Source organism: Tursiops truncatus, chromosome 6, assembly GCF_011762595.2.
Source record: "Tursiops truncatus isolate mTurTru1 chromosome 6, mTurTru1.mat.Y, whole genome shotgun sequence".
Lineage (NCBI taxonomy): Eukaryota > Metazoa > Chordata > Mammalia > Artiodactyla > Delphinidae > Tursiops > Tursiops truncatus.
The window spans coordinates 28,132,217-28,249,526 of record NC_047039.1 but is presented as its reverse complement, the minus strand read 5'-3'; the positions used below and the strand labels follow the sequence as shown (position 1 = coordinate 28,249,526).

Below are 117,310 nucleotides of genomic sequence, written 5' to 3'. Positions count from 1 at the left end.
CCCAGATTTGACTAGTGGGTGGCTCTTCGTACTAGCTTCTGTGTCTTTTTGACATGTCCTCATCAATTTTTTAGTGCTTTCTTATGTTCTGGCACAAGAACATGTGTAAGTTGTCCTTTCTGAGCCCTGGTCCTAGAATCATCCATTCTTTCAGGAAGGCCCAGTTCCCTTCATTGGGTAATGATATTTAGAAAGTATATGAGACCTCTGTGATCTGGCTTTGGTCTCATCTGAAAATCCCCTCCTGTGACTCTGTCACTGCCTCCTGTGCTCAGCCACATAGAGTCCCCAAAGTGCCGTGCTCCTCCATATACTTGCTCTTCCTGGATGCCCTTTCCACTACTTTTCTGTATGGCCAATTCTTACTCCTTTTCACAACTATTCAAGTATTAACTGATGTATGGTCTTCTCTGACCACCACAGAATCCTACCCTGAGCTACGCTCCTTGCAGCACTTCCTCCAGAACTCCTCTCACATGGTAGAAAAATGGCATCTCATTGTTTTAATTTACATTTGCCTGATTACCAGTGTAACTGAGAATATTTGCTTTGTGTGTGGGAAATAGAAAATAATACGGTTCAAGATAACAGGAGAACTGGGATTATAAAGCAATGAGGTTGCTATTCTTTGTGGTACCGCAGTTGAAACTTCTATAACCAATTAGTATCAAATAATGTAGAGAAGGTTATAGTGCAGTGACAATTTGGATGATTATTATTTATAAAAATAACTGTTTAATTATTAAATAGATAATACACCCACATGGCTCAAAATTAAGAAAGTGCAAAGCAATAGACAGTAAAGCGTCTCCATCCCTCTGGCATTTGCAAATCACCTGGCTGCCTTCCTATAGGTAAACAATGTTTTCAATTTTTTTATGTATCCATATATAGTCTATGTAAATGCAAGCATATATTGGTTATTATATACCCTATATGTGGTTTACTTTTATATCTTAAAACAAAATGACCTAAAAAAACTTACAAGCAGAATGACTTCTATAATTTTTAACAAAGATATGTAAGATTACACTGCAGTCCATAGATTCTAAGTCAATATTAGAATAATATCTCAACATTAAGATTTAGCTACATTTTTTCCCTAAAAAAGTGGGAGAAAGATGCTTAAAATGTTTGTGGTCACAGGTCTCTCTACCAGAATGTCTCTGGTACTATATTTTATTTTCTTCATTACAAAACATAGATGGATCATTGTTTCCAATACATTTTTGAGATATAATGGACATGACATATTAATTTCAAGTATAAAACATAATGATTTGATATCTGTGTGTATATATATATATATATATATTTTTTTTTTTTTTTTTTCTGGTACGCGGACCTCTCACTGCTGTGGCCTCTCCCGTTGTGCACAGGCTCCGGACGTGCAGGCTCAGCGGCCATGGCTCACGGGCCTCCATGTGGGATCTTCTCGGACCGGGGCACGAACCCGTGTCCCCTGCATCGGCAGGCAGAATCTCAACCACTGCGCCACCAGGGAAGCCCATCTGTATATATTTTTAAATGATCACAATAAGTCTAGTTGACGTTCATTACGGTACATAGTTACAATTTTTTTTTCTTGTGATGAGAACTTTCAAGATCCATATTTGAAAAACTCTATTCAGATACGCAATACAGTTATTATTAACTATAACCACCATACTGCACGTTATATCCCGATGACTTATTTATTTATAAATGGGAATTTGTACCATTTGAATTCCTTCATTCATTTTGCCCACCCCCTTAGCCCCATCTCAGGCAACCAACAATCTGTGCTCTTTATCGGTGAGTTTTTTTGTTTGTTTGTTTTGTTTTGTTTTTAGATTCCACATATTAGTGAGATCATATGGTATTTATCTTTTCTGTCTGACATTTCACTTAGCATAATGTCTTCAAGTTCCATCCATATTGTCGCGTGTCAAGAGTTCATTCTCTTTAATGGCTAAGTAATATTCCATTGTGTGTGTGTGTGTATATATATATATATATCACATCTTCATTATCCATTCAGCCATTGACAGACACTTAGGTTGTTTCCATGTCTTGGCTACTGTAAATAATGCTGCAATGAATATGGCAGTGCAGATATCTTTTCAAGTCAATGTTTCTATTTCCTTCTGATAAATACCCAGAAGTTGAATTGTTGGATCTTATGGTAATTCTGTTTTTAATTATTTGAGGAACCTCCATAGTGTTTTCCATAGCAGCTGCACCAATGTATCATCCCTCCACCAGTGCACAAGGGTTCTCTTTTCTCCACATCCTCACTAACATTTATTATTTCTTGTCTTTTTGCTCCTAGCCATGCTAACAGGTGTGAGGTGATATTTCATTGTAGTTTTGATTTGCATTTCCCTGATGATTAGTGATGTTGACCGTCTTTCCATGTACCTGTCTGTATGTCTTCCTGGAAAAATGTCTCCAGTATAGTTTTGTTTTGTTTTTTTTTTTTCTTGTTTTGGGTTTTTGTTTGTTTGTTTGGGGGGTTTTTTGGTTTTGTTTTTTGTTTGGGTTTTTTGGCCACTGCACACAGCTTACAGCTTAGTTCCCCGAACAGGGATTGAACCCACACCCTCAGCAGTGAAAGCATGGAGTCTTAACCACAGGGCCACCGGGTAAGCCCATCCAATACTTTTTTTTTTTTTGGCTGCGTTGGTTCTTTGTTGCTGTGTGCGGGCTTTCTCTAGTTGCGGTGAGCAGGGGCTGCTCTTCGTTGTAGCGTGAAGGCTTCTCATTGTAGTGGCTTCTCTTGTTGCAGAGCACAGGCTCTGGGCGTGTGGATATCAGTAGTTGCAGTGCAAGGGCTTCAGTAGTTGTGGCATGCGGGCTCAGTAGTTGTGGCGTACGGAGTTAGTTGCTCCTCAGTATGTGGGATCTTCCCAGACCAGGGATCGAACCTGTGTTCCCTGCATTGGCAGGCAGATTCTTAACCACTACGCCACCAGGGAAGACCCTCCAATACATTTTTTAAAAACATTTTCTTTTGCTTCATTTTCCTCTTGTGTGGCAAACAGAATTAATTGACAGGAGGCCCTCATACTTGCCAATATAGACACAAGCAACAAAACATCAAAAGCTGAGCTTTCCGGCTTCCCCGGTGGCGCAGTGGTTGAGAGTCCACCTGTCGATGCAGGGGACACGGGTTCATGCCCCTGTCCGGGAGCATCCCACATGCCGCGGAGCGGTTGGGCCCGTGAGCCATGGCCGCTGAGCCTGCGCATCCGGAGCCTGTGCTCCGCAATGGGAGAGGCCACAACAGTGAGAGGCCCACGAACCGCAAACAAAAAAAAAAGCTGAGCTTTCAGTTTTAAAAAATGGAGAGGAAAGTGCGCTGGTTTAGGCAGAAAGAAAGATGAATGTTGTGTTTATAAGAGATGTAGGCATGTTGCTTGGAAATATGAAGCTATTTTTTATTTACATCAAATCAGTAAATACATTCACATATGGCATTTTAAGTCCTTAGGAGTCAACGTCTGGAAATGTCAGTAATTATAGGCTGCTCTCAGAGTAAAGTTAACAGAGCTGGAATTATTTCTAAAGAAACCTTTAAAATATTCTGAGTGCTACCTATTTTTAAATATGGCACTGTAAGAAGATTGGTATAATATTTAAAATAATTTTCTAGAAACAAGCTTTACTTCCAAAAGAGCTTTGATCAAATACTTCATCATGATGAATAAGGCCAATTACACTTGGGGTCCTTGTGAGCTGCTTTTAGAAATTCACGTGCAAACCTTCTTCAAGCACTTCAGTCTCCTGCATTTCCCTGCAGGACCTTCTTCAAACCACTGTGAGGTTTACTGCCCCTCCAGTGGGCTATTTATTTTACTACTCTATTTTGTTGGTTACCTTGATATTCCTCCTGCCCTCCCGAAATATATTCTGAATGATTAAAGGCAGAAATTCTGCTTTATGTATCCCTTAAGTCTCCCACAGTACCTAACACATAATAGGAACTCCAAAACATCTTTTCCTTGATTATCAGTCTACATCACCTGTAAGGCAGAACTGCAGCACAGATCCCAAGCAAGAAATACACCTCTGTGTTATCATTTTAGGTGGGAACTGAAAGGAGAGCTACATGTTCTAAAGGTGTACAAATTATTTTTCCACTTCCCATGTATAAATGTAAAATTGATGACTGCCCTCTCTTTCAATGCATAAGCTGTAAAGGCAATTATTGGATAATAATGTAAGGCACAAAGCAATTAATACATCTACATAACAGGCTATGGTATATATATATTTTTTGAATATATTATATATATTTATGTGTGTATGTATATATACACCTATACATTTAATTTTCAAAAGTACTATACACCATTTAAGAATACAAAAGGTATAAAGAATGACATTACAGATACCCATGTACCCACTATGCCACTTAAGAATGAAATGTTGCCAACTCAGCCATAGCCCACCATAACCACTCTAATTATCTCAACTTTCATCCCCTAAAATATTTTCATTATCCTTAATTTGCTATTTATCATTCCCTTGCATTTCTTTAAAACTGTAATACATATGTAGGTATCCTTAGCAATACATACTATTTGAAACCTAATACAACAATTAATTCATCCACTTTCCTGGTGATGAACATTAGGATGTCTCCAGTTGATAGCCATGAACAAACAATGCTGCTGTAGACATTCTTGTGCATTTTTCTGATTTATATAAGACTGACTCTAGAGCTATACATGTTTTTTATTTTACTAGGTATTGCCAAATTGTTCTGTAAATTGTTTCTTCAATTTATGCTCTCACTGTCAGTGTATGAAAGTACCCATGACTCTGTATTCCCAACACCTGTATTGTCATACTTTTTATTTTTTACCAAATTCCTGAGTATAAAATAGTATCTCATTGTAGTTTTAATTTGCAAGTTCTTAATTACTAGTGAGGTTCGACATACTTTTGTATGTTTATTAGCCTTTTACGAGGTTTTTTCCCCTATAAATTTGTGGTTGTATAGTAAAGAACATGGTCGTTCCCCAAAAGAGGTCTAGCCTTTGGTCTCGGCTGCTTAGAGATAATCTCTAAGTCCTTGTAATGCCTGATAGGAGTGTTTTTGTTTGCCTGAGGGCCTTGGGTCATACCAGATAGACTAATGATAGGATTAACAATATACTGGGTTGGCCAGAAGGTTAGTTCAGGTTTTTCCGTATCACCTTATGGAAAAACCCGAACACCAATAATTTATGGTCCAACCACTACGGAAAACAAAAAGTTAAAAATAGATCTACCATGCAATCCAGCAATTCCACTTCTGGGTATATACCCAAAGGAAATGAAAACAGGATTTTGAAGAGATATATGCAGCATTATTCACAATAATCAAGATAGGAAAACAATCTTAAATGCCCAACAAGAGATGAATGGATAAAGAAGATGTGAGATACACACACACACACACACACACACACACACACACACACACACACGCATGCGCACACACACACACACACACACACACTGGAATATTATTCAGCTGTGAGAAAGGAGGTTATCCTGCCATCTGTGACAACATTAATGGACCTCGAGTCCATTAATGGACTTAGTACAATTATACTAAGTCAGACAGAGAAAGACAAGTACTGTATGATGTCACTTATATGTGGAATCTAAAATAGTCAAGCCCATTAAGAAACAGAGTAAAATGGTGGTTACCAGGGCATGAGAGGTGAGGGGATAAGATTGATGTTGTTTAGGGTGCGAACTTGCCACAAGTAGTAAATAAACCATAGAGATCTAATACACAGTATAATGAATATAAACAACAGTATTGTACTATAAAAATATAACGTGAAAAATTTTGTTACAACTGCAATCATATTATAATATATATCAAAGTAACACATTGTACACCTTAAATTGACACAGTGTTAAATGTCAAATTTGTTCAATTAAAAAAATGCAATTGGGACTTGCCTGGTGGCGCAGTGGTTAAGAATCTGCTTGCCAATGCAGGGGACACGGGTTCGAGCCCTGGTCCTGGAAGATCCTGCATGCCGCGGAGCAACAAAGCCCATGTGCCACAACTACTGAGCCTGCGCTCTAAAGCCTGTGAGCCATAACTACTGAGCCCGTGTGTCACAACTACTGAAGCCCACGTGCCTAGAGCCCGTGCTCCACAACAAAGAGAAGCCACCACAATGAGGAGCCCACGCACCGCAATGAAGAGTAGCTCCCGCACGCCAGCAAAGAAGAAAGCCTGCACACAGCAAAGAAGACCCAATGCAGCCAAAAAAATAAAAATTAAATTAAAAAAACAAACAAAAAAAATTAAGCTATTAAAAAATGCAATTTATGGTAGAAGTTTTGAGTCATGTGGTATCAGCTTAACCTCTGGAGGGGCTGGAGATTGAGGTCAGCCACTTGGGGAGTTAACCATGGATCCCCAGTAGAGACTCTGGATACTGGCTTGGATGAGCTTCCCTGGTTGGCAGTACTCCATGCCTATCGTCACTCATCAGTGCCAGGAAAGAAACAGTGTCCAGAGTCCAAGGGCAGAGGGCAACTGGAAGCTCTGCATGTGGTGCTTTCCTGGACTTGGCCCTATGTGCTTTTTCCCTTGGCTCATTTTAATCTTTTAAAGATTTTTAAGACCTATTGATTTTAATCCTTTCCCTGTGATAAATTGTAATTGTGAGTATAACAGCTTTCAGTGAATTCTGAGTCCTTTTAACAAATTATCCAACCTGAGTATGGTTTTGGGACCCCCTTGAAATGGCAGTGGGTGTCAGAAGGGAGGGTGATCTTGTGTACTGTACCCTCTAATTTTACAGTGATTGATCTCTTTTGCCTATTTGCCCTATTATGTTGTTTATCTTGTTTAAAAACTGATTTGTAGAAGTTCTGAATATTCTTGATATTAATCATTTTTTTGTTGTTATAGGCATTGTGTATATCTTTTCCCAATTTATTTTCTTCTTTTTTGCAACCCATTGAACCGAAGATTTTGATCTGATGGAGTGTCTCAGTCTTTCCCTTATGATTTTTGCTTTCTTTAAAATCTTATTTAAGGATTTCTTTCCTACCCTGATTTCAAAAAGACATTCTCCTACAGGAAATAAAAGTAGAAACGTTTCGGTTTTCACATTTAGGTCTTTAATTCTTGTGGAGTTTGTGTGTTTGGTGTGAGTTAGGAATCTATTAAAGAGGATTAGATTTAGCTGAAAATAATAGTGATTTGAAAAACAGTGGCTTACAAATATTGCACTAGTGTATTTACCTTATCCTATGGTAATCAAATATCCCAGTACCATTTATTTATTAATTCTCTATCCTTTATGCAACATAGACTTGGTCATATATCAAGTGTCCATGTATGTGTATGGACTCTCTATTCTATTCCATATGTGTGTGTGTGTGTGTGTGTGTGTATATATATATATATATATATTTTTTTTTTTTTTTTTTCCTCGGTACGCAGGCCTCTCACTGTTGTGGCCTCTCCCATTCCGGACGCGCAGGCTCAGCGACCATGGCTCACGGGCCTAGCCGCTCCGCGGCATGTGGGATCTTCCCGGACCGGGGCACGAACCCGTGTCGCCTGCATCGGCAGGCGGACTTTCAACCACTGCACCACCAGGGAAGCCCTGTGTATACATATGTTGCCAATTCCACACCATCTTAATTGTTATGGCTGTATTCTGCATTTTGATATCTTATAGAACAAGACACTTCTTGCTTGTTGTTCTTCAGGAATATCTTAGCTTTTCTTGACTTTTTGCTCTTCTACATAAATTTTGGAACCAGCATTTCAAGTTCCATGAAAAGAATCTGTAGATCAATTTGGGAATAACTAACATTTTTAGGATAATGAGAATTCTTCTTTATGAATATGTTATACCTCTACATTTATCAGCTCCTTTAAATATTTCTTAATAAAGTTATATAATTTTCTCAGGCTTAACACATTAGATTTATTCCTGGGTCCCTTATAAGTTTTATTGCTCTTATAAATTATTTTATTTTATTTTATTTTTGGCTGCACTGCGCGGCTTGCGGGATCTTAGTTCCCTGACCTGGCATTGAACCCAGGCCATCGTCAGTGAAACCACAGAGTTCTAACCACTGGACCGTCAGGGAATTCCCATAAATGATTTTAAAATTAGGTTTTCTATTTATTAAGGGTATGTAGAAATGCAGCTGAATTTTGAATATTGATGTCATATTCAGCAACGTACCTTACTAATTCTCAGTATTTTCTTTTTGGTTTTTTATGTTGACCATTATGGCATATGTGATCAATGAGAGTTTTAGTTCTTTTCTAATTCTTATACTTTTTGTTAGTTTTTTTGTGGTTTTGAACTGGCTAGAAATTTGGTATAATGTCAAATGTTAGCAGTAAAAATGAGCAGTCTTATCATAGTCCTTTGTTTAAAAGGAATAGTGGGACTTCCCTGGTGGTGCACTGGTTAGACTCCGCACTCCCAATGCCTGGGGTTCGATCCCTGGTCAGGGAACTAGATCACACATGTATGCTGCAACTAAGAGTTTGCATGCCACAACTAAGAGTTTGCATTCCACAACTAAGGAGCCCACCTGCTGCAACTAAGACCTGGTGCAACCAAATAAATAAATAAATATTAAAAATAGAATAGTTATGGCATTTTCTCATTAAATATGATATCTGTTGTAGGTTTTTGGCAGATAGATTTTATCAAATTGAGGAAATGCCCTTTTATTCCTAGATTTCTTAAGGTTTTCTTTTCTAATGTGAACGGAGGCTAAATTTTATCATGTGCTTTTTCTGCTTCTTTGAAATAACTATATACATTTTTTCTTCTTTAAATGTGATAATGTGGTGAATTGTATTAATTTTTATCTGTAAAACCAAATTTGCATACCTGGAATAAACTCTATTGTGGTAAATTAAATGTTTTATATATTGTTTGATTCTGCTTGCCAATATTCATTTTAGGAATTTTGCATTTGTTCATGGGAGAGTCAAAATTATGATTTTCCTTTCTTTTATTGTCCTAGTCCAATTGAAGTAGCAAGGTAAAATTAGTCTCATTTTTCTATTCTCAGAAAGTTTGTATAAGATTGGAAATACCTATAACTGAGTCTCTTTGTTGTACAAAAGTAATTAATACAACATCAAAACACTGCAATTCAACTATACTTCAATTAAAAAAAAAACATTGGAAGTATCTTTTCCTTGAAAATTTGGTAGAATTCACTTGTAAAAATTTGGTAGAATTTACCTCTTGATCTGTTGTTTTCTTTGTAAGAAGAAACTGCTGGTTCAATTCTTAAATGGTTATAAGGCTACATAGTATTCTATTATATATTTTTTAAGACTTGAAAAGTTACTATTTTTTTAGATAAAATATAGTCATTTTCTCTAAATTTTCAAATTTATTGGCATAAAGTTATTCAGAGTTTTTTTATATTTTAATCTCTACTATGCATGTAGTTATGTCACTTTTTTACTACTAATATTTGTACTTACTCTCTTTTTTTCCTTCATCAGTTTTGCCAGAGATTTGTCTACTTAATACCAGATTTGGGCCTGTTGTATCTCTCTATTATTTCTTTTTTTTAAAAAATAATTAATTTATTAATTAATCTGGCTGTATCAGGTCTTAGTTGAAGCACGCGGGATCTTTCATTGTGGTGTGCGGGCTTCTCTAGTTGTGGCGCACAGGCTCTAGAGCTCTCGGGCTCAGTAGTTGTGGCGTGCGGGCTTAATTGCCCCACGACATGTGGGATCTTAGTTCCCCGACCAGGGATCAAACCCGTGTCCCCTGCATTGGAAGGCTGATTCTTAACCACTGGATGACCAGGGAAGTCCCTCCCTATTATTTCTTTGTGTCTTTAATCAATGGCCAATCTAATTTTTATCTCCTTTCTTTTTTTTTTTTTTATACAGGTTTAGTTTGCTTCTTTTTTTTTTGTTTGTGTTGTGTTGTTTTGTTTTTGGCCTCGCCACGTGGCTTGTGGGGTCTTAGTTCCCCAACCAGGGATGGAACCCACGCTCTTAGCAGTGAAAGCCCAGAGTCCTAACCACTGAACCCCCAGGGAATTCCCTAGTTTGCTGCTTTTTTAACTTCTTAAAGTTGAACACTTAGTACATTAATTTTCAGCCTTTTTTTTCTTTCCTAATATGAGTGTTTAAGGATATAAATTTACATTAAAATACTATTTCTGAAGAATTCCATGAATATTGTCATTATTCAGTTCTAATTCTTAACATCCATCACAATTTCTATTTTGTCCCATGACTTTCAGTGTTTTTTAAATTTAAAAATGTCTATAGAGGTTTTTTGTTGTTGTTATTGATTTCTAATTTCGTTGTAGTGTGATAACAGAACATGGTCTGTATGAAATTGAGTCTTTGAAATTTATCGAGATTTACTTTAAGGGATAATATATGGTTAATGTTTTATGTTCTTGAGAATGATAGGTGTTTTTAATTATTGTTTTAATTTGCTAATTAAATCAAGCTTATTATTTCTATTGTTCAACTGTTCTTTATCCTTAATTTTTAAAATTTATTTTATTTGCTTCATCCATCAATGAAGGTGACCATATAACCTATAGTCCAAACCAGAACATATGAGAGTGAAAAAAGCCACAAAATAATTAAGATTATATAATTTCTTGAAATATTGATTGACAATTGTTTCAATGTGAAGGGACCTATAATAATCTACTCAAAAACTATTAAAAATTTTTTCTATACATTTTAAAACTTTTTATATTGATTATCTGAACTTTAAAAAGGGAATTCCCTGGCAGTCCAGTGGTTAGGACTCTGTGCTTTTGCTGCCGAGGGCCCGGGTTCAATCCTGGTTGGGGAACTAAGATCCCACAAGCCATGTGGCAAAAAGTAATAATAATAATAAAAATAACAATAATGCAAGCAGAATAATTATGCTTAGTCCATGTTTATATACTTTAGTCCATTTGTAAGTTGAATCTGTCTCTAATACTACGTCATTGGTATATTTCTGAAAACTGTATTTTTCAATATGGTTTTATTATTTTTAACTTTTATATAAAATTCCTTGCAACCTTCTCTAACGTTGCATTTTATGGTTAAATGAATTAGAATTGTAGACCTCTTCATCTGAGTTTTCTCTGTAGTCCACATTTCAAGTTGAGAATATTCAGTCTCTACAGATACTGAGGTACCTGGTAAGCTCAGGACAAATTTTGCAAAATGAAGGATATTTTCAGGTCAATATTTTCATGTTAAAAACAAATACTTGTGGGGGAGGGATAAATTGGGAGACTGACATATACACACTACTGTATGTAAAATAGATAACTAATAAGGACCTACTGTATAGTACAAGGAACTCTACTCAATACTCTGTAATGACTTATATGGGAAAAAAATCTAAAAAAGAGTGGATATATGTATATGTATAACTGATTCACTTCACATCTGAAACTAACACAACATTGTAAATCAACTATAATCCAATAAAAAATTAAAAGAAAATAATTCAGCCCTAACATTTTCAGATACTGATTTTTTGCTTCCACTCACAGTGCCTTTCTTTCTTTCTTTTTTTTTTTTTTTTTGGTACGCACCACCAGGGAAGTCCAGAGTGCCTTTCTTTAACACATAATTTTTACAAGATGAAACTCATAAAATAAATTCTCCACTTAAAATTCTTTTGAATGTTTCACATTTTGACGCTATAAAATCATAGGGCATTTTTTTCCTTTTTAAAAAAAATTTCATTCCTTTCTGATGCAGAATTCACTTTTACCCAATTAAAAATAGGAGCTCTATCATAAGTTCAGAAACTATAAAACAAAGTTATAGGGCTTCCCTGGCGGCGCAGTAGTTGAGAGTCCGCCTGCAGATGCAGGGGATACGGGTTCGTGCCCCGGTCCGGGAAGATCCCACATGCCGCGGAGTGGCTGGGCCCATGAGCCTGCGCGTCTGGAGCCTGTTTTCTGCAACGGGAGAGGCCACAACAGTGAGAGGCCCGCGTACCGCAAAAAAAAAAAAAAAAAAAGTTATAGAATTTAACAATTATATCTTTTATCTTATTTGAGCTTTCAATTATTTATTTTGTTTAGTTTTCTTCTTAAGGGGCAATTTCAATGTCTTCTTATTTGTAAGGTTAGTTTTCAATCACAGTTTTGCTAAAAGCTTCAAAAGTGATAGTTTTTTGGCACACCATTCATTGAGTAAATTCATTAAATATTTCCAACTTACTACACAGAAGAAATCAAAACATACAGGATCCATTAAAAAAACAAGTTCACTATCAGTGAGGACAGCACAGGTTGACTTACCAGAGCAGTTGTTCAACACTTCAAACATTTCTAATGTCTGCTTAATGGTGGGCAACAACAATAAAGTGCCCAGTGTCATGCTCGCTTTTTAAAAAATTGCTATTCACCATCAGCTTCTCTCACACATTGTGTTGCCTTATCACTCTGTATATACATTTTTTAAAACTGGCACATTTTGTCAAAACTACAGTGAGATATCACTTCATACCCATTAGAATGGCTATTTTTTTTTAAAAGCAAAACAGAAAAATGTATGTAGAGTAATTGGAACTCTTGTGCATTGCTGGTGGGAATGTAAAATGATACAGCTGATATGGAAAACAGGGCAGCAGTTCTTCAAAACAAACAGAATGCCCACTTGTGGGTATTCCGCTGTGGGAATATACACAAAAGAATTGAAAGCATGGACTCAAACAGTTATTTGTACACCAATGTTGATAGCAACATTATTCACAATAGCCAAAATGTAGAAATAACCCAACTATCCAGATGAATGGATAAGCAAAATGTGATACACACACTCACACACCCCCAAGAACACCCAGCCTTAAAAAGTAATAAAATTCTGATACATGCTATAACATGGATGAACCTTGAGGATATTATGCTTAGTGAAATAAGCCGGACATAAAAGGGTATATATTGTATGATCCACTTACATGAGGTACCTAGAACAGTCAAATTTATAGAGACAGAAATTAGAACAGTGGTTACCAGGGGCTGGGGGATGGGCAAATGGGGAGTTATTGTTTAATGGGTACAGAGTTTCAGTATTAGATAACAAAATTCTAGAGATGGATAGGAGTGACGCTTGCATAACAATATGAATATGCCTAATGCCACTGAACTGTACACTTAAAAATGTTAAACTTTATGTTATGTATACTTTACAATAAATAATGCTTATGATGGTAAATTTTATGTCATATATATCTTACCACAATAAAAAATTTTTAATTGGTAAATTTTAACAACTATAATCTCTGTTTTGATTGACAGCTTGTTTGGACCTAATTATGAATTATGCGTGCACCACAGCACATTCCAAAACACATCTGCCCCACAGGTTTCTTAATATAGTATGAACATTACTTTTATCAAAATATATATTCATCCAAATCTATGCTCATATTGTCACCACAAAAACAAATCAGTTTTTCTTCAGCGTTGAATTTTTAAACTGAATTTAGAGTAGCACACACCATACTGTCAGATATTTCATCTTCTGAAAGTTTTGCCTTGATTTTGGAAACTGGATTTAAAAAAAAAAAAGAATCTTTTTTTTAAGTTCCTTTTTAAGGACTGATTTTCTACTTGAAGCATCTGATAATACTGATTTAAAACTGGCATCCTGAAACTGTTTTCGGAGTTTTCTGCTAACAGAGCCAGTACATGAAGAGCTACCACTTCACTTTTTAAATGTGCACAAGAAAACTTGGAATTGAACATAAGTGAAATTAATTTAAAAGAACTCTGATCTAAATGAAAAATCGTTCTTCACAGAATGATGTGTAAGTGTACCTTCTGCAACTGCATGTCTTAAATCATCTTCTGGAACACTCTTCTTAAAATAACTCTTAACCTTGAAGTAGATGTTGTTGCTTCTTTAGAAAGTTTGTCTTCCAGTTTTCATGTGGTCAGTGTTATCACTTTGCACCCCACCCCCATGGTAGATGGCAACACGAACAAACATTTTATGCAGGCTATTAGTTATCAATCTCCTTGAGAAACAAAAATAAATGAATTTTTTTAAAATTTTTAAATTAAACATGAACTTTCATTTTACTGAAATTCTTTTTGCCACAAAGGTTCATTGTAGAAACTTTACAACATATTTCCTCACAGGGCTCCTTGGCCTATAGATGGATGTGACTGCAGCCCATTCTTACACTGTCATAGCCCTCAGAAGTTCCAGGTCTCAGGTAGTGCTTTAGTGGTCTTACTTTTAACTCTACAGTGTAAGGCCTTTGAGTTGGCCAAGGAACAGCCTTCTCTAACTCCTGGGAGGGGGACAGCCCTCAGGGCAGCCCATGGCTTCAACACATAGTCAACAGCCTGGTTTCTGCTTCTGTTCGGCCCTTGTGGAGTTTCCTCACTTTCTTGTAAATTCAACTTAAAAAAAAGAGGTTGTTTGTGTTCTGTAGAATGGAGTTGACAATGATAATGATGATAGTAATATCAATTCCACAGAGCTAATATATGTAAAGCACTTGGAATAGTACCTGGCAAATAATTAGCACCACAGAACTGTTAGATGTTATTATTTTTTTATCCGGCACTTCTACATATTTATCACCAAAAGGTTTTTCAAAATTTTGCGTCCAGTACATTATTGGATATGGAGTACGTTTATATGTTTCACAGCACCTATTATAAGTAATTTTTATATTAAATGTTTGTTCGGGTAGGCAATTTACTACTGCACTGTATTTATGTAACTGTTCCTCCATGAAACTACATAAAGAACATTTATGTATCTTAAAAAATGTGGTGTACGTTTTTATAATGTATATTATAAATGGAAATATATAAATTTTGTGTAAGCTATGATTCAGCAGTTTTAAGTCTAAAATCAGTAGAAGGATCTGGGCCACCAGTCTCCTTACTATAAAAAATAGCACAAAATACCTTAATTTTAACTTTTATAAGATAACTCATTTTTATTGATTAAAAACATGATTTTCCATTTATATACACATGAAAATAGATTCAAATTTTTGGACACTTTAAATTTATATTTTGTGTATGACTCCATATGCTTGTATAAGTTCAAAGCAGTATTATACTTGCTAATAATTACAAATACTTTAATTTTGCTGTACTTTTTTTTTTTTTGCGGTACGCGGGCCTCTCACTGCTGTGGCCTCTCCCGTTGCGGAGCACAGGCTCCGGACGTGCAGGCTCAGAGGCCATGGCTCATGGGCCCAGCCGCTCTGCGGCATGTGGGATCCTCCCGGACCGGGGCACGAACCTGTGTCCCCTGCATCGGCAGGCGGACCCTCAACCACTGCGCCACCAGGGAAGCCCTTGCTGTACTTTTCACCAGAATTCCTGGGACACTTCCAACAAAACATATTATGATTCCAGAAAAATAAAAGATGACAATAGTCTACTAAATAAAAGAAACTTGGAGGTGAGAAATAGAAACTGTCCAGGAATATACAACCAAACCACAGTGTACATTTAAATTACAGTTTTTTTGGTTTTTAGTTTAAACAATTCTTAAAATTTCCTTTCAGAAAGCATACTGATTATACGTATCTTAAATATCTAAAAGATATTTTTCTCCTTTTACCAGCAACCCCCGCCCCTGTTGCCCCAAACAAAATCCTAGTGAAATGGACGGTGGGTGTGTGGTCAAGATGCTGTGAACACAGGCTCTATGAAGGTTCGATCTGCTGTATTTCCTCTGAGTAAAGCAATCAGGATAGAAACTTGTGGACTGCAGCCTATATAATTGTACCTTTGTGGAACTTGCTACGTAGGGATATATTCTTCGTATAATTTTAAAGACCTTTTCCTTGCCAAAAAAATGAATCATGTTCATTATAGAATAGTTGGGAAATATAAAAATGTATGGAAAAGAAAATAAAAACACTTGTAATCCTACCACCTAGAGATACTTAACTGGTGATACTCTGGTGTGTTTACTTCCTGTCTTTCTTTCTAAGCATACAAAAATATAAACATATACATACAAAAATGTGATTATACTGTTTACAGAATTTGAGATCCTGCTTTCCTCAATGGATAAAATGGTCTTGGGTTGCTTCCCTTTCTCCTTATATGTTCTTTATAAGAATTTATGATTTTAGGGCTTCCCTGGTGGCGCAGTGGTTGAGAGTCCGCCTGCCGGTGCAGGGGACACGGGTTCATGCCCCTGTCCGGGAAGATCCCACATGCCGTGGAGCGGCTGGGCCCATGAGCCATGGCCGCTGAGCCTGCGCATCCGGGACCTGTGCTCCGCAACAGGAGAGGCCATGACAGTGAGAGGCCCGCGTACCGCAAAAAAAAAAAAAAAAAAAAAGAATTTATGATTTTAATGGCCAAAAAAACCTTCATTGAATGGATATATCATAATGTAAAATAAAGAATGGTATTTATAATTTTATAGCTTTTAAAGTTTTATTTTACAAAAATAAAATAATTTTTTTACAAAAATTTTTATAGAAAATAAAACTTTAAAAGCTATAAAATTATAAATATAGATCACATTTTTGACAACTAATGCCTCTCAGCATGCTATTCAACTGGTGGTACATGGTCTCTTTATGGTTTCATAACTCCTCAAAGGCTGGGAAGAGCCAACAAGTTAGGCACTGCACAAGTATACTACATTCCCACAATTCAGGTCATATCCCAAGGTCCATTTGAAAGCGACATAGTCTGTAATGTCACACATGGATAACTGAAGGTCTGCTTGTAAAGTCCACGTGCTGAACTCCTACAAGCTGTAAAACAGAGTTGATGGGCTTGTGATCCAACCTATTCCTATCACAGTGTATAAAATGGATGTTGTTACCTAGAAGAGAATAAGAATAAAAGGTAAAGGTTGACATGCAGTGCTATTCATTAGATTTATTGCTTACTAGAATCAAGGAAGCATTTTAACTTTAAATTAGTCCAAAAGAAAACATTATTTACCTAGAGTACATAATATTCTCTATATAATGACATAATAATTTTTAATTAAGGTAATAAAGCATGACAAAAATTATCGTTAAATAAGGCTAATACGTAATGTTTTATGAGATCCAAGGGGAAAGATTCTTAAATTATAACCGTCTGTTAGGTTTTATTAAATGTAATTAAATAAAATATCCTGTCAAACAGGCAGAATATGGAATTAGCATAAATATCAAGCTGGAAAATCATCTGTTTCTTAAATGTAATAATAGAATAAATCACTTCCTTAAAAAATTCACTCCCAAATACTGGTTTAATAGGCTATCTACATTATAACCATAGACCAAAAGAGGCTGAAAAAAATAAGGGCATTAAGACAATCAGTTACAATACACTTTGATGTTCACAATTCTTTTATCTGCTCAAATAAAATTGTTGTAATTTTTTTTTTTTTTTGCGGTACGCGGGCCTCCCACTGCTGTGGCCTCTCCCGTTGCGGAGCACAGGCTCCGGACGCGCAGGCCCAGCGGCCATGGCCTACGGGCCCAGTCGCTCTGCGGCATGTGGGATCCTCCCGGACCGGGGCACGAACCCGCGTCCCCTGCATCGGCAGGCGGACTCTCAACCACTGTGCCACCAGGGAAGCCCAAATAGTCGTAATTTATAGTCTGTGTTCTGTTTACTTTGATTTTTTTTTTTTTTTTTGGCTAGTCTAACTAGTGTAAATTCATGAGAGAGACAGAAAGGGAGATTAAATAAAAAGAAAGATTTTAGCTAGCTATAGTGTTCCAGCTGTAAAAAAACAAAAAAGTTATGATAGTTGGTCAAAATCCTCCTTCTAAAGACTTCCTTATAGACATCTGGAATTTATTAAAGTAAATGTTAATTTTATAACCTGTAGAAGCTACACTCACTAATATGAACAGTTTTAAACATGAAGAAGAACCAAGAAAAATCAGTTTACAGCACAGTGATCTAGGCTTTTTGGGTGTTTGTTCCTGACTGCAATACTTGAACATGGTAGGGATCCAATGCCCAACCATTTTGTAGAGGGAAGCCAAAGGAATTTCAGGTGGTACAAATTGATCAATAAAACTATTTATAGATCAATGGAACAGGGTAGACAGCCCAGAAATAAACCCATGCACCTATGGTCAATTAATCTACCACAAAGTAGGCAAGAATATACAATGGAGAAAAGGCAGTTTCTTCAATAGGGGTGCTGGGAAAAATGGACAGCCACATATAAAAGAATGAAATTAAAACATTTTCTAACACCATATACAAAAGTAAACTCAAAATGGATTAAAGACCTAAATGTAAGACTGGATACTATAAAACTCCTAGAGGAAAACACAGGCAGAACATTCTTTGACATAAATCACAGCAATATCTTTTGAATCCACCTCCTGGAGTAATGAAAATAAAAATAAACTAATGGGACCTAATTAAACTTAAAAGATTTTGCACAGCAAAGGAAACCATAAACAAAATGAAAAGACAACCCACAGAAAGGGAGAAAATATGTCCAAACAAAGCAACCCACAAGGGATTAATCTCCAAAATATACAAACAGCTCATGCAGCTCGATATCAAAAAAAAACCCAATAAAAAAATGGGCAGAAGATCTAAATAGACATTTCTCCAAAGAAGACATACAGATGGCCAAAAAGCACACAAAAAGATGCTCAACATTGCTAATTATTAGAGAAATGCAAATCAAAACTACAGTGAAGTTATCATCTCACACCAGTCAGAATGGCCATCATCAAAAAGTCTACAAACAATAAATGCTGGAGAGGGTGTGGAGAAAAGGGAACCCTCCTACACTGTTGGTGGGAATGTAAATTGGTACAACCACTATGGAGAACAGTATGGAGGTTCCTTAAAAAACTAAATACAGAACCACCTTATGATCCAGCAATCCCACCGCTGTTCATATATCCAGAGAAATCCATAATTCAAAAAGATACATGCACCCCAATGTTCATTACAGAACTATTTACAATAGCCAGGACATGGAAGCAACCTAAATGTCCATGGACAGATGAATGGATAAAGAAGATGTGGTACATTTATACAATGGGATATTACTCAGCCACAAAAATGAATGAAATAATGCCATTTGCAGCTACATGGATGGACCTAGGAATTATCATACTAAATGAAGTAAGTCAGACAAAGAAAGACAAATATCATATGATATTACTTATATGTGGAATCTAAAAAATATATAAATGAACTTATTTACAAAACAGACTCACAGACTTCAAAAACAAACTTACCAAAGGGGAAAGGTGGGGGGGAGGGATAAATTAGGAGTTTGGGATTAACATATACACACTACTATATATAAAATAGATAATCAACAAGGACCTACTGTATAGCACAGAGAACTCTACTCAATATTCTGTAATAACCTATATGGGAAAAGAATCTGAAAAAGAATGGATATACGTATAAGTATAATTGAATCACTTTGCTGTACACCTGAAACTAACACAACATTGTAAATCAACTATACTCCAATATAGAATAAAAATTAAATTAAATAAAAAAAGAAAGCTATTTAAAGGATGTAGCTTAGAGTAACTGTTACTGAATAAGCTGCCCCTGGGATTGACTTGCTTCCTTTTTTTTTGACCATGCTGCTCAGCATGCAGGATCTTAATTCCTTGACCACGATCAAACCCATGCCCCCTGCAGTGGAAGCACTGAGTCCGAACCACTGGACTGCCAGGGAATTCCCCTTGACTTGCTTTCTGACATAGGGCAAGTCTGCTAGTTTTGTTAGATATAAATAACTAGATTTGATTCTTCTATTGATAAAAAAAAGTTCTTGATGGTTTTCTCCCATTTGAAAATGTTCACCTCCACTGAAATTTTTAAAGAGTGTTATAGCCACATACAAGTCACCAAACCACTGCTGATTTCTTCTATCCCAAATACCTGGAATCACTCAGGTACAGAATCATGGCCACATTACATCCAGTAAACAAACATCAAAAATACACAGGAGCATTTGAAAACAAACGATGACCCCTATGAAAGCACAGCACCCTGACTGTTAGCATGTCCAGTTGCCCGTCTTTACATGGTGGCTATTTTATGAAGAAAGTGGATGGCCTTTGGACTTCTAAAAAGCACGAAACGTGTACTGCCGAAACTGGGCTTTGATGCTTACCTGGACCTAAAATGAGTGTTCCACCTTGCTGAGCTGGATCTCCTTGAAAATCAAAAAGAGGGCCAGTCACTGCCCGCCACAGGCTCCGAATGCTTCCTGTGAGTATATTCGATTTTATATGGGGGCTCTGTCCTGAAATATTAGGAATTGTCTTTAGAAGTTGTCATTTTATATTTGATTAGATATTAAGATAATGTTAGTATTTCTAGAAAACAGTCTTTCTCATGTGTCATCTTACTTTTAACTTGTCTTTTATTCTTCCTTCAAAGAACAGTTCTCAGTCTTTCACTACTGATGTTTTAGACCAGATAATTCTTTGTCCTGTGCAGTGTGGGGTGATTACCAACATCCTTGCTCTCTGTACCTACTAGATGCCATAGCAGCCGCCATTCGCCAAGCTGTGACAACTGAAAATGTCTCCAGACAATGCCAAATGTCCCCTGGGGGGAGGAGTCAAAATTGTTCCCAGTTGAGAACTACTGCTTTAAAGGAAGAACTGATGACAGACCCAGATCATTTTCTCCCACAGAAAAATGTCAGCTACAGACTTGTCAAACTGGTAGTGCTTTCCTTTTTAATTCCCCATTTGTGTTTTGTTTAGTCTCTTACCAACTAATAGATAACTACATTCCTCTTCGGGAGACATTGTGGCACAGACTGTTATACGCTTGTCAAAACCCGTTTCCTCTTTCTGGGACCACAGCTAAACATTTCCTGGAGTTTGGTACGGCTATGTGACTACACTCTAACCAAGTAAAATGATGTGTGCCACTTCCAGGGCACCTCTTAAAAACCTCTGAGGGAGTGATTCTCCGTGTTTCTTCTACATCCTTCGAAGTCTGGATTGACAATGGCAGAGCCACAAGATAGAAAGGGCCTGAGTCTTTCCCACTGTGTCCCCGAATTGCTGCTTGGACAAGCACGCAATAGATATACCCTTCTTGAAATGTGAAAGAAAAAGAACCTTCTCCCACGTTATGCTACTGAGACTTTGGGGTTTAGCTGTAACAATAGCAACTATAGCTACCACTCCATCTTTGCTTGGCTGTCAGTTTTTCTATTTCCTTTCTCACAGTAACTGATACTTCACTTCCACTCCCCCACCCCCTTTTTTTTTAAAGTAATTTAATATTTTATTTATTTATTTATTTTTGGCTGGGTTGGGTCTTTGTTGCTGCGCGCAGGCTTTCTCTAGTTGCTGCTAGTGGGGGCTACTCTTTGTTGTGGTGCGCGGGCTTCTCATTGCAGTGGCTTCTCTTGCTGCTTCAGTAGTTGCAGCACATGGTTTCAGAAGTTGTGGCTCATGGGCTCTAGAGCGCAGGCTCAGTATTTGTGGCGCATGGGCTTAGTTGCTCCGTGGCATGTGGGATCTTCCCAGACAAGGGCTCGAACCCGCGTCCCCTGCATTGGCAGGCGGATTCTTAACTACCGCGCGACCGGGGAAGTCCTCCACTCCCTTTGAGTAAAGAAGCTCAGTCTCTACCTTTCTTGTAACTTATCTTTTTCCTATCCCTGCCTTTTATGTCTTTTTAGTTTTTTTAAATTTTGGACTCCACCAGTTCTGAGGCCAGAGAATGACTGGTTGAGCAGCAAGACACCATGGCCCAGGTCCTCTTGCCCACCGTCTGCCCCTCCGGGTGCATGTCCACCAGTGTATAGCAGTTACCAGTCCCCTTCATCTTCTCCTGCCGGGTCGCAGCACAGAGCTCAACCCTCAGCCCTGCAGTCGGTTCCTACTAGTGCTTTTTGCTTTTTATTTTGATGATTATGCTGCCTTTGACCTGTCCGATTTCTTAATATTTCCAGATACCTATTATTTCCTCATCTCTCCAACTTTTCTATTTCTTTCATGTTTATATTAGGATGGACATTCATCTCACCAAGAAACAAATACAGGCTCATTAGCTTAGAGACATGGGTAAAGGACTAAGGTTTACTGTTTTTTAGGATTTTACACTTAAAATAGATGTTCCTAAATCCAAACTATCTCCTCATGTCTGAAGAAGGGTCATTTAACTTCTGAAATTTTAGAAATTCAATTGAAGAAGATTTCACAACCTAGAATTTCACAATCTTTGCTGTAAAGCACAATCTAATTTTGCTAGTACGAATTTAGTTATGTGTAAAACTCTTGTTTTTCATTTTTTTCACTTAGTTTGATTCTTGGACTCAAGACCAGAATTTTAACTTGAAACATTAGATTAAGTAAGTATTATAAGAGGCATGCTTTCTGCATTGTGCTTATGTGCTGTCTACAGTAATCATTGTAGATTTAACACCGTAAATTGGCTTATGGTAAGGCAAATGAAACACTGGGTAAACCCATTACTCCCTTGAATTTAGTGGCTTTATTTTCTTACACTTTGTCTTTATAAACTGTCCCATTAACTTTAAATTATTATATTTTATTTTCAGTGTCATAATTTTCAAGTAGGATTATTCTGAAACTGATTCTGAGATCTGTGCTTTTTCAGGCAGGGACTTTAAAAAATCATTTTGTGAGAACCTAATGTTTTCTGTTTGGAAATACAGTACTTTAACACAGATCGAAGGAGTTTAAATGATTTAAATATACTCTCTCTTATAATCACAAGCAACTGTTTTCTTTGCAATTCCACATCTTTATTGAGGCAATGAATGGTGAGGTGTTACTAAAGTGAAACCCACAGTTTATATCTAAGGTGGCTAAATGACAAACAGACCTTACACATGCTGAGACTCTGCTATAGCACAGGAAAACAGTCTACCAAAGACAAAGGTTCACAATCTGTACTGTTGCAATTTCCTATACTAAAAAGAGAGGGGAAAAAAAGAGCAAATTCTGTATTTATGCTACCTCATCATTGGTTTTAATAAAGTTTAGGTTGCTTTCTTTAAAAACTTCAGTAAAGGGATCCTGTCAACTCTACCTCATAAGTAGCTCTGTGATCTGTCCCTCTGCATCCCTACTTCAGGCCGTGTCATTTCTTTCTAGACTATTACTACAAACTTGTCAAGAATATCAACGACTCCCGTTTGGAACATTCCAATTGCTCCTCCACCTGGCAACAAGACTGTATCACTTCTCCACTCAAATATAATTCTTTTATGACTCCCCCACTGCCTCCAGAACAAATCCAAACTCCTTGGCATGTTCCCAGACTCAGTCCCCTGGCTCACACAATCCCTCAACTGGCTCCTAGACTCTGGCCAGACACAGGGAACTGCACTTCTCCAACAGTCACATTTTTTCATACCTGTGTGCTTTTGTGCGTGCTACCTTCTGTCAGCTGCACCATTCCCAGCCTCACTTCACCCAGCTAACTCCTTAAAGAATGAGCTTAGACAACACCGCCTCTAAGAAGCCTTTCCAGATTCTTCTCTCCCTGTGCATTTCTGGTGTTATAGGCATTTCTGCATTATAGGTATTGCCAGTACATGCTCTCCTCTTTTATGAGCCCTAACCTGTAATATAGTTGACTGTTTGCTTCTGTCTCCCAGAGTAGATTATGAGCATTGGGTTGGCAGGGGCTGTGTCTTTTATCACAGTCCTCCCAGGAACATCCAACACAGTGGGTGCCATGGGTGTCATTCTCAGCATTTGTTGAGAATAAGTGATTTGAGTTCAAGTTGAGTTCTCTTATTTGGTGTTTCAGAAGCCAAGGTCTTTCTACCTAATATATACATAAATAGTTCACCTAAAGCTTATTATACACTTAATTGTAAAGAATTGTGTAAGGGCAGGGAATATGGACCATATAAAGATGAATAAAACATCAAACTTTTCAACTAACTATACTACCCACCACCTTAAGTGCAATTACAGAGTATATAATCGAGTACAAGGTGCTATTAAAATACAATGAAGGAAGCAATTGCTTCTGCTTGAAGAGCTATTAAGAGCCCCTTTGAGCTGGGCTTTAAATGAAAACTAAGATTTCATCTATTAAAGAACATAGAGCATTCAAAGCCATGGTGTCGAGGTATGAAAATATATTAAGCAATATTATTTTTCTTGTAATTACAAAAGTAAAATGTACTTATTGTAAAAAATTCAAAAGCCATTTTTCTCATTCCCATGCCTTGGGGTAATCATTGCAATATCTTTTAAAACCTTTTTCATTTCACACATATATAGTATAGATCTTTATGAAAATGGTTTTTATTTTTACAAAAATGGAATCATACTAAAAACACTGCCCTGCAACTTGCATTTTTCATTCATTTAGTACTTCGCCAACAGCCTTCCATGTCATTACATATAGCAAGTGAATCTTTTAGAGTCTCATGAATCTGGATCACTTACTAGAATCATAAAAAGCAGGCTGATTTATGAATTTACCATTTGTTCCCCTATGCATATATATGCATATGTGAAATGTGAAATACACCATTAGTGTTTTCTACTTGAGACATATCATGTCTTACCTGAGGAGGCAATTTCTTCACCTCTTTTCATTCCCAATCTTTTATAAATTTCTCTCTCAGGATCAACATAGATTTCATGAGAATACCCAGTCAGTTTACAGAAAGGCTGAAAAAAGAATATAGTTGGAATTTTAATAAAAAGAAATGGGAGAAAAATAGTGATAATCTGACTTAATTTTAGCAAATTTAGCCTACATTTCGTGATTCAAATAATATAATTTTTACGTCTGAAAGAGATTTAACCTGTTAGAGTCTCAATTTGCTATATATTTACCTCAATATGATGGTAGGATGACTGTCCAATCACTATAAGAGTGACATTTGCTTCCTTTAGGAGAGAAAAAAGACATGTACATATTATTGGAAATCACATGTTTCATACAACTTCCCCTAATCCAACTCTTTTGTTCCATTCTAATGCCACCTATAGGCTTCTAGAAGAATGGTATAAAGAGCAAAATTGTGTGAGTCAAAGCAAAGAGATGTATGCTAAAATGTTCAATTAATTCAGATAATTCTTTTGCTAAGTAAGAATTTCAAAACAATATAGTCAGTAGTTCTCTACACTTCCCCCAAAGGCATACATTAAACAAGAATAAAAACTATTAAAGTAGGGTTATTTAATCAGACAATTTTATTCTTTCACATCTCAATTGATAAGGTCTGCTGAAAATAGATCTTAGTTTTACAAAATCTACCCAATGCGTTCACTCAAAAGCTCAGCTGGGGACAAACCTCTATATGCCTGAAGAAACACACCTGTATGTGGTTGTCAGACCAATGTGGAACATGCATTCCATTAACAATACAAATTTTCACCTTTAAGATATATTAGTATTTTCCTATAACGAACAACTATTTGGAGTATCTTTATTACAAAAATAAAGGGAAGGAAATATTTTTAGCATTTCTGTTTTTGGTCATTATCAATCAACATTTGAGAACAGGCAGGTTATTAGGTAACATCAAAATTATTATTATGGTTAGTATGTTTATAACCAGGCAATAATGAACAGGCCAGAAATAGACTGCTAACGCGTGCCTCCCCTTTTTGGAGGTGTTGGAGAGATGTGTGGGATGGTGAGAATCTGGGTTTGTGAGTGTCTGCGCTGGAGAGGTGGTGCACTCCGCACCTCATTCCGTTGCACTCCTTATAAATGGCAGGTGATTTTCACCAGGTCGCCCTGAAGCGGGGCTCGCTGCTGCTCACTCTCAGGAAACTTACTTGTAAGAAACTCTTGGGGATTTTGGCCAGATCTTCTACATATTCCTTGCAGATGTAACACAGGAAATGCTGAAATCCCAATACGGGCAAAAAGGACAAGTTAGCAACTAACACCCCCGGGGTCAGAAAGGGCCAAGTACTTCATTATGCGTGATGCTAATTAACACAACACCCAAGACGGGTAGAAAGAGGTGTCGGGGCGCCCAAATATGCATTGAAATTAGGCCGCACCCAGTCTGTGCTAGGCCTCTTCGCTCGTTGAGAAAATGGCCTTCGCTTGGCGGGCTGCTTTTCCATTCCCGTTCAAGGAAGCGAGAGGAGCAGTTCGCATTCCGGAAGCTTCTAGTGGATGAACACGGGAAGGGCCAGGCCCGGCGGGCTCCGCTCTCGGGCCCTGGACCCGTCCAGGGGCCCGATGTAACCACCCTTCAGCGTAGGCCGTGGAAGCAACCTCCGTCCCAGCCTGCGGGTGAGGTACCTGCTCCGGATCGTCCCGCACCCCGCGCTCACCCGCACGAAGACCACTACAGCCCGGCGCTCCCGGAACAGCGCGCCGAACAGCACCCGCCTCCCGGAGGCGTCCAGCACCGGCAGGTCGGCCACGGCGGCGGCCAGGGACTGCCCGCTCTCGGGGCCGCTCGGGTCTGGGACTGCGGCTGGGGCGGCGCGGCCGCTGATCTGCCGCGTGACCGGGACCACGGATGGGGCGGCCATCGCGCCCTGCATCCGCGGGCCCTTGGTTCGCGAGGGTGGGGGTCAGAATCTTTGGTGGGCCGGGTCGCTACCCAAGCTGGGCGTAAGGAGCGGGCCGTACTGGCGGGGCGGGGCGCACGGTGGGGCGGGGCGCACGGCGGGGCGGGGCGCACGGCGCGGAGTTGCTTGAGGTGCACACCCGCTGTGGCTCCCGGCGAGAGTGAGGCGCGCGGGGTCGATCCGGGGCGCACATGTTGTCTTCCAGGTTAGGATTCGCCAAGTCTTTGCATCTCCGGTGGTTCCGAAGCTCCGGAAAGGTACGGAACCGCTGTCGCGTTTTCTGACTCAGCCATTCATGGTAGGGAGGTAGAGAGAGAGACAGAGAGATCCAAGCCGAGAAAGGAGTTAATTAGGAAGAAAGCAACCCCTGCTCCCCGTAGCCGCCTGGGTCAAAGTTAGTTCTTATCTGTTCAAGAGAACCCGTTACCAAGCACATCCATATTTATGATCCGATAGATTTGTTTTACCTTCTAGTCTGTTTTTAACCCACTCCCTCCTCAGTTCTCGTGCTTTTTTTGTTTTTTTGCAGGTATCATTAACATACAGTGTAATGTACAAATCTTAAGTGGAGTTAAATTTTATTTTTTAATTAAATTTTTAAATTTAAAAATTTGCCAAAATTTTATCATGGAAATTTTAAAACATGCCCAAAAAGTTGAAAGAATTTTACAGGGAACACTCCTATATCCACCACCTAGATTCTATTTTACTCTGTCAGAATCTGTGCATCTGTCCACAGTTAGGTGAGTTTTGCCTGATTATCCACCCGTTATCCACAATCCTATAAAAATATGGACCATCGCTATCACTTGAGAAAATTCCCTCAGTTATATTTTTTAAGAGCAGGTATAATAAATCTATTTATAAATGTGCTAGGGTGTTTCAGGAGTTCATGTCCTTTCTTCAGACTTTTCTTGCTAAAGCTGTTTACCAGGCCCCTCAAGTGATATAACTCTGTGTGTGTGTGTGTGTGTGTGTGTGTGTGTGTAAATGATGGATTGAGAGGGATGAGGAAGATGGAGTTAAATGGCTCTGTTCTACCTTAATTTCTCCTGGGGCAGGCTGCAGGCAAGCAGGCATAGAGGAATTTAGGAATTTCTGCAGGCTCTGTGAGAGTCAGCTGGTCCTGGACTTGGAGGTTGGTCTTGCACTGGGGTTTCTCATAGATGGTGACCATATGTCCAAGTCTTCCAGGGCAGAACCAGACAACATTCAGGTTCTTTGTCTTTATAAGTTCACCCACCCTTGTTTCTGGATTTGTGGTTCAGAAAATACGATCCTCTATTTATGGTATTTGTCCAGTGGAACCCCTTCAGGATCACACTTATCAAGGGCAGAGTGCTAGTGAGGTAAAAGTGACCAATTTCACTCTGCCACAAAGTGCAGGAGAGACTGATCCTGAATCCTCTGGCTTTCAGTTGTGTGAAGACATACATTATTGAACACACATTTAAGTGCTCCCAGTTTGAGAAACTCTGCTGTGGGTTTGGACATTTCTAATCATAGACCTGTTTCTAAGTCATGTTCCACCAGTGCTGGGGTGCCACAGATGCACTCTCAGGGGCACAGCAGGATATTTTAAATACTTGAGGGAAGCAGAGGTTATCCTCCTGACACCCAGCTTGTGAGTGGAGATAGTTCACGATTTCACATTAGACTACATTTCTTTTCCACTATATTTCTTTGAATAATGTCATATCTTTGCCAAGTTGGGTTTCTAACAGTTGTGATAAAAAGCTGGAACTGCACAGGCTTCCCTGGTGGTGCAGTGAATAAGAATCTGCCTGCCAGTGCAGGGGACACAGGTTCGATCCCTGGTCTGGGAAGATCCCACATGCCGCGGAGCAACTAAGCCCGTGCGCCACAACTACTGAGCCTGCGCTCCAGAGCCCGTGAGCCACAATTCCTGAAGCCCACGTGCCACAACTACTGAAGTCCTTGTGCCTAGAGCCCGTGCTCTGCAACAAGAGGAGCCACCGCAGTGAGAAGCCCAAGCACCACAACGAAGAGTAGCCCCCGCTCACCACAACTAGAGAAAGCCCACGCTCAGCCACGAAGACCCAATGCAACCAAAAATAAATTAAAAAATTTAAAAATTATAAAAAAACCTAAAACCGCACAAAAATCACTGTGTTTAGGGAATGAGGTTGGGGATGTCCAGTCTGATTCCAAGATTGGAGAAGTTGTGCAGTGTCCAACAGGCAGGCACACTCTGGGATGAAATAAAAATATTACTTTTTCTTTTAATTTATAGTTGTATCTTCAAATAGCTACTAAGTTGTTCAGACATAAATACTTATTAAGTTGTTTGGATCTAACTTCCAAATAAAAGAAATTGATAGGAATTTCTTTTGGCCTAAGGGTGCTGTGAATAAACTGCTGACCCCAAGAAATAAACTACTGTGGACCAAGAAAGTTTGGAAAGCTTTGAATCAGGCAGTAAGCTCCTTGCCTTCTGCAGCACTGTAATATCTTCGCAGACTGGCGCAAGGCCTGACACATTGTAGGCCTCCATGAATATTGTCTGATTGGTGAATGCATGGAATGTGCAAGATAGGGTGGCGCTAAGAGACCTTTCACCATCTGGCGTGGATCGAGTATGAATGGGAGCAAGGTAGTCATAGTGCCTTACAGAAATGGTGTTCCCCACTGTCTGAAACAAGCAGGGCAGAGCTCAGAGGATATATGCAGCTGCAGGCTTGCCAGTCCACAGAAACCCATCAACCTAACACCCAGCCAGCTCTATTTCATTCACATTATTCCAGAGGTGAGCCTCACCTGACAGTAGATGCCCAAGTTTCCTTGGTTTAGATGCTAACCACTGACTCTAACCACACTGTCTTCACACTGTGACCAATAACTGGTCAAAGCTCCCCCAAACTTCCTGGTTGAACTTGGGAATATGTTACTTGGTACATCATATATTCCAGACCATCAAATATTCCAACTTACCAAATTTTCCTGACCTCCTAACTTCTGGTTATTTGGTACACTGCACACTTTTTTTAAAAAAGCATTTGTTACAGTTATGGTTAAATAATTATTTGGTTTTTGTCCATTTCTTTTTTTATTGAAGTATAGTTGATTTACAATGTTGTGTTAGTTTCTAGTATACAGCAAAGTGATTCAGTTATACAGTTATACATATATATATACATATGTATATATATTTTTTCATATTCTTTTCCATTATGGTTTATTACAGGATATTGAATATAGTTTCCTGTGGTATACAGTAGGACCTTGTTGTTTATTTATTTTATATATAGTAATTTGTATCTGCTAATCCCAAACTCCTAATTTATCCCTCCCTTGCCCTTCTTGTCCATTTCTTGAGTATAAACTCCCCGAAAACAAGTCCATGTCCATTTTGTTCTGCATATCTCCAGCATCTATCACAGAGCTTGGAACATAGAGAGTACCCAATAAATACTCATAAATGGATAAACTTCTTTTTGCTTGTCCTTATCCTCTTGTACTTCTACCTCTACCTTCCTCCCCACTCCTGAGCCTTTCATTTTTCATTTTGTTCTCCTCCACTATGTTTCTGGTATGCCATTATCACCCACACACCTGGCTGAGTTCTGCAGCTGTACTTCAGTCTGAAAATAGTACATTCCTGGTGAATTCATGTCCGCTACTGTCACTAATGAACCTTGGTTTTCTGAAACAAGGCATGTGTCTCCCAAGAGGTTAATTCATTGAGAAGTAACTTAGGCTAAAGGGATAAGTTGTTGCCAATATACCCTATCAGCCTTTTGAAGAGAGCCTTGCCCAGAGAGCAAGGTTTCACTTTGCTCCCTTTGTCTAAGAAAGAAGAAAGTACAGTAGAATGCTATCTCTGAAAGGCAACTTTTGGGTTTTATTATTAGCTGTTAAGGATTAGTGTCAATAGAGTGCAATATTAGCAGGAGAAATGAAATACACAGATAATAGAGGATTTTAGTACTGGAAGACATTTTATAAACCACTTACGCCCATGGAGGTAAGGAATCTGACCCTGTTAGGGTAACTCACAAGTTCAATCCCAGCTCCCTTCAGGCCTGGTCCAGTTCACTGACCTCATGTCCAGGTGTTACCGATCTGGGTTCTTGGACTCTTTAATCAATAGAAATTGATAAGAAGCCAGACAAGAAATTCAGACAAGGCTTTATTGGGACTGGTGCTGCAGCACGAGGGAGTGAAAACAAGTAATAGGCTCCCTGAGCTGGGGCAAAATGATCCCTTAAATGGGGTGAGGGTAGGGGCGGACCCGTGTGTCAGGTGGAAGGGGTGGTGTGGGTGGCCTGCCACCCCCTTGGTGGTGCTGTGTGCAGGGGTCATGCACAGCACCCTGCTTTTGCTCCTGACACCTCAGAAGTGGCAGCTGGGTTTTTGGTTTTTTTTGCATCTTGTTGTTCATACTTTGCCCCAACTGCGCATACACAGTTATTTTTAGTCCCTTATAGTTTCTTTGTATTCTGTTGCTGGGACTAGACTAGATGTTTGTCCAGGTGTAAGTGAGGCAGGAGATAGATGGGCCCCAGGCTGAGCAGCTGGAGTTTGTCCTCTGTGGACAGATACTCCAAGTTGAGGAGCTAGAGAAGAGCTGAGCCCTGCCCAGATAAGAGATAAAAGACCACATATTCCTCATTCTCGAAGTCAAGGAGACCTCCCTGACTACACATGCGTAGAGAGGCTCCTCGGAGGTCAAAAGGGAGGGGGCACCACCCCACAGCAAGTGATGCCAACCTACCCATAGGCCTCTTCGCTAGAATCCATCATGGCTATGAGATGTGCGCATGGGAGGACCCTGAGATATACCATATACGGACTCAGAACCAGGCAAAGCAAGATGATTGGCCAAAGGAAACCTGGAAGAAATGCCCCATAAAGGTGATTCAAACTACCAGGAGGACGTGACTCTCTCTCTCTGAGCCCGCCCGTGTGTCTATCCACACATATGTGCTGTTTTTCTTCCTCATAACACTTGTTTCACTATTTTCTGACTCTATGTGGAAATTCATTTCTACACAGCTGACAGGCCAGGGCCTTGTCACTGGCCACTCTTCCCTGGTGGTCTAGTGGCTAGGATTCAGCGCTCTCACTGCTGCGACCTGACTTCAATCTGTGGCTGGGAACTGAAATCCTGTTCCAAGCCGCTGCAGGCTGAGGCCACCCGAGATCATAAGCACTGCAGCAAAGGGTCCCAGGTCCCAAGTCCCAGCCTGTCTCACAGGCTTCATTCCTACAGGTGCTTTGGTGCTTTCAGCCTCCTCCTTACAGCATCTTTCCATGAGTGCTTTCCCATATATGGGGAGAAATGTTCTTTCTGAGTCACTTCTCCAGGTGGAGATGAGAATCACCAAAGGAATGTAGTGACGTTGGTCTGCAAAGCATAAAATATCCTAAAATAAGGCATTATTATTACTACAAAAGAATTTTTAGAAAGCTTCAGACATCAGAAAAGAAGAAAAAAAATGAAAAAAGCTCTAGATAAAAAAAATTTGAGGGACATTTTACAAAATACCTGACCAATACTCTTCAAAAGTGTTAAATGTCATAAAAGACCAAGGAACCATCACGGATGGGAGATAAGGAGTCATGATAACTAAATGCAGTGTGGTATTCTGAATTGGATCCTGAAACAGCAAGAGGACATTAGTGGAAAAACTGGGGAACTCTGGATAAAGTCTGAACTTTAGTGAGTTGTGTTGTACCAGTGTTAACTTTTTGGTTTTAACAAATGTATTATAGCTATATAAGATGTTAATATTAGAGGAAAGTGAGTAAAGGGTAAATAGGAGCTCTGTACTATTTTGCGATTCATCTGTATTTCTAAAATTAGTTCCAAAAGTAAAGTTTAAAAAAATGTTCTAGAGTCCAAGTGACAGGAAGAAAGCATGAGTAAAGCCACAAATGATCACCACAGAATTCGGCTTATTCTGGTATAGATGTTTCATTTGGTTACTCTCAAATGTGTTTGTTTTTTGGAGTATTAATTGCAATGTATTGTAGTTTCCTTTACACTTTAAGCTTACGAATACAAACTATGTTTCATATAAACGCCCCAAATCCTTGAAATCAGGATGCAACAGGCAGAACCAGTCATAGAGTCAAGAAATATTTACTTAGTAACTTCCCTGTGTCAGGCATTGTTAGAAACTAGAAAGATTAAGATAATGAAGCCAAGCTCAAGGGAAGGAGACAGTAGTCTAGTTGGGAAAATAAACTCAGAATAAATAGTTGTGATGAAGGGCAATAAGTAATAGAGCAGAAGTATGAATAAAGTATAATGAGAACTTGTATCAGTTACGATATTTTTCTTTTCAAGTGACAGAAAACCTTGGCTCAAACTGTTTTGCATCATAAGGCTATTTATTATCTACCATAACAGGAAATTCAAGGACAAGTCAGTTTCTAGGTGTGGTAAACCTAGGGCTTCCTTCCTAGCTGTTCTCTTGGTTCAATCCTCCTTTGTATCGGCATTGCCCTTAGGCTGGTCACAAGATGCATCCCAGTTGCAACAGAGCTGCATTTTCTAGTTCAGGTGCGTTGAAGAGACATAGAACATGTTCATCCCCAGAAGCCCTAGCAACCTTCTCCTTTTGGTTTAGCTTACCTAAATTTGCTATAAAAAATGATTAAACAGCAACCTGAGTTAAATAGAGTTGGGAAAACAGGAGGGGGCGCTCTCATGCTCTGCAGCGATAGCCAAGCCCTGCATTTGTAAGAAAGACTCCTTTCCTGGCAAGGACTCAGCCAATGAAAAGCCATGGACTCTTTGCTTCTTATAGCCCTCCCAACTTCCTTTTCCCTCTATAGAAGTATTCTTCTTCCCTTGCGGTGGGTGAACTTGCATGTAGCTCACTATGGTTGCAGACCCAGAATTGCAATTCCCTACTGATTTGGAATAAACCCATCTTTTCTGGAGAAAAATCTGGAAGTCTATTTGTTTCAGGTCAACAGAGCTTAGACGTGCCCTTCCCTAGACCAGTCTCTGGCAAAAGACTTAAATATCCATGATTAGTTTAAATTGATTATTTGAATAAAAGAGACAGTGGGGAAAAAGCCAAAATGACCATTACAGGGTACAAAGCAAGGAGAGATCCATTTTCCAAAGATGATATTATCACTGACAAAAATAAATGAAATAAAAAATAAATAAACAATCAGAGCTGAACTCAACTGGTTGAAAATCTTCAAACAGGATGATCAATCTCTGTATAGTTGTGCTGGTTAGTAATGAATGCATCTCAGCTGCAAATCCACCCTTCATTACTTACTCTATGGTAGTAAGCATTTCTCCTTTGCAGTAAACACATTTTGTCAGTAGGGGGCTCTATTAACCATGTATTTCTGATGGTTTGACATTTGGGGGCTTGCTGACCCTGGAGGGACTGCCTAGAAGCCAGTTCCTAGAGACAGCAAAGGCTTGCCTGCAAGCACAGCTTTCAGATGCACACTAAACAATCCAGAGCCCATACCCCTCCACCACTCTTTAATTGGGCTCTCACACGATGGGCCACTCTTCCCTTGCACTAGTTATAACGGGGCCAGTTATCAGACAGCTAGGAGCAGGCCCTACACCCTGGAGCTCACTAAAATTACTCAATCCTAAGCCTGTTTACCTTACCTCTCCCATTCCTTCCCATGAAAACCACAATAAAGGCTGTTGCCCATGTTTTCCCCTCACTCCCTCTGCCTCCTGACTGACTCTGATGCTTCCGTGTGGCCCTACGTGGCATGGCCTGCTCTCTCCTCTTGGGAACTGTAACAAACTATCTTTTCAATGGCAGCTGTCTCCTGACTTGGCCTTACCATACCTGAATAATAATAAGACCTACGTTTTAAAACAGGGGTGCTGGAGGGACATTGCAGGAGAAAGGGCTTCTCTTCTTGTTTTGATGTGCTTCTGTTTGCCACACTTTGCTCCAAATTCACAATTACCAGGGGTGCACATGTGGGGACTTCAGTGATGCTCTGTCTCACTGGGTATCCAGGAGCGGGTAATCCCTTGGTGAGCCTGCAGTCCCAGCCCAGGCCCAGTGACCACCTTGTTGCAGCCCACACAGTGTGAACACTGTGCACCCCAGGCCTCACACTGCACTGCCCATAGATGGGCTCCTGATGCCCTGACTCCCTCTGCTCACCCAACTGCCAGCCTCAGTCCACTTGCACCCTGGAGGGTTGGTTCCTATTGTTCTCCCAATGTGGACACCACACATGCCAGGCTTAATACCACTCAGTGGGCTCCTGATGCCCAGCTCCTTTTGCATGCCTATCTGGTAGTCTCTGCCCACCTGCAGCCTGAAGGAGTATTTGCCGCTTGCCTGGACTATGGACCAGCTTTGGCTTAGGAAACCCAGCAAGTTTCTCCATCATCCAATGGGCTAAATCCACATCTCAGAAGAAACTGAATTCTAGCCATGCGGAGGGAGCCCCTGACAAGTTTGTTCCTTCCTTGAGCACTCTTCCTCAGCCCTAGGATATTCTTTAGAGTTATCTTTTCACCATTAGTTACTGCCTATATATAGTTAATAGTTTGTTATATTATTTTTTTCCATTTAAGTAATTTGTTATTGCTCTTCATTGGGCTCTTCATTCAGTAGGTTTGTATTTAAGATGAAAGATCTCAAGATATGTAACTTATCTTAATGATTAATATCTTTGCTGAATTGTAGCAAAAGGCTGTGCAAACGGAATGCCTCTTTGAGTTTTTAGTAACTAAGAGCAAGCATCCCTTGATGAATGGAACAAGTTTGCTCTACTTGCAAAGTGGTTTCATAAAGTACATTTGTGGTATCTACTGTTGTTTAGTAACATGCAGATAAAATTCTTGTTGATTTGCAGTGGGTAGATTTTAAATGTTCTATAGCCACACAAGAACACCAATCAGAGAATATTTTCCCTCTTTCTTTAAAATTTACCAGTCCAGGACATTGAGTCTTTCTTTACGAATTTAGTAAACAGATTATGAAACGATGTTTTATCAGTTGTGTGAGAACCAATTTGAAATTCAGGGACTCTTGGATTTAGGAAACATATTCTAATTTCGGATTGAATTATAATCTACTTGTTTAGATTGTTGAGAAAATAATCACTGAAAAGAAATAATGATGCATCTATTGTTTACTCATTCATCTGTTCAAACAGCTCTCATCTATTGAGCACCAACTGTGTCCCAGGTGCAGTGAACTCTTCTGTCTGAAAAACTAGATGAACTGAGAGAAAACAATAGAGTTAAGAATCAAAGTAGGTTCTGACTCTAGTATGAGCTTTTTTGTTGGCTAATTCTATTTTTCATGTAATGCCTTAATTCACTGCCTAATTCCCTTTTTATTTTTTAGAATAAAAGAGAAATTTATTGTTGCATGTAACAAAATAGCAGGAAAGGCATAGATATGGCTTGTCTCAGAAGAAAACACCACCAGGAACTTCTTCCTTCTTCTCTAGTTTTGCATCTCTTTATGGGTGGGTTTCCTTTTCTCAACTTGTCCCCTTATACAATGCCTGAGAACATGGCTACTCCCAGAATCATGTCGCACACACTCCACTGGGGATGAATTGAGCTTCCCCCTTGTGAGGTAATGGAAAGTATATACTGGTTCTGCCCCCAGTTCCTGGCACAGAGCTCCTGAAATGCTTGTAATTTCCTAAGTGATAAGAGCTCTTGAGGCATTTTTGTTCTAATATTTGGTCTTTGACCCTGGTTCCTGACAGTGCTCCTAAAACCTTTGTTATTTCCTGGGTGATAGGAGCATCTTTTATTCTAATGAGGCAGCTCTGGATAGCTCCTGGATAGGGGCTGGTCACAGGAAAGACCAAACCATGATTAGAAGCTTGGAATTTTCAGCCCCACTTCCCATGCTCTTAAGGAGTGAGAAGGCCTAAAAATAGAGTTAATGATTGATTATGCCTTCATGATGAAGCCTCCATAAAAACCCCAATAATAGGAGGCTCTGAGAGCTTCCAGGCTTGTGAACATGCAGAGGTTTGGGGCGGGTGCTATGCTCAGAGAGAGAGCATAGTAGGTCCATGTCCTTTCCCCACACGTTGCCCTGTCATCCTTCTGGCTGCTCCTAAGTTATATTGTTTTCATGATAAAACTGTGATCTAGTAGGTAAAATGTTTCTCTGAGTTCTGTGAGCTGCTCTAGCAAGTTAATAAAACCTGAGGGCCCTCATGGGAACCTTTGACTTTTAACTAAACTGGACAGAAGTTGTGGGTAACTTGGGGACCTACTACTTGTGATTGACATCTGAAGTAAGGGGGGCCATTCTTGTGGAACTGAACCCATGACCTGTGGAATCTGATACTCTCTCCCAGTAGATAATGTCAAAATGGACTTGAATTGTTAGGATACCCAGCTAATGTCTGGAGCATTGTTTGGAGGAGTGGAGAAGAACCCTCACCCCCCTCCACCGCAGCACACACACTGGAATTGGTGATCAGAATAAAACACCCTTCCTAGGTCTCACGTTTAGAAGCCAGAGAAGAGCCCTGAATGGCACAGTTTGAGTCAGATTACTAAACCCAGACCATTCAATCGAGGTTCTTTGATGGACCCAATTTGGATTAGGTACCTAAGCATAGACCTATCATTGTGGCAAGGAATGTGGAGTTTATAAGAGGATTGCAACTCCATAGTAAACACTTGAGTAGACAGTGTGTATCTGAGTGATGGTGGGAGGTTCACATCTGGGCAAATAAAACAATATTCAATAAGAAGACAATGTGGAGGTAGGTTATTACTAATTATTATCAATGAATGATTACTACAGTGCTGGAACACTCCTATAAGCTTATTATTGCATTTACTACAACTAACTTTGATTTTTTAAAATTGGCACACATTTCAAAGTTATTCATTGCAGCATTGTTTTTTTTTTTAATTAATTAATTATTTATTTATTTAGGCTGCACTGGGTCTTAGTTGCGGCATGGGAACTCTTAGTTGTGGCATGCATGCGGGAATTGAACCTGGGCCCCCTGCATTGGGAGCGTGTAGTTTTACTCACTGGACCATCAGGGTAGTCCCTGCAGCACTGTTTTTAATAACAAAAAGATTATGACAACCCAAAACTCTATCATAGGAAACAAACAAAAAAAAACCTGTTGCATTAATTCAGTGGAGTACTATGCAGCTGTAAAAATGAGCAGGAAGAGCTCTATATGCCAATATGGAGTGATCTCCAAGATATATTATTGAGCAAAAAAAAAAAAAGAGCAAGATGCAAAATACTTTTATAGTTTGCAAATTTTGTGTAAGAAAGGGAAGGGAGTGTGACTATATTTAAATGCATTTGCTTGTATTTTCAAAAAGAAACAATGAAAGGATAAACCAAAACTAAGAAAACTAATGGTCTAAAGAGAGAGGAAAAGAATTGCAGAGATGAGGATGGAAGCAAAATTTCTATGAATGTTCCTTTTTTTAATAATTTTGACTTGTAACCATGCAAATATTTACATAATTAAAAAAGCAAAATGAAAAAATTTCTAAAAATTGAAAAAAAAAAAACTACTTTTTTTATAGTGAACATAGCTGTATGTCAAGCTGATGGCATAACCACATACTGAAGAACTACTTCAAATGACTCTAAAACAGAGCATTTTTGACTGTACATCCCTAGGAGGATATATTCCAAGATTAAAAAAAGAATACTAAGAAATTTTAAATTCTATTCAGTAGCCAATATTAGCATTTTTTAAAATTAATTTTTATTGGAGTATGTTTGCTTTACAGTGTTGTGTTAGCCTCCCCTGCACAACAAAAGGAATCAGCCATACACATACAGATATCCCCTCCCTTTTGGACTTCCCTTCCATTTAGATTACCATAGTGCATTAGGTAAAGTACCCTGTGTTATACAATGTGTTCCTATCAGTTGCCTATTTCATACATAGTATCAATACAATATTGGCATTGTTATTTCAAGACTTTTATATGTATTCTGCAGGATAAAGCAAAGAAGTAATCAACAACAAGGTCCTACTGTATAGCACAGGGAACTATAGTCAATATCCTGTGATAAACCATACTGGAAAAGAATACATATAAACATATATATATATATATATATATATATATATATATATATATATATATATACAGCAGAAATTAACACAACATTGTAAATCAACTATACTTCAATTTAAAAAATTTTTCAGCATACATGAAAGGGATATAATTAGACAGTCAAATAAGTTCAACAAAAACCCTATTATCTTTTCTGTGAGTGGGAAATAAATACCAACTTAAAAAAATTGGCTTTTTTGAAGAGTAGTTTTAGGTTCATAGCAAAATTGAGCAGAAGGTATGATGAGTTCCCATATACCCCCTGCCCACACATGCACAGCCTTCCCCACTATCGACATCCTGCACCAGAGTGTATATTTGTTAAAATGATGAACCTACATGAACACATCGCTATCACCCAAAGTCCATAATTTACATTACCATTCACTCTTGGCATTGTACATTCTATGGGTTTTCACAAATGTATAATGACATGTGTCTTCTATTATAGTATCATACAGAATTACTTCGCTGCCCTAAAATTCTGTGTGCTCCTCCTATATTCCTCCCTCCTGCTTCTCTAACCTTTGGCAATCACTGACATTTTTACTGATCTCATTAGGTTAAAGAGTGCTCTAATGAAGACTTCATTTTTTTCATCTTCCCTATTTCCTTCCATCTTCAAAGATACAAGGGTGGGAGCTTACTACCAGGTATGCACTGCTCAGCTCACCATCTTCAGGGGAACTGTCCAAATTGCTTGACGAAGCAGTTTTGTTGACTTGTTTCTTCATAGGTCTTGTCTTCTTTCTGGCTTTTCCATTCTTCTTTTTAAATCTCTTAAACATCCACTACAAGAGGAAAACTTAGGCAGAAATAGGGACTTCATTGGATAAAGGTAGCAAGTGGGGTATCAGATGACCATCAAAATAGCTATAGGAGCCACTACTGCTTTGAACCAAACACAAAGAAACTTATACGTTAAATGACAGGGATTTTTCAGTCTGTGATTGAAAAGCTACAGCTTCTGGTTTCTTATCCTGGAATTGCTCAGAGATGGTAGATAAGTTTCTTAATTTATATGACATTAATGCAGTTATTGCAAAATCAAATCAACTAAGTTAAGTTAATTAAGACTTTAAAGAAAACTTTTTCAAATTTTCTCTATGGCAAGCAGAGATCAATTTGGATTGCAGTACAACAGAAGACAGTTTGTTTCTTGTGTAAGCAGGTCTTGAGGGGATAAAAATGCAGAAAACAAAAAGAGAAGGTTATGAGAGTCACTCTTTGTTTGGCATAGGTGATGACATTGCTATAATTCCCAAGTAGTTAAAAAATAAAGTTAAATAGGCATTAATATGTATTTTTAAATATGCATATATTATAATCTGTTTAAATCCATATCAGAAACAGTGGCTCCCATTTGTTTAAACATTGGAACCTGGTATTTATATTTTCAAAGTAATGGAGGAATTGGGAAAATACAGTTACCTTCCTTAAGGGCTAAAATTCACCTTTGTGAAGCATCATAATTTATACAGCTGAAAGATCATAAAATTCCTTTTAAAATTTCAAAAATAAATGTGGTTATGTTAAACCATAGCTTCTTTGATATTTTATTAACTTACTGATTTGGGAAAATAATTTAGGAGAAAAATTTGTTTCTTTGGAACATTTTTTCCATGAATTTTACAGAACAATCTTCATTGTGCCAGTATTACAGAATGAATTATAAATCTGGGACTTTCTATAAAGTTTCTAAATCTAGTATTTAATGGAAAATCTTTGCCGTTTCTGTAGTGGTAAGATAAATTAAACCTGTACCTCATAACTGATGAGCTCACAATTAAATTTATTTTGGTGGAGCCTGAGGAGAATGTCTGTGTTTGTGTTTTTGGGGGTTGAGGAGGGTGGCGGAGAGTGTAGTTATGAGGAGGAAGTTCCCATCTGAGCTATTCTTAAAGAACCACAGTCTACAACTTTGTCTAGATAGAATATTGTGAAAGGGCATGATTTTATTCTGATTTTACATTTCAATGTTGTTACTTTAACTGTCACTTTATTTTTGTCCTCAAGTGATAAGGTACAAATGTAAATTAAAACAGTCACATGTTCTGGAAATATTAACTGAACAAACAGTGGTTTCTCTTTGTAAGTGAATTTAACTGTACAAATAGCAATATTTCAACTTGATCGTGCTCTAGATAGAAATCATTGAATACTTCTTTTCTAAAACCACCTGATACTTTAATAAATAAAGATTCTTTCAGGCCAATTTAACAGGAATCCAGCAAAATAACACAGAGCATTCAATTACTTAATTAGAATATATGTTAAATATTCCAGACTAATAGTGTAGTTATAGTAGGTATCAATCATGTATAAAAATATTTGTTAGCTCTACCTTTAAGAAATAGCACAGGAACACAAATCATGATAGATATTTTATATTAATTAATCAGTCATGAGTGTGGGCATGACTCACTTTCTTGGCCCTTCTCACTTATACTTGATGGGGATGTGAAGATGTTGAGGGCATAAACAACTCCCCATTTCTCCTCCCCCACCTCTGGCAACCACCATTCTACTTTTTAGTTTCTATGAATTTGACTACTTTACATATCTCATACCCAGTGTCCAGCAGAGTACCATGCACTGGTTACCAACACCAGGGGAAGGACTGTAAACACTTCTGCACATTGCATCTTGGTATTGGACTTGCCAAGGAAAACAACACAGTTAATTAGGCACTGGATGGAACAAGGCTTTACTTACATAGAGAAGAGACAGAAAAAGATCAGCCTCAGTAGTATGTGTCAGTCCTCCATGGCCAGGGAGTTTCTCCTGGTGGCTGACTCAGGCCAATTTGCCTATGTGCATCCCTCTCATGTTGCAGTGGAAGGAACCTTGTCCCCTCCCTGTGAGGAGGGATATGACGGTGGGGGTGGCCAGGTGCCATATGACACACACATTTAAAGCAGAGATGAGAGTACTAACTGTGGCTGTAACAAGGAGAATATTCCCATGGCATGAGAAGCTCACACAAGCTATGTGGGCTCTTTATCTCTTGGTATGGAAGTGTTCCAGACCCAAGGCCCATTCTTATGTGACCAAGTGGGAGTCAAAATACTGCGTACGTGAGACTGCTTTTACCAACGTACAGTATTTGTCCTTCTGTGACTGGCTTATTTCCCTTAGCATAATGTCCTCAAGTTTCACCCATGTAGCATGTGATAGACTTCCTTCCTTCTTTTTAAAGCTGGAGAATATTCCACTGTATGTATATGCTATCTTTTGTTTATCCACTCATCCATCAATGGACGTTTGGCTTGCTTTCCACCTCCTGACTACTGTGAATAGTGCTGTTATCAACATGGGTGTGCAAATATCTCTTCAAAACCCTGCTTTAAATGCTCTTGGATATATACCCAGAAGTGGCATTGCTGGATCCTGTGGTAGTTCTATTTTTAATTTTTTGAAGAATCTGTATACTGTTTTCTACAGTGGTTAGACCAACTTACAATCCCATAAACAGTGCACAAGGGTTCCAATTTCTCCACATCTCTGCTAACACTTGTTCTATGAACTGAATTTTGTTCCCTCCCAAATTACTACATTGTAGCCCTAACCCCCAATATGATAGTATTTGGGAAATGTGACCTCTGAAGATAATCAGGTTTATATGAGGTCATAAATGTGGGGACTTCATGATGGGTTTAGTGCCCTTTTAAGAGATGCCAGAGAGCTTGCTCTTTTCCTCACCCTATATGCACATGCATCAAGGAAAGTCCATGTGAGCACAGGGAGATGCAGCTGCCTACAAGCCAAGAGGAGAAGTCTCAGAATGAAACCTGCTTTGTGGGGACCTTGATCTTAGACTTTCTAGCCTTTAGACCATGAGACTGGCTGACACAAGCCGCCCAGTCTATGGTATACTGTTATGAGGGCCCAAGCTAAGACTCATGTTATTTTCAGTTTTATTGACACTAGACATCCTAATGGGTGTAAGGTGATATCTCACTGTGATTTGGATTTTCATTTTCATGACTAGTGATGTTGAGCCTTTTTTCATATGCTTGTTGGTCATTTGTACATCATTTCACCTGTTGACTGTGTCCTTTGATGCACAAAAGCTTTTAAACTTGATTTGTCCATTTGTCTATTTTTTTTGCTTTTGTTGCCCTGCTTTTGGTGTCATATCTAAGAGATCATTGCCAAGTACACTGTCATGAAACATCCACCTTCTGTCCACAAATATTGGTGCTCTTGGTTATCAGGCCTTCAGACTCAGAATGGGACTTAGACCATGGTTCTCAAGCCTCTGGACTAGGGCTGGGACTTAACACCATCAACTCAACTGGTTTTCAGGCCTTTGAATTTAGACTGAATTACACCACTGGTTTACTGGTTCTCCAGCCTCTGGACTAGGGCTGGGACTTAACACCATCAACTCAACTGGTTTTCAGGCCTTTGAATTTAGACTGAATTACACCACTGGCTTTACTGGTTCTCCAACTTATAGATGATGGATTGTGGGACTTCTTGAACTCCGTAATCATGTGAACTATTCCTATAGTACACTATTTACATATAGCTATATATATTCTGTTTCTCTGGAGAACCCTGACTAGTAAAGATTTGGGTATGGGGAGCAGTACTAGAAGAACAAAATGTTAAGGATGAGTTTTCTGAATTGGTTCTGGGGTTTCTGGAATTGGCTCTCTAGTCTGATTAGATTTAGAGATGCTAATGACTCCATTTCGTAGTAGAGAGCCCTGATAGTCCATGGTGTGAAAAGTATATAGAGATATGCAAAACATCTGTATATTGAATATCCTCATCAACCACTTAAAAGAAGAAAGGAACTAAGTGACTCTGTGTTTGGCATTTTTGAACATTTTTGGAAAACCAAGGAATATAATGTGTTGGTTGCTTCTAATGTTGTTGGACAAAGTGGTGAAAGAAAAGGATGAGCTCTGGGATTCAAATTCTCAGCTCAGGTGCAGCATAAAGTGACCTAAGAGCTTCTACAAATGCCCTGAGGGACAGCCATATCTCCTGTAGCCACACGGCTGATATTTCTGAGAATCAAAAATTGATTCCTTGCCTAGCAATTGGCTGAATTATAATGCAAGATGACCTCCCAGCCTCACAGCAGGTCTTCTGTTAAAGTGAATGCATTGCTTGGGAAAGAATGGGATTCTGTAATTTGGGGTGGGGCCATGTGGAAGACCCTGATGAAACTGGGGACACAGAGCACCTAAATTCTGATGAGTCTTCTTTTCTTGTGGGATTGGCCTCACTGGCTCCATCTCCAGCAAAAGTGGCCTCCTCAATCCCTATCAGAAAATGTATCTCCACCCCCAGTGATAGGCGGCCTCTCCGCCAACAGTGGTGGCCAAGAAGAGTGGCTTCACAAAGTGAATCAGCTATATGTATACATATATCCCCATACCCCCTCCCTTTTGCGTCTCCCTCCCACCCTCCCTATCCCACCCCTCTAAGTGGTCACAAAGCACAGAGCTGATCTCCCTGTGTGATGCAGCTGCTTCCCACTAGCTATCTACTTTACATTTTGTAGTGTATATATGTCAATGCTACTCTCTCACTTCGTCCCAGCTTACCCTTCCCCCTCCTAGTGTCCTCAAGTCCATTTTCTATGTCTACCTCTTTATTCCTGCCTTGCAGCTAGGTTCATCAGTACCTTTTTATTTTTAGATTCCATATATATGAGTTAACATACAGTATTTGTTTTTCTCTTTCTGACTTACTTCACTCTGTAGGACAGAATCTAGGTCCATCCACCTCAGTATGAATAACTCAATTTCATTTCCTTTTATGGCTGAGTAATATGTCATTGTATTTATGTGCCACATCTTCTTTATCCATTCATCTGTCAATGGACACTTAGGTTGCTTCCATGTCCTGGCTGTTGTAAATACTGCTGCAATGAACATTGTGGTACATGAGTCTTTTTGAATTATGGTTTTCTCAGGGTATATGCCCATAGTGGGATTGCTGGGTCATATGGCAGTTCTATTTTTAGTTTTTTAAGGAACCTCCATATTGTTCTCCATAGTGGCTGTATCAATTTACATTCCCACAACAGTGCAGGAGGGTTCCCTTTTCTCCACACCCTCTCCAGCATTTATTGTTTGTAGATTTTTTGATGATGGCCATTCTGACCAGTGTGAGGTGATAGGTATCAATCAACTACATACAATGAGGTCATTGTAGTTTTGATTTGCATTTCTCTAATAATTAGTGATGTTGAGTATCCTTTCATGTGTTTGTTGTCAATCTGTATATCTGTTTTGGAGAAATGTCCATTTAGGTCTTCTGCCCATTTTTGGATTGGGTTGCTTGTTTATTTGATATTGAGCTGCATGAGCTGCTTGTATATTTTGGAGATTAATCCTTTGTCAGTTGCTTCGTTTGCAAAGAATTAATTACAAGTAACTGAATAATTTCATGTTAATCAAAAGTAACTGCTGGGGGAAACAGAAACCTGAGCTGGGCATTTGTATTTGAGATAGTGCTTTCAGAGTGAATTGATATGAACTACTTCTCCTCTACCTGGCTTTGGAGCTAATCCACAATGTAATCATATTTATTTACATTGCAAACCTGAGTATGGAAGAATAAAACTGAGGCCACACTTTTTAGTGAATTTCAAGGAAAGAAAAAGTGTTCTTTCAATGACTGTATGTTATCGAGCACTGAGTGTCTGAAAAGTCTCATTTTCTTGTGAAATAGCCATGAAATGAGTTGGGAGATTACAAAAAAGGAGAAATTAAAATAGCCTAATATATTCCATGATTATTTTATAGAAGTAGGAATCTTAGCCAAAAATTAATATTGCAAAAATAACAAAAAATAACGAGACACTCCCTTGTGCCAGGCATGCTAAGCAATTTAATGAATGTATAAAATTTAAGTAGCTGTATAGGGAAAGCATACAATGATGAAAACTGTGATGTAAGGAAGAATGGCACATGAATGGGTGACACTTACAAGGAGACTGGATCATATAAGCTCTGGCATCAGGGTAGGCAACAGAAAGAAATACATCTGATAATGTAAGAGGGGTTCATAATTTATTTGATGGTCACTAAATTTCATGTATTAAGTTATATGTAAAACCCAGTTTATAAGCCATAAGTTATTTTGTCAGCCCAGAGAAAAATGAATTTAATACATTATGTAAAAATTAAATCCAATTAGGAATAAGAAAAATTGAGGCATTAAAGAGCAGGGCTCTAAGTTTTGGGTGATGTCATTAGGCCGTGAGAACATGAAAATACTGAGTACAAAGGAAAACTAAAATGTCAGGAAGTATTGAAAGATTGGTATGAGGATAACAGAGATGATTCAGAACTTTAAAGTGATTTCTTGGTTGTCTGTTATGAGGATAGGCTACCAGGACAAAATAATTATGGAAGGGGAAAAAGAAGGATATTTGAGTTGTGAGAAAAAAAATTTAGTTTTTTTCAACCATTTTGAGAATAAAGAGACCATAACACTGAAATACAGCTGCCCTGAAGGGGCACAAGTCATTAGAATAAAGTAAAAAGGCTTAAACTGCAGGTATGGATGAGGCCTGGAAAGAGTTATTGTATAAGAAGAAAAAGAGCAGAACTTGAGGATAGAGTGCTCAAAGATAGACAAATTAGGAGGAGAAAAAGACTGGGAATCAAAATTCTTTCACTCTCAGATATCCATTGTATGCCTATTCTGTGCCTTATTATGTTTGAGGCAGGAGAGATACAACTTTAAACCAGGTCAACTAATGTGAATAAGCACTTAGGGGAGCACAGACAAAAGTATGATAAAATCAAAGTTTGGGCTGATTTCAGGAATCATGATTAGTAAGTATCATCAAAGGAAGCAGAAAGAGTGTGGGAAAGAGATGTAGTGCCCCCCAATTTTTCAAATAGGACAGATAAGTGGAAATTTTGAAATACAATTTCAGAAGTTAGAAGAGCTAGTAAGTGCTTAGGAGAAAAAACAAGGGAATAAACGGACTGCTTGAAATGAAGAGTGCCATTATAAATAGGGAGGTTGTGGAAGGCCATACTGAGGTGATGTAACAAGACCTGAATCCTCTTATAGAAACAAACACATTTGTGAGGAATACATGTAACGAGTACCTACCTCTCACTACTTTGTCCGTTTCTAGCTTTTTAAACATGGAAACTAAAACAAATACACATAAGAGATTGGATCAAGATGGCGGAGGAATAGGACATGGACCTCACCTTCTCCCACAAATACATCAAAAATATATCTACATGTGGAACAATTCTCACAGAACATCTACTGAATATGGGCAGAAGACCTCAGACTTCCAGAAAGGAAGAAAATCTCCACATAAGTGGGTAGGGCAAAAGAAAAAAGAAAAAAAAGAGACAGGAATTGGGACAGGACCTGTGCCCCTTGGATGGAGCTGTGAAAGAATAAAGGTTTCTGCACACTGGGAAGTGCCCTCAATGGTGGGGAGATTAGCTGGGACAGAGGGGGTGGGTCGGGCCTGGGTGCTGAGGCCCAGGCTTCAGAGACCAGACCCAGGGGAGAAGACTGGCATTGGCTGCATGGAGACATCCTGAGGGGGCAAGGGTGTGGTACGCCACAACCAAGGGAGTATGGGGGGAGGCCTGGGCCCACCAGAAAGGCAGGGCACCACCATTGGGTGGTGTGAAAGGAGAGGGGTGGGCCTGCCATAGGAACTTCTTTTTTCACATGCTCTCTCAAGTGGCAGGGCACTGCCTACATGAGCTCAGGGGACGGGCACAAGCCACAGCTGCCATCTCGGACTCCAGAGGTGGGCCCAGATCACCTTGGCTGCTACTGCCAAGGGTCCTGAGACCCAACGCCAACTGCTGCCCCCACCTCCTGAGGAGTGCACTCAACCCGCCGCCACTACTGAGGGACCTGCAACTGGGAGCCAACCACTACCCCCTCCTTCCTGGGAGCATTCACGGGCAGCATAACTGCACACCCCCTATCAAGGGGATAATGGCCAGCACACATGGAGGAAAGAGATAGCAAGCATCCAAACCAAAAATAACCTTCACACCAAAAAATATTAAGCCCACACAAGCTCCGAAGGGATGCTCCCATATATAAATAGCCCTCCAAGACAACGGTAGATAATTGTTTCTCCTAAACTCACAGACTAAGAGAAATATAAGCAAAATGAAGAAGCAGAGGAACCACTCCCAGTTAAAAGACCAAGAGAGGACTTCCCTGGTGGCACAGTGGATAAGAATCCACCTGCCAATGCAGGGGGCACGGGTTCAAGCCCTGGTCCAGGAAGATCCCACATGCCACAAAGCAACTAGGCCCATGCGCCACAACTACTGAGCCCACGTGCCACAACTACTGAAGCCCGTGCACCTACAGCCTGTACTCCGCAACAAGAGAAGCCACCGCAATGAGAAGTCCATGCACCGCAATGAAGAATAACCCCTGTTCGCCACAACTAGAGAAAGCCCACACAGCAACAAAGACCCAACACAGCCAAAAATAAATTTAAAAAATTAAAAATTAAAAAAAAAAAAGACCAAGAGAACTCCCCTGAAGGAACAATGAAACAAACCTCTTCAGTCTAATAGACACGAAGTTCAAAAAGGAGGTAATAAAAATACTGAAGGAATTTAGAAAGGCTACTGACAGAAATGCATATTACTGTAAAAAGAAACTAGAAACTATAAGGAGGAGCCAAAATTAGAAAATTTATTTGCTGAGATGAACCTGAACTAAAGGCAATGAATAGCAGAATGAATAATGCAGAAGAAAGAATAAGTGATCTGGAAGATAGAAAAATGGAAATTACCCAATCAAAACAGCAGACAGAAAGCCAATTTAAAAAAAAGAAAGCAATATAAGAGACCTATGAGATGGTATAAAATGTCCCAATCTATGCATAATAGGGATTCCAGAAGGAGAAGAAAGAGAAAAGGGGATTGAAAATGTATTTGAAGAAATTATGGCTGGAAACTTCCCAAACCTAAAGAAGGAAACAGATATCCACATATAGGAAGCATACAGCATCCCCAAAAATATGAATCCAAACAGATCTACACCAAGACATATTATAATAAAAATGGCAAAAGTTAAAGAGAGGATTCTAAAGGCAGCAAGAGAAAAACAAAGAGTTAATTACAAAGGTACCTCTATAAAGTTATCAGCTGATTTCTCTACAGAAACACTGCAGGCTGGAGGGAGTGGCAACATATATTGTCTTGAAAGGGAAAGATCTGCAACCCAGAATACTCTAGCCAGCAAGATTATCATTTAGAAAAGGAAAAATAATAATTTCTCTGACAAGCAAAAACTAAAAGAATACAGCAATAGTAAACCTATCCTAAAAGAAATATTGAAAGATATCCTCTAAATAGAAAAGAACCAAGAAGATATATGAAGGAGGAAATAATAATTGGAAATTAAATCACTTAAATTAGCCAGTATACAGATCAAAATGAGAAAAAAGAAAAAAAAACCTATATGTGAAAGCAATTATAAATAAAAGGAATAGCAAAAGGATAAACATGAAGATGTAAAAAAGGACATCAAAATCATAAAATGTGGGAAAAGAGAGTAAGAAAATGCAGATTCTTTCTTCTTTTTTTTTTTAGAATGTGTTTGAGCCTATATGACTATAAGTCAAGCAGATATAGGAAGGGGTTAACATACTTGAAAAACAGGGCAACCACAGATCAAAAACATACAATAGATTCAAAAAAACCAAAAAGAAGAGAACACAAGCATAAAAGGAAATCATCAAAGCAGAAAAAGAGCAAAGAAGAAACAAAGAATCAACTGGAAAACAAGGTTTAACATGGCAATAAATACATATGTATCAATAATTACCTTAAATGTCAATGGACTGAATGCTCCAATCAAAAGACAAAGAGTGGCAGAGTGAATAAAAAAAACAAGAGCCTACAATATGCTGCCTATAAGAGACCCACCTTAGGGCAAAGGACACATATATATTGAAAGTGAGGGGATGGAAAAAGATGTTTCATGCAAATGGAAATGAAAGAAAGCAGGAGTTGCAATACTTATATCAGACAAAATAAACTTTAAAGCAAAGGCTATAAAGAAAAAGAAGGACACTACATAATGATAAAAGGATCAATACAAGAAGAGGATTTTTACACTCATCAACTCACATCAATGGACAGATCTTCCAGACAGAAAACCAATAAGGCAACAGAGATCATAAATGATACAATAGAACAGTTAGACTTCGTTGATATTTTCAGGACATTACATCCAAAAAAATGAGAATACACATTCATTTTAAGTGCACATGGAACATTCTCTAGGATTGACCACATACTAGGGCATAAAACTAACCTCAACAAGTTTCAGAATATAGAAATTCTTTCAAACATCTTCTCTGACCACAACGGCATGAAACTAGAAATCAACCACAGGAAAAGAAATGAGAAAAGAATGATTACATGAAGACTAAACAACATGCTACTAAAAACCCAAAGGGTCAACAAGGAAATCGAAAAAGAAATTTAAAAATACCTTGAGACAAATACCAATGAAAACACAACCATACAAAATCTATGGAATGCAGCAAAAGCAGTTCTTAAAGGGAAGTTCATAGTGATACAGGCCTTCCTCAAAAAACAAGAAAAATCTCAAACAACCTAACGTACCAACTAAAAGAATTAGAAAAAGGAAAACAAAATAAACTTGGAGTCAGCAGAAGGAAGGAAATAATAAAGATCAGGGAGGAAATAAATAAAATAGAGGTAAAAAAAACAACAGAAAAAAAATCAATAAAACCAAGAGATGGTTCTTTGAAAGGGTAAACAAAATTGACAAACCTCTGGCCAGACTCATCTATAAGAAAAGAGAGAGAACCCAAATACACAAAATAAGAAATGAAAAAGGAGAAATCTCAATTAATACCTCAGAAATAAAAAAAAAAAACATAAGAGAATACTATAAACAACTGTATGCCAACAAATTTGACAACCTAGAAGAAATGGACAACTTTCTAAAAACATAGAGCCCACCAAAACTGAATCAAGAAGAAATAGATAGAGGGGGGGACCTTGAAGATGGCGGAAGAGTAAGACACGGAGATCACCTTCCTCCCCACAGATACACCAGAAATACATCTACACGTGGAACAACTCCTACAGAACACCTACTGAAGGCTGGCAGAAGACCTCAGACCTCCCAAAAGGCAAGAAACTCCCCATGTACCTGGGTAGGGCAAAAGAAAAAAAAAAGAAAAAACAGAGACAAAAGAATAGGGACGGCACCTGCACCAGTGGGAGGGAGCTGTGAAGGAAGAAAAGTTTCCACACACTAGGAAGCCCCTTCACGGGCGGAGACTGCGGGAGGCGGAGGGGGGAGCTTCGAAGCCGCAGAGGAGTGCACAGCAACGGGTGCGGAGGGCAAAGCGGGGAGATTCCCGCACAGAGGATCGGTGCCGACTGGCACTCACCAGCCCGAGAGGCTTGTCTGCTCACCCGCCGGGGCGGGCGGGGCTGAGAGCTGAGGCTCTGAGGCTCGGGTTTCGGTTTTGGACGGAGCGCAGGGAGAGGACTGGGGTTGGTGGCTTGAACATAGCCTGAAGGGGTTGGTGCACCACGGCTAGCCAGGAGGGAGTCCGGGGAAAAGTCTGCACCTGCCGAAGAGGCAAGAGACTTTTTCTTCCCTCTTTGTTTCCTGGTGCGTGAGGAGAGGGGTTTAAGAACGCTGCTTAAAGGAACTCCAGAGATGGGCGCAAGCCGCGGCTAAAAGCATGAACCCCAGAGACGGGCGCGAGCCGCAGCTAAAAGCGCGGACCTCAGAGACAGGCGCGAGCCGTGGTTAAAAGTGCGGACCCCAGAGACGGGCGCAAGCTGCGGCTAAAAGCGCGGACCCCAGAGACGGGCGGGAGACGCTAAGGCTGCTGCTGCTGCCACCAAGGGGCCTGTGTGCGAGCACAGGTCACTCTCCACACCCTTCTTCCGCGGAGCCTGTGCAGCCCGCCACTGCCAGGTTCCCGGGATCCAGGGACAACTTTCCCGGGAGAACGCATGGCGGGCCTCAGGCTGGTGCAAAGTCACGCCGGACTTTGCCGCCGCAGGCCCACCCCGCACTCCGTGCCCCTCCCTCCCCACCGGCCTGAGTGCGCCAGAGCCCCCGAATCAGTGACTCTTTTAACCCCATCCTGTCTGAGCAAAAAACAGACGCCCTCCAGCGACCTACACGCAGAGGCAGGGCCCAATCCAAAGCTGAGCCCCTGTGAACTGTGAGAACAAAGAAGAGAAAGGGAAATCTCTCCCAGCAGCCTCAGAAGCAGCAGATTAAAGCTCCACAATCAACTTGATATATCCTGCATCTGTGGAATACCTGAATAGACAACCAATCATCCCAAATTAAGGAAGTGGACTTTAGGAGCAAGATCTATGCTTTTTTTCCCTATTCCTCTTTCTGTGAATGTATATGTGTATGCTTCTGTGTGAGATCTTGTCTGTATAGTCTTGCTTCCACCATTTGTCCTAGGGTTCTATCCGTCCATGATTTTTTTAAAAAATTTTTTTCTTAATAATCAATTTTAATAACGTTATTATACTTTACCTTCGTTCTTTCTTTCTTTCTTTCTTTCCTTCCTTCCTTCCCTCCTTTAGACAACGAGTCATCCCAAATTGAGGAGGTGGTCTCTGACAGCAAGATTTATGATTTTTCCCCCTTTACCTCTTTTAGTGAGGGTGTATGTGTATGCTTCTGTGTAAGATTTTGGCTGTATAGCTTTGCTTCCAACATTTGTCCTAAGGTTCTATCCGTCCCTTATTTTTTTTCTAAATAAGAATTTTTTAATTCAATAACTTTATTATACTTTATTTTATTTTTACTGTATCTTCTTTCTTTCTTTTTTCCTTCTTTCCCTCCTTCCTTCCTCCCTCCCTCCCTCCCTCCTTTCTTTCCTTCTGTGCTTCTTTCTTTCTTTCTTCCTTCCTTCCTTTGTTCCCTCCTTTCCTTCTTTCTTTCCTCATACTTCTACTAATTCCCTCTAGTTTTTCTCCCTTTTATCCTGAGCCGTGTGGATGAAAGGCTCTTGGTGCTCCAGCCAGGAGTCAGGGCTCTGCCTCTGAGGTAGGAGAGCCAACTACAGGACACTGGTCAACAAGAGACCTCCCAGCTCCACATAATATCAAACGGCGAAAATCTCCCAGAGACCTCCATCTTAACGCCAGCACCCAGCTTCACTCAACGACCAGCAAGCCACAGTGCTGGATAACCTATGCCAAACAACTAGCAAAACAGGAACACAACCCCACCCATTAGCAAAGAGGCTGCCTAAAATCATAATAAGGCCACAGACACCCCAAAACACACCACCAGACGTGAACCTGCCCACTAGAGAGACAAGATCCAGTCCCATCCACCGGAACACAGGCACTAGTCCCCTCCACCAGGAAGCCTACACAAGCCACTGAACCAACCTTAGCCACTGGAGACAGACAGCAAAAACAGTGGGAACTACGAACCTGCAGTCTGCAAAAAGGAGACCCCAAACACAGTAAGATAAGCAAAATGAGAAGACAGAAAAACACACAGCAAATAAAGGAGCAAGATAAAAATGCACCAGACCTAACAAATGAAGAGGAAATAGCCAGTCTACCTGAAAAAGAATTCAGAATAAGGATAGTAAGGATGATCCGAAATCTTGGAAATAGAATGGACAAAATGCAAGAAACAGTTAACAAGGACCTAGAAGAAATAAAGATGAAACAAGCAACAATGAACAACACAATAAATGAAATTAAAAGTACTCTAGGTGGGATCAATAGCAGAATAACTGAGGCAGAAGAACGGATAAGTGACCTGGAAGATAAAAGAGTGGAAATAACTGCTGCAGAGCAGAATAAAGAAAAAAGAATGAAAAGAACTGAGGACAGTCTCAGAGACCTCTGGGACAACATTAAACGCACCAACATTCAAATTATAGGGGTTCCAGAAGAAGAAGAGAAAAAGAAAGGGACTGAGAAAATATTTGAAGAGATTATAGTTGAAAACTTCCCTAATATGGGAAAGGAAATAATTAATCAAGTCCAGGAAGCACAGAGAGTCCCATACAAGATAAATACAAGGAGAAATACGCCAAGACACATATTAATCAAACTGTCAAAAATTAAATACAAAGAAAGCATATTAAAAGCAGCAAGGGAAAAACAACAAATAACACATAAGGGAATCCCCATAAGGTTAACAGCTGATCTCTCAGCAGAAACCCTACAAGCCAGAAGGGAGTGGCAGGACATACTGAAAGTGATGAAGGAGAAAAACCTGGAGCCAAGACTACTCTACCCAGCAAGGATCTCATTCAGATTTGATGGAGAAATTAAAACCTGTGCAGACAAGCAAAAGCTGAAAGAGTTCAGCACCACCAAACCAGCCTTACAACAAATGCTAAAGGATTTTCTCTAGGCAAGAAATGCAAGAGAAGGAAAAGACCTATAATAACAAACCCAAAACAATTTAGAAAATGGGAATAGGAACATACATATCGATAATTACCTTAAATGTAAATGGACTAAATGCTCCCACCAAAAGACACAGATTAGCTGAATGGATTATATATGCTTATATATGCTTATAGACCCTTATATATGCTGTCTACAAGAGACCCACTCCAGACCTAGAGACACATACAGACTGAAAGTAAGGGGATGGAAAAAGATATTCCATGCAAATGGAAACCAAAAGAAAGCTGGAGTAGCAATTCTCATATCAGACAAAATAGACTTTAAAATAAGGACTATTAAAAGAGACAAAGAATGACACTACATAATGATCAAAGGATCAATCCAAGAAGAACATATAACAATTGTAAATATTTACGCACCCAACATAGGAGCACCTCAATACATAAGGCAAATACTAACAGCCATAAAAGGGGAAATCAACAGTAACACATTCATAGTAGGGGACTTAAACACCCCACTTTCACCCATGGACAGATCATCCAAAATGAAAATAAATAAGGAAACACAAGCTTTAACTGATACATTAAACAAGATGGACTTAATTGATATTTATAGGACACTCCATCCAAAAACAACAGAATACACATTTTTCTCAAGTGCTCATGGAACATTCTCCAGGATAGATCATATCTTGGGTCACAAATCAAGCCTTGGTAAATTTAAGAAAATTGAAATTGTATCAAGTATCTTTTCTGACCACAACACCATGAGACTAGACATCAATTACAGGGAAAGATCTGTAAAAAATACAAACACTTGGAGGCTAAACAATACACTACTTAATAATGAAATGATCACTGAAGAAATCAAAGAGGAAATCAAAAAATACCTAGAAACAAATGACAATGGAGACACAACAACCCAAAACCTATGGGATGCAGCAAAAGCAGTTCTAAGGGGGAAGTTTATAGCAATACAAGCCCACCCTAAGAAGCAGGAAACATCTCGAATAAACAACCTAACCTTGCACCTAAAGCCATTAGAGAAAGAACAAAAAAACCCCAAAGCTAGCAGAAGGAAAGAAATCATAAAAATCAGATCAGAAATAAATGAAAAAGAAATGAAGGAAACAATAGCAAAGATCAATAAAACTAAAAGCTGGTTCTTTGAGAAGATAAACAAAATAGATAAACCACTAGCCAGACTCATCAAGAAAAAAAGGGAGAAGACTCAAATCAATAGAATTAGAAATGAAAAAGGAGAGGTAACAACTGACACTGCAGAAATAAAAAAGATCATGAGAGATTACTACAAGCAACTCTATGCCAATAAAGTGGACAATCTGGAAGAAATGGACAAATTCTTAGAAATGCACAACCTGCCAAGACTGAATCAGGAAGAAATAGAAAATACAAACAGACCAATCACAAGCACTGAAATTGAAACTGTGATTAAAAATCTTCCAACAAACAAAAGCCCAGGACCAGATGGCTTCACAGGCGATTTTATCAAACATTTAGAGAAGAGCTAACACCTATCCTTCTCAAACTCTTCCAAAATATAGCAGAGGGAGGAACACTCCCAAACTCCTTCTACGAGGCCACCATCACCTTCATACCAAAACCAGACAAGGATGTCACAAAGAAAGAAAAGTACAGGCCAATATCACTGATGAACATAGATGCAAAAATCCTCAACAAAATACTAGGAAACAGAATCCAACAGCACATTAAAAGGATCACACACCATGATCAAGTGGGGTTTATTCCAGGAATGCAAGGATTCTTCAATATACGCAAATCTATCAATGTGATAAACCATATTAACAAATTGAAGGAGAAAAACCATATGATCATCTCAACAGATGCAGAGAAAGCTTTTGACAAAATTCAACACCCATTAATGATAAAAACCCTGCAGAAAGTAGGCATAGAGGGAACTTTCCTCAACATAATAAAGGCCATATATGACAAGCCCACAGCAAACATCATCCTCAATGGTGAGAAACTGAAAGCATTTCCACTAAGATCAGGAACAAGACAAGGTTGCCCACTCTCACCACTCTTATTCAACATAGTTTTGGAAGTTTTAGCCACAGCAATCAGAGAAGAAAAGGAAATAAAAGGAATCCAAATCGGAAAAGAAGAAGTAAAGCTGTCACTGTTTGCAGATAACATGATCCTATACATAGAGAATCCTAAAGATGCTACCAGAAAACTACTAGAGCTAATCAATGAATTTGGTAAAGTAGCAGGATACAAAATTAATGCACAGAAATCTCTGGCATTCCTATATACTAATGATGAAAAATCTGAAAGTGAAATCAAGAAAACACTCCCATTTACCATTGCAACAAAAAGAATAAAATATCTAGGAATAAACCTACCTAAGGAGACAAAAGACCTATATGCAGAAAATTATAAGACACTGATGAAAGAAATTAAAGATGATACAAATAGATGGAGAGATATACCATGTTCTTGGATTGGAAGAATCAACATTGTGAAAATAACTCTACTACCCAAAGCAATCTATAGATTCAATGCAATCCCTATCAAACTACCACTGGCATTTTTCATAGAACTAGAACAAAAAATGTTGCAATTTGTATGGAAACACAAAAGACCCCGAATAGCCAAAGCAATCTTGAGAACGAAAAAAGGAACTGGAGGAATCAGGCTCCCTGACTTCAGACTATACTACAAAGCTACAGTTATCAAGACGGTATGGTACTGGCACAAAAACAGATAGATCAATGGAACAGGATAGAAAGCCGAGAGATAAACCCACGCACATATGGACACCTTATCTTTGATAAAGGTGGCAGGAATGTACAGTGGAGAAAGGACAACCTCTTCAATAAGTGGTGCTGGGAAAACTGGACAGGTACTTTTAAAAGTATGAGATTAGATCACTCCCTAACACCATACACAAAAATAAGCTCAAAATGGATTAAAGACCTAAATGTAAGGGCAGAAACTATCAAACTCTTAGAGGAAAACATAGGCAGAACACTCTATGACATAAATCACAGCAAGATCCTTTCTGACCCACCTCCTAGAGTAATGGAAATAAAAACAAAAATAAACAAATGGGACCTAATGAAACTTCAAAGCTTTTGCACAGCAAAGGAAACCATAAACAAGACCAAAAGACAACCCTCAGAATGGGAGAAAATATTTGCAAATGAAGCAACCGACAAAGGATTCATCTCCAAAATTTACAAGCAGCTCATGCAGCTCAATAACAAAAAAACAAACAACCCAATCCCAAAATGGGCAGAAGACCTAAATAGACATTTCTCCAAAGAAGATATACAGACTGCCAACAAACACATGAAAGAATGCTCAACATTATTAATCATTAGAGAAATGCAAATCAAAACTACAATGAGATATCATCTCACACCAGTCAGAATGGCCATCATCAAAAAATGTAGAAACAATAAATGCTGGAGAGGGTGTGGAGAAAAGGGAACACTCTTGCACTGTTGGTGGGAATGGGAATTGGTGCAGCCACTATGGAGAACAGTATGGAGGTTCCTTAAAAAACTACAAATAGAACTACCGTATGACCCAGCAATCCCACTACTGGGCATATACCCCGAGAAAACCAAAATTCAAAGAGTCATGTACCAAAATATTCATTGCAGCTCTATTTACAATAGCCCGGAGATGGAAACAACCTGAGTGCCCATCATCGGATGAATGGATGAAGAAGATGTGGCACATATATACAATGGAATATTACTCAGCCATAAAAAGAAACGAAATTGAGCTATTTGTAATGAGGTGGGTAGACCTAGAGTCTGTCATACAGAGTGAAGTAAGTCAGAAAGAAAAAGACAAATACCGTATGCTAACACATATATATGGAATTTAAGAAAAAAAAATGTCATGAAGAACCTAGTGGTAAGGCAGGAATAAAGACGCAGACCTCCTAGAGAACGTACTTGAGGTTAATGGGAGGAGGAAGGGTGAGCTGTGACAGGGCGAGAGAGAGTCATGGACATATACACACTAACTAATGTAGTGAGGTAGATAGCTAGTGGGAAGCAGCCACATGGCACAGGGATATTGGCTCGGTGCTTTGTGACAGCCTGGAGGGGTGGGATTGGGAGGGTGGGAGGGAGGGAGACACAAGAGGGAAGACATATGGGAACATATGTTTATGTATGACTGATTCACTTTGTTATAAAGCAGAAACTAACACACCATTGTAAAGCAATTATACCCCAATAAAGATGTTAAAAAAAAGAATATTTTCCCTTTTTCTTCTAAAATTTTATAGTTTTACATTTTATATTGAAATCTCTGATCCATTTTGAATTATATTTTGAATAGGGTTTTAGGTTTAGATACGTGTGTGTGTGTGTGTGTGTAGCAGATAGATATATAATTTATTTTTTATATTGATCTTATAACCTGCAAACTTGAATTAATTTATTAATTCTAGGAAGTTTTTTTTTTCTGGATTTTTTGGGATTTTTGTACATACATAGACAATTATGTCATATGTAAATAGGTATATATTTATGTTTTTCTTTTATGATCTATATGCCTTTTTTTTTTTTTTTGCCTTATTGTGCTGGGTAGACTTCCAGTACTATGTTGAATAACAGTGATGAAGGTGGGCATCTTTGCCTTAGTCCTAATTTTGAGGAAGATATTCAGTCTTCCATTATTAAGTACAATGTTAGCTGTGTTTTCAATTAATTATCAAGTTGGTGACATTCTCTATTCCTAATTTGCTGACTTTAAAGAAAAAACCATAAAATGGAATTGATTTTGTCAAATGCTCTTCTGCATTAATATGTCATTTTTCTTCTTAGTTTAATATGTTGGATTACATTAATTTATTTTCAAATGTTGAATGAGCCTGGCATTCCTGGAATAAATTCCACTTTGTTGTGATGTTAGTTTTTATATATTGCTGGATTTGATTTGCTAATAGGCTTTTGAGGATTTTTTAATGGAAATTCATGAGAGATATAAATATTTAGTTTTCTTTTTGTCTTTGTCATGTTTTTGTGTACAGGCCTCATAAAATGAGTTGTAAAGTATTCCCTCCTTTTCTGGAGGAAGTTGGGTACAACTGGTGTTAATTCTTTAAATGTAGAAGAATTCTTCATTGCAATCAACTGAGCCTGAACATTTCTTTTCGGGAATGCTTTTTGCTATGAATTCTATGTATTTAATAGTTATAGAAAAATTTAGATTTTCTGTTTTATCTTGAGTTTTCATAATTTGTGGCTTTGTGATATTGACGTCCATATTGGTTGGTTTCACATAAAGTGTCAAAGTGACACACACAGAGTTTCTGTAGTGTTCCTTGATTATCCTTTCAGTATTTGTGTAGTGATATCATATTTTTCATTCCTGAATTAATTTGTATCATTTTTTTTCAGTCATAGTAGAGTTTTATCAGTTTTATTTCTATCTTCAAAGGATTAAGTTCAGGTTTCTTAGATTTTCTCTTCTCAACATGATTGAATCTCGCTCTTACATTATTTCTTTGCTTCTGCTTGCTTTGGGTTTTTTTACTCTGTTCTTTTTGTTTCTTGAGATGAGAGATGAGACTATTGATTTGAGACCTTTCTTTTTTTCTAATGTAAGTTTTTGGTGGTATGAATTTCTTGCTCAGCACTGCTTTAGCTCCAGTGCACCAATTTTTTTTTTTTTTTTTTTTTTTGCGGTACACAGGCCTCTCACTGTTGTGGCCTCTCCCGCTGTGGAGCACAGGCTCCAGACGCACAGGCTCAGTGGCCATGGTTCACGGGCCCAGCCGCTCTGCAGCATGTGGGGTCTTCCAGACCAGGGCACGAACCCGTGTCCCCTGCATCAGCAGGCGTACTCTCAACCTCTGCCAGTGCACCAATTTTGACAAGATTTTTCCTTTTTGTTCACTTCAAATTATTTTCTCATTCCCTTTGTAACTTCCTCTGTGCCATGAAACATTTAAAAGTGTGTTAATTTGCAAGTGTTTGAAGATTTTCTTTTATTTTGTAAAATTTTTATTGGAGTAGAGTTGATTTACAATGTCATGTTATTTTCTGGTGTACAGCAGTGAATCAGTTATATATATACATATAAGCACTCTTTTTTAGATTCTTTTTCCATATAGTTCATTAGAGTAGAGTTCTGTGTGCTATACACTAGGTCCTTATTAGTTATCTATTTTACATATAGTAGTGCATGTATGTCAATCCCAATCTTCCAATTGGTCCCTCCCCCACTGTTTCCCCACTGGTAACCATAAGTTTGTTTTCTACATCTGTGACTCTGTTTTGTAAATATGTTCATTTCCATTGTTTTAGATTCCACATATAAGCAATATCATATATTTGTCTTTCTCTTACTTCACTCAGTATGACAATCTCTAGGTCCATCCACGTTGCTGCAAATGGCATTATTTTGTTCTTTTTTATGGCTGAGTAATATTCCAAGTAGTTTCTCAGTTTATTAATTGTGTATCAAGCTAGTTAGCTGATAATTAAGCTAATTATGCTTTTCTCAGTTGGCAGTCAGTTCCTTAGAAAACTGGAAGATCACTAAAATAGCCAGTTGGTCAGGCAGGTTAATGGTACTTGGAGACTGCAGTCTCCACAAAACAAATTTGTTTCTCCCCCATTATAGTGTGAAGCTGCCCTGGTAGAAGGACAGAATATACGATTTCTGCTAGGCTTCTAGAGAGACCTTTAATGTGACAGAAGAGGTAGTATATACCTGGCAAGGAAAAACAAAACATGGAGGTAGGTCAGAGCAGATGTTATACCTGTTCTTTTGGGGTCAGACATGTCTCCTAGGAGATAGATTCTTGGACCTGAGAAAATAAAAAACTTTTCCTTGTAACTGTCAGGAAGTTGATTGGGAAGTAAAAATGAGAATTAATGATATGATGAATTAAATACATGACCCCAAGAACTAATTATTTTGCCCTCCCATTTGGTTGATCCTAAAAATCTAATTTATCATTGTTATTGTTATGCACAATTTTTTTGATTGGTACTTAGCTATAGCTATGTACCCATACATAGCTATGCAGACATAATTTTGAACTGGGAATACTAGTTTATTGAAAATAAATTTTGTTTTGGCTGAAAGAGATCTGAAGAACACTTCTGAATATTGAGTTTTCTCTTAGCAATTTTAGAAAATATCCGAAAGACGAGTCTGAGTGGGAGCTTAGAGCAATAATTTCCTTAACTATTTATAATAATAATGAATAATCTCAAAATATAATTTGAAGAATCAAAAGGAAAAATTTTCAGATATCACTTTTATAATTCTATGTTCAACACGTATTTTTCAGTGCCCAATATGTAGAGAGACTCTTCATAATTTTTTAATGCCCAATACATAGAGGGACATGTTATGAACAAAACAGAAAAAATTTCCTGCCTTCATGGAGGCTTCTTTTATTAGCTCGAAGACCCTTAGTAGGCAGGCAGACAGAAAATTGACTCTGCCAGTGTCTCTAGATAAGGAACCCATCTGTTGGAATAAAAGTTAATACTTGGAAAGGAGATGAACCAGGCAGGGAGAATGGAGCATTCATGACTACAGCATAGACCATGGTCTCCAGTTGATAATGTATTATCTGGAGAGGCTTCCCCACCAAGGAGACAGCAGATACAGCATGAGTGCCATCAGGGGACTTTGTCACCTGGCCTCCCATTCAGGCCACTTGGGTGAACTGGTTCCATCTTGGAGGGTAGATGGTCCTGAACTTAATAGCAAATCCAATCATAATCCTAAAAGATGATATATGAAAGGGGGTGTAAAGGAGATGATTCTATATATCTTAAGAAAACAGAGAAATTTTATGAAAGAATGACTTTATATTACCAACAATTATAAAGATGGAGTAAACAGTAATCTCTTGATTTTCAGGGAATATAGTACTAACTGGACATTATTTTCTCTTATCGCAGTTGAATCTTCTTCACAATGCTGCTGGCAGCTCTGGAGTAACAATGTAACTGGTCTGTGATGTTTCATTTCCAAAGTCCTAGGAGGTATTCTCCTTTTCTAAACTTGATTCAAATACCCTTCAGTGAAACATTATCAGGCCAGAAAGACAGGGTATTTTGGCTCATATGAGGTATGTGCCATCCCTGTTCATAAAAGGAGAATTTGTTACTAATATGGTCATTAGTCAGTTATATGCAATATGTTTACAAATGACAAGTTAGTATATGAAGATATTTAAAATCAGTAGGAAAGGGATGAATTAATCAAATGGCATATGGAGCACTGGCTACTAATCCAGAAGAAAATAACTACATTCTTGTATCAAATGACATCAAAGGAAACACTGGATATATACACACACCTTTACTGTCTATCCGGTAAGATGGTAAATGTTTTGCCATCAGTATGATATGGATTCAGGTAGCAATCCTGAATCAGGGTAGTGGGGGCTTGATCAGCAACTTGATTCCAGTTAGTCTTATCAGAGAATAGTCTCTTACCATGTGAATCTAGTTGAACAACCCAGACGTTGTGCTCAGCAGCTGTGATTTTCCCCCCACAGTTCACAGTGCCAAACAGGGGTCCTTTTATAAGCCTATAGTTTTACAACAGGCATGTCAGATAGCTAGGTACAGTAAGAACCCAAGAGTCAATGAAAACGCACCAAGTTTCATCAGAGGGAATACTGGCTAGAGTTGAGAACATCTTTGTGTTCTGCCCAGTGACAGGAGCAGCCACATTAGTTTTGTGGTCTGCATAATGGCACTGAGGTTGAACATTCAGTGTCCAAGTGGTTTCAACTAGCAAAACCATCAGTGAAACAGGCCCAATTAGAGTACTTATGAGTTGAGGGTCAAACTGAGCCAGCAGCTTTGCTTAAGGCAGCAAAGTGGGGGATACATTTCCTCTCTAAGGGATAGTTGCTACTATTCCATGTATGACTGAGATACTGCTGGGACCAAGGAAGTCAGAACTAGGTGTGGCATACAACATGAGCATTCTCAGTCTACTAGACAGTCACAAAGCCCCAGTTAGATGAAAGGGAGATAGGGAAATTTAGTTTAGCTATGAAATTCTTACTAATGAGATTACCAGCGCATGTAATATGAGTTATCTAACAAGGCATGACTCCATCCAACAGGGTTTCCAGAGAACCTTGAAAGAAATCCTGTGTGAATTCTCTGATACACTCTCAGAGTTGCCTTTTGGGCAAACTTCTTCCTATATTCAGACTTATATGGTTTTTCTCCTTTGTGAATTTTCTGATGTCAAATAGGTTGGTCTCTTAGTCAGAAGAATTTTCCACAGTTATTATATCAATTTGGTTTTCCCCCTCCCTGAATTCTCTGGTATACACTTAGGGTTGACTTCTTAGGCAATATTCCATATTCATTACATTCATAAGATTTCTCCCCACTGTGAGCTCTCTGATGTATTCTAAGGTTTGATTTCTGACCAAAAGTTTTCCCACATTTATTACACTGAAAGGGTTTCTCCCCTGTATGAATTCTCTGATGATCACTAAGGATTGCCTTCCGGACAAATTTTTTCCCACATTCATTACATTTAAATGGTTTCTCCCCAGTGTGAATTCTCTGATGAACTCTGAGGGTTGATGTCCGGGCAAAAGTTTTCCCACACTCATTACATTTAAATGGTTTCTCTCCTGTGTGTGTTTTCTGATGCTGAATGAGATGGTCTTTTCGCCAGAAGGATTTTTCACATTCTTTACAGTGATAAGTTTTCTCACCACTGTGAATTCTCTGATGTATTCTGAGGTTTGACTTCTGGCCAAAAGTTTTCCCACATTCGTTACATTGAAAGGATTTCTCCCCCGTGTGAATTCTGTGATGATCTTTGAGGGTTGACTTTTGAACAAAAGTTTTCCCACAATCACAACATTCATAGGGTTTCTCTCCTGTGTGAATTCTCTGATGTCCCCTGAGGGTTGACTTCTGGACAAATGTTTTCCCACAGTCATTACATTTATAGGGTTTCTCTGCTGTGTGAATTCTCTGATGTGTACTGAGGTGTGATTTTTGGGAGAAAGTTTTTCCACATTCATTACATTCAAATGGTTTCTCTCCTGTGTGAGTTCTCTGATGTTGAATGAGGTGTCCTTTTTGACAGAAGGATTTCCCACATTCATTACATTTATAGGGTTTTACTTCATAGTGAGTTCTCTGGCATACTTTGTGGGCTTTCTGGTAAAACTTCCTATTTTCATGACATTCAAAGTGTTTATCTCCAGTTTGTGTTCTGTCATTACATACCAATGGATTCTCTTCTGTGAGAGTTCTCTGAGGTTGAGTAAGGTATGACTTCCTGCTGAAATTATTCCCACTTGTAATACATTCACAATGTTTCACAGTCATGTTAAATTTATTGTATTCCTTGATAGCTGACTTCTCACAGAAGGATTTCCCACACTGGTTAAGATGAGAGTGTTTCTCTCCTGTCCCAGTTCTTTCGTGGTCAAAGAGAGTTGTCTTGTCATAGTTTTTCCTAAACTCTTCATCTTTACAGGATTGTTGTCCTGTATGAGTACTCTTATGTTTAACACAGGCAGCCTCAACATAGAAGGCTTTTCCAATCCCATTAAATTCAAAAGCTTGCTTTAATGTTTGACACTTCTGATGTTCAGGAAGATTTTCCTTATAACTGAGGGCTTCCTGATTTTTATTATATTCATAAAATTTCTCTCCAGTATGAGTTCTTTCAAGTTTAATTTTGAAAGGCAAATTTTCACATACATTATAACAATCTGTATCTTTTGTTGAGTAGGTTCTACTATTAATGATAAATTGAGAAATACTTTGTGAATTCACTCCACATGAGTCACATTTACAGGACATTTTTGATGAAGAAACACGAACTATGTGCAGATTAAATGGTTTTCTCAAAACTTCTTCTTCCTCTCTAGGCAACTGTTTATTATTTATAAATGTTACTTGCTGCAGGTGTTTGTCTTTGATTTTTTTGTTCCTCTTGATTAGATTTTCATCTCTGTAGTCTTCTAAAACAGAAAAATTGAAAACACTTTGAATCTTACTATTCTTATGGATGAGGCTTATAAACATATAGCCTTTGTTGCATTTCATTTTTTGGTTTCTCAAGATTAATTTGTGGTTTTGTGTGTATGAGAGAGAGACACCCTCCTTTAAAAAATAATATTGACACAGTGAAAATTAGAGAGGAAACTGGTTATAAATACATTATCTGTAGTTGGATTGTGATAAATTGGATTTTCCTACCTGGGTGGAGAAGGGAGAGAAATTAGACTTTTATGGGAATGATTTTAGGGAGCAGGAAAACCAGATAATTAATACAACATGGGGGGTTATAAACTTAAGTAGAATAACAAGAAAATTAGGAGATAATAAGCATTGATAGGCTAGGCCCAACAGGAGAATGGTTTGGTTTGAGGAAGTAAATTACAGTAGAGGTCCAACATTATCTAGGCTCTACTGGTAGAATCCTCAAGAGTCTTCATACTTCAATTTGATATCATTCCTTATTTCCATTCAGTCTTTCAAAATCAAATTAAATTGATAGCACCAACCTCCTCATGATTAAATGAAGAGGTTTATAGCTCAGGATAAAACCCATCTTGCAGCTGTGAGTCATAGAAATACAAACAAGTATGACACTGATAAAAGGAAAATCAATTCTTGTAATTAAATTAGATTCACTGCTCAATTCTGGCTGTGATACCTTTGACTTATATCATCTAACAAAAGTGCAGATAAGTGAACCTGATCACTTCATTCTAAATTTCCACATTTCAGTTTGATATGAGGGGCGCAATTTTAAATGAGGTATCATGGAAGACCTTACTGCAAAGATCCAAATTCCTTATGCATTCTAGATGCCCATCCTTTCTGGCTTATATGAACTGTGAATACTATTTTACTTTTGGTTCATCTTGTAACTTTCTGTTAAGCATGAAACATAATTTATATTTGCATAAAACTTATATGTGCAATTTAACAGTATAGAGTGAACACTCATCGAATTAGAAACCATGTCAAGAAACAGAACATAAATGGCTCTGCAAAAATCCCTGCCTGGTAACAACTTCCTCATGCTTAAGAGTTCATCACTCTCCTGATATTTACCTCCTTGATTTTCTTTGTAGTTTTACCACCTATATATTAATTCCTAAAAATGTAATTGAGTTTTGCTTGTTTCTGACATTTACATAAATGTAACCATACATGCATATTTATATTTTTTGTTTAATATTATGTTTGCAATCATTGTATAAGATTTCATATAGCTGTATAATTCTCCCTTAAGAAATACTATTCTTTTATTCTATTGCTGATGAGCCCAATTTTGGCAAAAATAACCAATATTGCCGTAAATATTGTTTTATTCATTCTAGAGAATACAATCATGCCTTTTTATAGGGTATACAGTTGGGAAAATGATTACTTGGTTACAGGTGTGTAAAACTTTAACTATTTGATAACATCTTCCTGATTTCATAGTGGTTTTATCAGTTTACATTTTCAGTCAATAAATAAGAGTCTTTAATATTTTACATCTTCCCCATGACTTGCCATTGCCAGATTTGTTAATCTCATTTCATGCTATACATATTACTCACCTCACCTTATACTCTACTTTGCATTCTGTGAAAAGTAATGAGATTGAACACATTTTCAAAGATTTAACAGCTGTTTGAAAGCTCCTATATATAAAGTCTTTCACCTAAACTGAGTTGCTATGCTTTCCTATTTAGACTTGCAGAAGTTTTTACATTTTCAGGATGCTTATCCTTTCTAGGTTACTTGTATTGTATATCTATTCTGCTACTCTGTGGCCTGTCTCTTCATCCTTTTAATGGTATCATTTATGAACAAAATTCTCAATTTTAATGTAGTCAAGTTTATTAATCATTCTCTTTTGACTGGTGTTTTTTGTGCCTTTGGGACTTATAAGAAAAGTCTTGAAATATGAAGGTGTTCACTGCAAAACTGACCTTCTGGAGTCTAACTACCCCACAGAATTCTATTAGTGCTCAGTAACTCACCTTTATGGCTCTGGTTTGAGAATTCTTCCTCTAAGAACCAAGGCTCTTCTCCTTGCTCCAATTTGAAGATCACCTCTGGTTTGAAAATGCAGTTCCCTGTAAACAGGCAACAACTGAGTACTTAGGCCAGATGACGAGCTTTTTAGTCTCCAAAAGTGGAAAAAGCTTCAGGAACAGCATCCTGAAGGCCCTCAGCTGAATTTATCATTGGCAGTTGGTAACGGCAGTCAAACACTTTCTATCCCTCAGTAGGGCTTGGTTATATTATATTCCTTAATAAAAAGCCTAAATGACATTAAAATCTAAAGTATTCATGTGTACTGATGCATAAAAAGGAAATGCCTTCTGTATGGAGTTATGAGGGTAAGTTATGCTTATATGCTCACCCACTGAGACTAGGTTGTTGTAGTTCTCTAGCATCACATCTCTGTAGAGGGTTTTCTGAATAGGACCCATTTGCTGCCACTCCTCCTGGGTGAGTTCAACAGTTATGTCCTTGAATGACACTGATGCCTGCAAGAGTACATTTCTGTTTAATCTGGGTTTAGAATTAGATGACATAGGAAATACGCATGAAAACAGTTCTTATGTTTACTGTAAAGAGCTGAAACAAATATAAAGGATGCCTATTTTGGATCTAATTTTAGCTTATACTTTGGAGGTGCTCAATTAGTAAAAATATTAATAACTTAATTTGTATGTACTTATGAGTTATATACTTGTACTCTCAATAAGTATATTAGTAAAACTTCTGTCTTTTTAATTTATTTTTTAGCAGAAAAATATAAATACACTTCCTACAATCTTCATCCCACTCTACTACCCTGGGCATGCTCCAGTGAAGCGGTCAGCTATGACCTGTGGCCAAATCCAGCTTGCCACTTTTTAAAATAAAAGTTTTATTGGGACACAGCAACCACCCTACCCCCAATAATTTTGTATTGTCTATGGTTGCTTTTATGCAAAAACAAGCAGAGCCTAGCAGTTTTATCAGAGACTTTATGACTACCAAAACTGAAAATATTTACTACCTGACACATTACAGAAAAAATTTGCCAACCTCTGGACTAACAAATACAATTAAAGGGAAGACTGACAGCATAAAAATAACAAAGAAAACACAATTTATAGAGGCAGATGTATGAAGATTGAAAGGAAAAGGATGCAAAAAGATATATACATAATCACTAACCAAAAGAAAATTGATGTGGTTATATTAACATGAAAAGCAGTAGACCTGAATGTAAGAAAGTATGAAATATATATATATATATATATATATACACATACACATATATATAAATGATAAAATGATTCTTTTAACAGAAGGTATAACATAAATTGATATGCTTCCAAATACAGCATATCAACACAGCTTCCAAATACAGTCAATTCTCATTATTCAGATTCTGTATTTGCAAATTCACCTACTCACTAAAATTTACTTTTAACTTCCAAATTAGTACTTGTGATTTTGCATTCATTTGCAGACATTCACAGAATGATAAAAAATTTGCCCAATACACGTTTTCCCAGCTGAATCTGAACAAGATAATGCCTTGCCTTCTTGTTTCAGCTGTTGTACAGTAATCATATCCTTTTTGTAGTCTATTTAGCACTTTTTTTCATTTTTGTGCTATTTCTTGGTGGTTTCACATTTTAGAATGGCCCCATTGTGTATTACAGAAGTGCTATCTAGGGACTTCCCTGGTGGCACAGTGGTTAAGAATCTGCCTGCCAATGCAGGGGACACAGGTTCAAGCCCTGGTCCGGGAAGATCCCACATGCCATGGAGCAACTAAGCCCATGCGCCACAACTACTGAGCCTGCGCTCTAGAGCCCATGAGCCACAACTACTAAGCCCGCGTGCTGCAACTAATGAAGCCCACGTGCCTAGCGCTCATCCTCCGCACAAGAGAAGCCACCCCAATGAGAAGCCTGTGCACTGCAATGAAGAGCAGCCCCTGCTTGCTGCAACTAGAGAAAGCCCGCTCACAGCAACAAAGACCCAGTGCAGCCAAAAATAAATAAAAATAAATTTATAAAATTCCATATTTAAAAAAAAAAGAAAAAGAAGTGCTATCTAGTGTCCCTAAGTGCAAAAAAGTTGTGATATGCCTTATGCAGAAAACAAGCATGTCTAATAGGCTGTGTTCAAGCATTAATTACGGTGCTGTTGGCTGTTACTTCATGTTCATGAATCAACAATATTACTAAATAAGATGTTCTTAAACAGAAACACACATAACCAGGTTACATATTGATTGGCTAACCAAAACGTTGTGACCAGGAGCTTGCAGGAACCTAATCCTGTATTTCCCCTGGGAGCAATGATTCAGTATTTGCTAATTCAGTGTTCATGGCCACTTTACAGAACATAACTACAGAGAACAATGAGTATTACTGTATATTGTATATATATAAACAATAGTTGAGAGAAATTAGATATACAGACACACAATTTTAATTAGTGTTTTTAATACAACTCTCTCAGTAACTCACATGACAAGCAGACTGAAAAACCAATAGCGATTTAGAACAGGGGTCAGAAAATTATGGGCCAAAGACCAAATCTGGCACACTACCTGTTTTTTTGAAAATAAAATTTTATTAGAACACAGCTCATGTTCATTTGTTTATGTATTATCTATGGCTGCTATAAGACTAAAACTGTAGAGTTTAGTAGTTCAAAGAGAGACCATATCTCCCACAAAGCCTACTATCTGACATTTACCAAAAAAGTTTGCTGACCACTGATACAGAAGACTGAAATGACGTAATTACCCAACTTGACTGACTGAAATATAAAGGATAATCTGATCATAACATAAATTATTTTCTGCTACACTTTGCATATGATAAAACAAAAACAGTAAGTCTCGCCAAATTAGAAAAAATTACAATCATACAGTGTGGCTTTAGATTTTAGCTCAAAGATGTAGAAAGCTGAAAAGAGCAATACTAACATCTTACAAGAACAAAGCTTGGTGAACTGAAAATTAATGTATTTTTGAACTCATTAGAGAAATGAAATTGCATGGCAAACAATCTGAAATCAGGAGAGAGATAGGTACCTATAGGGAGAATCAGGACCCATTCATTTGCTTACTGAACCATATGCTAAACTCCATATAAGAAGATAGGAAGCTTAAGCTATAAAAACCACATGTATGCAAATGTGAAGAGTGTGAAGTCCCTAGGGAGATGGTATGTATCACAGACACAGGGTGATTTCTACCTTCTTTGTGAGATTTTCTCAAGGAAGCCAATCTGTCATAGAGAGGATTGGGGGAGAATTCAGAAGAAGCCCCTTTCTGTCCCATGTGGTGATAGCTAGTGTAGAGGAAGAACAGTCAGTGCTTAAATCCACTCAGACTCATGCATATCTCCACTAAAGAATACTTAATCTGTAAGGGGAAAGTCATCAGAACACATAATGTGATTGGTGGGATCTCACTGCAGTAGGAAGAGAGCAGTAGCAGACACTACCAAAAATGCTGCCTAGACCTATCTGTTCTATCTCTTCTAAGTAATAAAATGCTGAGACCCAAGTCCTCAGTACCTAAGACAGGTTCAATTAGAAGATAAACCCCATTCCCAGAGAACTGGCATTATTTGGCCTGTCCGGTGGTTTCCTAGACCACCCCTCTTCATTTGACATGACTCAAAGCTGTAAATAACATTTTCCCTGGGGACAAGACATTACTTTTTTAAAAAAATCATGGGATATTGTTTACCATCATGGCTACTTGACTACTACAGACAGTTTTTAACAGCTAAGGGAAACAACAGTATTACTAAAATGCTTAAAGGGAAAAGCTGGAGAATGAGATATCCAGAAGGGGCTTTGAAAAGCTCAGGTATATTCCTGATGATCTAAAAGGTGACACACAATCCCTGGGCTGTGTTCACATTCAGGAAAGACCCGAGAAGGTACTAAACCCTTGCCTCTCACTAACCTTGAGGCTCTATGAAAAAAAAGTGAAGGCTAATGTGGAGTAATAAAATGCTGGGCTAATTGCTGAAGGCATGCCCCAACATACACACAGAGTAACTTAGCAAATATTGGGAACCTTATTGGTTACAAGTCTTTAAGGAAATCATTGTCCAATTACTAGCTGGCTATTTAATTAATGGAGCAGTGACTTCAGTTGGCTACACATGACAAAGAATACAGATTCTACAGAATTAGTTCAAAAGAGTCACTAGACAAATACATAACAACAGCTGCAGTTGTTGAGATTCTGATTACACATTACACATATTTTAAATGTCCAGTTTTCAACAAAAATTTGAGACGTAAACAGATGAGAAACTATTACTCATATATAGGAAAACAGACTATGTATGAAACAGTGTAAAATCTGTCTCTGAGTAAGTTCAGACATTGGACTTACTAGACCAAGACTTTTCATCAGCTGTTTTAAATATGTACCAAGTACTAAAGGAAACCACATCAAAAGAACAAAAGAAAAGTATGGAAACAATGTCTCATCAAATAAAGAATATCAATAAAGAGACAGAAAGTATACATATATTGAAAAAGCAAACTCAAATTCTGGAGTAGAAAGTACAATAATTGAAGTGAATAATTAGCCCTAGAGGGCTCAAGAGCTGAAGAGGCAGAAAAATCAGCCAATCTGAATATAAATCTATTGAGATGACCCAACCTGAGAGTATACAGTAAAAATAATGAAGGAAAATGAACAAAAAGTCTCATTGATTTGTGGGTCACAATCAAACATAGCAACATTCACATACCAGAAGTAGAGAAGAGAGGAAAAAGGGCCTAAAGACAAAGAATAAAACTTGAAAGCAGCAACAGAGAGGTGACTCATTGCCTCCAAAGGGTCTCAAATAAGATTAATAGCTGATTTCTCATTAGAAACCAGGGAAACCATTAGGCAGTTGTATGACATATTTAAAGTACCAAAGGGAAAGACTGTCAACCAAGACTTGAATATTCGGCAAAACCATCCTTCAAAAATGAAGAAGAAATTATGACACTCCTAGGTAAATAAGGATTGGGAAAATGTCATTAGTATACCTGCTGTATAAGAAATATTAATAAGGGAGTCATTCAGGCTATAATGAGAGTACACTGGAAAATAACTCAAAAATCCATATGAAGAAATAAGGAAAACTATGTAGGTAAAAGTAACTACAAAGGTAAAAATATAAAAGACACTATAAATGTATTTTTTTGTATTTATTTTTCTCCCGTATGATTTCAAGACCACTACATGAGGCAGTAATTAGAAATTGCTACTAGTATACACACATGTATAAAGTTGTTAATTTAGATGACAATAACAGCATAAAGGAGTGAGGAGGGTGTGAAGCTATAGAAGAGCAAAGTTTTAGTATACTATTGAAATTAAGTTTGTATTCATCTGAACAATACTGTTATAGTTGTTAATTGTAATCAACAAGGTAACCACTAATAACTGGGAAAAAATGTAGTAAAGGCACAACAAGGTAACTGAAATGGTATACTAGGAAATATTGACTTAACACAAAAGAAGGCAAAAATTGTGAAGTAGAAAAACAAAATGGACATATCACATACTCAGAGCAAATGTCTAAATAGAAGACAAATGCTTCTTACATTAAATGTTAATGGTTAAATATTTGAATTAAAAGGCAGAGACTTGCAGAATGGATTGAAAAAATATGATCCAATTATATTCTGTCTACAAGTAACACTTCACATTCAAAGACACAACAGTTTGAAAGTAAAAGACTAACACAAGATATATCATGTAAACAGTAACCAAAATAGACCTGGCTTGCCTATACTAGGATTAGACAAAACAGACTTTAACTCATTATTGACTGGGAGATTTCTGCAAAAACTAATGCCTGTGGCCAGCGATTTTTATTTCGCCTGGCCAAAAATTAATTCTGTTATTTCACTGACACTTTGCAGGTTATTACATTTAATAGTTACACCTGACACACCTGTAAAGTCTTCTAATTTTTGTGAAATGTTGTCTTCAGTCCACTCTTCTGTAGAAGCAAAGGAGCAAGTTCCAGCACCTTGAGTTTCATTTTCACTTTCCATATCAGAATCAATGATTCTGTTGGTCCAATATTCAAATCATCTGAATCAGAACTATATTCTGAAGAACTATCATCTTCTGAGAGACTAGTATATATGTCACTTGGACAATCAGAGAAAGTTATCTGCATAAAATTCACCAAAAAATTCTTCTTCACTCAAAATTTCATGATGTGTCATTTTTGAAAATTTTACGTTTATAATATACACAAGGTTGGAACAGAAAAGCTAACGGAGCAAAATGTGAATGACAATGACAATCATAAGTTGTATACTGAACCCTTGATCAATTTTAAGGTCTAACAACTTCACACAGTGATGTTAATTTTATCACTCTCTACAAACATATTGATACATCTCCGGTCAATAACGTTCGGGTAACAAAAGACTAAGTATTAATATATCTCTGGTCAATAATGTGTTAAGACAAAAAAAGAGAGAGAGAGAGAGAGAGAGAGAGAGAGAGAGAGAGAAAGGACATTTTACAATGGTAAAAGGGTCAATAAATCAAGAAAACAAAAGTTATAAACATACACGTACCTAACAACAGAACTTCTGTTGGCAAAAACTGACAGAACTGACAAGATAAACTATTCAACAATAATAGTTGGAGATTTTATTGCCCCACTTTCATAATGGATTGAACTACTAGACAAAAGATCAATATTGGAAGAACACACTTGAACAAAGCTGTGAACTGTAGATCACAGATATCTACAGAAACACTCAGGCCAACACCAGAAGCATACATGTTCTTCAGTAAACATGGAACATTCTCTGGTATAGACCATATGTTAGGCATGAAACAAGTCTCAATATATCTTAAAGGTTAAAATCATACGAAGTACCTTCTATGACCAAAATATAATGAAACCAGAAATCAGTAAGAAAAGGAAAACTGGAAAATTCAAAAATATGTGGAAATAAAACTACACATTCTTAAAAAATCCAAAAGATCAAAGAATAAATCAAAGGGAATCGAAGGGAAGTTAGAAAATATTTTGAGATAACAAAAGAAAAACACAACATACCAAAACTTATGAGATGCAACTAAAACAGTGCTTAGAGGGACATTTACAGCTATAACACCTACATTAAAAAAAGATCTCAAATCAATGACCTAACTGTATATCCTAAGGAACTAGAAAAATAAATGTGAACTAAACCCAAAACTAGCAGAAGGATGGAAATAATGAAGATTAAAGCAGAGAAAAACCAAATAAAGAATAAAAAATATAATCAACTGAATGTTGGTTCATTGAAAAGATCAACAGAATTGATGAACGTTTAGGCAGACTAACTAAGAAAAAAGAAGACTCTAATTTACTAAAATTGGTAATGAAAATGGGGCCATTATTACCGACTTTACAGAAATAAAAATGACTATAAGAGAGCACTATAAACAACTGTACACCAACAAACTAGATAACCTAGATGAAAAGGACAAATTCTTAGAAACATACAAACTATGAAAACTGAGTCAAACAGAAATAGAAAATCTGAAGAGTTCCATGTAAGGAGACTGAATTAGTAGTTAAAAACCTCCCAACAAACAAAAGCTTAGGACCAGTTGGATTCACTGGTGAATTTTACCAAACATTTAAGAAGAATGATCACAAACCCTTCTCTAACTCACTCCAAAATAGAAGAGGGAACACTTCCTAACTCATTCTATGAGTTACTTTTAACCGAAGTCAGACAAAGAAATCACAAGACTAAAGATCAATATTCCTTAGAAATATAGATGCAAATCTCCTCAGCAAAATACAAGCAAACCAAACCTAGCAGTATATTAAAATGATTATACACCATGACCAAGTAGGATTTATCCCAGGAATGTAAGAGTGGCTCACCAAAGGAAAATCAATCAATGTAACAGCACAGTAATAGAATGAAGGAAATAAACCACATGATCATCTCAATTGATGCAGAGAAAGCATTTGACAAAATCCAACACGAATGATAAAAACACTCAATAAACTAGGAATAAAAGAGAACTTCCTCAACACAATAAAAAGCACTTTTGACAAATCCCAGCTAACGTCATACACAATGCTAAAATAAATGACAGGAAGTTTTCCTCCAAGGTTCAGGAATAAGACAAGGATGTCCACTGTAACCAATTCTATCATTGTACTGGAAGTTCTAGCCAGAGCAAATGAGCAAGAAAAAGAAAAAAAGATAAAAGTGGAAAGGAGAAAAGTAAAATCACCTCTAGTCAGACTACATAATCTAATATATAAATATATATAACACATAAACACTAAATCTACAAAAAGTTATTGCTAATAAACTCAGCAAATTTTCAGGATTCAAGATCAACACACAAACATTTGTACTTCTAAACACTAGCAATGAACAATAAAAAAATTAAGAAAACAATTCCATTTAGAATAGAATAAAAAGTAAATACTAAGCATAAATTTAACCAAGAAGGTGCATGATATATGAAAGGGATAGTACTTCAGACCCAGGTGTGAGACATCCCAGGAATGCAAGATTGGTTAAACACTGATAATTCAATCAGTATAATCCACCCCTTTAACAGAATAAAGAAATAAAATTATACTGTTATCTCACCAGATGCACAAAAAGCATTTGACCGAATTTAATACCTCTGTGTAATAAAAATTCTCAGCAAACTAAAAACAGAGAGAGCTTCCTCATTCTAATGAAGGGCATGTACAAAAACTCTAAAGTTAAAACCACACTCAGTGGTGAAATATTATTTTCCCCCTCATGTGAGGTAGAAGAAAAAGATTTCTATTATCATTTGTATTCAACATGGTACTAGAAGAATAAAAAGAAATTAAAGACATAAAGATTGAAAAGGAACAAGTAAAATTTTATTTATTTGCAAAAGACATGATGTGCATTTAAAATCCAAAAGAATCTATCAAAATAAGCTATTAGAATAAGCGAATTTAACAAAATAGCTAGATATAAGATCAATATCTAAAAATCCATTGTATTTTGATAAACCAACAACTAAAAATGAAATTTAAAAATATTTACAGGGCTTCCCTGGTGGCACAGTGGTTGAGAGTCCGCCTGCCAATGCAGGGGACACGGATTTGTGCCCTGGTTCGAGAAGATCCCACATGCTGTGGAGCGGCTGGGCCCGTGAACCATGGCCGCTGAGCCTGCTCGTACCGAGCCTGTGCTCCACAACAGGAGAGGCCACAACAGTGAGAGGCCCGTGTACCGCGAAAAAAAAAAAAAAAAATTTACAATATCAAAATAGATTAAATACATAGGAGTAAATCTAATGAAATGTCAGACTTCACCTCTACTCTTAAAAAACCCCAGCAGGGGCTTCCCTAGTGGTGCAGTGGTTGAGAGTCCGCCTGCCGATGCAGGGGACACGGGTTCGTGCCCCGGTCCAGGAAGATCCCATGTGCCGCAGAGTGGCTGGGCCCATGAGCCATGGCCGCTAAGCCTGTGCGTCCGGAGCCTGTGCTCTGCAACGGGAGAGGCCACAGCAGTGAGAGGCCCGCGTACCGCAAAACAAAACAAAAAAACAGCAGGATTTTCGGTGGAAACGAAATTTCTATCAAAACGCATAGGATCAAAATTAGCCAATAAGTTTTTTAAGAAGTAAAACTTTAATGCCTACCTGATTTCATGACTTACTGAAATACAACAGTAATTATGACAGTGAAGTACTAGTAAAAAGAGAAATAACTGGATCAAAGGAAGAGAATACAGTCTAGATATAGACCACTTGACTGGTTCACTTGATTGAACAACAGAGGCCCTGCTGCAATTCAGTTGACAGAGGATGGTCTTTTCAACAAATGGTGCTAGGGCAACTGGATATCCATATGGAAAAATGAACCTTGACACTTACCTTGTGCCATACACAAAAGTAATTCCAGGTGAATCAAGCTCAAATAATCAAGCATCCACTAACAACACAGGAGAATATCTTCATGATCTCAGAGTAGGGAAAGATTTTTCAAACATGACACACAAAGAACTACCATTAAAGAAACACTGATACTGAGCTTTATTAAATTTCATAACTTAGTTCATCAAAAGACACTAGAAATAGTCAAGTCACAGAATGCAAAAACATTAGCAATACGTACATCTGGCAAATGACCTGTATTGATAATATAGATGTAGCTCCTACTAATCAATAAAAGCAAATAATTCAATTAAAATAGAGAACTGAACAGTTACTTTACATAAAAGATATCTACATGGCCAAAACACAAATAATGGTGCTCAATGCTAGTATTTATCACAGAAAGCAAATTATAAATTTCAATGAGAGACCACTACACATGGCTAAAGTCAAAAAGGCTAACAATAGTGAGAATTTGGTACAGATAGAAGTATAAATTGGTTCAGCCACTTTAGAAAGCTACTTGTATAACCAAGAGAAATGACGATATGCCAAGAGACACAAAGGAATGTTCACAGCAGCTTTATTCATAATAGTCCCAAACTGGAAAAAACACAAATGAAAAACCAACAAGAGAATGAGCATACCATCATACATTCATATAATGGAATGCTGCAGCAATAAAAAGTATTAAAATACACAGCAACATTGATGATCTAAAAATATGTACAGAGAAAAAGGCCAGACCACCCCCTCCCCTGAAAAAGTGCATGCATTGGTATGGTTCCATTTATATGGTGTTGAAAATGAATTTATACTTTTTTTCCTGATAAGTGAGGTTAGATTACTGGTTACCTCTGCAGAAGGGGGCAGTTATTATTAACTGAAAATTGGAAGGAAGGAAAGAAGCTTCAGGGATGATGGAAATGTTTTCTCTCTTAATCTGGGTGGTAAATTATATGTATATACATATGTAAAAATCCACTCAGTTCACAATTAGAGTGTACTTTACTAGTATTAAAACTGTACCTCAGTTAACTAAGTAAAAAATTTTATAGTTGATAATTAGGGAAGGTTTATTACATTATCCCTTTGTATCTTTCTATATTTTAACAATTTCTCAAAATGCCACTAGTAAAAATGAAAGAACTTGGTCAACTCTGGACAAAAAGTGTCCAAAGACAAATAGTGAAATAGGGAAAAATATCTGTCACATATGTCAGAATAAAAAGATAAATCTTTAATAATTAAAAAATTATTTAATAATTAAGAAGCCTTTAAAATTAGCAAAAAAGAAGACTGATTCACAAAAAAGAAATATAAATGACTTTAAAAATATATGAAATTATGCAAAATCTCAGCTCTCATACACTTCTACAACAGGGATCACCATTCTGCCCTCCTATCAGAAAAACTCTGGAGTCACCTGGACTCTTACTTTACCCCTTTCATGTCTTTCCCATTCTGCTAGTACTTCCACATTAAAAACAAAATTGCTTTTATTACATGAATTTCTTCATATCATATCATATGCTAGAACTCATGACAACATCAAACCCTTAAGGATGGCATCGAAGGACTTCTAGTGTTAGGGGCTTTAGTCCAACTCAAAATTCATACATTGAAGTCCTAACCCCCAGCACCTCACAATGTAACTGTATTTGGAGATAGGCTTTTATTTTATATATAATGAGGTCATTAGGGTAGGTCCTAATCCAATTCGATTAGTGTCCTTATAAGAGGAGGAAATTTGGACACAGATATGTACAGAGGGAAGATTATGTGAAGACAGCTATCTATAAGCCAAGGAAAGAGGCCTGGAACTGATTCTTCCCTCACAGCTCTCAGAAGGAACCAAGCCTGTCTTTACCCTGATCTCAGACTTTCAGCCTCGAGACCGTGAGAAAATAAATTTCTGTTGTTTAAACCATCCAGTCTGTGGTACTTTATCATGGCAGCCATAACAAACTAATACACCTAGTCTGGTCCCAAGATTTCTCCATCTCTCTTAGTGTTCCCTGAGAGGAAGTCCAAAGTGTAATAGGCAAAGATTCTTACTGGACCTTGTATCCCTTGTTTAGTCCACTTGATGTTATTCTTTCAAGATGCAGTAACCTGCCCATACTCTGCAACAAAATTCCACCCATCCTTCAGGACTGACACAATTCTTTTCAACTTCCACCTTTGATCAACTGAGCCTATACCACCAGTCTGTCCTTTCTTTGACAAACTTCAAATCCTGATACTCACTGAATTCAAATGATCAATCAATCAACTAATTCCTTTAATCCTGACTTTGTTTCCCATGTATGAGGAAGAAATCTTCACATTATTCCCAGTATCTCCTGTGTATCACCTCCTTCAAGGGGACTGTATTTGTCCACAAGAAGTTTAGTCCTTCTTATAAGCATGAAAAGAATCCAGAGGCGATCTGATCTTAAAGGTTAAGAGGCTAAATGACAACATATTAGAGGAAGCACAATATAGAGGGAAAGTCAGAAAAACTTCCTCTTGGAAAGCCTTTCATTCAGAAGAACAGGCCTATTTGTCACAAGCAGAACAAGTGTGCACAGGTTTGTAAAAGAGAAGATAATAACGGAATGGGCTCTATCTTGTAAGAAATGAAGTGGTGGTCTGAGAAGAATATAAATCCATATTCTCTTGGTGGCCCAGTTCCATATACATAGGGGATGATCTTTTATTTGGAACAGAGTTTAATGAGCAATTTCAACTAGGAAAGCTGAAAGCCTATGAAGATGAACCCATGGTGGTTCCAGATCTTGGAGCTAATGGTCTAACCAGACAGACAAACACATATCAGGTAATTTCCACTAATGTAGGAAGTGCAGATAGGTGAAAGACAGAGGGCTATGCAGATTCAGAAGAGGACTGGAAATTAGACCAGAGGGAGACAAAGGGGAAAAAAAAAGCATTGTTTCCTGGATGAGGCAATCAAAGCTGACTCATGACAGGTCAAAAGCAAAGAGCCAGACCGCCCATCCATTAAAATGGCTACTATGAGAAAAACAGAAAATAGCAAGTGTTGACAAGGATCTGGAGAAACTGAAATCCTTGTGCCCTGTTGGTGAAAATGTAAAATGGTGCAGCCACTGTTGAAAACAGTATGGCAGTTCCTTGAAAAATTAAACATAGAATTGTCACATGATCCAGCAATATATCCACGAGAATTAAAGGCAGAGTCTTGAAGAGATATTTGTACACCTATGTTCATAGTAGCATTATTCACAATAGCCAAAAGGTGGAAGCAACCTAAGTGTCCATCACAGGATGAATGGATAAACAAAATGTGGTATATTCATACAATGCAGTATTATCCAGCCTTAAAAAGGAAGGAAATTCTGATACATGATTCAACATGGATGAACTTTGAGGACTTTATACTAAGTGAAATAAGACAGTCACAAAAAGACAAAAACTATATGATTCCACCTATTTGAGCAGTGAAATTCATAGAAACAGAATGGTGGTTGCCATGAGCCGAAGAGAGGGAGGAGTGGGGAGATGCTGTTTAATGGATATAGAGCTTTAGTTTTGCAAGATGAAAAGAGTTCTGGAGATTGGTTGCACAACAATATAAATGTACTTAACACTACTGAACTGTACACTTAGAAAATGGCTAAGATGGTAAATTTTATGCTATCTATATTTTACAATTAAAAATAAAATGAAAAAAAAGAAAAAGAAAGTAAAGAGCCAGGTGACTCAGTTGCACTGGCTGCCATAATGAAATCCCATAGACTGGATGCGTTAAACAACAGTAATTTATTTCCTCACAGTTCTAGAGGCTGGAAGCCCGAGATTAGGGTATCAGCATGGCTGGGTTCTGGTGAGGTTCTCTTCCTGGCTTACAGGTGCCACCTTCTCAAGGTGTCCTCATATGGCCTTTCCTCAGTGCCTGTGTGTGAAGTCTCTCTCTTTTCCTCTTCCTATAAGGCCACCAATCCTATCGAATTAGGATTCCCACACATAACAACTTCATTTAACCTTCATTACCTCCTAAAAACCCTGTCTCCAAATACCATCACATTGGGGGTTAGGGCTTCAACATAGGAATTTCGGGGGGACCTAAATCAGTCCACACCACCAGGTGAATGAAATGAAGACTTGGTCAATCCAGAGAAGACAATGAGAATGGGATATGAGGCAAGAGTCAGGAACAGTAGGATGTGTTTAAGAAACTAAATGAGGTTTGGTTTTGCTTTAAAGTTATATACTGAATTTTTTAATGTCATATTTCCCACTAGATTGTAAATACTATTAAGAAAGAAAAGTATCTGTATTATTTAAGTTGTAACTAGAGCACGTGTCACCTCCTTGCAACATCTTGGCTACTCAATAAAGTCAAGAAAGTCAGAGCAGCAATAAAGTAAAAAGACAAAATGAAATCTGTAATGTCTCCAAAGCCTGAATGTTATTCTGAGAAATTGGGAATTTTATTGTTTAGGGATGAGAGGCCACAGAGGTGATATACAAATGCATGATACATTACCTCATTAGCATTTAGATGAACTACCCATGTGGAAGGTGTGCCTGAGTAGGTGAAGAAAGAGGTGGGACAGATCAGTAAAGAAGCTATTCTACCAGTTCAGTTGAGAGAAGGAATAAAGTAGAGGAATATGTTTAAAATACATTAAATTGAACCATATAAAATTGCTGTTATCTCTGATCTACACAAATAGGAAAAGTACCCAGACGTGATATTGGCCAGATGTGGCAGGAGTTAAGAGAGTGAGAGAGAGAGCAACAGGAGTCAAGCATGCATTCCATTTTTTGTGGCTTGGGTGCCTGGCTAAATGGGGTGATACCATCTATAGGGAAAGATGAGGAGGATTAGTTTGGGAAGGGCTGTGAATGTTGACTTTTACTTTGAATCAGTTGTGCTGGAGATACTTTTAGATACCTACAGAGAAATGTTGAGTCAACTATGTCCTGTACGGTAGCCACATATGACTATTTTAAACTTAAAAATTCAGTTCCTCAGCCACTCTAGCCACATTTCAACTGCTCAAGAGGCATATATGGCTACCGGTCACCATTTTGGAAATGCAGATATAGACCATTTCCATCATCACAAAAAGTGCCATTGGTCAGGGTGGGCTGCAGAGCCTCATTTGGGAGACCAGCAAATACATCATTGTTAAAACCAGAAATGGGATGAAATGAGTCAAGAAGAATAGTTAGAAGAATAGTGAGAAGGAATAGAAACTTGTGGAGGAGACATGTGAAAGGGCAGGAGAAGGAAGATGACTCCATGAAAGAAACAAGAGGCAGGACAGTGGCAGAGGAGGGTGTCACACATACTAATGCAGGAGACCTTCCAGAGACACAGAGAGAGGGGAGTCAGGCAGTGAGACAGGTCTAGTGAGGTAAGGACTACACAAGACCCATTAGATTTGACTGTAATTAGGTCACTGGTGAGTGCAGGTCACAGGCATATGAAGAGAGACACCAAGGCTTCATGCAGTGGACTGAAGTATGAATGGAAAGTGTGGTAACATTTGCCAAAGAACAGTACTTTAAACTGTCTGCTAAACAACTTGTTTATGACAGGTACTTGAGAGGAATATTTATGGAGAGCTATTCATACAGCCATTCATACTGACCTCTAGTTGGTCTAAGAATTATCCCTGGATCCAACAGGATAACTCAACTTCTGTTTTACTTATCCGAACACCTGTTTTAACAAAAGCCCTGCTTTGGCAATATGCCCTTTATTTTCAGTGGAATTCTTTTCAGGGTTGTCATTGGAAAGATCTGTACTATCACCTACATGAAGACCAACAAAGACATTTCTCCTGACTTTGACAACTTTAAATTCCATGAGGAATGTCTGGTTTAAGCTTCTCATCAACATCATTCTTCAAATATTGTCTGTCTAACTCTCTGCCACGGCTATCAGAAAGGTCAGAAGAAATTTGCAGCTGCACTTTGGAAAATCTGTAATATCAGAGGACCTTTATCTATCCACATGACAACTCTGCTGTGCTATTCATCTGCTTTTCTATTATCTTCCTTGAATAATTCTGATCCGTTTCTATATCTACTTTGCCATGTTAATTAACCATCTATACAATCCATTATAAAAAAAAGGTGTTAATGAACAACTCACCTGAGATATGTTCATTTTCTGCTGCTCCTGAGAGAATGCAGAGAACTGTGAAGAATAAGCTGGGGGTAAGAAAAGAGGGATGGAGTCAGGAAAGGTCTGGTGAGCTTCTGTATTCACTAGCCTAATCTCATCACACCAGTTGGGAAAAAAGTCTCTCTATGGAAAAATGTTCTGTTGATCCTTAAGGAGCAGGAAGCACCACATAGAGACAGCACTCCCTGAATATGTACATCTCTGATATGATCATATGGATATAACCCTGTTTTTCATTTCATTTCATTTTTACATCACTGGGTGATGTAAATTATTTTCCTATTGATTTAAAAAAATGTATGTCCTCTCTGACTAATTCACAAAAAACTAAAACAGAGGATTAATATTAATATCCTATTATTTACACCTTGAGTTAGAAAATCAACAGAAAACTCTGAACAAAAAGATAATGACAAAATATTTTAAAATCTTTTTGTTCTGATTTGTTGCAATTTCTCAAAAAGACTTTTGATAAGACACTTTTAGTGACTTACCTGTGACAGAATGAACAGTGCTGTGTTTTGAACAGCACTGTGCTTTGCTCCTAGCTCTGTCCTGGGTGACCAGGGGACATACATCTCAAGTTCAGTATTTTGTTTTAAGGTTTTAAGAGTCAAAAGTAGAAATCTTTTCCTATATTATCATTTTGTGATTCTATATGTTCAGGATAAAGGAAGCCACAGCCTACCTCTAGATGCCATGTGTAATGAACATGGTGTGACAGTGGCTCAGAATCTGAAGGAATGAGAGAATGAAGAAAGTGGGGGGTTATTTAAGGACTGAAGACAGAATTTCCTTGACTCTGGCTGTGGCTTTACCTGTGCAGTGTATCAGTCACCCATCCCTTTCCACCCCTGCTCACCACCTTCTGCAAGCTGATCCACAGTTTCCACGGTCACACAGTCTGTGACGGATTCTGGATGTGGTGACATCACCAAGTCTGGCTCTCTCTAGGCAAGGTGATTAAGATCTAGCTCTTAATCACCTTGGAGCGAATCACAACCTGCTCCTTTCTGGGTTCTTCTGCATCTGTTCCGAAGCTCTGATGAAGGTGGTTCCTCTGAGATGTGACTCTTGTCCCCGCCTTTCTGCCACAAAAGAGCTGCTTTGTTCCAGAGATGCTGAGACTTAGGCCTAGGAAACAAATGCATTTGAGTTGAAACTTGCATATAGAGCAGTGTTTCTCAACTTCAGCACTAATGATATTGTGGGCTGGATAACTCTTTGTCATGGGGGTGAGGGGCGCTGTCCTGTGCATTGTAGGATGTCAAGCAGCATTTCTGGCTTCTACCCACCAGGTGCCAGAAGCACTTCTCCCAGTTGTGACAACCAAAAATGTCTCTGGACATTTCCAAAGGTCCTCTGGGGAGCAAAATCACCCTGGTTGGGAACCACCGGTGCAGGGCCTTAAACTTGCTTCTCCTGGAATTCATTAGAACTCTTTTATCCATTATGGTAGCCACTAGCCACAACCCACTATCAAGCACTTGAAATGTGGCTCCTGCCACATGTTGAAGTAACATTTTTGATATATTGAGACAGACACAATATGCTCTTACAATTAATTTCTCTTGTTTCTTTTTAGTTTTTAGCGTGGCTATTAGAACATTTAAAATTACATACGTGGCACACCTTCTCTTTCTATTGGACAGCACTGCACTAGAACATCAGACTGTGCTTTCTGAGGACAGAGACAGCCTGAACAGTGCAGAAGTTTCCAGGAGCCTTAGTCTTAACCCAGAGGCTCTGGAAACATTCCACAATTCCCAGAGTAAACACACCTGTCACAGAGTGAGATTCAGTTCACACTGACTTTACAATCACAGTCCTGGGGATTTGGGGACAAGTCACTCTGCTAGTGCTGTGATAGCTGCAACACTGGGTTTTGGGTAGGCAGGATATTAGGAACAGCTTGAATTTGGGAGGAAAGTATACCTTTTTTTACATCCTAGCTTCCTCACCTTTGTGACCTTGGGTCTGTTATTTCACTTCTCTGAGACCATTTTCTTCTTCTTTTTTAATGATAGAATTATACCTTTATTATAAATAGGGTGGCTGTTTGGATTAAAATCTAAATGAAAAGAACAAAGTGTCTGGGCTTCCCTGGTGGCGCAGTGGTTGAGAGTCCGCCTGCCGATGCAGGGGACACGGGTTCGTGCCCCGGTCCGGGATGATCCCACATGCTGCGGAGCGGCTGGGCCCGTGAGCCATGGCCGCTGAGCCTGCGTGTCCGGAGCCTGTGGTCCGCAACGGGAGAGGCCACAGCAGTGAGAGGCCCGCATACCGCCAAAAAAAAAAAAAAAAAAAAAAAGAACAAAGTGTCTCCTAACTATGATGCGAGCCAACATTATATGTTGACTTATTAACTACTACTTATTAGTGCTTATTGCCTAGCACTTGGCTGAATGCTTTACCGGTGAAGACTTATCTCTCTGAACAACGCCACGAAACAGTTATTAATAACCTTATTTTTAGGTGAGAAACCTGACTTATGCCCAAGTAACAGAGAAGGAATTGACTCGATCTGTTTGGCTCCTTAGCTCGGGAGCTCAACTCAGACCCTCCGCCCGCGCGCGCTTCGTGGCAGGTTCACGGTCAATATTATAAACGTGCATTGCCCTTCCACTGCTGGCAAGGGACTTTCCCAGGTCCGGCTGCGGTCAGCTCCCACACCCGTGCCGCACCGAGCATTTCTGCCCAGCACTCAGCCCCACCTACGGCCCCGGAGCCCGCCCCCATTCACCTTTCCCAGGTTTACCCACTGGCCGGGCACGGAGACAGGCGGTGGGAGTCCCACGTTGGGGCAGGAGGGGTTTCCGGGACTTGCCGTTCCTTGACCCGGGACACAAGCCTACCCTTCCAAGCTGGATGTCCGGACCTAAAACGTTCTCACCTCAGGCGCAAAGCCTCCGCGCCCACCAGTCGGGAAAGGGCGGAAGTAGAAGAGTTGGGTTACCTCACCAGCGCGGAGAAAAGCCCAGGACATCCGTTCCCAGAATGCTGCGCGATAACCGGAAACGTTCAAGACTACGTTTCCCATAAACGCTGCAATCACTCGCAAATTTGCGGGGCGGGGTGTGTGTGTGTGTGTGTGTGTGTGTGTGTGTGTGTGTGTGTGTGTGTGTGTGTGTGTGTGTGTGTGTGTGTGTGTGTGTGTGTGTGTGTGTGTGTGTGTGTGTGTGTGTGTGTGTGTGTGTGTGTGTGTGTGTGTGTGTGTGTGTGTGTGTGTGTGTGTGTGTGTTTGTAGAGGGGGTGGGAGTTAGGGAGCAATAAGATATTGTTAGCAGTCTGTACTGATGAATGACGCTCAAATTCTACCAAAGCCCCAGAGGTTATGTGTTAAACTCTGATAGTACAGCAAATCCACTGTGTGGTCCTCCATCAGTGATCCTCTTTGGAGAAAACAGGCCGTTTGGGAACAACTGTGGAAATTTTTATATGGACAGGATATTGGAAACATTAAGGGAAGTTATCATTACCTTTGTTAATTGTTATAATATTGGGATCATGTAAGTTTACCTTTTTTTTAGAAATGCATGTTAAAGTACTTAGCATTGTATTATATATTTGTAATAAAAATAACTAGAAAAGGCAAATATAGTAAAATGTTGAGAATGTCTACCTCTCGAAACAAGCAGTGGAACACTGTTCTGAGGGGTTTTGGGCAGGAGGCAGCATAGAAACAGGACATCACTGGCTAGGAGGTCGGAGATTTTCGTATAAGGCAGGTCCTATTTTCTAGGTTAAAGTTAAGCTAGTTAAAGCTGAGTTGGAGGATTGTGATTGATGTATGTTAAATTTCCTCGACTGTGATATGTGTTCCATAAGTGCAGGCCAACTTAGGTTTAGATTTGCAATGTGGGCCCCCATTTTGTGGGTCCTGATAGACAATTAACTTTATCATATATAAACAGCTTTTGTAAATAAACTGTAAAATGTAACAAATGCTGGGAAATGGAGACTATGATTAACATAAAAGAATAGGATCTGTAATCCTCAGAGTTTATTTCTGAGGAAAAAAGAAAAAGCAATAACTGAAAGTACACATAACTCAAATAAGGAAATGATTATCATGCAAATTATGCATCTCCTAGGGATGAACTTGCTTAAAATTTGTGTGCACACTCCTGAAATTAGAACCAAATTAGAAACCTCTGCTTATACTTGCATATAAATACACACACGCACACTTTTCTTGGTTGATATTTTGTAACACTGATTATTTTATATGGCAATGATAAAATGTGGTTAAGTTTTGATTAGCAAGAAGAAAGGATTAATGTTATCAGTAAGTGCAATTTTGTGAATCAAGTTATAAAACTTTAATCTGTTGACACTTCAGAAGCTTTAATAAGTAGTATTTTCCTAGATGAAAATAATAAAATTAAAGTTCCAATCAGAATTGTAAAAAAGTTTTTTATGTGTGTTTTTCTCTTTGACATTTGTATTTTTTGTTTGTTAAACCTAAAGGAAAAATTGTGACTTTCATCACAATAAAAATATTTAGTAATGATTAGAAAATAATTGAAAATGCATAACAATGTGTCCATAGTAACATGTATGCTACTGCTAAAATATTTAACAACTGATCCTTGTGCAATAAAAGTTCAGGTCCAGGAAGAAAAGAAAGTGAGAACATATTGTGTATCAGAGCTGGTTTCAATAGTGGAAAAAAGGGCTTCCCTGGTGGCGCAGTGGTTGAGAGTCCACTTGTCGATGCAGCGGACACGAGTTCGTGCCCTGGTCCAGGAAGATCCCACATGCCGTGGAGCGGCTGGGCCCGTGAGCCATAGCCGCGGAGCCTGTGCTCTGCAACGGGAGAAGCCACAGCAGTGAGAGACCCGCGTACCGCAAAAAAGAAAAAAAGTTAAAAAAAATAAAAAAACATGGACTTAAAAAAAAATAGTGGAAAAAGGACATTCAGTAACCTCGTTAGAACAATGAGGTAGGTGCGAGAACAAAGTAAGTCCATACCCATGGCATTCATATTACAATAAATAACTTCCATAGGGATTCAAGCTATAAGCACTTAAAAGACAATTTTAAAGTTGTTTTTTTTAAAATCAGTTATTTATTTATTTTTATTTGGTTGTGCCAGGTATTATTTGTGGCACGCAGGATCTTTGTTGCGGCATGCAAGATCTATTTCCCTAACCAGGAATCAAACTCGGACCCCCTTCATTGGGAGCGTGGAGTCTTAACCACTGGACCACCAGGGAAGTCCCAGTTTTGAAGTTTTAAAATTTAAATTCTAAATTTCTTAAGTTCTTAAGGAATACAAACATTTTAAAAATATAAGGCCTTTCAGCTCCTTTCCCTGGAAACGCTTGCCCTTCACTCCTATCCCATGCCTAGGACACTGCGCCAGGCTTGGGAACACAGCCTTCATGTCCTGAGAGGGGCCACAGACATGCTCCGTGCTCCACCTCTTCTGAGTCCAGTGCTACCAGTGTAGATGCAGCACCACTACAGTTGCTAATAAATATTTGCAGAAGAATACTTTGAGGCTGTAAAATATTCTGTGTCTCCTTATAGTATCACCCACCCAATTTAGCATTCATCTGTGGATCTTGCCTGCATCAGTGATTACTCTGGTGTTCTAATGGTGGTTTTCAATTTCTGTCTTCCTTTGAGAAAGTATAAAGCAGCCTCTGACATTAGGGAACTGGCCTGACACTTAGAGCCTGGCTGTCCATTAAAGCTGTCTTGGTGCTCAGAGCTAAACAGAGCTGTTTTCCTGTTGGACGTAATCTCACTGAACACCAAGTGGACAAGGTCATTTTGAGACTATGATGATGGAAGACAAGCAAGACCAGTTTATAATTTTGCATAAGTAGGGACAAAAACAAGGTTGTTCTGCTACTCTCAAAATTAGAAATATCCCTCTCTCAGCTGATATGAGTGACTGCTGCCTTTTTTTTAACAACACCCAATCCAGACTAAATTCAGCTGCCTTTGAACCTCTGCAAAATGAAATAACCAAAGCTCAAATCCAATAATTCCTTCCTAATACCCTTTTACTAAAACAGTTTATGGTTCCCATATGGTGTGCACTCTGCCTCATTGCAACGACTATTAAAGTCCAAATTGTTCAACTACCAGTATGTTGCTGGTGATATTTGGCTGAAGTACATTAACGTCTTCTACTGTTATTAATTGGACTTCTGTAAGGAGGATTTGTCCTTTCTCCCAATTTATTTATTCAACCATTTGTTTTTATCTGTATAGACAGGTGAAGATTTATGTCATTGCTTGGGCTATAATCCGTTACTACATTTTTTGCTAAACATGTTCTAGCTCTTGCCATTGGGAGATCCTTCAGCTTGCTCTGTGTCCTTTTTCCTCTTTTTTTAATAGGTTTTTTAAATTATTATTTTTTTAAATTATTTTATTTATTTATTTTTAGCTGCGTTGGGTCTTCGTTGCTGCGTGCAGGCTTTCTCTGCTTTCGGCGAGTGCGGGCTACTCTTCGTTGCGGTGCGCAGGCTTCTCATTGCAGTGGCTTCTCTTGTTGCAGAGCATGGGCTCTAGGCGCGCAGGCTTCGGTAGTTGTGGCACGCGGGTTCTAGGCGCGCAGCCTTCAGTAGTTGTGGCGCGCGGGCTTCAGTAGTTGTGGCACACGGGCTTAGTTGCTCTGCGGCATGTGGGATCTTCCCGGATCAGGACACGAACCCGCATCCCCTGCATTGGCAGACGTATTCTAAACAACTGCGCCACCAGGGAAGCCCTAGGCTTTGTTTTTTAGAGCAGTTTTAGGTTCACAGCAAAAATGAGAGGAAAGTACAGAGAGTTCCTATATACTTCCTGCCCCTTCAGACATACAGCCTTCTGCACTATGAACATCCTGCACCAGAGCCATGCATTTGTTACACTCAATGAACCTGCATTGATATATCATTATTACCCAAATCCATAGTTTGTATTAGAGTATACTCTTGGTGTTATACATTCTGTGGGTTTTAACAATGTAGCCACCATTATAGTATCATACAGAATAGTTTCACTGCCTTAAAAATCCTTTGTGCTTTGCCTGTTCATCCGTCCCTCCCCTCTAACCTCTGGTAACCATTGATGTTTTACTGTTCCCATAGTTTTGACTTTCTCATAATGTCATTATAGTTTGCATCATACAGTATGTAGCTTTTTCAGATTGACATTTTTGATTTAGTAATATGCATTTACTAATTCATGTCTTTTAATGGCTTGATAGCTCATTTATTTTTGATACTTAATAATATTCTATTGTCTAGCTGTACCCCAGTTTATTTACCAATTAACCTACTGAATGTCATCTTGGTTATTTCCAAGCTCTGGAAATTATAAATAAAGCTGCTATAAACATCCATGTGCAAGTTTTTTTGTGGACATGTTTTCAACTCCTTTGAGTGTTTACCAAGGAGGATGATTGCCAGATCATATGTATGAGTATGTATAGTTGTGTATGAAATTGCCAACCTAACTTCCAAGTGGCTGAACCATTTTGCATTCTTACCAGCAGTGAATGAGAATTCTCTTCAGCATTTGGTGTTGTCAGTGTCTTTGATTTTGGCCATTTTAATGGGTGTATCTCATTGTTTTTGTTTGCAATTCCCTAATGACATATGATGTTGAGCATCTTTTCATATGCTTCTCTTTGGTGAGTTGTCTATTCAGATCTGCCCATTGTTTAATTGGGTTGTTTGTCTTCTTATTGTTTAGTTTTAAGAGTTCTTTATATATTTTGGATAACAGTCCTTTATCAGATATGTCTCTTGCAAATAATTTTTCCTAGGCTGTGTCTTGTCTCCTCATCCTCTTGTCAATGCCTTTTGAAGAGCAGAAACTTTTAATTTTAATGAAGTGCAGCTTATCAATTATTTCTTGCATGGATCATGTATTTGGTTTTATATCTAAAAAGTCATTACCAAACCCAGGATCATCTAGATTTTTTCCTATGTTATCTTCTATGAGTTTTATAGTTTTGCACTTTACATTTAGGTTTATGATTCACTTAAATTTAATATTTGTAAAGGATGTAATGTCCAGATAAATTTTGTTTTGCATGTGGACATCCCATTATTTCAGCATCATTTATTGAAAAATCTGTCATTTCTCCATTGTGTTACTTTTGCTCCTTTGTCAAAGATTAGTTGACTGTAGTTGTGTTGGTCATTGCTGGGCTCTATATCCTGGTGCATTGATCTTTCAGTCTGTTCTTTCACCAATACCACATTGTCTTGATTACTATAGCTTTATAGTAAGTCTTGAAGTTGGGTAACATCAGCCCTCTGACCTGATTCTTCTCTTCCAATATTGTGTTGGCTAGTCTGGGTCTTTTGCCTCTCTGTAAATTCTAGAATCAGTTTGTTTATATCCACAAAATAACTTGTGATTTTTTTAATTGGGATTGCATTGAATCTATAGATCAAATTGGGAAGAACTGACATCTTGGCAATATCTAGTCTTCCTATCCATAAACATGGAATACCTTTCCATCTATTTAGTTATTCTTTCATTTCTTTCAGTTTTGTAGTTTTCCTTATATAGATATTGTACATATTTTGTTAGATTTGTTGCCAAAATTTCAATTAACAATCAAGTTAAGAAGAAAAAAGGGGATTTTATTTGAGCCAAACAGAATTATAACCTGGGAGACAGAATCTTGGAAAGCTCTGAGTACTTCCTGCCTGTTAGAAGTTGAAGGCACAGTCATACACATTTTTGAGACAAAGGATCATACATGACAATGACATACTGATATTTTATATATAGTTCACCAGATATACATAGTCCAGGTAAGTACATACAAAGCAAGAAGCAAGTCACCATGACCCCTTACAGAGTTGGAAACAAAGGCTACTTTTTTATTTTTTCCGGCCACGCTGTGTGGCTTGTGGGATCTCAGTTCCCTGACCAGGTATTGAACTCAGGCCATGGCAGTGAAAGCCCGGAATTCTAACCACTAGGCCAGACAATTCCTCAAAGTCTATTTTTTAAAAATTTCCATTCTTAGTGTCAGAAGAAAGAAAAAAAAGTTGATCTTTATGGTTGAGCAAGCTCTCCCATCTTTGAGGAGGTTTGGTTAATGCGTAATGTAGATGCACACTACACATTAGGGAGGGAGGAAGGAGGTCCAAACAGACACAGAGAATTTTATGTTTAATTTTTTCTTGTCTGGCCTTAAAATACAAACTTTATTTCACCATTTCCCCCCTTCTGATCATTAATCATTCAATAGAAAGCATTAGGTGATTAAATATTTGGCCCCCCAATGCCAGGGTGGTTGCTTACCTGCCCTGAATCCATTATGTCCCCCAATGCCAGGTTTTAATAGTCTGGTTCTTTCTTTCCTTTTAGGGAGTTACGCTAGTAGAATGCTTAGCAAGGACTGATAGTCAATTCTAGGTTGTCCAATAGGATTTATGTCACTTTTACCCTGTATGTGCACTGTGCATGTCCATTATCTTATCTAGAACTATAGATATGATCAATAGTTTAAAGTCATTTAGCCACCATTATTTTAGTTGGAGTTTTGAATATACATTGAGAAGCACAAGAGATTACTCTATAAATTATGCAGAACACAGTCAATATAGCCAACAGCCATAACAAAGTCATAAGCAGAGCATTTAAGCCATAAATCCCCAGAGATGAACCATCTACCCAAGATTTCACCTAGATTAGGAAGGGGATCCTTTAATACAAGAATTTTATTTTATATGTGAGTCATTAGATGAGTTATATTAGAAGACTCATTCAGTATGAAAGCACAACAGTCTGTCTGGATTATAGCACAAGTTTCTCTTTGCAAAGCAGTTTAAAAAACCAAGAGCCATTCAGTTTTGCAAATCACTTTCCTATCATAGAAACTTCAGAATTGAGTAAATTAATCTAAAGTAGTAAAATAACATAGAGGTATATGCTGATGGGGAAACATTTTATAGATTATAGGAACATCTGAAAAATGTCAGTGACAGGAGTTATGAGGGACCTATATTGGCCTTGTATTGACTGAGGAATTTTTTTTTTTTTTTTTTGCGGTACACGGGCCTCTCAGTGTTGTGGCTCCTCCCGTTGTGGAGCACAGGCTCTGGACGCGCAGGCTCAGCGGCCATGGCTCACAGGCCCAGCCACTCTGCAGCATGTGGGATCTTCCCGGACAGGGGCATGAACCCGCGTCCCCTGCATCGGCAGGCAGACTCTCAACCACTGCGCCACCTGGGAAGCCCTTGACTAAGGAATTTGATGGCAGATCCAACAATCAGTCAAATTGCCTCCAGTAGCTATATTTTGTGACAAATTTACTAAAGAATTTTTCTTCCATCTTAAACACTGGGGCAAAAGTATAGCTTGAAGTAAAACAATAAGTTTCAATTTTGACAGAGAGACATTTGATAATCAGTACAATTGAACTAGTAGGATAGGTCTTAAAGTTCTGGTTCAGACTCTTGGGTGAGCTGTCTGCTATTGTTGTCATCTTCTGGTCCTAGCTTGGTGATGCTTGTCCTAGTTGAAGGCAGGTGTTACAAACAGAGGCCAAAGTCCATTCAGGTGGAGGGGACTTTTTAAAATGAGAGATATGGATCCAAGAATTTATGTCTTTCAGTTTGGCTGCACATAGATTAGTTAATAATACCTGATAAGGTTCTTCCCATCATGGCTTCAAAGAATCTTTTATTTGTTGTCCTTTCCAGTAAACAAAATCTTTAGTTTGCAATTTATAATCCTTAAAGTTTTCGTCTCTTGGGAACTTGCTGTAAATGGAGTTAGTTACCAAATTTTATTTTCAGTGCCTCAATAAGACCCTGACAATAATATAATATATTTCTCTTGAACACCATGAGTGAAAGTTTCCAAAAATATTGTTTTCCCCATAAAACTATTTTCTCAGGTAAGAAAATGTGTTAAAGAATACATATGCTGGAGTAATGGCCACAGTGCTCCAAGAGACACTATCAGTTTCGTTTTGTTTTTTAAATCAGGTCTAAACCATATTTATGTGAAAGGTTAAAAATTCCCCCTTTTTGCTGCTATATTTGTTTCTCTACTTCGGTGGCAATTTCTTGAGCCTGAAGAAGGAAATCTTTTACTGGGTTAGCAGAGTTAATGGAGAGCAGTGGATGTTCTTGAGGCTGGACAGGATGAGTATTTTAAAGCTACCTGTTTGGCTGCAGCATCAGCATGCTGATTTCCTGTAGCTTCCATAATATCAGATTTGGAATGCCCTGCTGTTTTAATATTTGCTAACTGTTTAGGCAGTTGTATAACAATTAATAACTCTGTAACCTGTTTTCCATTTTTAAAATAGGTTGTCTGGAAGAGGTTATAAACCTCATTATTTTCATAGTATTCCAAAGTTGTGTGCCACTCCAAAAGCATAGTGACTGCTAGTATAAATATTTGTTACCTGGTCTTTAGCTAGCTGACAAGCTCAGGTTAAGGCAATTAATTTGGCTTGTTGTCATGACTTTTTTTCTGGTAAATGAGAGCTTTCAATTATGTCTACTGTGGGAGTTATTGCATATCCAGCTCAGTAAACCCCTACTCATCCTTTAAGGAGGACCCATCTGTAAATTAAATTAGGTCAGCATTATCAATAGAAGCTTCTTATAAATCATTCCTGGGAGCAAGAACCAAATCAGTTAACAAAATTTGTTTTCTTCCTGTGGTACTGGAAACAAAGTTGTAGGGTAAAGTATTACATGAAACTGAGGTAGTATTAGGTGCAGAAATCAACAATACTTTGTAAGAAGTTAGTCAGCTTGCAGAGTAGTGCTGAGTGTGGGACATAAATAGTTAAAGGAGACTCTATTACTATGTCTTCAGTAGCCTTACATAAGAGAGACATTGCTGAAATAGTCCTCATACAAGGTGGAAGTCCTTTTGCTATGAGTCTAATTTAGTTTTGGAGCATAAAAGCAAGTTATTTACAAGCATTTTTGTAAAAGCATCAGAGTAAGACAATAACTGTCTATAAACATCAAAAGACTTAAAAGCATGGTTAAAGACCTGATTACAATGAAATCATCAAAGAAATTTGGCTATTGCTGTGACATACAACATTTTAAGATAACTAGAATTATGACTGAAAATATACCAGGACATTTCAAATTTTAGGAACTTCATATAATTTCTAGCACATTTCTATTAATAATATTTACTCATGCAATATAACCTAAGAAAGTTTATCATTACTCATCTGAGCATGTTTTCCATGTAATTTAACAGACCAGGTAAGCCTAATTAGTTAAATATCTGTCTTTGAGATGTTCAGAGGCTCTCTTAGGCATCTCAAAGTTAGCTAGAGGTCAAAAGAACTTCATTTAGAATTTGATTTGAGAAATTTTGTTAAAGATATCAAAAGGTTTTCAATATTTGGCCAAGTAGGATCATAAATCACTGTGAAACAATATTTACTCACTTAACCAAAGTGACAATAAAAGATTTCAAAGGCAAGCGCAGAAAGTTACCGGTAAAGAAACTTTACAATCTGTTATCAAAAACACATCAATATTTCAAGAAATCTTTGTACTGTGAGAGAAAAAACCCCAAATTCTAGTTTTGTATTATTTCACCTTTAATATTAAAAAGCATTCATTTAATTAAATTCAATCTAATTTTAGTCAGTCTTTTAAAAAATTAATTAATTTTTTGGCTGCATTGGGTCTTGGTTGCTGCACGCGGGCTTTCTCTAGTTGCAGCGAGTGGGGGCTACTCTCTTCATTGCAGTGTGTGACTTCTCATTGTGTAGGCTTCTCTTGTTGTGGAGCATGGGCTTTAGGCACATGGGCTTCAGTAGTTGTAGCACGAGGGCTCAGTAGTTGTGGCTCACAAGCTCTAGAGTGCAGGCTCAGTAGTTGTGGTGCATGGACTTAATTGCTCCACGGCATGTGGGATCTTCCTGGACCATGGATCGAACCTATATCCCCTGCATTGACAGCTGGATTCTTAACCACTGCACTACTAGAGAGGCTCCTAATTTTAGGCAGTCTTGACCATACATAAAACTCTTGACCATGCATAAAACTCTTTCTCTTTAAAAAGGATCATACACTATGATCAAGTGGGGTTTATCCCAGGAATGCAAGGATTTTTCAATATATGCAAATCAATCAACGTGATACACCATATTAACAAATTGAAGGAGAAAAACCATAGGATCATCTCAATAGGTGCAGAGAAAGCTTTTGACAAAATTCAACACCCATTTATGATAAAAACCCTGCAGAAAGTAGGCATAGAAGGAACTTTCCTCAACATAATAAACGCCATATATGAAAAACTCACAGTCAACATGGTCCTCAATGGTGAAAAACTGAAACCATTTCCACTAAGATCAGGAAAAAGACAAGGTTGTCCACTCTCACCACTATTATTCAACATAGTTTTGGAAGTTTTAGCTACAGCAATCAGAGAAGAAAAAGAAATAAAAGGAATCCAAATCAGAAAAGAAGAAGTAAAATTGTCACTATTTGCAGACGACATGATACTATACATAGAGACTCCTAAAGATGCTACCAAGAGTGAAGTAAGTCAGAAAGAAAAAGACAAATACCGTATGCTAACACATATATATGGAATTTAAGAAAAAAATGTCATGAAGAACCTAGGGGTAAAGCAGGACTAAAGACGCAGACCTCTTAGAGAACGGACTTGAGGTTATGGGGAGGGAGAAGGGTGAGCTGTGACAGGGCGAGAGAGAGTCATGGGCATATACACAGTAACAAACGCAGTAAGGTAGACAGCTAGTGGGAAGCAGCCGCATGGCACAGGGATATTGGCTCGGTGCTTTGTGACAGCCTGGAGGGGTGGGATAGGGAGGGTGGGAGGGAGGGAGACGCAACAGGGAAGACATATGGGAACATATGTTTATGTATGACTGATTCACTTTGTTATAAAGCAGAAACTAACACACCATTGTAAAGCAATTATACCCCAATAAAGATGTTAAAAAAAAAAATCTACTAGAGCTAATCAACGAATTTGGTAAAGTAGCAGGATACAAAATTAATGCACAGAAATCTCTTGCATTCCTATACACTAATGATGAAAAATCTGAAAGTGAAATTAAGAAAACATTCCCATTTACCATTGCAACAAAAAGAATAAAATATCTAGGAATAAACCTACCTAAGGAGACAAAAGACCTGTATGCAGAAAGTTATGACACTGATGAAAGAAATTAAAGATGATACAAATAGATGGAGAGGTATACCATGTTCTTGGATTGGAAGAATCAACATTGTGAAAATGACTCTACTACCCAAAACAATCTAGAGATTCAATGTAATCCCTATCCAACTACCGCTGGCATTTTTCACACAACTAGAACAAAAAATTTCACAATTTGCATGGAAACACAAAAGGCCCCGAATAGCAAAAGCAATCTTGAGAACGAAAAATGGAGCTGGAGGAATCAGGCTCCCTAACTTCAGACTATACTACAAAGCTACAGTAATCAAGACAGTATGGTACTGGCACAAAAACAGAAAGATAGATCAATGGAACAGGATAGAAAGCCCAGAAACAAACCCATGCATTTATGGTCACCTTATCTTTGATAAAGGAGGCAAGAATATATGGTGGAGAAAAGACAGCCTCTTCAATAAGTGGTGCTGGGAAAACTGGACAGGTACATGTAAAAGTATGAGATTAGAACACTCCCTAACACCATACACAAAAATAAACTCAAAATGGATTAAAGACCTAAATGTAAGGCCAGGCACTATCAAACTCTTAGAGAAAAACATAGGCAGAACACTCTATGACTTAACTCACAGCAAGATGCTTTTTGACCCACCTCCTAGAGAAATGGAAATAAAAACAAAAAGAAACAAGTGGGACCTAAAGAAACTTAAAATCTTTTTGACAGCAAAGGAAACCATAAACAAGATGAAAAGACAACCCTCAGAATGGGAGAAAATATTTGCAAATGAAGCAACTGACAAAGGATTCATCTCCAAAATTTACAAGCAGCTCATGCAGCTCAATAATGAAAAAACAAAGAACCCAATCCAAAAATGGGCAGAAGACCTAAATAGACATTTCTCCAAAGAAGATATACAGATTGCCAACAAACACATGAAAGAATGCTCAACATCATTAATCATTAGAGAAATGCAAATCAAAACTACAATGAGATATCATCTCACACTGGTCAGAATGGCCATCATCAAAAAATCTAGAAACAGGGGCTTCCTTGGTGGCGCAGTGGTTGAGAGTCCGCCTGCCAATGCAGGGGACATGGGTTCGTAGACCCGGCCCCGGTCCGGGAAGATCCCACGTGCCACGGAGCGGCTGGGCCCGTGAGCCATGGCTGCTGAGCCTGCGCGTCTGGAGCCTGTGCTCCACAACGGGAGAGGCCACAGCAGTGAGAGGCCCACGTACTGCAAAAAAAAAAAAAAAAAATCTAGAAACAATGAATGTAAATTGATACAGTCACTATGGAGAACAGTATGGAGGTTCCTTAAAAACTAAAAATAGAATTACCATAAGAACCAGCAATCCCACTACTGGGCATATACCCTGAGAAAACCATAATTCAAAAAGAGTCATGTACCAAAATGTTCATTGCAGCTCTATTTACAGTAGCCAGGACATGGAAGCAACTTAAGTGTCCATCAACAGATTAATGGGTAAAGAAGATGTGGCACATATATACAATGGAATATTACTCAGCCATAAAAAGAAACAAAATTGAGTTTTTTGTAGTGAGGTGGATAGACCTAGAGTCTGTCATACAGAGTGAAGTAAGTCAGAAAGAGAAAAACAAATACTGTATGCTAACACATATATATGGAATCTAAGAAAAAAAAAAGGTCATGAAGTACTTAGGGGTAAGACAGGAATAAAGACACAGATCTACTAGAGAATGGACTTGAGGATATGGGGAGGGGTAAGGGTAAGCTGTGACAAAGTGAGAGAGAGGCATGGACATATATACACTACCAAACGTAAAATAGATAGCTAGTGGGAAGCAGCCGCATAGCCCAGGGAGATCAGCTCGGTGGTTTGTGACCACCTAGAGGGGTGGGATGGGGTAGGTGGGAGGGAGGGAGATGCAAGAGGGAAGAGATATGGGAACATATGTATATGTATAACTGATTCACTTTGTTATAAAGCAGAAACGAACACACCATTGTAAAGCAATTATAGTCCAATAAAGATGTTAAAAAAATTAATTTCTAGGGGCTTCCCTGGTGGCACATTGGTTGAGAGTCTGCCTGCCGATGCAGGGGACACGGGTTCGTGCCCCGGTCAGGGAAGATCGCACATGCCACAGAGCGGCTGGGCCCGTGAGCCATGGCCGCTGAGCCTGCGCGTCCGGAGCCTGTGCTCCGCAGCGGGAGAGGCCACAATAGTGAGAGGCCCACGTACCACACACACACACACACAAATTCTAGTAATATATGGCATTTCCATAGTACAATCTTTCAACAAAGCACAAAATATGTTAAAAGTTTCAAACATATTTAGTCTCTCTGTAATAAGAAGTCAAAAGTAGGTAAACATAGACTTCCTTAGTGATTAATGTTTCAGTATTTTATTTATTAAAATTATCCAGACATTCAATGAATTTCCATCATTTAACTTAATTTAGCAGAACTGTAACGTTTCAAGTTACCCAAAATCTGGAGAAACTGTTTTTAGTTTCTCCATAATGAAACATAAATTATGTTTTATGTCTGCCATAAAGGTGAGTTATTTTTAAAGAGTTCACCCAAAACATTTTATCCCATTTCTCTCTATTTCATTGCTTATGAAAATATCAACATACCAAGTTAATTTTCTTGTTGATGAATTTTATAACAGAAATAACATGAATGTATTGAGTTCAGGAAACCTAGGTATGATAAAAGTGTTATACTTAGTGTTTAGACACTAAACACATGTATATATTAATTAAGTGAATTTAACCTTGTTTTTATTCATTAAAGATTAATCCTAGATCACATGATACTTTAAAAATTTGGGCTAATTTAAGTTACATTTAGAGGTGTTTTATTTGTAAGCACTTACTTTTAAGTCAATTAAATAAAGCTCTTTTAAAATTAATTTTGATAGTATCATCCAGAGGTAGAGACATATATTTATAACATACACACAGACTACATACCTCCAGATAGACACAGATCTCATAGTTTTCCTTCTTGAGTTTAAAAAAAGGCTTCAAACTCTCTGTTTTTTTTCCTTTCATGTTTTAGATTCTTCTAATTGAGCCAATGCTGTAGTCACAGGTGACATGGGGTGTGTTTACATTTCAAGAACAAAATACAAGTTATAACTTCAGACTTTCTCCTAGAAATATTTTTGTTCTCTCAGAGTCAGAATTTTGAAAAGATGTTTTATCAAGCTGGCTTTCTCTACAGTTTTGGAATGTCAGAAGATCTCCATCCTGGCCATTTAAGAGTTAAGGTCAGTACTTGCAAACATTGCCTTCTTTCCAATTGTACATGAAACCCGCTGGGGTTCCAGTGAGTAGCTGTTCATCAGGGAGCTATTTGGTCTTTGAGGTATGGTTTCCCGTTATTAATTTGGTAGCCTAATTCAGATATGATCTGAGCAACTTTCTGAGGGTAGTATGACGGATTGAATGTGTGCTGCTTCTAAGTCTGGCTCCTCAAGGAATTAATCTTGGGTTGATTTGACTTTCTTACATGTCTCAATTTCTCCCTCTGACAGTCTAAAACTGCCTTGGGTACTCAGAGCACTAGGTGGTCAGCCTTGTTGTCCTCTGGTGAGCAGAATTTACTTAATGGTTGTAGTGGGATCCCCTGTGGGAGCACTGCGTATCATGAGAATTGATCCTCAGATACTTACACTACGTTCTAAGTTGCCTGAGAATTCCTGTGGCCAGAAGGAGCAAATGTCCCTTTTCTTTGGAGCTGAGCAGGCTCAGTCTCTCATTTCACTAGCAAACAGTTTGTTTAGACTGTACATCAACTTGTTTTCCAATTTAAGCCAAAATTTTAGAAAAGCCCAACCAACTCCAAAGTTCCCCCTATGTCCCTGCCTAGGAAATGTACCAATACCCCCTTAGGGCTCCAAGTCCCAAGAAAGCTTGACTAAAATTCAGGATGCCATTTATAGCAATTATGTCTGGATACCAGAACTCACATAGCACCTGAGTAATACTGAGAAGTGGGTGGAGCTCAAAAGGCCCATGCTGGTACCAACTGCCAGTTCAGGGTAGACTCTAGGTGTCCTCTGGTGGGTGTCTCTGATATCATGCCAGTTATACCAAGGAAATGTCAACAAAAGTTCAATTAAAAATCAAGTTAAGAAAAAAAAAGGGAAATGTATTTGAGCCAAACTGAGGATTATAACCTAGGAGATAGACTCTTGGAAAGCTCTGAGAACTGTTCTACCTGTTAGAAGTTGAAGGTACAGTCATATACATTTTTGAGGCAAAGGATTGTACATCAAAATGACATTCCAATATATTATATAAACTCACCATGACCCCTTACAGAGCTGGGAAAGAATGCTATTCTTTTTTACTTTTTTACATTTATTTTTAGATGTTTTATTTTATTTATTTATTTTTAAATTTTTATTGGAGTATAGTTGATTTACAATGTTGTGTTAGCTTCAGGTGTACAGTAAAGTGAATCACGTACACACTCTTTTTTAGTTTCTTTTCCCATATAGGTTATTACAGAGTTTTGAGTAGAGTTCCCTGTGCTATACAATAGGTCCTTATTTGTTATCTATTTTATATACAATAGTGTATATATGTCAATCCCAGTCTCCCAATTTATCTCTCCCTTCCTTCCCCCTAATAACCATAAGTTTGTTTTCCACATCTGTGACTCTGTTTTGTAAATAAGCTAATTTGTACCATTTTTTAAGATTCCATGTGTAAGAGATATCATATGATATTTGTCTTTCTCTGTCTGACTTACTTCACTCAGTATGACAATCTCTAGATGCATCCATGTTGCTGTTAATGACATTATTTCGTTATTTTATTTATTTATTTATTTTTTGCGGTACGCGGGCCTCTCACTGTTGTGGACTCTCCCGTTGCGCAGCACAGGCTCCGGACGCGCAGGCTCAGCGGCCATGGCTCACGGGCCTAGCCGCTCTGCGGCATGTGGGATCTTTCCAGACCAGGGCACGAACCCGTGTCCCCTGCATCGGCAGGCGGACTCTCAACCACTGTGCCAGTAGCATTGGCTGAGTAGTATTCCATTGTATATATGTACCACATCTTCTTATCCACTCCTCTGTTGATGGACATTTAGGTTGCTTCCATGTCTTGGCTATTGTAGATAGTGCTGCAGTGAACATTGAGGTGCACGTACCTTTTTGAATTACGGTTTTCTCCAGATATATATGGCCAGGAGTGGGATTGCTAGATCATATGGTAGTTTTGGGTTTTTTTTTTTTAACATCTTTATTAGAGTATAACTGCTATACAATGGTGTGTTAGTTTCTGCTTTATAACAAAGTGAATCAGTTATACATATACATATGTCCCAATATCTCTTCCCTCTTGCATCTCCCTCCCTTCCACCCTCCCAATCCCACCCCTCTAGGTGGTCACAAATCAACAAGCTGATCTCCCTGTGTTATGCGGCTGCTTCCCACTAGCTATCTATTTTACGTTTGGTAGTGTATATATGTCCATGCCCCTCTCTCACTTTTACCCAGCTTACCCTTCCCCCTCTCCGTACCCTCAAATCCACTTTCTACTAGGACTGCATCTTTATTCCCGTCTTGCCCCTAGGTTCTTCTGACCATTTTTTTCTTTTTTAGATTCCATATATATATATGTGTTAGCATACAGTATTTGTTTTTCTCTTTCTGATTTACTTCACTCTGTATGACAGTCTCTAGATCCATCCACCTCACTACAAATAACTCAGTTTCATTGCTTTTTATGGGTGAGTAATATTCCATTGTATATATGTGCCACATCTTCTTTATCCATTCAGTTGTTGATGGACACTTAGGTTGCTTCCATGTCCTGGCTATTGTAAATAGACCTGCAATGAACATTTTGGTACATGACTCTTTTTGAATCATGGTTTTCTTAGGGTATATGCCCAGTAGTGGGATTGCTGGGTCGTATGGTAGTTGTATTTGTAGTTTTTTAAGGAACCTCCATATTGTTCTCCATAGTGGCTGTATCAATTTACATTCCCACCAACAGTGCAAGAGGGTTCCCTTTTCTCCACACCCTCTCCAGCATTTATTGTTTCTAGATTTATTTTAACATCTTTATTGGGTTATAATTGCTTTACAATGGTGTGTTAGTTGCTGCTTTATAACAAAGTGAATCAGTTGTACATATACATGTTCCCATATCTCTTCCCTCTTGCATCTCCCTCTCTCCCACCCTCCCTATCCCACCACTCCAGGTGGTCACAAAGCACGAGCTGATCTCCCTGTGCTATGTGGCTGCTTCCCGCTAGCTATCTACCTTACGTTTAATAGTGTATATATGTCCATGCCTCTCTCTCGCTTTGTCACAGCTCACCCTTCCCCTTCCCAATATCCTCAAGTCCGTTCTCCAGTAGGTCTGTCTTTATTCCTGTCTTACCCCTAGGTTCTTCATGACATATTTTTTTCTTAAATTCCATATATATGTGTTAGCATATGGTATGTGTCTTTCTTTTTGTGACTTACATCACTCTGTATGACAGACTCTAGGTCTATCCACCTCATTACAAATAGCTCAATTTCGTTTCTTTTTATGGCTGAGTAATATTCCGTTGTACATATGTGCCACATCTTCTTTATCCATTCATCCGAAGACGGGCACTTAGGTTGTTTCCATCTCCGGGCTATTGTTAATAGAGCTGAAATGAACATTTTGGTACATGACTCTTTTTGAATTATGGTTTTCTCAGGGTATATGCCCAGTAGTGGGATTGCAGGGTCATATGGTAGTTCTATTTGTAGTTTTTTAAGGAACCTCCATACTGTTCTCCATAGTGACTGTACCAATTCACATTCCCACCAGCAGTGCAAGAGTGTTCCCTTTTCTCCACACCCTCTCCAGCATTTATTGTTTCTAGATTTTTTGATGATGGCCATTCTGACCAGTGTGAGATGATATCTCACTGAAATTTTGATTTGCATTGATTAATGATCTTGAGCATTCTTTCATGTGTTTGTTGGTAATCTGTATATCTTCTTTGGAGAAATGTCTATTTAGGTCTTCTGCCCATTTTTGGATTGGGTTGATTGTTTTTTTGATATTCAGCTGCATGAGTTGCTTGTATGTTTTGGAGATTAATCCTTTGTCAGTTGCTTCATTTGCAAATATTTTCTCCCATTCTGAGGGTTGTCTTTTCATCTTGTTTATGGTTTCCTTTGCTGTGCAAAAGCTTTGAAGTTTCATTAGGTCCCACTTGTTTATTTTTGTTTTTATTTCCATTTCTCTAGGAGGTGGGTCAAAAAGCATCTTGCTGTGAGTTAAGACATAGAGTGTTCTGCCTATGTTTTCCTCTAAGAGTTTGTAGTGTCTGGCCTTACATTTAAGTCTTTAATCCATTTTGAGTTTATTTTTGTGTATGGTGTTAGGGAGTGTTCTAATTTCATACTTTTACATGTACCTGTCCAGTTTTCTCAGCGCCACTTATTGAAGAGGCTGTCTTTCCTCCACTGTATATTCTTGCCTCCCTTATCAAAGATAAGGTGACCATATGTGCGTGTGTTTATCTCTGGGCTTTCTATCCTGTTCCACTGATCTATATTTCTGTTTTTGTGCCAGTACCATACTGTCTTGATTACTGTAGCTTTGTAGTATAGTGTGAAGTCAGGGTGCCTGATTCCTCCAGCTCCGTTTTTCATACTCAAGATTGCTTTGGCTATTCGGGGTCTTTTGTGTTTCCATACAAATTGTGAAATTTTTTGTTCTAGTTGTGTGAAAAATGGCAGTGGTAGTTGGATAGGGATTGCATTGAACTTGTAGATTGCTATGGGTAGTAGAGTCATTTTCACAATGTTGATTCTTCCAATCCAAGAACATGGTATACCTCTCCATCTATTTGTATCATCTTAAATTTCTTTCATCAGTGTCTTATATCTTTCTGCATACAGGTCTTTTGTCTCCTTAGGTAGGTTTATTCCTAGATACTTTATTCTTTTTGTTGTAATGGTAAATGGAAGTGTTTTCTTAATTTCACTTTCAGATTTTTCATCATTAGTGTATAGGAATGCAAGAGATTTCTGCTCATTACTTTTGTACCCTGCTACTTTACCAAATTCATTGATTAGCTATAGTAGTTTTCTGTTAGCATCTTTAGGATTCTCTATGTGTAGTATCATGTCGTCTGCAAACAGTGACAACTTTACTTCTTCTTTTCCGATTTGGATTCCTTTTATTTCTTTTTCTTCTCTGCTGTGGCTATAATTTCCAAAACTATGTTGAATAATAGTGGTGAGAGTGGGCAACCTTGTCTTGCTCCTGATCTTAGTGGAAATGGTTTCAGTTTTTCACCACTGAGGACTTTGTTGGCTGTGGGTTTGTCATATATGGCCTTTATTTTGTTGAGGAAATTTCCCTCTATGCCTATTTTCTGGAGGGTTTTTGTCATAAATGGGTGTTGAATTTTGTCGAAAGCTTTCTCTGTATCTATTGAGATGATCATATGGTTTTTCTCCTTCAATTTGTTAATATGGTGTATCACACTGATTGATTTGCGTATATTGAAGAAGCCTTGCATTCCTGGGATAAACCCCACTTGATCATAATGTATGATCCTTTTAATGTGCTGTTGGATTCTGTTTGCTAGTATTTTGTTAAGGATTTTTTCATCTGTGTTGAACAGTGATATTGGCCTGCAGTTTTCTTTTTGTGACATCTTTGTCTTGTTTTGGTAACAGAGTGTTGGTGGCCTTGTAGAATGAGTTTGGGAGTGTTCCTCCCTCTGCTATATTTTGGAAGAGTTTGAGAAGTCTCTAAATGTTTGATAGAATTTGCCTGTGAAGCTATCTGGTCCTGGGTTTTTGCTTGTTGGAATATTTTTAACCACAGTTTCAACTTCAGTGCTTGTGATTAGTCTGTTCATATTTTCTTTTTCTTCCTGGTTCAGTCTCAGAAAGTTGTGCATTTCTAACAATTTGTAGATTTCTTCCAGGTTGTCCACTTTATTGGCATATAGTTTCTTGTAGTAATCTCTCATGATTCTTTGTATTTCTGCAGTGTCATTTGTTACCTCTCCTTTTTCATTTCTAATTCTATTGATTTGAGTCTTCTCTCTTATTTTCTTGATAAGTCTGGCTAATGGTTTACCAATTTTGTTTATCTTCTCAAAGAACCAGCTTTTAGTTTTATTGACCTTTGCTATCATTTCCTTCATTTCTTTTTCAGTTATTTCTGATCTGATCTTTATGATTTATTTCCTTCTGCTAACTTTGGAATTTTATTTTTCTTCTTTCTCTAATTGCTTTAGGTGTAAGATTAGGTTGGTCATTTGAGATGTTTCTTGTTTCTTAAGGTAGGATTGTGTTGCTATAAACTTCCATCTTAGAACTGCTTTTGCTGCATTCTATAGGTTTTGGTTCATTGTGTCTCCATTCTCATTTGTTTCTAGGTATTTTTTGATTTCCTCTTTGATTTCTTCAGTGATCACTTGGTTATTAAGTAGTGTATTGTTTAGCCTCCATGTGTTTGCATTTTTTACAGATCTTTTCCTGTAATTGATATCTAGTCTCATAGCTTTGTGGTCGGAAAAGATACTTGATACAATTTCAATTTTCTTAAATTTACTAAGGCTTGATTTGTGACCCACGGTATGATCTATCCTGAAGAATGTTCCATGAGCACTTGAGAAGAATGGGTATTCTGTTGTTTTTGGATGGAATGTATTATAAATATCAATTAAGTCCATCTTGTTTAATGTATCAGTTAAAGCTTGTGATTCCTTATTTATTTTCATTTTGAATGATCTGTCCATTGGTGAAAATGGGGTGTTAAAGTCCCCTACTATGATTGTATTACCATTGATTTCCCCTTTCATGGCTGTTAGTATTTGCCTTATGTATTGAGGTGCTCCTATGTTGAGTGCATAAATATTTACAATTGTTATAACTTCTTCTTGGATTGATCCCTTGATCATTATGTAGTGTCCTTCTTTGTCTCCCTTAATAGTCTTTATTTTAAAGTCTCTTTTGTCTGATATGAGAATTACTACTCCAGCTTTCTTTTGATTTCCATTTGCATGGAATAGCTTTTTCCATCCCCTCACTTTCAGTCTGTGCGTGTCCCTTGGCCTGAATTGGGTTTCTTGTAGACAGCATATATATGGGTCTAGTTTTTGTATCCATTCAGCTGGTCTATGTCTTTTGGTTGGAGCATTTAATCCATTTACATTTAAGGGAATTATCGATATGTATGTTCCTATTACGATTTTCTTAATTGTTTTGGGTTTATTATTGTAGGTCTTTTCCTTCTCTTGTGTTTCCTACCTAGAGAAGTTTCTTTAGCATTTGTTGTAAAGCTGGTGTTGGAGGTGCTGAATTCTCTTTGCTTTTGCTTGTCTGTAAAGGTTTTAACTTCTACATCCTATCTGAATGAGATCCTTGCTGGGTAGAGTAATCTTGGTTGTAGGTTTTTCTCCTTCATCACTTTAAATATGTCCTGCCACTCCCCTCTGGCTTGCAGAGATTCTGCTGAAAAATCAGCTGTTAACCTTAAGGGGATTCTCTTGTGTGTTATTTTTCCCTTGCTGCTTTTAATATGTTTTCTTTGTATTTAATTTTTGATAATTTGACTAATATGTTTCTTGGTGTGTTTCTCCTTGGATTTGTCCTGTATGGGACTCTCTGTGCTTTGTGGACTTGACTATTTCCTTTCCGATATTAGGCAAGTTTTCAAATATAATCTCTTCAAATATTTTCTCAGTTCCTTTCTTTTCCTCTTCTTCTTCTGAGACCCCTACAATTCGAATTTTGCTGCATTTAATGTTTTCCCAGAGGTCTGTGAGACTGTCCTCAGTTCTTTTCATTCTTTTTTCTTTATTCTGCTCTGCAGTAATTATTTCCACTATTTTGTCTTGCAGGTCACTTATCCGTTCTTCTGCCTCAGTTATTCTGCTATTGATCTCTTCTAGAGAATTTTTAATTTCATTAATGTGCTGTTCATCACTGTTTGTTTGCTTTTTAGTTCTTCTAAGTCCTTGTTAAAAGTTTCTTGCACTTTCTCCATTCTTTTTCCAAGATTTTGGATCATCTTTACTATCATTATTTTGAATCCTTTTTCAGTTAGAGTGCCTATTTCATCTTCCTTTGTTAGGTCTGGTGGGTTTTTGCCTTGCTCCTTCATCTGCTGTATGCTTGTCTGTCTTCCCATTTTGCTTTACTTACTGTTTTGGGGTCTCCTTTTCACAGGCTGCAGGTTCGTAATTCCCGTTATTTTTGGTGTCTGTTCCCAGTGGCTAAGGTTAGTTCAGTGGGTTGTGTAGGCTTCCTCGTGTAGGGGACTAGTGCCTGTGTTCTGGTGGATGAGGCTGGATCTTGTTTTTCTGGTGGGCAGTTCCACGTCTGGTGGTGTGTTTTGGGGTCCCTGTGGCCTTATTATGATTTGGGGTAGCCTCTGTGCTAATGGATGGGGTTGTGTTCCTGGCTTGACAGTTATTTGGCATAGGGTGTCCTGCACTGTAGCTTGCTTTTCGTTGACTGGTGCTTGGTCTTGATGTTGAAATCTCTGGGAGATGTTTGCCATTTGATATTACATGGAGCTGTTTTGTAGTTTCAAATAAGGTGAGGAAAACACAATATAAAAAGATTGATTTATTTGAGTATATACACATTTACATATTATATATCCAAAGCATAAATTCTAACTAATTTTTAAAAAAATGATGACCTTGGAATAAGTTTCGAAACATTTGTCTGAAAAGAGTTTAATATATTTGATATATGAAGACCTCATACAACTTTGATTTTCTAGTTTTACTGGTAGTCTGTTGAATTTGTCCTGATGACAATCCCCTCAGTTAGAAAAATTCCTTTCTTGACATCTATGACACTAACTTTCCTAGTTTTCCATAGATATTTCTGGGAGTTCTGCCAACAAATGTCTCCTGTGTGCCTACTCTATGTCAAATACTGTTCTAGGTCCTGAGGAGACAGCAGTGAGCATAGCTAAGTCTGTTTTTGTGGACAGCACACTTCAGCAGGAAATAGTTCTTATTGGACTTCCTTGTATACCCTTCTCTGCATCTCCCTTTATTCTTAGATTTGTGACTTTCTGACCTTGACTATTTTTCACCTACTCTCTTTGGGCAAGCGCAACCACTCTAAACATGTTATCCAGTGTCTGTACAAAGCTGACTGCAAAATCGGTCTCCAGCCTCAACCATTCTGGAACTAAAGACACAGCTTCAATGTTTTGTTCAGTTGATGTCCAAAGAAAGTGAAGGCCAATTAATTGGTGTCAAACGGGATAAAAGAAATGGAGTTCTACAGCTTACAGCAACTGAGAACTTTGGGGAATCACTACTTGGGATGTGGCGGTGAGATACTGGGTGATCTGAGTAGCTGTGTAATTGTGTGCAAGGGACCGACAATGATCATAGTCTCTGCTGAATATTGATCAGTGACCTGTGGGTACAGTGCTGGGACAAATGGGTATTGGAGAATGCCACAAGGTTCAGTGATATGTGAACAATATGGTCCATTATAAAGGGATATAATGTTGTTTGATGACTCAGACACATAAAATCTGTGATGGTTAGAGATTCAAGTGAGTGGTCAGAAATTAGTATTTGAAGATCAGGGATATGGGGGTTATGGGAGGCATTATTCAGGGGCTCCCTATGTCAGTGACTGAAATAGTAGGGAAATCTGAGAATTGATCATTGTAGCCTGTGATCAAGAGTAACTAATTGGCTTTAAAATTCAGGCATAGTACAGTGAGGGGAAGGTCAGTTACTGTCAGGAGACAGTCAGGAGCCATTAAGATAAATGAATAAGTGCCTGAAGAACAATGATGGAAAAATAGAATATGTTGCTTCCAGTTAGTTGGAAATATGGCCAAATAAATTATCACATTAAATGTTACTTGATTAACATTTGGATTGTAAAGACATAAGCATCCATTTGCCCAGGTAAACCTGACCAAACTTAATGGTTGAGCATAATTCTAGTGTTGCCCACATGTCCACAGGTTGGATGGAGATCATGGCTCATCATGTTTATAAATGTCCAAAAGAAGTAGAATGCCACAAAACAGTGGGCCCATAGCACATCATCATAAAATGAATTAATAGAATAAAATGAACATAAAGAAGTTTCCATTTGTTATTTATATAGCTTTGTTTTTCAACATTTTCTTGACAAACAATATCAAAAGATTAGTAAATAATTATACACTCTTACTTGTCTGTATCACCAACATAAATGAACAACAACAAAAGACTCTGGCAAAATAAAAAAGGCATCATTAATGTTTGTTTGTGAAAAATTTACCACTGCAAAAATGTGCTTGATTGATGTGGTGATACTTAGCTATCTCTTCCACCTGACAAGGGCAGGGGAGAGAAAGTGCATAAATAAACTGAAAGGATAAGTCTTTCATTTCCATTTACACTGAACACACAATGGGTTATTTATTAGGTTTATATATGGGGCAAATTAACTTAATACATATTTGTAGGGTGAAGGTTCTGAATAAGGAAAGCACAGAAAGTGTCAGTATGGTATGGTTAATACCACTGTGGTCAGAAAAGATACTTGATATGATTTCTATCTTCCTTAATTTGTTGAGACTTGTTTTGTTGCCTTAACATATGATCTATCCTGGAGAATGTTCCATGTGCACTTTAGAAGAATGTATTCTGCTGTTGTTGGATGGAATGTTCTGTTAGGTCCATTTGGTCTATAGAGTTGTTCAATGAACACTAATTCACAAGTGTTGTTGAATGATCTATCCATTGTTGCAAGTGGGGGTATTAAGGCCCCTAATATTATTGTAGTGCTGTTTATCTCTCCTTTTAGTTCTGTTAGTACAAGCTTTACATATTTAGTTGCTCCAATGTAGGGTCCATAAATACTAAACAATTGTTATATCTTCTTGGATTGATTCCTTTATCATTATATAATGACCTTCTTTGTCTCTTGTGACCAGTTTCAGCTTAAAGTTTATTTTGTCTGACATAAATATAACTACCCCTGCTCTCTTCTGATTACCATTTGCTTGGAATATCTTTTTTTCTATTTCTCCATTTTCAGCCTGTGTTTTAAAAATTCAAGTGAGTCTAATGTAGACAGCATATTGTGGGATTTTTTTGTTTTTCTTATCCATTCAACTGTTCTGTATTTTCATGAAAGACTTTAACCCATTTATGTTTAAAGTAATTATTAATAGGTTAGGACTTACTATTGCCATTTTGTTAATTGTTTTCTGTTTTGTTATTAAATTTGATTGACATTACTTAATAATATTGCTCTTCACATTTCCTTACATTTTTAGTTTAAAATACAACATGCTTATTTAATGCAGTTGTTTAATTTTGATGGCCACATGCCAATAAGAAACTTGAAGGAACCAACCAATGCTAATTAGCTGTGGTGGTTTTTGAAAAAATAAAAGGTACTAACTTTTTTTGTGATACACGGGCCTCTCACTGTTGTGGCCTCTCCCGTTGCAGAGCACAGGCTCCGGACGCACGGGCCCAGCCGCTCCGCGGCACGTGGGGATCTTCCCGGACCGGGGCACGAACCCATGTCGCCTAGCATCAGCAGGCGGACTCTCAACCACTGTGCCATCGGGGAAGCCCAAGGTACTAGCTTTTCATGATGAATTTGTCTGACCAATGGTCAATAGGCATTCAGGGGGCCTTTGGTTTACTAGCACTAAACAGTCCTTCCACAGAAATAAAGGCCACCTGAAAGCCACGTCTGATTAGGGAAATAAAAGATGCCAGGTCTTCCATAATTAAGTTTCACAAATAGTCTTAATGAGACTCACCAGATGGAGTGAAATTAATGTTAATGACAGCAAGACTGCCAGATAATTGGGTAGGGAGATTTAACTCTCAGAAAACTACCCCCCAAATTAAAAATCTTTCCCATGGGCTTAAAGAATAATCCTGTAGATAAAATAAAACATAAATCATACATCAAACACCTGACCAAACCATTTAGCTTCCTAGAAACAATATACTTGGCTTTACAGTGATTGAGGATAGAGACTTTAGCTCTGAGAACTTCCAAGCCACAAACTGGAGAACATTCAGAAATAAGCAATAGAACTTAATATGGCTAAAAATGCTGTTATAGAAATAAAACAAAACACTGTCCCTTACCATTGTAAATTTAAATAATATGAAAAGGAGGTGGAGTTAGAGGGAAGATGGTGGGATTAGGAAGGACCAGGAATCTGTCTCCCTATCCAGACAAACATTATGCTGGCAGAATCTGTAGGTGTAATGTGCCAAGAAGTCCACACTTAGGGACTTCCCTGGTGGCGCAGTGGGTAAGACTCCATGCTCCCAATGCAGGGGGCCTGGGTTCGATCCCTGGTCAGGGAACTAGATCCCACATGCATGCCACAACTAAGAAGCTGGCAAGCCACAACTAAGAAGCCTGCAAGTCATAACTAAGGAGCTCACTTGCTGCAACTAAGGAGCCCACCTGACACAACTATAAACCCAGTGCAACCAAATAAATTAATTTAAAAAATAGTTTTATCTGGAAAAGTCTGGTATCATATAGAGTATTACTGTCTTTAAAACAAAAAGAAGTCCACACTTAGGTATGGTTCAGAGCTAAAGTATTGCTATGTGGCAACAGCTGCCTTGCACTCTTTCAGGCACAGAGGCTACTCTTGCTCTTGAAGACCGCACAGAAAAGGCAGATGGATGTGAAATGTTGCTTGACAGCCTCAAGTGGTGTACCAAGATCAGCAAAAACACCTGTATTGATCCCCAGGATCCTGAAAGCCCCTGGCACCACAGTGGCAAGACAGTAACCCCCATCAGCATCACAGTGTTACTACAATGGATTGTTGCTCTCTGTGAAACCAGGCAGAATCAGAAATCTCAGGGGCTCTGATCCTCAACAGCCATTACAGATACTGCTCTGGGAAGCTGCTCAAAGCTTGCAGCCTGGCTGTGTTTCCAGTGTGGGACTAGCAGGGCTTTACATGAGGTCCCGAAGTCTACCAGGTTCGCCTATTTGGGGATATCTACCTCTGTGCTATCTGTGCCAGGAGGGTCACCTTCCTGTCCAGGACCTGCCAGCTGCAAAGGGGCTTCCATGGGACAGACACTTGGCTTGTGGGCTCAGGATAAGACATTGCTCATCCTCTTATGGAGATCAGACATTGGATTTTGCTTTTTCCAAGGATAAGTCACCAAAACATGTGATGCAAATTGAAAAATAAAGGCCTGAAACCCTCAGTTCCATTTTAAATATGTGGATATAAAGCATTAATGCAGGGAATAAAGTTTCACAATTAAAATCGATGGCAACTTAATGGTTTCTGTTGCATACTTATGTACAATGCATTGCATACTTTCACTATAATCTTCTATACCTATTTTCCTATATCTTGTGACTATTGTCTGCTTCTGCACTGTTCCAATAATTTTGATATGAAAATAAGTTATACTACCAAATAAAAGACTGCTTTTGTCTCATCACTCCATTTGATTTCATCTCACCTTCTGCTGAAGCATTTACAAGTATAGTCATGCCCACACCAATGATGACTGGAAATTTCCCTTAGGAATATGGAGGGGCCTCTGCAAATTGAGCTCAATCTTATCTCAAGGTCCTTGTCAAAATTCTCCACTGACCCAGATGGGTTCTCAAACTCTGGCCCAAGTCATGCCCCACAAACTCTGTACACTGGCAGGAGACCGCCTACTACTTGACATGGTGTCTTTTTAATGTCCTGACGCACCTGTGGTGAAGAATGCAGAATTCCATGCCTTTTGCCCATGATTAGGGCCAAATCATCTGCTGATCTCTAAGTCCTCTTTTCTCATAGAGGTCACCAAATGAAGTGATTCCATTACACGAGAATTCAGGATGCAGTTCCTGTGTTAAAAGGCATTAATGAAATCACCTCAAGTATAGCAGGGAAACAGAACTCAGGGCAGCAGTGGCCATGAAAGGATGTATATGCGTGTGTGAGTGCGTGCATGCACGAATGTATGTGTGTTGTTAGTACTATCTTATAGTACTTCTTATAGTACTATCTTATAGTACTTATAGTACTATATTATAGTGACTTCTCTCTAGAATATTTATACATCTGGTATGTAACTCCTACCCTGGATGGAAGAATCTGTAACAGAGAACCCAAGTGACAATACTCCAGTTTAGTTCAGACTTCCATCAGAGAGAAGCTCTGGGGGGAGGAGGGATAGAGTCACAGGGGGTGCTTTTCCTGCCTTTGTGGAAAAGCAATTTCCAGGGGACTGGACACTCAGAAAACGCTTGGGTCTGAGGCACGTAAACAGTGCACAGGCCTGAGGCTTCCAAAATTTCAGGAATGGTGTCATCAGATAAAAAGTAATGCCTTGAGAGTGTAAGGAACTCCTACCTACCCATCACATCAAGGCTGAATCTCCTTTCAGCCTAATTTATTATTTTTCTTTATTATCAGCTATAATATTGCTTTAAGCTTTTTTAAGGAACACAGGCTTTTATTTTGATTTTTAATAATAGTAGTAAAATAATGGTTGGTTATTACTTATTGCTCATTTACTCTCTGCCAGGCGTTGTTTTAAGCATCTGACTTATTGATAGATTAACTCAGAAAATGCCTCCAAAAAGGGTTGTAGGTAAGTACCATCATTATGCACTCCTCACAAATGAGGAAACTAAGAGACATTAAAGGAGAACTGACTTGCCCAAGGTCGTACAGCCATACGGGAGGGACAAGGGAATAAATACACAAGTATTGATAGTAAAGCCAATGAGCTATGTGGCAAATTCAGAATCTGGGTCTCATAATATGCTGGGGATCCAAAATTCACTTTTATATATATATAATTTTTAAAATCACCTACATTAATGTGTAATTTATATAAGTATATGCATTTTTGATACCTTTTGATGAGTTTTGAAAATTTATACACCTTTGTAAACACCACCACAATCTATATAGAACTTTCCATCATACTAAAACATTCGCTTGTTCCCCTACCCACTTAATTTTCACCCCCACCCACTAAATTAGATGATTTTCCTAGAATTTTGTATAAATAGAATCATACAGCTCTACTTTCTTGTGCCTGGCTTCTTTTGCCCAGCCTAATTTTATTATTAATGTTGTTATATGCATTAGTAGTTCCTTTTCATTGCTGAGTGATATTCCATTGTCAGGCAACATCACTGTTTATACATCTATCTGCTGAAGGACATTTTGGTTCTTTCTAATTTGGGGCTATTATGAATAAAGATTCTATGAACATTTTTATACAATTCTTTTTAAAAATTTTATTTTTTGATTTTGTTTTTGTATAATTATTTAAGTTTTCCTGGGGGTAAATACCTAGAATTGAAATTGTTGGTTTTAGGTAAGGTGTCATTACCTTTAAAAGGAACTATCAAATGGATTTTTAATGGTATCACATTATAGTTTTAATTTGCACTTCCCTGATGACTAAAGCTTTGTATATCTTTTCTAGTACTTACTGGCTATCTATATATCTTCTATTATGAAATGCTTGTTTTAATCTTACCCTTTTTTTTCCCATTTAAACTGAGTTGTTTGTATTATTATTGCATTATGAACATTCTTTACATATTGTGGACGCAAGTCCTTTGACAGACGTATCTATTAGAGACATTTTCTCCCAATGTGTGATTTTCTTTTTTGTTTTCATAATAAAATCTTGAAAAGCAGACACTTTAAATTTCAATAAACTCCAATTTATCTTTTTTGCTTTTATGTCTCACACAATTCTTTGCGTTACATATTAAAAATCTCGGGGCTTCCCTGGTGGCACAGTGGTTGAGGGTCCGCCTGCCAATGCAGGAGACATGGGTTTGAGCCCTGGCCCGGGAAGATCCCGCATGCCGCGGAGCAACTAAGCCCGTGTGCCACAACTACTGAGCCTGAGCTCTAGAGCCTGCGTGCCATGACTATTAAGCCCACGTGCCGCAACTACTGAAGCCCACGCGCCTAGAGCTCGTGCTCTGCAACAAGAGAAGTCACTGCAATGAGAAGGCTGTGCACCCCAACGAAGAGTAGCCCCCGCTCACCGCAACTAGAGAAAGTCTGCGCACTGCAGCAAAGACCCAACGCAGCCAAAAATAAATAAAAAAGATCCTGCATGCGCCAGCTAACAGCCAAAATAAATAAATAAATATATTAAAAAAAAAAATCTCTGTGTGCTTCAAATTAGTTTCCATGTTTCCCAACAGAAATTTTGTACTATTAGCTATTTTGTTTAGGTTTATAATTTATATTGAATAAACTTTAATTATGGTATAAACATCAAGGTGCATTTAAAATATACGATTATCCAATTATCTTATCATCATTTTTGAAAAAAGTCACCTTTTTCACATCAAATTACCCTGGAACATATGTCAAAAATTAACTAACAACTTTCAGTTACATTTCAGATCATTAGCAGGAAAAAGCACTGCTCCTATTCCTAAACAAGAAGACACATGGGAAGAGTTTAAATTTAACAACTTTTCTTGAATACATCAGATATCTGAGATTGCAGGGCAAAAAACTAGCCCAAAGTCTGGAGAGCTAGGTGGCTGCAGAGAGAAACAAGAACCCAAGCAGTTGCTTAACTGAGAAAGAGAATGCCAAACACCATATAAAATGATTGTAAAAAAGCTAAACAACATGCAAGATCAGATAGGTTATTTCAGCAGAGAGATATAAACTATAGTAAAATTTAAATGCTGGATATAAAAAACATATACAATAAATGAAGAATGCCTTCAAAGGGATTATAAGTATACTTGATACCACTGAGGAAGGACTCAGTGACATTGAAAAGAGAGATAGAATATATACACACACTTTTATATATATTTGTATCTGTGTATGCTTCAATACAGTATTTGTATTAGTGACCCAGAGATGATACAAAAGTACACAGAAAACATGGTTTGACTTTGTTGAAAAAAGACAGCTTAGTAACAATGGCCTTTCCTATATGCGCATGTCAGGAGGTAGCAGGAGAAAAGGAATGAGGTATAGGATTCTGAATTTTCAGATACTTCCTGTAAAAGGTTTACTTGTTATGAATATACATGTGGCAAATCATAGCTGATATCAGAATAGTTACTAAGGGGTACATAATTCTATTACAGTGCAGTTGACTTCCAATGTACATACAAAACAAACATCTAAGTGGCATGCACACTCACATAGACACACATAG

General features: G+C 38.2%; 2 protein-coding genes and 1 long non-coding RNA gene across 7 annotated transcripts; 1 reads left to right on the top strand and 2 right to left on the bottom strand.

Annotated features, from left to right (window-relative positions):
• Positions 1 to 1,397: 1,397 nt before the first annotated feature.
• PRXL2C (peroxiredoxin like 2C) lies at positions 1,398 to 26,547 on the bottom strand. Of its 5 annotated transcripts, XM_033857838.2 has the most exons (7): positions 26,235 to 26,543; positions 25,725 to 25,793; positions 24,774 to 24,827; positions 24,500 to 24,605; positions 20,093 to 20,224; positions 19,289 to 19,345; positions 16,669 to 16,804 (listed from the first exon to the last, which is right to left on the bottom strand). In XM_033857838.2, exons 1-6 carry the CDS (start codon positions 26,448 to 26,450, stop codon positions 19,329 to 19,331), a joined length of 594 nt encoding a protein of 197 aa, XP_033713729.1. In that variant the 5' UTR covers positions 26,451 to 26,543; the 3' UTR covers positions 16,669 to 16,804; positions 19,289 to 19,328. The 5 variants fall into 5 exon arrangements, with proteins under 5 accessions (XP_073662061.1, XP_019795989.2, XP_019795988.2 ...); XM_073805960.1 differs by lacking the exons at positions 16,669 to 16,804; positions 19,289 to 19,345 and adding an exon at positions 1,398 to 1,511 and having other exon boundaries at positions 26,235 to 26,545; XM_019940430.3 differs by lacking the exon at positions 19,289 to 19,345 and having other exon boundaries at positions 14,916 to 16,804; positions 20,093 to 20,134; positions 26,235 to 26,546.
• Positions 26,548 to 26,576: 29 nt separating this feature from the next.
• On the top strand, positions 26,577 to 115,846 carry LOC141278955 (uncharacterized). Its single transcript, XR_012332445.1, has 2 exons — positions 26,577 to 26,734; positions 100,193 to 115,846. It is a non-coding gene; the product is annotated as an uncharacterized lncRNA (long non-coding RNA).
• ZNF510 (zinc finger protein 510) lies at positions 57,094 to 84,009 on the bottom strand. Its single transcript, XM_033857833.2, has 5 exons — positions 83,872 to 84,009; positions 82,977 to 83,035; positions 67,322 to 67,448; positions 66,936 to 67,031; positions 57,094 to 64,913 (listed from the first exon to the last, which is right to left on the bottom strand). The coding sequence occupies exons 1-5, from the start codon at positions 83,939 to 83,941 to the stop codon at positions 63,214 to 63,216; spliced, it is 2,052 nt and encodes a 683-aa protein (XP_033713724.1). The 5' UTR covers positions 83,942 to 84,009; the 3' UTR covers positions 57,094 to 63,213.
• Positions 115,847 to 117,310: the final 1,464 nt, after the last annotated feature.

Bases quoted from the DNA above. Each gene is read 5' to 3' on its own strand.
- PRXL2C (XM_019940429.3), bottom strand. From the start codon at position 26,450: ATGCAGGGCGCGATGGCCGCCCCATCCGTGGTCCCGGTCACGCGGCAG. The intron at 25,794-26,234 runs GTGAGCGCGGGG...TTGGGATTTCAG, and splicing joins CTGTAGTGGTCTTCGTGCGG to CATTTCCTGTGTTACATCTG. The intron at 20,225-24,499 runs GTAAGACATGAT...CTAATATTTCAG, and splicing joins TGAAGAAATTGCCTCCTCAG to GACAGAGCCCCCATATAAAA.
- ZNF510 (XM_033857833.2), bottom strand. From the start codon at position 83,941: ATGTCACCACATCCAGAATCCGTCACAGACTGTGTGACCGTGGAAACT. The intron at 67,449-82,976 runs GTGAGTTGTTCA...GTACTCTTGCAG, and splicing joins AGAAAATGAACATATCTCAG to GCATCAGTGTCATTCAAGGA. The intron at 64,914-66,935 runs GTGAGTTACTGA...TTTCTGTTTTAG, and splicing joins CTCAAACCAGAGCCATAAAG to AAGACTACAGAGATGAAAAT.